Here is a 139,331-nt window from a genome sequence, read left to right on the forward strand (position 1 = left end):
TTTCCATCCTGCTGTGTATTTTGTCTGCTGGGACAAGAGGAAGCTAATGAATCATGGTGGTTGGCGCTGGAATCTGCTGGAATCAGGGCAGGTGCAGCCTGTGTGTGGCCCGTGGACGGTGGTGCCCGATGGCAACCTGGCCCTGGTGCAGAGGCCTGGCTGGCCCAGGATGGAGGGAGCCAGGCCGGGCCCCTCGAAGGTGGAGTCGGAGGAAAGAACTAGGTGGCAGCCAGAGGTGGAGGCTGGAGGCACAGGCCTTGGTGGAGTCCCTGTCCCAACTGCAAGGGTCCCCCGGCTACCACTGAGGAGGGGTTTGGGGCAAGGTCTACGAGGGCAGAGGAGCCGCCCTCTGCCAGGAATCTTCGAGAACAGAATCCTTCCAGGCTCCCTCTCTGGGGCCCTCTGCAGCCTGAAGATGGAGCCGTGGGCTCTGGGGCCAGGCCGGCCTGAGCGCAAGCCCCGCTTCTGGCACTTGCTAGCCGTGTGACTTTTGGTGGATCTCTTCACCTCCCTGAACTTTCTTCATCTGAAAAACGGAGACACCTTAGTGGCTGCGCAACCTTTAACGACCTGTTCAGTAGCGGAGTTTCCCCTCCCCGTCCATCAGCTAATTGTCTCCTTAGCTACGGTGAGCCGCAGACTCCTCACCTATAAAAGGAGGATGGCAGGCTAAGAAGGGAATGGCAACCCACTCCAGTCTTCTTGCTTGGAGAATCCCATGGACAGAGAAGCCTGAAGGTCTACAGTTTGTGGGGTCGCCGAGTCGGAATCCACCGAGCGGCTAACATGCACGCGCAAGCTGCGTGCACTAGTGCACCCAGAGCGCCGCCTAGGGGTGGACGCGAGGGGTCAGCGGTGGGTGGTGGTTTTCGTTTCTCTTTCTGCCCCGCGCAACCCCCACTGCCGCCCCTGCTCCTCCTGCTCCAAGAGCCTGGCCTTGGGGGGCCTTCCTCTCTGCGCCCCAAGCCAACCCTGGACGAGGGCTGAGGGCTGGCTGAGGTGCTGGGGACACTCCTGGGAGTGGCTACGTTTACAAAGAGGGTGTAGAACAACAGCAGTGCCAGGCCGAGAGGGAGCTGCTGGGCTTGGTTCTGCCAGGCCCAGCCCTTTGTCTGCTGGGGGTCAGGGGCTGGGCGGGAGCCAGGTGCCTGGTGACCAGCCTTCTCAGCCCCTCAGGGGGCTCTCACTCTCCCGCCCTGTGCAGGGCCCTGCACGCAGCATGGATTTCATCAGTGTTTGTCGGGTCCCGGACTCAACCCTCCTCACCGGAAAGCTGCTCCGAAGGCCCGAGGCTGGGTTTATTCACTGCCAACCAGGAGACTGGCTGCCATCGCAGGAGACGCAGGTTTGATCCCTGGGTCAGGGAGATTCCCTGGAGGAGGGCATTTCAACCCCCTCCAGTATTCTTGCCTGGAGAATCCCATGCACAGAGGAGCCTGGGGGGCTACAGTCCGTGGGGTCGAAAGGAGTCGGACACAACTGAGTGTGCCTGGGCACAGACCAGGAGAGCCTCTCCAGGGAGAAGCCTGCCCAGCGTCAATGGCCCAAACGCGGGGGGTTTCTGCAGCGTTGAGTCCTCAGCCCCAGGACTGCCTTTGGAGGTCCTGTATCTGGGTGGGAGTGGGGGCTGCCTTTCCTTGGGTCTCGGGCAGGCCTGGGAGCTGGGTGGGGGCTGGGAGGAAGAGGCTGATGGCTGGGCCTGGAATCCCTCCTCTCCCCCGCTCCAGCCCCCGGCCGCTCTCCATCTGGCCAGCAGCTCCCCCGCTGCCCCAGGACAAGGGCCCCAGTGTCTGTTGCCTTCCTGGGCAAACAGCAAGCCTTTCTCTCCCTCTCCCCCTAGAGCGGAGTGCCTCGACCATGACCTCTCCCCGCCCCCTCCAGAGGGCATGGCACCCCCCCTCACTGCGCGACCTCTTCTGAATGCTCCAGAGACAAAGGGTGGCAAGCCCGGTGCAGGAGGGGGTCCTGTCTGCCAGGTTCAGCCCTCGGCCGTTTGGCCATTTGGAGCCGTGGATCCCCGGCCCCCAGGCCTCCGTCCTGTAGAGGTGGGTGTGGGGCGCAGCTGGAGGCAGGGCCCAGCCCAGGTAGACTTGACATCACCCCGCTGTCACCCTCCTGTCTGGGGCTGGTCCCGGGAGGGTTTTAAGCTCCTTTCTCAACAGGCTCACAGTGTTGACGTGAGCTCACCTCTCCAGACCTGCTTCCCTTGCTGGCAGGTGGAGCGGAGGGGCTTGGACAGTTCCCCCTCACAGGGCAGGGCCCCCCTTCCCCGAGCCTGGAAAGATGCAGAACGGCCAGAGGCCTCCCTCTTCTCCGGGGCTCCTGCCAAGGTCCTGACCCGGGCACCAAGATAGGGTAACCTCAGAGGGTAGTGGGGAGCTGTAATCAGCCTCCCCTGGTGCCTCCACCACCCCCCAGTTCTGACTCAGAATGGGTAGGGGGCGAGTGCAGCCGAGCCCTGCACCCATTACTTCCTCCTTCTGGCCAGTGGCTACTCAACAGCTGATTATTCTACTGCGGAGGGGACACGGATGTCTGCTTTGTGGATAAAATCTTCTGTCTCATAAACGTCTCCCCTAAAAATTCATGTCGATATGGCGTGTGTGCGTGCTCAGTCGCTTCAGACGTGTCTGACTGTGCGACCCATGGACTGTGGCCCACCAGACCCCTCTGTCTGTGGGATTCTCCACGCAAGAATACTGGACTGGGTTGCCATGCCCTCCTCCAGGGGATCTTCCTGACCCAGGGATCAAACCCGTATCTATTACATCTCCTGCGTTGGCAGGCGTGTTCTTCACCACTAGTGCCTGCTGGGAAGCCCTGATGTATGGCAGAAACCACCGATTAAAAATAAATACATTTTTTAAGAAAAAGTCCCTTCTTTGGTCATCCTATTAAACGAAATTCCACTATTAGGTTGTCATTTCTTTAGATTTATTGGTATTTCTCTTTATTGAGAACCCTGAGGACTATGCCAACAAGGGAAATTATAGAGATATTTGCTGCTTGAGCTAAATGTTTCACAAAGTAGTTACTTATGTTGTCAACAGATACTCTCCATTCATCGCCCCGCTCTGGATCCACTGTCCACTGTTCCATGCTTGCTCCGTGTACTGAGTGGCTGGCCTCTGTGGCTTGAGTTACCCAGGCTCCCTTGTCCTCGGAGCCAGCGGGAGGCACTGGAAAGAGACCAGAGCACTGGAAGGGGGAGAGGGTCAATGATTGATCCACTGGCTGCTTTCCAGGCCTGGACTCTCCCCGGTCACTAGCTCCCGGGAGCTGCACCACCTCTGGCTGGGCCCTGAACCCTGTCCACATCGCTCTCTGCAAGTCTGTCCACTCACTAACCTCTCTTTAATCACCCACTGGGGACGTGGGGCCAGTTTCCTGCCAGGATCTCACGAACACAGCTCTCTATTCTTACTCCACACACAGAGACACTGAAGTCCAGAGAGGCGGGCCAGCGTCTCTGCAGAGCACTGCCTGGGGCCAGGACTTTGCTTCAGGACTTCTGCTTTTCACAGTCTGTCCAGGGAGGGGTCGCCTTATCTGCTCGTGACCCCTCAGGGCAGAGGAGGAGGAAAGATCAGGCCCTGGGATTCAGGACTTCAGAACCAGGGGCTTGGCTCTCAAGAGGCAGTTGAGCGGAAGGAGGGGATGACTCTCTCTCGTGGGACCGGGGGACGGGCAGCCACAGGCTCTTTGATCTCCTTCTTCCCCAGGCGGGGACCGCGCGTTCGCGTTAGCTGGCTGCATTCCTCTGTCCGTTTCCTCTCCTTGCCTGTGGTCAGTGGTCAGCGAATGTCTGAAATGAATAGATATAATACTGAAGGCTGGGAGGTGGGGGTGGAGGATGACCAACAGAACAAGTTCTGTCTCCTTCCAGGCGCCCTGGGAGGTTGAGTGTGTGAGTGTGTGTGTGTGTGCGCGCGAAGTCTGGCCGGGCGGGCAGCCCTGGCTGTGGCTGAGTGGTTGCTGAGGGCTGGGGTGCCCGCCCAGGGCAGCTTATGGCATGGGGAAGGAATTCTCTGGGAACCCCGGCAGGCGGTGGGTGGGGTGCCCGGCTGACCCGGCAGGGTGGCTGCTGCACTGAGTCAGCCCTTCTGGCCCAACTCTGCCTCCCCTCCCGGCCCGGCTGCTACGTCAGGGGCGAGGGCCGAGGAAGCCCTGCAGACGGCCTCTTATCAGCCCCAAACCCTGAGATGGCACTGCCAGCATGGGGGTGGCCGTCCTGCACCTCGCAGGCCCCGTCAGGGAGGACCAGTGAAAGCTGCAAGAACAGTCAACACCAGGGGTGAAGTCTGGGAAGGTGGTGTGAACTCTGGCTACAAGAAGGAACCCGAGACTCACAGAGGTCTGGACTCTCTGCAGAGTCACATGGCAGAGCTGGGGAGAAGCCTAGAAAGGCAGGTGTGGTGGCAGGGAGGCGGGGAGCACGCAGGTGACAGGGCCTAGGAGTCGGACCTAGTGGCCCCTTCCCTCAGCACATGCCCGGAGTTCCTTCTGAGTCCGGGGGAGGGTCTGAGCACCACCCCCTGGACTCCTCAGGTCTGGATTGGATGGAGGATGGAGGTGGGTTCCTGGAGGTCTTTCTGAGGGGACTTGGAGCTTGCAACTAAAGGGGTAAGAATTTGAGCATCTTTAGTTTTGGTTATAGGTTAAACATCCACATGGTCCAAAATTCAAAAGGTAAAAACGATATGCTAACAAGGAATTCCCCACCTCCCTCAATCTAGGCTCAGTGCCTCAGTTTCCCCTCCAGCAGGCGCCTACAGTCACTGGCTTCCTGCGAATCCTGAGTTTGGGCTTTCTGACCCGAGTGTCCCGTCCTCTCTGTTTTTCTTCTAGAAGAGGATCCCTTGCGAGGTGGTGCTGCAGGAACCCAGCCATGGAGGTTAGGGCCTGAACCAGGCAAACCAGTTGCCCAGAGGATGGAGGCAGCCTCCTTCCTGGGCTTGATCTTTGTCCCAGCTTCAGGTCATCCCACTGAAGCCTCTCAGGAGGGGTCAGGCCCATCAGTTCTCCTTTCCAACCACTTACAGCATCCCTGGAAGCTCCCACCTCCTGCCTGGGGACCCGGGGGTTTGATACCTGGAGCCAGGGCTCCCACAGTCTCCTGTTATTTCTCAGGATTATTTATTTATTTATTTATATATGTAAAAGTTTTTATTTATTCTGGCTGCCCTGGGTCTTCCTTGCTGTGAGCAGGCTTTCTCTGGCTGTGGAGAGCAGGGGCTTCTCTTCCTTGCGGTGCTTGGGCTTCTCACTGCGGTGGCAGCTGTTGCACAGCTTCTAGGGTGTGCGGGCTTTAATCGCTGCGATGCATGGGCTCAGGAGTTGCAGTTCCCGGGCTCTAGAGCACAGGCTCAATAATTGTGGCACATAGGCTTCGTTGCTCCATGACACGTAGGGTCTTCCTGGACCAGGGATCAAATCCGTGTCTCCTGCAGTGGCAGGCAGATTCTTTACCACTGAGCCACCGGAGAAGCCCGCCTGCAATAATTTTTATACTCTCCCCATCCTCCTAGTCTTTGAGAGTTCAAATCTGAGTAGATTTTGTGAACACTTGCTACATGCCAGGCCTGGAGGGGACACAAATTAACTCAGACACAGCCTCGTCTATCTAGGAACTCATGGTCTAAGGGGAAAGGCCAAAAAGGAGAGAGAGGATTACAATTCAAGATGGCCCCAATCTGGTCTCCGAGAGTGGGGAAACAAAGAAATTTCAGGCTAAGAAGCCTGACAACAGCAAGTGTTGTTGGGGCCATGGCTCAGCAGACATACTTCTAGTGACCCATGAGAAGGTGACTTAGAAAGGACACTTTGGAGTGTAATTCATCAACTCCTAGGAGGTCGAACTGCACCTTCCCTGAGATCCAGAAAGTTCATCTTCTGCGTTCTCACTCCAGAGTACAGTTTTTAGGTCACTTTTGAACAGGTATCCTCAGGAGACCCACGCTGAGATCCAGAATCTGCATGCCACTCACGACACAGGACTGTTACTGTAATGGTGACTCTGAAGACATGTGATGCCGGTTATTTCCTAATCAATTCTGAGTTCTAGAAAGTGCTGATCTTTACCCTTTCAGCTGATTTCAGGACTCACGAGTATGTCTGAGCCCATAGTGTGACCCACACTGCCCTAGAGACACTCAAGCATTTGCACAAGGAGACAGAAATGTCCACTGCAACACGGCTGTAGCAGCCCAGACGGAGACATGGCTCTCGTGGCCACCGACCAACAGACAAACAAATCGCGATGTGGGCAGGAAGTGGGCTGTCACTCTGCTCCATGTGCCAGAGGATACACGCGGGGTGACACTATTTATTCAAAGTGTAAAGCCCTGTGGAGAGAGAGCGTACACTGTTTATGGATGCATCTGTACCTTTTCAAGTGTGAAAACTGCAGGAAACAACATTCCCAAATCAGGGTTCTCTCTGGAGGGGGAAGGGAGACCTGGGGCACGGCCTGGCCCGGGGTAGAGGGGGGAGGTGTACGTAGGGACAGAGGAGCCTGACTACAGTCCACAGGGTTGCGAAGAGCCGGACAGAACTGAAGCAACTCAGCACGCACACATCCGTGTAAGGAACCTCAACTGAATTTTTTTTTTTTAATTTTTAAGCTGAATTGTTTAGTTTAAAAAAATATATGTTGGAACTAAATTTTGCAAAATATGAAGATTTGACAAAGTTGGAAGACAGGTATAGATAGGGCACTAACTCTCTTTTCGATCTATTATTTTAAATGTAATCTTATTTCTGAAAATATTTCATAATAAGACTTAAAAGATTGCTGCTCTGCGCATCAAGGAAGGAGAGTTCCTTCTGACCATGGGAATAGCAAGCGGGAAGTGGTGGAGTGGGAGTGGATGTGGTCCTGGGGAAACGAGGTTGAACTCACTCAGTCCTTCTTAACTGGGGGTTGGGGGGGGTGGCAGGGTGTGGGGTGCGGGGTGGTGCCGTACTGATGGCTTTATCCCACTGCCCCCACGTGTTGCAAGGTATCCTCCCCCTTTAACGTAGGGAAATGGAGGCTGGGAGACCGGCCTCTGGTAAAGTGGCAGAACTGGGCCTCGATCCCAGGCCCATGAGAGGCAGTCTGCGCAGTTCACAGCACCGTTCTGGAGCAGCAGTCTTTGTGCCTGCCAAGGGCTGGATGGGGAGCCAGAGTCTGATGTGCTGAGCTGAGTCCTGTAGATTTGATCATGTGGGTGATGAGGAAACACAAGGGGGGCGTGAGCTCACTGCAGCTGTATCATCAGTTTCTTACATTTTATTGTTTTTTAACCAACTGAACCTTTCTTCAAACAAACTCTACTTTAGAACCCAGATGCATTAAAGCGCTTCCAGTGGAGATGATTTCTAAGAGGCAGGTGACAGGGGGTCTGGAGCCCAGGGGTGTCTCCTCTGGGAACACGGGATGGGTGCCGTGGTCCGGAGGAGCACCCAGAGGCAGTGTGTGTGTGGCAGGAGGCTCCCGGGGCATCGCTCCCAGGGCTTCTCAGCCAGATGGTGGTTGCTCTCCCCACCTCTGAGTGCTCCTGATTGGTGGAGGGACAGAGGCTCAGAGCACTCCTGACCTGGGGGTGAAGGGGGAACCAGTGGCAGGTGCTTTGGGCAAGATAGGCCTGACCTCCACTTCCGGGCTGTCAGACCTTGGCCATTCTGGAACCCTCCGTGTGAATCTTAGGAGAGGAAGGACATGGACCCTTGGATGTGGCTGGGGCAAGGAAGGCACACGTCCAGAGTGAAGCCGCTGGAGGAAGTGTTCCCAGCGCACTCCTTTTCATCATCACTGTCTGGTGCAGGGGACCTAGGCAACTGGCCCGGCACATAGTGGGCCCTTGATAAATGCTTGTGGAACAAATGCATATGTTTCCTCTCTGTCTGCAGGAAATGCAGTGGAGTCCTGACTTCTGGGAGCAAGTGAAGCTGTTTCAGGGGCTGGCCCTTCCCAGCTGGGCTCCGGGGACAGACAGCTGAGGCTCCAGTGTAGCGCGAGGCCCTGGAGAGTACTGAGCGGGCTGTCAGGAGCTGGGGGTCAAGGGCTGGGCTGCTGGTTCCAGTTGCCATGTACTGGGCTGTGTGACCTAGAGATTTGTTTCTGCTTCTCCAGGATTTGCTCATCTCTTTTTGGCAGAGTGGCCAGGGTGAGGTCTTTCCAACTGCAATTTGCAACTCATTTGGTACATTTAACAGAGCAATTTAGTGGTTCACAATCAGTATTAAAAAACAAAATGAAACAAAACAAATAGAACAGAAAACATCAGAGTGCAATCACAGGTCATAAGGGTAAGCATTGTTTAGTGAAACTATTGTTTCACTTATATACAGATGAAGGTGCCGACAGGTCTGAGGTAAAATTGATATGCTATTGTGGGGTCTTGGTGAAAAGATTGGGAAACACTGAACTCAGCAATCCTGGAGGCGTCCTCCTCTCCCACATTCTAGGGGTCTCTGTGAAAAAGCCACAGGCCCAGGGGCTCCTCACTCTCTCCCCCTGGGTTAGCAGCTGTCTCTGGGCTCGACGTAGTTCATCCCTCCGGCGTCTTTCTCTCCACCCCCCAACCCCAGCTGCAATCCTCAGCCCCCTCCTCTCTATCTCCCAGGGATAAGCCTCCGCCTTCCCAGGAAGTCAGGGTGGGGGTGTCGGAAGGGAGTAAACGTGATCGAATGGGTGGCACTGGGCACTCTATCCCAGACGCTAAAATAAAAGGGACTAGGAAGCAAACACCGCAGCGCCCGGGACAGAACAGAAAGCAGGCGAGCTGGGGACGGGCGTTTGAGGGGAGGGCTTCATGAACAAAATTTTGCACAGCGGCTACACCGTAGCGGGTCACTCCCAGGGGGTGCTGGCCCTGGTCTGGTCCTCGTTGGCGCTTGGGTGCGCAATTAACCAGCGAAGGTAGTTTTCACTCCTGCCCCCCTCCTTTCCCCCTTAAAAGAAAAGAAAGAAGCAGCCAGGAGTTTCGGAGCCAACTCCTGGAGAGGGAGCGGCTGAACTGATTCGGAAGTTGGATCTCTTTGTACACAGGAATGCGGCGAGAAAAAAACAAAACCCACCCCATTGCTTCATTTCCCCTCCAAGCCCTAGCACTTTCTTTTGTGCAATGAAAAGGCTTTTTACGTTAAGAAAAATGAATCCCGATGTGCTCTGCGAAGGAATGAGCGCGCCTCTCCGCGCAAGACGGCTCTCAGCTGGGAGCGGAGACGGCGCGGTGGTCGCAGGGCGGCCGCAGCCAGGGCGCTCCCGGGCACGTCCTCCGGGGCGCGGTTCAAGGGAGCGCCCGCTGGGGCGCCCGGGCTCCCCTTTCCGCGGCCGCCCGCCCAGCCCTCAGCGACTCGAGGGCCGAGTAGACGTTTCGGCGAACCTCGAGGGCGGAGAGCTCCCGCTGGGCCTCCCAGGGATGGCGGCTCCGCGAGGCTGGCCGGGGAGTCTCCGGAGCTGGAGGCCTGTCCCGGGAGCCGTCGGGATCGCGCGGGGCCGGCGGCCGCCTCGGCGTCCGGGAGGCTGGGCCCGGACGCGCGAGGGGCGCGGGAGGCGGGCCGCCGCACGTGGGTGCCGGCGGGCGGGCCTGGGGGGCGGGGTGTGGCTTCCCCGCCTCCCGGGCGCGATTTGCATGTGTGTGCGGCTGCCCCAGACTTCCTGCTCCTCTGCGCCGCAGGTAGGCGCGGGCCGGGCCGGGCGGGCGGGTGGCGGGTGCGCCGAGACGCGGGCACCTCCTCACCCGGACGCCACCTCCGGCTCCGCGGCCGCGCCGCGCCGCCTTCCGCTCCGGGGGCCGCCAGCCCGCCCCGGCCGCGCCGAGCGCCCGGCTCCGAGGTGGGGGCGCGCCCCGCTCGGCCTCGCGGGTCGTCTCCGCTTTCCGCACCGCGCCTGGCCGCTCGCCCCTAGGCGCCTCCACCGCCCCGGCTCCCCCGAGGGCCGCAGCCATGAGCGAGATGTCCAGCTTCCTCCACATCGGGGACATCGTCTCCCTGTACGCCGAGGGCTCCGTCAATGGCTTCATCAGTACTTTGGGGTGAGCGAGCCGAGTTCGAGGGGGGCGCGGGCGGGGAGGGGGCGCGGTGGGCCCCGGTGCCGTTTGTGTGCGTTCTGCTGCCTCCTGCCGTCAGGGGACCTGGTCGTCCCCCAGCTTCAAGGAACCGGGGAGCGGCTCGCCGCCTCCTTTTAGAGAAAGGAAGTGAAATATTTGCCTAGGTAGGAGTCGGGCGCCCCGCCTGTGTTGGCAGGAGGCGCCCCCTTCGCGAAGCCTCCACCCTCGCAGGCTTGCTTTCTTCCCCGGGGCGGGGGGGGGGGGCTGGGACTTCCTCTGCAGGTGGTCCCTGTGCCGGGGGGGCAGGTGGGTGGCCGTGGCGTTAGTCGGGGACAGGCATCCGGGCCTGGACGTGGACGACTCTGGAGCGAGGCGGAATCGTGGTGGTGGTGATGGTGAACGAGAGGGCCAGGAGCCCGGGGCCGTCTAGTTACAGACCTGCCGCACCTTTGGAGGGTCGCACCTTTTCTTCCGAGCTCTCTCTTGCCCTGTTCCCTGTCTCTAGGAGTTTCTTCCCCAGCCTCTCCTTCCAGGCGTCCCAGGTTCCGCCAGGCGGCCCCTTCTCCCCGCCTCTCCGTGGCAATTTCCTGCGCAGCTCATCTGGCGCCCCTGGGTCCCTGGTCCCAGGATCTCTGGAGCACTTTGCAAACATTAATTAATTCTGGCCGCCACCCCACAGGGTCTGGAAGAGCAAGGAATCCGTTCACGTCCCAGGAGAGGGCCAGGCCCGGAGCTGGCATAGGGCAGGGAAAGAATGAGAGGAAATGGGTTTATCTTCCGAAGGGCAGTTGATTGAGTCGCTGGGGTGGAGGAGAGAGTGGCTTCTGCACCTCTCCAGCCCCAGGGTGGGGCCTGTTACCTGTGTCACGTTTTACAGTCTGCGGACTTGTGTTAAATGGTCTCATCTGCCACACCCAGCGGTTCTTTAGGATGAACCCACCCTCTTCTGCTGACCCAACACATCTTGACGCCAACTGGCTACAAGGTGCCTTCTCCCTGGGGGTTTTGGAGGACAGCCTTGGCACCCTCAGCCCAGGGCGAGCTGACCCTGAGCTCAGGAGGTGGGAGTCACCTGGCTCCCTTGGTGTCTTGTTGGGAGTTTAGCTTTAGTCGTGTGGGAAAGATCTCGAGGGCGGGAGGGCTGAGTCAGCCAAAGGGGGACAAGGATTGGGAATTCCAGCATACCTCACACCTTATCTCACACCTCCAGGCCTTCCCAGCCCCCTCCCCGTTCAGATGCAGACTCCCCAGCCCTTCAACCTCTCCCCGCTAGTCTGTCTTCTCTTGTTCGGTTTCCCAGAGGATGTGAGTGGGTGAGGGCATGGTGAGCTGACCTCCCCCAGAGAGCGACGACTCTCGGACTGCCCCTCTGGCCAGACTGCCCGGCTGGCACGGAGTCAACACCTCTGATAACACCAAGGGAAGGAGCAGAGGGTGTGGCGGGCACACAGGGGCAGATCTGCTGTCTGGACAGGCCCAGGGCTTTGGGGAAATGACCATCTTCTCTGTTGCCCAGTGTTAGGGCTAAGCACCCAAGAGGGCTTTTTCAGCACCTGTGACGTCTAACAGAATCAAGGGAAATTTTTGGCGGGGCCGCACTGTCTGGCAGGTGGGATCTTAGTTTCCTGACCAGGGACCCATCCCACGCCCCCTGCAGTGGAAGTGGGGAGTCCCAGGCACTGGACTACCAGGGAAGTCCAAGGGAAACGTCTCTTGCCATTCACACAGGCCTCATCCCCTTGCCAGGGATTCCCTCTATTGCTTCCTAACACAGCTCCCTCCCGCCCCAGCCCTTCCTGCCCCAGGAAGCGGCCTCCTGCTCGCCAATCTGATTCTGAGGCTGGGCCTATGGCTGCCAGAGCCCTTCTGCTCCAGGAGCCGGTTCCCAGAGCACCCAACTTGCCGTGACGCCTGCACGCCCGCCCTCCCAGACGGCATTCTAGCACCGGCATGTGCTGGCCCCAAATTCATTGTCTTTTTTTTTTTCTAACCTCCTCTTCACACCCCCGATGCACCACCTGGATTGAGATTCCTGGAACCTTGTCCTGTCTCTTTACCTTTGTTCCTGTGTTGCCCCCGCCCTTGAGCCAGTCTCCACCTGGGTAAATCTGACCCACCCTCTCAGACCTGGAGCAAAGCACCTCCTTTGTGAGATCCAGCCCCCGACCCCACCCCCCCCACCTCCCCACCCCCCACCCCCCCAACCAGGGCAGAATTAACCCCTTTTCCCTTGTGCTTCAAACTACTTTGTACAAGTTCTTCTCCGATGTTAATTGTATTGTTTGACACTTTATGATTAGTTGGAGGTTTCTCTGTAGGGCCTTCTAATGCTGGGCACTCTGCCAGGACTGACTGACTAAGTACCCCATTCATCCACTCTGGCACTGTGGTGGGCACATGCTCAGAGCCAAACTCAAGGGAAGAATGATTTCTGAACACCACAAAGCATGGCCACTCGAAGTGTGGTCCTTGGCCCAGCAGCATCAGCATCACGGAGAAGTTTGTTAGAAAATACTTAATCTCACACCCGAGCCTGTCCTACTGAATCAGAATCTGCATTTTGAGCCTAAAATTTAGACATTTGGTGTCTAAAAGAGAAGCATTGCTCTCTGTGAGTCCTCCTCTGCTCCATCCTCACTGGAATCTTTCTGCCTCCATCCTCAGCTCTGGTCCCCTTTGCCTTCACCCTGGCTGAACCTGACCTTCACCCACATCTGCGAACCCTGGAGGGTGATTTGATTGAGCTCCCAGGCGATCCCAATGCTTGGTGCCCAAGAGGTGCCCAGTGAGGGCTGGAGGAAATGAATTTGGTGAGGACAAGGGCAGCGGTGAGGCTGCTCAGCTGGGAGGTGGGACGTGCAGGCACTGGTGGAGGAGGGAGTCTGGGGCAGCCTTCAGATTCCAGCCGGGCTCTGTGAGCCAAGTGGAGGAGGCCAATTAGAGCCGCCTGGGTAATTAGAGCTCCTGGTGACGATTGTACATTAACTCTGGGTTGGAAGGGTGGGAGGGGTCTGGGGAGTGGATCCCGGAGCAGGCTGAGACCTCGGGCGGGAAGGAAGAGCAGGCCCATGCATGTTTTTGGCAGGAGTGCATGGCCTCGTGCCCCCCGCCCCCGCCCCCGGGTGGGAGGCAGCAGAGGTGGAGGGAGGCCACTGCAGGTGAAGGATTTACTGCGGCTTCTGGCAGTGGCTGTGGGGAACTGGCCCCGAGTGCGGGATGGGCCCCTTTGGTCTCACGTGCAGTTCCCTGAAGGTCTACTTTGAGTGCCCAGAGGAGGGGCCCCCAGACCCTTTCGGTGAGCTGGGAAGTGTGGGTGGACTAGGTCGTGCAGTTGAGCGCCCAGGATGGGTCAGATTGCCTCTGACTGCCTATGGCTGGGCCTTGGAGCACCACTTGGAGTCAGGGCCTCTGGACGTGTGTCACTCAGGGCTCAGTGATCACAGGGGGTGTGATCGGCTTTTCCAGGAGGGTGGGCCTTGGAAGTCCCAGGGAAGGCGGAGGTCAATGTGGAGGAAACCCCAGGTCTCAGGGTTAGGACCTACTTTGTCTCTAACTGGACGGGTGATTTTGGCAAGGCCCTGCCTCTCAGGTGTTTCTATCACCTTTGTCCTCTGTGGTGCTCTGTTGCATCTGAGAATCCCTGTGTGTCTTTAAAAAAAAATCCAGTTCCAGCATCCCATGTCAGACCAACTGTATTAACACTTGTAGGGGTGGGGTCTGAGGCCTGCTCCTTGGTCCAGAAAGCCCATCTCTTAGTTTTCATCAGACCTCACTAAGTCATTCAGCAAACATTGAATGGCCACCTACTATGTGCCAGACACTGTTCTAGTCATTGGGGAGTCAGTGGTAACGAAGACAGAGTCCAGCCTATTCTGGTCTGTACAGTGGAGAGCTGGGAGAAATGGTCCCTAAGAGCCCGTTGAGTCTTAAGTCTCAGACACGGGTAATTCCAGGAGGGGGTGCTGGCCTTCCTGTGCAGACTGAATTCCATGGGCAGGTGTCCGAACTGCCCTTGGCTTTCCTTTAATTGTGATTTCACTGAAATGAGACGTTGGACTTACCCCTGTCCTGTGCGCTAAGGTAGGGTCTCAGCCTTCTCTAGATCAATCCATACAACTCATTGTTCTTTGGAAAATACATATATATTTTTTCCTTTCTTAATTAAAACTTTTTTGTTTTTGCTGTGCTCCATGGCTTTCAGGATCTTGTTTCCCCCACCAGGGATAGAACCCCAGGCCCCCGCAGTGAAAGCGCCAAGTCCTAACCACTGGACCACCAGGGGATTCCCATACTGTTTTTTTCCTGATTAAAAAATGCTCCATGGAGAAAACTTGAAAAACTAAAATAAAAAGTTATCTGTAATACCACTGTGATTATCTTGACAGCCTCTATATGGACTTTCTAGTCTTTTATGCACCCACAAATAAACATGTACAAAATGGTCAAACTGCACATCTGGCTTTGTATGCTGGCTTTTTGGGGAGAATACATTAAGCTCTGTTTTTCCCATGCATGCCGGCCTATGAGTGTTGTGGTCACAGAGGGCCCCGCGGTATGATGTACCTCACTTATTTAAGCAACTCTAGTCTTGGGCATTTGGCTTGTCTGTACATTTCTTGCTGTTCTACACAATCTGCACTGAACATCCTAGTCCGTACATGCCAGAACACCAACTTGTCCAGTTATCCTCTTGGGACAGGTTCCCCGAAGTGGAAGTCCAGGATCAAAGGGAAGACACACCTTTTTTTTTTTTTTTCTGTTCTGAGTGGCTTGTGGGATCTTCGTTCCCTGACCAGGGATTGAACCTCAGGCCCTCAGCAGGGAGAGTGTGGAGTCCTTTCCTCTGGACCACCAGGGAATGCCCAGGCACATCTTTTCCCTTGCTGGCTCTCTCTAACTCTGGCGGTGGAGGTGGTGATGGAGGAGGAGGAGGAGGAAGCTGGGACCCAGTGCCCCAGGGATGCTCACTTCACGTCACGAGTCTGAGAGGATTGCACTAGGGGTGTGGGGAGTAGGACCAGTCTCTGCCCTCCAGGCTGGGCCAGGTTGGGCGTGGTGGCCGTGATGGGGAGGGCTGCAGCGGAGACAAGTCAGTGTGGCGGTGGCCCAAGGACAGAATCAGCTCCAAGTTCCCGCCGTGGGGCTCCAGGGACCCAGCTGCCTGCTCCTCCTGGGCCCTAAAAGAATCCTGCTGTAGCCAGCTGCTCCTGCTCTGCCCTGCCCTACATTCCTGACCCACGTCCCCTCCCCTCCCCCTCTTGGCCCCGTGAGGCTGTGGGTGGGTGGGGCAGAGGCTTGGGCTGGGGGTGGGGTGATATGCTAGATTTCAGGGTGGGGTCACGGCAGCTTTCTGCCCTTTCTTTGAGGGGAGGCGTCTGTGTTTCGATTACTCCTGAGCAGATATCTCCTGCAGTCCACCCCCAGGCGTGCTCACCACACTTCACCCCGTGTGGAGCTGGGGGGCTCCACCCTGCAAGTGGGGGCTGTGAGAGAGGAGGGAGGGAGGCCTGTCGGGGGAGGGGAGGAGAGCAGGGCCCAGATCTCCAGTAAGTTCATCACGGGCCTCAGCTCCAAGCCCCAGCATTTGTACCTGCAGCCTTCTGCATGGTGGACCCCTGGGGAGGTGGGGGGTGACCCAGCAGGAGTCTGCCACGGCTACTGGAGAAGAGGCTGCAAGATTTTTCACACCAGGGCAGAAATGAGGCTGGGTATTGACAACACAGTGGACCTGGGGTGTGGTGGGACGGGGGCTTGGAGAGGGGGACACATTGCCCTTGGGGAGATAAGGCTGTGGGGACTCCTGGCTGGGGACTGAGTGGGGGAGTGAAATGATCACAGTGCGTGTAAAGGTTCATATTTGTTTGGCTGGCAGGTGGGCAGAGCCAGAAGAGACGGTGAACATAAATCTTAGCCCAGGGGCAGCTGCAGGTGTTTGAGGCAGACACCTGTACATATTTGGTTCACAAATCCCTCTCCCATCACTCAGCCAGCCAGCCAGCCATCACCGCCTTCCTCCAGCCTGCAGGAGAACCAGCTTTCCAGGATCTGAGTCTAGAAATAGGGTGACAGGGGTGACAGGTCGTGAGAGGGAGAATTCGGTCTGTGTTTCAGAGATGTTGCTGCTGCTGGCAATGGGTGGACTTTCCCAAGTATTTACAGCTCTGGTCTGTGTTGTCCCTTTGACCCCTTACCACCAACTGGAGGCATATATAAAATTTATAAAAGCAGGGAAAGGGACTTCCCTAGTGGTCCAGTGATTAAGACGCCACATTCCAGTGTAGGGGGCACAGGTTCGATGCCTGGTTGGGGAACTAAGGTCCCGCATGTCTCACAATGCTGCAAAAAAAAAAAAAAAAAAAAAGGAGAGAATTATTTAGAACACATATATCCACCACTAGACCTAGTCATTGTTTACATTTTGCCATATTTACTGTGCTTAGTTTTTTGTTGAAGTATTTCATGGTAAATTACATGCAAGCATGTTTTCGCCTCTACATCCTTCATTTTACATTCCTAAGAAATAGGCTGTGTTCCTGTGTAACCGCAGTCCTGTCATCACACCAGTTAGTAATTTCCGAATAACATCCAATGCCGGATCCATAGTCCAATACACTCCATTGTTCTCAGTCTGGCCTCGACCACTGGTGTCTTCAAATTAGGATCTGATCAAGGTCCATGTGTTAATTTGATTCACAATGCTTCCTGAGTCTCCTTTAATCTGAAGCAGCGCCTGCCCCCATTTCTTTGTTCCTCACCCTGATGGGGAGGCTGTAGACAGTCTCTCCCTTTGTGGAGTCATCAGGGTTGCCCCGCAGGGTCTGAAGCTGGGTGGCCTAGGCCTCGGGGCTGCCCTGCGGAGGCCCCTCCAGCCTCAGTTATTAGGCAGGTTGGACAGGCCCAGAGCCCACGCCCTGGATGGAGCGCAGGAGAGAAGCCTGGGGGTGGGCTGGGTGGCCCAGGGTTGCCTGTCTTCTGTGCCTTTTCTCAGCTCTCTTGTCTCTCCTGCTCCCCGTCCCTCTTCTCCTTGGCCTAATAGAGACCCCAGGACTTGCCAGAGCCCACCCAGCCCTGAGAGCCAGAAACCCAGGCCTGTGGGCAGAGGCAGCGCTCTGAAAGCTTGTGCCCTGGCCAAGGGTCTTTATTTCGGTCTGGTCAGGTTTAATCACATTTGCTGCCTCTGTTCCTTGCTGGGGAGACTCTTGGGATTCCCCAAGAGCCTGAGTATGTGGCTTGCTGTCCTTTCTAGACATAAGCTCTCTGAAAGGATGAGCCATGCTTATTTTAAAGTCAATATACTCTGGTCCCTTTGGTGGCTCAGGGTGGATCCTTGGTAAAGAAAGACGTGTAGAGGTCAGGTTTATGGGTGTTTTTCTGCAAGGATGCAGAACTGGACTGCTTTTCTCTGATGAGCCAGGGATCCCAGCCAGTGAACCTGGGTTACTTGCCCAGCATTCCTCCCCACCCGCACCAGTATTTGGGGAGGGGGAATCCAAGGCCTCCATCCACCACCAGTCGATCCCAGTGTTCTGACAGTGCCTGCTTTGGGAGTGGCCTTCCGTGGGTCTGGCCTAGATCTGTGGGGTGGTGGCCAGCCCTGGCTGGGAGTCAGCAGATCTGGGGTCTGGAACTGGCTGTTCCCTTAACCGTGCGGCCTGAGCTCCTTGGTCTCCCCCTGCACCTCTCTTTCCCAGGCTAGATCAGGGAGGGGCTGTCTAGGGACCCTTGGGGGTCTCTCCGGTCCGCAGGCCTCTTTCCTCAGCTGCTCCTCTGATAGTCACTTGCACCACTTCTAGCTCCCTTCTTCCTCCTGCTTATCTAATCTTTCCTGGCAGCACTGACCCGGCCCACTACCTTTTCCATGCCTTCCACTGGATCTCAAAGTCCACCCCAGGCAGAATGGGGCCAGCTAGGCCCCTGGATGCATCTGCCTTTCTCTCGTCCTTCCCAAGGTCTTGGGGTGCAGGCCCTGGAGCATTTTCAGGGCAGTGCCCTTCACATCCTTCTAGAGCAGAGCTGTCCACTAATTCCTGTTCAGAGGGTCCAGGGCAGGCCTACCCACCGGCTTGCTGCCGGACCCTCCCTCTCCTCTCACCTCCTCCCCTTTCCCACCCCGCTGATCCCTCCTGGGCCCTGCACGGTGCAGGCTTAGACCCATCTTATGTCTCCCACTGTCCTCAGTTGGTGATAGTGTAGGACGCAGCTCCTGTACTCACAGGACTCAGCATGGTGGACAGGAGCTTCCAGAGGTTGGGGACCGCACCCAGCACATCATCCCTTCGCAGTAAAGTTTTGTGGGACCTATGGAGCCCTAGATGGTACAAGTGCCATCAGCTACCAGCTGCGTGGACGAGGTGGTTCCTTTAACTCTGTGACCCTCACTGGACTGGTAAGAATGGGATGAGGTACTGGGTGTAAAAACGATTTATAAAGTAAACGTGTTCTGCACAGTGGAGCGTCGGTTCTTCTAAGGTGATCTTGGCTGAGGCACCCTCCTACCTTTAGTTGGTGGGGACAGACAGGGAACTTGGAGGAGCGGAGTTTGCGGCCGGCCTTGAATGTGGCAGGACGCAGCGGGGGACAGAGATAACAAGGCTGGCTGAGCGCGGGCGGCAGTAGGCCATTCCCCAGCCCTTGGACGGGGATGGAGGCGCTCAGGCGGGGTGGGGACGGGGAAGCTAGGGGCAGCTTCTCCCAGGAGAGCCCGGCTCTGGTTACGGCGCCAGGTGCTCACCGGAAGCCCTAGTACAATCCACACAGATGCCCCCACCTTGAGGGAGAATGAGGCGGGTACGGCCGGGATGTGGGTGCCACCAGTGGGAAGGGTTCCCCCGGGGCCGTCCCGGGCAGGGGAGGAAAGCGCGGGAGCTGGCGGCTCGTCCCCACCTCTTCGCGCCCGCCTCCTGCCGCCCCCGGGCAAGCCTGGCCCGGGCCCAGCGTCCTGGCGGCGGCTTGCAGTGGGAGGCAGGCCGGGGCGAGGCCACGCTCGCATTCCCTCCGCGACGCGGCTGGGGCGACGGCCGCACGCGGGGAGGCGAGTTTCGTTCCGCGGCGGGGGCGGGGGCGGGGGCGGGGCCGGGGCTAGCCCGGAGCGCTCTGCGGCCTCCGCGAGCAGGCGGGGCCTCGCGGGCCGGGGCGGGGCCTCGCGGGCCCTCGATGGACCGGGGTGGGGCTTCAGGGGTTCTCGGCGGATCGGGGCGGGGCTTTAGGGGGGCCTCGGCGAACCGGGGCGGGGCCTCGGCGAACCGGGGCGGGGCCTCGGCGAACCGGGGCGGGGCCTCGGCGAACCGGGGCGGGGCCTCGGCGAACCGGGGCGGGGCCTCGGCGAACCGGGGCGGGGCCTCGGCGAACCGGGGCGGGGCCTCGGCGAACCGGGGCGGGGCCTCGGCGAACCGGGGCGGGGCCTCGGCGAACCGGGGCGGGGCCTCGGCGAACCGGGGGCGGGGATTCAGGGGTCCTCGGCGCGGGGCTCGGCGACCACCTCTCCGCCTCTCGCTCTACCCAGAGGCTCGAAGTCCCGGCCGCGCCCTCTGAGGCTCCCACTCCGTCGAAACTTAGCCGTCGGAGTCCCGGCCCTCGTGCCTCCCTCTGGCCTCGGGTCTCCCTCTCCGCAGCCCGTCCGATGAAGGCTTTCCCGCTTACCTGTAAATGGCTTCACGGGACGCCCCTCCCTTCCCCGCCCGCCCGATAGCACCTTCTTGGGATGCCTCAGTCCTGAGGGGGAGCTTCTGAGGGACGGAGGGGAGACTTCCGCGGGCGCGCTGCGGGGGCAGTTTGGGACCTCCTAAACACCTTGCCGCTGGCTGCCCTCTTTGCCTACGGGCTTGGTGGAGGGCTGCCCTCCAGATGGGAAATGAAATGATGGGGAGGGCGGGCTGCCATCCCTCAGAGGCTGCAGGGGAAGGGTGTGGAATGTTCCCAGGCCGTGCTGATTTTGCTTATCCAGGACCCGCACTTGGAGGAGGGAAGGAGTGGGATGTTGGATCCCGGAGGAAGTCCTGAAAGTCCCATCTTCCTGAGTCGGTGTTCCTGATGCTTTCCAGGAGCCCCCTGCCTTTTTTATTTCATGGTCCACATGGCTTGCTTCTCTGTTCTGGTCGCCCATACAGACCGTTCCTGTCCCCTCTTGGCTGCCGATCTGGGATGTTTTCCTTTCTGACCTTGCTTGCAATTCTGCTGGAGGCCAAGCTCCGCTCCTGACCAACCCCTCCCCTTCTCTAGGAGGCTTCAGCTTGCACTCCCCAAATGTGCTTTGCTCTGTAAACCACTGGGCCCTGGGGAGGGGCTCAATGGGAGACCGCAGGGCTTCAGAAGCTACGGCAGAGTGGGCGGGGACAGAAGGACATCCAGATGATGGCCAGGCACACTTGCGCCAGGGGGATTAGGAAAAGCACGCCAGGCATCCACACTTGCATGTCCTTTTTTCTGTACATGTGACCCAGACAAAGAGTTCCCAGGGGAGGGATGGAGGGTTTGTGAGGTGAGGATGGATTTCCCTCAGACTGTGAGTCTGGGGAGATGGTCTCTACAGGGCCTTATGCACTGGTCAAGATGGAGGCCATGGGGGTGCCCAAGCCTCTCTCCGTTGCCCTGAGTTCCATAATGCCCTCTGGCTGTCCAGTACCCCCAGCAGTGCAGGTCCCAGCCCTGCCCCGACTTCCTCCCCTCCCCTACCCAAACTTACCCATCCTGCAACCCCTCCTCTCAGTGCTTTGCCAAGAGACAGCCAGCTAATCTGATTCACTAGTGTCTTACAGGAAATTCTATGAATTATTCAAGGTTCTGCACAGTTCTTGCTTCTTCTCTCATACCTTCTCTGATTGGCCAAGCTCTGACCTCTCCCTTTCTTGGACAAAATCCACAGCTGGTACCATCAGTTGGCACCTATGCGTATTCCTTAGATCATGAACTCTTCTGAGTCTGGGACTTGTCTTCCCAGTGAGGTTTTGAACTCCCTGAGGCGGAGACCTTATCTTTTGCTTCTTGTGTGCTTCCCTCAGTAGCTAGTAAAATGATTAATTCACTCAGTGTGTATTTCAAGTGTGCCACTCCGCGCCAGACAGGTGGTCCAGGTACTGGGGATACAGGAGGAAGCAATACAGACATCCCTGTCCTCGTGAACCTTCCATTTCAGGTCAGGGAGGAATAGGACCCCAGATAGACTCTGTAGCAGGCCGAGTGGTGATATGGAGAACAGTGAGGCGGGCAGGGGGTTGAGAAGTGTGAGAGAGAGCAGTCCACAGTTTTTAAAAGGGTAGGGAGGGGGCCTGGCCACAGGAATGGGTCATTTGAGCCGAGATCTGAAGGAGATGAGGGAGGGGTGGAGCTAGGAAGGTGTCTAGGGTAGAGAGTGCCAGGCAGAGGGAAGAGCCGGGGTCAAGTCTCCTGGAAGGTTTGAGGAGCCTGGAGGAAGACGGTGGGCTGAAGCAGAGTGGGCCAGGGGCGGGCGTCAGGGGGTGGGGAGGAGATGAGGTGTGAGAGGTGAAGGGGTCTTGTGAGTTCTTGTCTTACCCTCTGAGATGGGTGGTTTTGGAGTTTCCCAGCAGAGCACTGCCCTGATTTGACTGACCTTTTCAAGGAATCCCTTTGCTGTTATGTGGAGGACAGGCTGTAGAGGTGAGAGGGGTGTTAGGAGACCAATGGGGAGACAGTGATATCCAGGTGAGAGCCGCTGGGAGCCTGGACCAAGTGGTGTTGGCGTGATGAAAAGTCAGATTCTGTACATATTTTAAAAAATTTTTATTAGAGTTGATTTACAATGTTGTTGACTTCTGCTGTACAGCAAAGTGACTCATTTATACATATATATTATTTTCCACTATGATTTCATCACATGATATTGAATGTCGTTCCCTGTGCTCTACAGTAGGACCTTGTCATTTGTCCCTTCCTGAATATAATAGTTTGTACCTGCTCCTCCCAAACTCCAGTCTCCCCATCCCTCCCTGACGCCCCTCCCCCGCCCCGCCCCTGCAGCAACCGCAAGTCTCATGTCTGTGTCTGTTCTCTATGTCTGTGAGTCTGTTTCTGTTGCATAGATAGGTTCATTTTTGTCATAGTTTAGATTCAGATTCCATGCATATTTTAATGATAAAGCCCACAGCGTTTCCTCACAGGTTAGCTGTGAGAGGTGAGCGAGAGGACCAGGCAATTGCACGGAGGGATTAGCTGGATGGAGAGAGGGCTTTAAGAAGAGCAGGAGCTCCGCGTTGGGAACGTGCTGAGTTTGTGATTCCTGTGGACATCCAAGTGGAGACGTGGAGTGGGTGGTTAGATTACGAACCTGGAGTTTGGGGGAAGAGGGACAGAGGAGGTGGAGGCAGAAGTTATCAGTGAACTTACAAGCGGTTCTTTGAACCCGTGCATGTGGCCAAGATGACCAAGGGCCTGAGTGCCGGTGGAGGAGAGAGGATGGCGCTGGAGGCTGGGGATGGGGAGCCGTCTGAGTGGGTCCTCACAGCAGGCCCTTCTCTCCCCTTTCTGAGGCTGCACCATTGCCTTCAAAGCCCAGCTCTGCTGCTTGCAGGCTATGTGTCCTCGGCCGGATCCCTCTCCATACCTCCTGCAAAATGGAATAACTCCTGCAAACACAGGGGAGACTTAGAAAATTAAATAATACATGAAAGCATTGGAAGCAAAATCCTGCTCGCTGTCATTATTGTGGACTGGTGATTCCAAAGGGGAAACCCCAGGTTCCTGTCCTCAGGGAACTCATGGTCTAGACGCTGCAAGGAGCCCCAGAGGAGACATGGCCGCGGGAGAGGCCAGGACCAGGTGCTGTGGGAACACAGGGCTGGGTGGGTAGGGGGACCCGGAGGGTGGGAGGGCACTGGCCAAGGAAGGCTTCACCGGGTAGGAGGGACTGAGGATAAAAGAATGAAAGAATGGAGGGGCTTGGAGGGGAGCAGTGGGGCGGCTTCTGGGACCACTCTGTGGAGATGAGAGTTCCAGGGACCTTGAGACCTCCCAACAGCTGGGGCAGGGAGGTTGTGAGGCTAGCTAAGGAGTGGGTGGAGGTCAGATCACAAAAGGCCTTGTTGGCCAATCCAAGGAGGGGAGGAGCAGAAGGAGGCTTTGGAATTAGCTCTGTGCCTTGAGACAAATTAATGTTCAAACCCAGTTTCCTCCTCTATAAAATAGTGCTCATGACTAGCCCCCTGCGGGGAGTTGGTGAGAATTAAGAGGCAGAGGTTGTGAAGTGCTGAGACAGAGCTGGCCTCTGAGATGGTGGGTCATCATCGTCACCATCATTGTGTTAGAGGCTTGTGTGGCGTTGAAGAATGTTAAATGTGGGAATGGATGGATGGGTGGCTGGGTGTCCTCCAGAGACTCAGGATTAACCCCAGCCAGAATGGAGGGGAGGAATTTCAGGCCCAGGGACCACAGCGGAGGGTGTGGAATGGGCCTGACGAGGCTGGGGAGGTGCAAGGTTCCTTGTCTTGTCTTCAAGACCCAGAGGCTGCCCCCTAGTCTCATCAGCGTTTCTCGAAGGTTGCTTCTAGTCTCTCGGCCTCTGCTTCTTCCCCTGTCTTTCTGACTGTCTTTTCTGTCTCTCTGTGTCTCTCCGAGTCTCTGTCTCTCGGTGCCCTTCTCTCTCGCTCCTCCATCAGGTCTGGGTGGGGTCTCAGGGCCGTGTGTGGTTGCCTAGACTGGCCGTAGACCCCCAGGCCGCAGCTGCAGCTCCAGCGGGGGGAGGGCGGTGGCGGACTGCGTGTGCCTCTGTGCTTTTTGTGGGGCTCCCCCACCCCTACCCGGGGGACCTCGCCTTGTGACAGTGGCGCCCGGAAAGGGGCTGGCTTGCTGGCATGGGATTGTCGGTGATGGGGAGAGGTTTCTTGCTTTTGCTTAAGTGTAGTTGAGTCCGCGTTGTGTTAGTTGCTGCTGTACAGCAAGGCGATTCAGTTTTACAGGCCTGCATTCTGTTTCACAGTCTTTTCCATTCCAGAATGTAGTTCTCTGTGCTGCTCAGTAAGACCCTGTTGCTTACCCATTCCATGTATAAAAGTTTACATCTGCTAACCCAGCCTTCCATTCCGTCCCTCGCGCAGTCTCTTTGGAGGCCTTGCTGGTGCCCTGGGCCGCATGGGCAGGCGGGCGTCTTCTTTGTGCTGACTCGTTGCCTCGGCCCGCAGGTTGGTGGATGACCGCTGTGTGGTGGAGCCCGCGGCCGGCGACTTGGACAACCCCCCTAAGAAGTTCCGAGGTGAGTCCTCGCGCCCCCCGCCGAGTCCTGGGTGCAGACACAGCCCGGGCCCAGTGGGTGGGCCAGGCCGGGCGCCCGCAGCCCTCGTGTGGTCTGTGGAACCCCCGTCGGCCAGAGGACGCCTTCTTGTCAGGGTGCCTCTGTCTTCACTTCTGTGGGGGCACACGCTACTTCTCAGGGGTGCACCCACTTCTGGCCGGGGGGGCCTGTCCTCCCTTGACCTCCCTGCCACCTCCCCGCAAGGCTCTCTGCATGACTGGGTGTTTCCTGAGGACCTGCTCGCCCTGCTCTATGCCGCCTGGTGCAGGGACTGGAGCCCTTGCTGCCTGAGTCCCTCCTCCCAGCCCCGGTTGTGACTGTGTCCTTGGCCCCAGGCGGCGTGGGTGACTCCTGCCCGAGGGGGCTTGTGGTGCGGGCTCTGGCTCTGCCGTGTGACTCTGGGCATCCGTCTCCCCGCTCTGTGTGCCCAGCCGTCCGTGGGCTCCTCTGCCTGCCCCGCAGGCCTGGGGCTGAAACTCTGCCGCTCCTGCGCCCAGCAGGGGAAGCTGTCATCGTGGTGACTCCCTGTGAGGCTGAGGCAGGCAGACGGATCCTGGGTGTGGTGGCCAGGGTGGGAGCGGGCTGGGACACGCCCGGCGGTGCCGCCTGTCTGCCCATGTGGCTGCTCCTTGGGGAGAGGTCAGCTGGGATTGTCCCAAGAGGGATGCGGTTGACGGAGGGAGCAGGATTCAAGAGGGCTCTGCGGCCTCCTGGGCTGTCTGCCGGGGGGCCTTGCCCATCCATCGGAGTACGGAGACAGAGGGCGTTCCCCCAGGCCACAGGGGACCCACATCTGCTGTTCTGCTTCCATCGCATGCCTGAGTGGGCTCTTAGGTCGGGCCACGTGTCCCCTTTGTCCAGCCCCGTCTGGCCACATTCCCTCACATTTTCCCTGATCCTGGTCGCCTCCCTGGTTCCCACCAGCACCGCCAGTGTTCCTCATCTTTATCAGCCATGCTGTTGATAAAGGTGGAGGTCTCAGGGTGCTCGTGCAGGCCAGCTGCTTGGAGACGCAGCTCAGACTGCCCTGGTCCTGAAGTGGGGTGGGGGGCAGTTAGGGCGAGGGCGGGGGCACACCTGGCACTTTCCTGGAGCCAGAAAGAGGAGAGCTTGCACTTTTCTGCTCTGGCTGAGGGCTTCGCGTGAGTTCTTAGGAGGAACTTAGGACTGGGGGGCGTGGTGAGGGTCCCGAGGCTGGGCTGTGTGGGGTGGGGGGTGACTGGGGCCGACAGGAAAAGAGAAGGTGGCGGGTGGCCGTGTGTGGAGTCAGCTGTGCGGCGAGGTGGGAGCTGGTGACGGACAGTGGGGGGTGGTGGACCAAGGCTTGCCCTGGAGTCCCCAGAGACAGAGTTTGGGGCCAGTTTTTGACAACAAAACCTCTACTTAGCAGAACAAGTGCTCCTTTGACTTCTTGCCCTCCTCCCGCCCCCTCCTTTCTCTTCCTCCTTATTGTCCCAAAGCCCGTGAGCAGGGCCCCCCACCAGCCTCGGGGGCTGCCGCGTGATCCCCGGAGACGCCCGGGGGCTCAGCTTCCAGCCTCCTTCCTGCCCCTGCTGCCCTTGGCCTGGGGGTCGGGGTGAGGTGGGCCGAGGCCCCTCTGGACCCCGTGGGGCCCTGTGTGGACCTGAGAAGAAGCCCACCCTCTGGGACAAGAGTCCGTGCAACCCCCTGGCTGGTGGGTGTTCGCTGGAGTGTGAGAACCTGGGGTGAGAGACGTGGCTGCAGATCTTTCCAGCTTCAAGACCAGGGTCCCCCCAACCCTGGAGCCTGGTCTCTCACTGTTTGGTGTTTCTTCTGCAAACAGCCCTGGAGGGAGACCCCCCCCACCCCAGGGTGTGGGGGCCACGGCAGGCATCTAGAACTTGCCCAGAGCTCTCAGGGAGGCTGGCTGTGTCCTGAGGCCGCCTGGGGGGCCTCGCCCTATCTGGGAGCTGCGTCTCGCCCTCTCTCCCCACGAGGCGGGTTCCCCCCTTCCTCTGCCGACCCTGGAGGTCCCCAGGAGGGGTGGCCAAGCCTGTGAAGCCCCCACCCAGCCTCCATCGGCCTCTGGTTAGCTCCCTGCTTGTGGTCTCAGCTCCGGTACCTCCCAGGGCCGTCCCAAGCCCCGACATGCTCAGGGAATTCTTTCCGGAGCTGTCAGGGCCCTGGGAGGCCCAGGCTGTGGGCGCCCCAGTGTATTGGGCACCATGCGCCAGGCCGGCCTCCCTGGCCTCCTGTTCGCTGCGGGGGCCTCGGGTTAGAGCCTCGGGTTATGGCTCCCGCGAGGAGGGATGGAGGATCCATCCCGCAGGGTCCGTCCCACAGCCCTCTCCTCCACGCTAGCGCTGGAGGCCCGGTGCAGGGGGACCCACCTCCCGTCTCCCTGGGAAGCTCCGGGCTCACATCCCTGCTAGGCAACCCCATGAAGAGGGTAGGGGTCACCTACCTCATCCAGGAGGGGCAGGTGCTGGGGCGGGGCTAGATGAGGGGACTTCCCTGTGCTTCTTGCTGGGTGCCCTCCACCCCCAGCCTCAGGCCTCTGCTCTCCCTGCCCATCTTCCAAGCCCGGTTCATTGTTAACTTGTATTGTTATAAAGATCCATTTCAACTACTAAAAAGAGCCTGCAAAGAGAAAAATAACACACAGCCATGTACCCAAGACTGAGCTCTCTCAAATCCTTCTGCCCTGGTTATTTCAGATCCTCTTCATTCTTAGAGACAGCATCTTATGCCGAAGCCCCCTGTGTCTTCCCTGATTTCTCTGCCTTCCCCCTCCCCAGAGGCAGACACTCTCAGAAAATGGGGTACCTCATCCAGGGGCCTGCTTCTATGCTTTTGCTACTAATATATAGAGACATTTGTATGAGTTATATAGGGCATTCTTTTCCATTTTTCCGACCGCATACAGTAAAGGTAGCCTGTACAGACCTCTCTGCAGTTTTCTCCTGCTGCACTGTTTTTGGGGAATTATCTGTATCGATCCCTGTGGCTCTAGTCCATCTGTTTAATTGCTGCGTAATACTCCGCTGGGTGAGCCAACGGCAGTCCTCTATTCGGTTCTGCTGTGATGAACCTTCACTTCGTTCGCAGTTTTTGACAGTTGCCAGCAATGCTGCAGTGGGCAGCTGGTGCACACGTGTCTCCCTGAGCTCGCGTGCAAGGGTTTCTCGGGTGTGTTCCGAGGGCGGCTGACCCCGGTGGGTGGAAGCTCTTCTGTCTCTCTAGGAACGGCCCCTGCTGCCTTCCTTGGGGGCTGTGTGGGCTCACCCCCACTCACCCCTGACACATTGTGGGTGCCCTTGCTGCAGCCCCCTCCTGGTTTTGTCCCGCTTAAATGTCTTCCAGCCCGCTGGGTGTGAGATGGCATCTCACTGTGGTTTTAATTTGCATTCCTCTGACTGCTAGTGAGACAGAACATCTTTTCATATGTTTCTGGGGGTACTTACCGTTTTATTCTTCGTCTTTTCTTTTTTTCCTTTCTATGAAAGGGAAACCAATTCAGACTCCAGGATCCAGATGAGGGCACGGGCACCCCCACCCCACCCTCTCCTGTCCCCATTTCCAGGGACTGCCCTGCTGGAGAGTCCAACTAGGTAATTTACTCATCCAGGTACACGTCAGAACACTGCAGCATCCATCAGGAACTGGCTCTCACGCCCTCTCCCATCTCCACTGTTCCTCTAGGTAGCCACTGTCTTCAGCTTATGCATCCTCCCTGGCTCTTCTTGCAAATGCAAACGTGTATTTAGACTCCTCTCCTTTTTTCACACCGAGGAAGCACTGGCTTCTGGGGCCGCACCCACAGGGCAGTTGTATCCTAGTTCCTCAGCCAGGGATCAGGGGTCAAAGCCGTGTCCCTTGCAGTCAGACACTGGACCACCCAAGTCCCTGGGGTGGTGTTCTATAGACTCTGTTCTGTATCTTTGCTCTTTTTACTCTGTGGGTCTTGCTGTGGATAGATCCTACTGGAGACCTTTCTATATTAGTACATAGAGATCTTGAACTCTCTTTCCCTCCTTTTTTTTTCTTTTAAAAACTCATTTGTATCCGTATTCCTGGACAACTGTGAAAACTGTTCCTACAGATGATCTACTTTTAAGCATTGCAGAAATGTTTATTTTTTAATCGTGGTGAATGGCTACACAGACTTTACCATCTTATTCATTTCTAAGTGTATTGTGTATTGTACCGTTCAGTCACTAAAGTTGTGTCTGATTCTGTGACCCCATGGACTGCAGCACACCAGACTTCCCTGTCGTTGACTATCTCCCGGAGTTTGCTCAGTCTCATGTCCATTTAGTTGGTGATGCCATCAAACCATCTCAACCTCTGTCGTCCCCTTCTCCTCCTGCCTTCAGTCTTTCCCAGCATCAGGGTCTTTTCCAGTGAGTCGGTTCTTCACATCAGGTGGCCAAATCATTGGAGCGTTAGCTTCAGCATCAGTCCTCCCAATGAATATTCAGGGTTGATTTCCTTTAGGATTGACTGGTTTGATCTCCTAGCAGTCCAAGAGACTTTTACAAGTCTTCTGCAGCACCACAGTTCAAAAGCATCAGTTCTTTGGCACTCAGCCTTCTTTATGGTCCAACTCACATTTGTACGTGACTATTGAAAAGAGCATAGCTTTGACTATATGGACCTTTGTTGACAAAGTGTACAGGTCGTGGGAATTCTGTGGTAGTTCAGGGGTTAGGACTCTGTGCTTTTATTGCTGAGGGCCCCTGTTCGATATCTGGTCAGGAAACTAAGATCCTGCAAGCTGCACTGCCTGGCCAAAAAAAAAAAAAAGTGTATCGGTGTACAGGTTAGTGGCGTTAAGCACTCTCTCATCAGCCGTCACCACCGTCCATCCACAGAACTGCTTTTCCTTTGGCAAAATGAAGCTCTATATCCATTAAATAATAACTCCCCATTCACACCCCATTCCCCCCACCCCACCATCTGACTTCCTGTCTCTATGAATCTGATTAGTCTAAGTACTTCACATGAGCAGAATCATGCAGTATTTGTTCTTTGGGGACTGGCATGTCTCACTTAGCCTGATTGCTCCAAGGTTTACCCAGGTTCTGACCCTCCCCTGCCACAGCTCCACAGCTGTCCCTCATGCGGCTCCATTGTAATTGATTTAACCAGCCCGCTTCGATGGGCACATGCCTGTTTCCAGTCTTTATCATTCTCAACAGTGTTGCTGCAAGACCCTTGTCTCTCATCACGTTTTTAAAAACTGAGGTTTGTTTATTTATTCATTTTTGGCTGCGCTGGATCTTGTTGCTGCGCATGGACTTTTCTCCAGTGGCGACACGGGGACTCTCGTCCTGGTGGCTTCTCTTGCTGGGGAACAGAGGCTCTGGGGAGCCCAGGCTTCGGTGGTTGTGGCACACAGGCTCTGTTGCCCCACAGCATGTGGAATCTTCCCAGACCAGGGGTCAAACCCATGTCCCCTGCGTTGGCAGGCGGATTCCTAACCTCTGGACCACCAGGGAAGTCCTCTCGTCGCTTTGTACAAATGTGACTGTGCTGTAGGAATGAAGGTGGTGGTGGTGGTGATTTAATGAAGGACCAGTGGCGAAATTGCTGAGTCCGAGGGAAGGGACGTCTGTGGGTTCTGATCCAGAGTGCACATTTGCTCCCTGCTGGGGTGGTCCCGTTCGGTGCCTCCCCCAGCAGTGGAACCAGAGAAGGCAAACCCATTCACCCTTTGCATCATTTCTCTGGTTGCTCCCCCAGGTCACCAGATGTTGAGCTTATTCAGGAGAGTTCACCCCTCCACTTTTTCCCCTCCCCCACCCCAGCAGCATCCTGTGGCTGGTGTAGGTTCTCCACTGTCGCCTTTATAAACCCGAGTATCGCGGTCACACCTTTGTTTCTCATCCCATCAGCTCCTACAGTGCTCCGCCTGTACCAGCCACGCACCCTTTATGTTTCACATCGTTAAGGCTGAATAAACTTTGCATTTTCTTCTGTAACCACAGTGGAGCCTTCAGTGTTCTGTAAGATGAGTCTAAGTGGTAAAGATTAGAAACAGGTGTTTACACGATTTATACAGAGCTTATGCACAACTGTGGCTGCGTCACTTTATGCCCTGTGCTCTGTTCTCGCCTCGAGTCCCCTGCTAGTGCTTTTCAACCTTGGTTGAGCAGAAGAACCACTTGGGATTGGGGGTGCGGGTGGGGTGTGGCTTTAAAAATGCATTTCTCTAGGCTTCACCCACTGCCCAGGTCTATGGGGGACCTGAGAGTTTGTGTTTTTTTAAAATCTCCCAACTCCCCTGGATGATTCTACGCAGTGGTTTTTGGAGTATTTCATGCCATAGTCAGGAGACGGGGACGACAGCATGGTTGGATGGCATCACCGACTCAATGGACATGAGTTTGAGCCAGCTCTGGGGGACAGAGGACAGTGAAGTCCGGTGTGCTGCAGCTCATGGGGTTGCAACAAGTCGGACACGACCGAGTGACTAAACAACAGCGGTCAGTTTCTGGGAATGTCAGTTGATTTTATTCGATGAATGAATATCCTCATGTCTGCGGCCTCGCCAGCCCTGTGCCTGGCACCCCTGGCCCATGCCCAAGCACACAGTCCTTGCTGTAGGGAAGCCCCCTGCAGCCCGACTTCTCTCTGGCCTTTGATGCTGCTGCTCCTGTGTGGGTCCCGTGCTGTCCTCTCCTCCCTCTGCCCCGCAGTCCGGTGAAAAGGAAGGGTCTGGCCCCTCCTGGGTTTGGGCAGGGCCACCTCTGGGCAAAGAGCGAAGCAGAGTGACAGCAGGGAGATGTGTGCAGGGGTGAACCTCAAGCACTAATTTATTGATTCATTTGCCTTTTGCTGTGCAGGGTCTTCGTGGCTGTGCGCGGGCTTTCTCCAGTTGTGGTCACTGGGGGCCACTCTCTAGTTGCAGACCACAGGCTCTTGGGCACGTGGCTTTATTACCTGCAGCTCGAGGGCTCAGTAGGTGTGGTGCACGGGCTTCGTTGCCCTGTGGCATGGAATCTTCCCGGACCAGGAATCGAACCCGTGTCCCCTGAGTTGGCAGTCAGATTCTTAACCACTGGACCACCAGGGAAGTCTCCCACAGACGTTTTCCTGGGCTCAAATCATGTATTCATTCAATAAGCATTTTTTTTTTTTACTTGCTTTTCTCCTGTCTTTTAAACCATTTAAAAAACTGATGTATAATTAGTTTACAATGTTGTGACAGTTTCAGATGTATAGCAAAGTGATTCAGTTATATATACATATACATATATCTGTATGTGTATGTATGGGTTTCCCTGGTGGCTCAGACTGCAAAGAATCTGCCTGCAATGCGGAAGACCTGGGTTTGACCCTGTGTGGGGAAGATCCCCTGGAGAAGGGCAAGGCAACCCACTCGTTTTCTTGCCTGGAGAATTCCATGGACAGAGGAGCTTGATGGGCTAAAGTCCATGGGGTCGCAGAGTCGGACACGACTGAGCGACTAACGCTATACGCTATGCTATGTGTATGTATATATATTCTTTTTCAGATTCTTTTCCAAGCTATTGAATATAGGTCCCTGTGCTTTTACAGTAGAGCCTTGTTATCTGCCTGTTTTTGTGTATAGTAGTGTGTGTATGTTAATCTCAGTCTCCTAGCTTGTCTCTCCTCCCACCCCAGCCCTCACTATCTTCACTAACCCCTTTTGGTACCTGTACGTTTGTTTTCTGTATCTGTGGATCTCTTCCTGTTTTATAAATAAGTTCATTTATATCGCTTTTTTGGATTCAGAATGTGTGATATCATATGGTATTTGTATTTCTCTTTCTAACTTAATATGATAATCTCTAAGTCATCCATGTGGCTGTAAACGGCATTCTTTTACATTGCTGACTAATATTCCATTGTGGCTATATACCACACCTTCTTTAGCCATTCACGTGTAGGTGGACTTTAGGCTGATTTTCTGTGTCTTGGCTGTTGTCAGTAATGCTGCTGTGAACGTTGGGGTGCATATATCTTTTTGAATTAAAGTTTTCTCCTAAATATGCTCAGGAGTGGGGATCAACAAGCATTGTATGGTGTGTATTGTGGGCAAGGCTCTAGGGGAGGATCTGTGTAAGAGCAAAAGACAAATTTGACAAGTTCTAGTAGCAAGTTTCCAAGAAAGGTAAAGAGGAATAGGGAGCAGCGAGGGGTCACTTCGGGAGTCAGGTCTCTGCTGGGATGCTCCAGGGTAGCGTGTGTTCTTCAGATCCAGGTTCTGACCCCTTGTGGGCTGTTAAGTCCCTGTCATGGGGTCAACCATCCTTCAAAGAATGGGATAGAATAGCGTTAGGATGCATCTCTTGCTACATCCAGTGAGTTTTAAATGTGAAGCTTTTTTATTTCTAGAAATTCTATTTGGTTCTTTTTCTGCCGTGTTACATTTTATCAGTTCGGTTCAGTTCAGTCACTCAGTCGTGTCCGACTCAGTCGTGTCCGACTCTTTGCGACCCCATGAACCGCAGCACGCCAGGCCTCCCTGTCTATCACCAACTCCCGGAGGCCACCCAAACCCGTGCCTATTGAGTTGGTGATGCCATCCAACCATCTTATCCTTTGTTGTCCCCTTCTCCTCCTGCCCTCAAGCTTTGCCAGCATCAGGGTCTTTTCCAATGAGTCAGCTCTTTGCATCAGGTGGCCAAAGTATTGAAGTTTCAGCTTTACCATCAGTCCTTCCAATGAACACCTAGGACTGATCTCCTTTAGGATGGATTGGTTGGATCTCCTTGCAGTCCAAGGGATTCTCAAGAATCTTCTCCAACACCACAGTTCAAAAGCATTAATTCTTCGGCACTCAGCCTTCTTTATAGTCCAACTCTCACATCCAAACATGACCACTGGAAAAACCATAGCCTTGACTAGATGGACTTTTGTTGACAAAGTAACGTCTCTGCTTTTTAATATGCTGCCTAGGTTGGTCACGTTTTATAGTTTCCTGTGTCTCTACAGAGACCCTCAAGCTTTCCTTTACTGATTTAAGCAGAGCTTTACAGATGGTGGCTCTGTCTGCAGTCTCTTCATGTCTGTTTCTAGTGTCTTGCTTTGTGGGTTTGTTTTCTCTTGTGGCGTCTGGCTCCCAGGAATTCCTGGGGATCTTTGACTGTATATGGGTCATTGCATTTGAACATCTGGTCTGAGGGGTTGTGGACTAGAATGATGGTATCTTCCTCCAGAGAGGGCATGGCTGTCCTGTCCCCAGATGCCTGGGGACATTGCCTGTCCAAGACATGAGCCTGAAGCCGGGCTTGAGTTTGGGGTTCCTGGAACCATCCAAGGGACTCCGTGGGGCCCTAGTTCTGGGAAGGAGCTGTTCTCTGGGGTCAAGCCATGCTGGGGGTGTAGCCCTTTGAAGTTCCGGCTTTTAAAGGGAGGGTCTCCTGTTATGCTTCCCTCCTTCCCTGGGCCTGGGCTTGAATATCTGCCTTGTCACCTGGCAAAGCCATCCAGATAAGAGTTCATGTTCTCTGGACTCAACAAATGCCCAGTAAAGTTGCTCGGGTGTTTACATACCTCCTTGGTTCCCCTTTCGATCTTCTGTTCTGGCTGGATGACCCCTCACTCAGTTCTTGGTGTGTGCTAAGCTGCTTCGGTCATGTCCGACTTTTTGTGACCCTGCAGACTGTAGCCTGCCAGGCTGCTCTGTCCATGGGGTTCTCCGGGCAAGACTACTGGAGTGGGTTGCCACGCCCTCCTCCAGGGATCATTCCACCCAGGGATCGAACGTGCGTCTCTTATGTCTCCTGCGTTGGCAGGCAGCTTCTTTACCACTGAGCCACCAGGGAAGCCTTTCTCAGTTCTTTAAGAAGTCTTAAAATAATACGCGTTTGAGAAATCTGGTTGCTTTCGTTGTTTTCTGGTGAGGTGGGTCCAGAATGGACTATAACCAGGGTTCTCTGCCCTGTCAGGCCTAGAGCCTGCTCATCACCACCAGGGACAGGAAGTCCTCATTTGTTTCATGAAACGGTGACCCCGCAATCTCTCTCCTCGGTGAGTCAGGTCAGAAGAGTGAGAACTCTGCTTGCGGGCACCCGGGGCAGCGTCCATCTCCCCTCCTTTTCTCCTCTCTGCTTTGGGTGTGGCGGGCATCAGCTGGGTGGGGAGGGGTGGGTTGCACCCCATCACCAGGGTCGTGGGCTTGCTGCCCTCCCCAGCTCCAGGCTCACTCAGGGCCTGGACTGCCCCCTCCTGTCTAAGCTGACCAGCCAGCCAGACTCAGAGCCTCCGTTTAATATTATAAAGTGGAATTAAAAAACAATACAGCCGATTCATATGCATATTTATGTAATATAAAATGGGGGGTCTAGGGCCAGGATCTGAGTGAGCCTGGAGCCTGGGGGGGTGGCGTTGTGGGTGGAGGGTTTGCGGGTAGGGAACAGGGACAGTGTAATGCCCCAAGCATGACAAGAGAAAAAGAAGGACAACAGTGATAAGCAAGTAACACACGGATTTTAGAAGGAATTCTTGGGCACAACTAGAAGATTCGAGGCGGCAGTCAGAGCTGGCCTCTGAATCACGAGTACTGCTGCCACAAATGTAGCTGGTGGGTGCAGCCATGTGATACCTTCTCTGAAACAGCACAAACCTCCCTGTGAGGTTTGAACAACACAAAGGACAATGCAGATCCCTGTTTGTATCGCAGTTGCACTCCTGGGAAGTCAGAGTTTGCTAAAAGAATGCAGAAACGACTGTTTCTGCGCACCACGCTGGGCCCAGAGTGCGCCTGCAGTGCCCCCCTGTGAGCAGGTGGGACCCCTTTGTGTTAGGGCACCGGTGCCTAGCGTCCCTGTCCTGCCCACTACAGGCTAGCTGTGACCTCACTGGTTGGGACAACAAAGATCACCCCCTCCCATTTCTAAAACACCGCGGTCCCCCAACTTCTACTGGGAACTATAATGTGGTGACCGGGGGACCAGGAGCCCTGAAAACTCTCATTTAGCCTGGAGAAGCAGGAGGACTTCGTGGAGGGGGTGACCCCCCAGCATCTTGAAGGTTGGGCAGAACCCTGTGAAGACGTACTCTGGGCAAAGAACTGAGTGTTTCCGAAGTGACGCCCTCTCGTGCTGGTGGTGCCAGGGTGGGCGAGCTGGGGCAGCTCTCGGTGGTTCCGTCTGCTTATGCAGCTGTCTCTCCCCGCTGCGTTCAAGGAAGTTCTGTGTTCTCGGAACTTTGCCTCACTTGGTTCCCCTTCCTGATGACCAGGGGCCTCTGCCTGCTTGTGGGCTAGGCAGAAACCCCAGTTTTGTTTTTAGTTTCCAGGGGCTGTAGGACTAGCTTTGACCAGAGTGGGGACATAGCCTTCCCTTAGAGGCTAGAGGGAGGGGCCTGGCGGTGGGCGGGGGGGGGCGCCCCATCTCTGAGATCTGCCTCCCCGGAGGCCCTGTCTGGGTTCCCAGCGCAGCCGTCTTCCTCCCGTATTGCTGCCGATCAGGGAGGCATAGCACCGCAGCCTGAGAGGGGTCTTAGGGGCCATGAGCTCAGTCCTGTGCTTTCCTGGGCTTCCCTCCTGTGACGGAGAGCTCACTGCCTCCAAGCACGGCCTGTGGGATTGTCAGACACTCCCTGTCCCCATGCCAGGGTTTCACCGCACCCCAAATCCTTCTGTCTCTTCCCACCACACTTCAGGGTTTTCCAACTCACACCTCCTTTCCATAGTAGAAAAATCTGAACATTCTTTCTGGAGTTTGGGCTTATGAAAATCGTTGACGTTGTATCTATTTCCAAAATAAAAACCAGCTAATAAAGAACCTATTTCTGGAATTTTAATTGGCTCTTAGGTTGAATTTGCTAGAATCAGAGCCTAAAAGGGAGAATTATGAAGAAGGGGTCCCAGGCGGGAGTCTTGCTCCTACAGGGCAGGGACGAGCCAAGCAAGGAGGTGGTTTCAGGGGAAGAGAGGCCTCAGGTTGATCCCATAGGGACCAACAGACAGTCTCCTCCTCCTGCTGTGGGATGGAGGCCACCTCTCTGGGGTGGGGGATGTATTGATAACTTCCCAGGGAACTGGGGGCAAGATAGTGGTGGGCCAGAGAGGGCTGCTGCTGTGAACTGTCGGCCACCAGAGTACAAAACCTGGACCCAGACCGGGTACAGGAGGGGTCCTAAGGGCTTCTGATAAACTTCCCGTGGGGAAGAGGGCACGCCTCCACCCCCAGGTGAGGGCCTGTTCTCAGACCTGCTTCTCGGCCCCTCCATCCTACTCAGCACAATCCAGGATGCTTCAGTTTCTCTGGGGGTCTTCCGACACTGCCTCTTCACCCTGGTGGGGCCAGGGGCAGTGGTGAGGGGCAGAGCAGAGGCGGAGTTTGCGGGCAGGGCTGCGGGCTGGGGTCTTCCCGGAGCCCCATGTGAACCCATCTCCCTCCTTCTGCTCCCCTACTCCCAGACTGCCTCTTCAAGGTGTGTCCCATGAACCGCTACTCGGCCCAGAAGCAGTACTGGAAGGCCAAGCAGACCAAGCAGGACAAGGAGAAGATCGCTGACGTAGTGCTGCTGCAGAAGTTACAGGTCTGGGCATGCGGGTGCCCACTTGCCCGTGTGTGTCTCGAACCCGGGCACACGCACAGGGCTGCTGCTCATCAGAGCCGACAGGGCCCAGTGGCCGAGTCCCGAGGTTTGACCCATTCGGCCAGAGACTGGTGTGTGTCGCTGTGAAGGAGGTGGGGGGTCTGAGCCCGGCCAGAGGCCCACTCATCCGCCGCTCTGTGCCATTAGAGGCAGGTGTCTCCTCCTCCAGGCCGGTGCAGCCCTGTCCCAGGACCCATGGTGCAGTGAGCTGTGGACTGCCTTCAGCGGGTTTTAGCTAGGCCTTCAGCAGCACATCGTAGTGCAGTGAGAAACCCGGGCAACTGTACCTGGAGTTACAGGGGTTTCTAGAGAAGTGGTTTCAGTGAACCTGATTTGAGAACTAGTCTTAGCCTCTCCTCTCATTCTGTAGAGTTGGAGCCTGGGGCCCTTCGTGGGGACTAGGCCGTTGGGGCCATCCTACGAGTTGGCATGGGGCTTATCCCTGGTTCTCTGGCAGACGTTGTTGCATGGTGTGAGGGCCCGGTGGTGGCCCTCAGGCCTCTCGGTTCACATCCTGGGTAGTTCTCTCCCGACCGAGCTCAGGGCCCCCAGTCCAGTGGAAGCGAGTGGGAGGCTTAACTGGGGTCAGCAAGGTTGTAGCATGCTGCTGGGGCCTGGGGCCCCACCCACTCCCACCACCAGGCCGGCCTTGCCTCCAGTATCCCCTTCCCCAGGAGGTGGGTGTGAAATGGGGAAAGAGAGGGCCCGGTGGGGCCGTGCTGGAAAGAGGGGGCTGGGTGTGGGCTGCTGAGCTCTGTTTTACCGGAGACCATCTTCACCCCCGCTGGGGGCTGTCGTGAGCTTCTTCCCTGCTGCCGCTGCAGGCCCAGGCTGGGCTGTGGGTCTGGCAGGGGGTGGGCCATTCACACGTGCTCACACAGCCAGGCGCTGAGGTTTGTGCAAAGTCAGTTTGTGGTGCCTGGCACAGCGCCCCCTCAGCCACCCTCCCAGCAGCTCCAGGCCTGAGGCCCGGATAACGGGACTGAGGAGATGGAGGGGCAGAGGGACTGCTGCTTTAAGGACAGCTGGTCTGATGGAGGAGAGAGCGCCCCCCAACACCAGCAGGACCCCCCAGCCCCCGGCCCCCCAATCTGATGGAGGAGGCACAGCGTATCCTCAGGCAGCTTCCAGGCTAATGGGACAGAAGAGCCTACAAAGGCGTCCTTAATGGGAGGCAAACCAAATCCTGGAGGACCGGAGCTGGATCCTTCCCCGCCAGGGAAGGCTCCCTGCAGGCAGTGGGCTGGGAGCACACGCGGTGCTGGGGAGGGAGAGTCGCAGAGGAGTGAGGAGGAGGACGTGGTGCCCAGCACACCCGCGGGGCTGGGCCAGGGGCTCTGAGTCGGGGCCCCAGGACTCTGGTGTGACGGGGAAGGAGGCCCAGCCTTAGGTTATCTGCTGGGGGTGTTGGGGCTGTGGGGGGCTCAGGGGTCTGTTGGCTGGCCCCCACCAGAGTGAGGTGGTGGGAAGGGGGCAGAGAGGAGGGACCCCGGGCTGCCTGCTGAGTTCCCAGGCGGCCCCTCTGCACTCTGAGCCTCATTCTCCCATAGCAGTGGGAGGAATAGGGCAGATGGCCCGGGGCGGGCGGGCGGGGGTTCACTCCGAGTGCAGTGGCAGGGCCTGTGGGTGAGGGGGGGTCGTGGCCCTCCAGGTCCTGGGCCCGCCCTCCACCGCGGTGTGTGTCTGTGCAGCACGCGGCCCAGATGGAGCAGAAGCAGAACGACACGGAGAACAAGAAGGTGCACGGGGATGTCGTGAAGTACGGCAGCGTCATCCAGGTGCGGGGCGGGCGGGTGTGGGCTGAGGGGCACCACCTGGCCGGCCCGTGGGACGACTGCCCGCCCGCCTCTGCGTGTGCACGGTGCTTGTGAGCCGTGTCCACGGGTGTGTGTGTGTTCAGCACGGGGGTCACAGCGCAGGGCCTGGAGCCCTGGGGGCCAGGCTCACGTCGTGCTTCTGTGGCCTGGGCGAGTTGCTTCCCTTCCCTGGACCTCTCTTTTCCCCATCTGACGATCAGGCCAGCGATAGTAAATACTTTTCTCCAGCTGTTACAGGGTTACGGGAGCTAATATGAGTACGCTGTCTAGAGCCGCGCTTTTTTGTGTGATCACCTGGGTGCCAGACTGGGTGTGGTGTGTGTGTGTGGTCGTGGTTGTGTCTTGTGTGTCCAAGGGTCCTGTGCACCCCCTGCTCTGATGGGCTGGCCTCCTGGGGTGACCTCACTCCCGCCCTGCCCCCCAGCTCCTGCACATGAAGAGTAACAAGTACCTGACCGTCAACAAGCGGCTGCCGGCCCTGCTGGAGAAGAATGCCATGAGGGTGACGCTGGACGCCACGGGCAACGAGGGCTCCTGGCTCTTCATCCAGCCCTTCTGGAAGCTGCGGAGCAACGGGGACAACGTGAGGATGGCCTAGGGGGAGGGACCTGCTGGAGGGCACAGGCCGCAGCTCTGGGGGGCATTCTGCAGGGTCCTTGGCGGGGGCGCTGCACGAGCCTAGGCCCGTTTCTCAGGGGGCAGAGTAACCAGAGAGAAGCCTGGGGGCCCCGCCCTCCGCACCCTCACCCTGCTCCGTTGGTCCCTGAAGGTGGTTGTGGGGGACAAGGTGATCCTGAATCCTGTCAACGCCGGGCAGCCTCTGCACGCCAGCAATTACGAGCTCAGCGACAACGCCGGCTGCAAGGAGGTGAGCGGGGAGGGGGAGAGAGAGGTGGGCTGAGGTAGGTGCAGGAGGGCCTGCACCTGGCCAAACGTCTCTTGAGCAACAAAATCCAAAGAAACTATGAGATTAAGCGTAACAGCATGCATTCACAGTGTGGGCAGTTAGGAACAGCAGGATGCAAAAAGGCCAAAAACCAACTGCTATTTCTGAGATACTGGGAGCGAAAGCCAGGTACTGGGCGTGATTGCTGCACAGGGCACCAGTGAGGAGCGGCAGGCCGCCTAAGCCACGCCTCTGGCCCAGCCCATGGATCCACCCCCACTCTCACCCTTTATAAGATGAGCTAGCAGGGCACCTGGGACTTGTTTTTGCTCCCTAGGGCTGCAGCATGAATCCTGCTAAAGCCTTGTCTGAACTGGTTGTCTGGCCTCTTATTAATTTCTGTAGATTAAAGAGTCCGGGGACCCTAGTTGGTAGTCTCGTTGGGCTGACCCTGCAGTGGAGGAGTGTCTACACATTCCCTCCCCACAGGGTTGCTCCCTCTGGTCCTGTCTACCGCTGGAGGGCCTGGGTGGGCCTCCTCAACCCCCTTCCTGTCTCCCAGCGTCTGCCCACATTCTCCAGCCCACAGGGTGGCCGCCCCAGGGCAGCTGGGCTGGGGCCTGGGGGCCCTGGTTGGGGGCAGACACCCCCTCCCTATGCTCATTAGTGGGCGCTGGGCTGGTCTCCTCCCACCCGCTCTGGGCCTTAAGCCCCGCCTACTCCGGGGGGCTGGGGGCCTGCCCAGCCTCATGGGTCTCTGCGTGCTTCCCCAGGTCAATTCTGTGAACTGCAACACCAGCTGGAAGATCAACCTGTTCATGCAGTTCCGAGACCACCTGGAGGAGGTGCTGAAAGGGGTAAGAGCTGGGAACACCCCTTCCCCTGCCGCCCCGCCCACTCCCAGCCCCCCTGCCCCGCTGTGTCCACCTGCCAGGCACCCGGCTCTGCTCCCTGTCCGGCCCCTGTCCCATGCACCCTCTTCTCTGGCTCCACACCCCTCCCAGCCCCCCCACCCCGCAGGGCCGTCCCCAGCCGCCCCGGCTGGCCTCTTCTCCGTCCCTGGGCTTGAAACCCCTGCTCCATCCGCTCCCAGTCTTGGCTGAGCTCACTTTGTTTTCTGGGAAGGGGCCGTGGGCGCAGATCCTCTGAGCGCTCTCTCCCCTCACCCACGCCTCTCCACAGTTCAAGCCAGGCCCCCTACCCTCTGCCCCATGCCCTCTCCGGCAAGGATGCCAGGCTGCCCGGTCAGGGCCTGTGCCTGCCATGGCGGGCGCTCGAACACACCGGGTTTCCCCTGCCCGTGGCCGCCCTCTGCGGGGGTGGGCGGGGGCTCCATGTGCCTGCTGGCTCTGGAAGGCGTCTGAGACGGGGGGCTCGTCTGCCGGGAGGGTCCTCGGCCACCCTGAGCCCACGGCCCGCCTGCAGGGAGACGTGGTGCGGCTGTTCCACGCGGAGCAGGAGAAGTTCCTGACGTGCGACGAGTACAGGGGCAAGCTGCAGGTGTTCCTTCGCACCACACTGCGCCAGTCCGCCACGTCGGCCACCAGCTCCAACGCCCTCTGGGAGGTGGAGGTCAGAGCCCCGCTTCCGGCCCTGGGCTCCCCACCCCTGCCGGGTAGGAGGTCACCCCCCCACCACACGCAAACACAGCATCTGTCTCCTCTGAGCCTCTCCGCAGCCAATGGGCCAGAGAGGATCGCAGAGCCACCCTCCCAGAGCCCTCCGGGCCTGCAGTGTTCCTCCCACGTGTTTCTTCCTGCCCCACCCAGGTGGTCCACCACGACCCGTGCCGTGGAGGAGCTGGCCACTGGAACGGCCTCTACCGCTTCAAGCACCTGGCCACCGGCAACTACCTGGCTGCTGAGGTGGGTGGGGAGGCAGAGGGCATCCTGGGAGCCCCAGCCTGGCAAGCACGAGCATGTGTGCCTGGCACACGCCTGCACACAGACTCACATGTCTGTGGACCCTGGTTTATTTGTGCTTATTTATCTATTTAACCGGTATTTGTAGTCATGCTCGGGCGATGATAAGTCTCACGGGTATGATGATGTTTTGCTCTGTGCTAGCAGCTGTTCTAGGCCCTGGGGCTACAGCAGTGAGCTCGACTCCCAGCCCTCGTGGAGCTTAACATTCCACATCTGTCTTTGTCCATGACGCACAGGCTTGTGTGTATCGGGATGTGTATGTGTGTGTGTGTGTGTCCGTCCGTCCAACTGTGGGTCTGGGGAGGGCAGTGATCTTGTGGGTGTGTCCTCCAGGGCTGGCATGAGTCCTGGGGCCGGGTTGGGCACCCCTGGGAGGGTAGGGGCTGCCTGCCCCAACCCAGGGTCGTTTTGGAGCGGGAATCATGTGGATAGCTCCCCATCTTGAATCTCTGAGCAGGAGAACCCCAGTTACAAGGGTGACGCCTCTGATCCCAAGGCAGCAGGCACGGTGAGGACTGGGGAGGGTTTGGGGGCCTGGGAAGGGTGACTGTGCGCAGCTCCGGGGTAGGGGAGGCCATGAGACCCTGGGAAGCGGGCTGGAGGGAGAGGGCCTCTCGGGTGGGATCCTGAGTGGTTTTGGGGGGCCTGAGAGGAGGGAAGAGCTCCTGCCTGAGTCAGGGTGCCCACCCCCAGGGCGTACAGGGCCGCTCAGGTCGCCGGAATGTTGGGGAGAAGATCAAGTACCGCCTGGTGGCTGTGCCCCACGGCAACGACATTGCTTCCCTCTTCGAGCTGGACCCCACCACGCTGCAGAAGACCGACTCCTTCGTGCCCCGGTGGGTGGGCGCTGTGGGCCTGGGGTTGAGGGGGTTGCCTGGGCAGGTATCCGGACCCCCAGTACCCCCTGCTCCTCTGTCCTTCCTTCCATGACCCACCCCTCTGGAGATCCAGATCCGAGGCACCACCAAACTTGGCATGTGCTGGGCCGTGGGCCCTGCACCCTGGGTGCCGCCTTCTCTCCAGTGTTCTTTACAGCCAGTTGGCCTGGGGCTCAGGACACACTGGGTGCAGGGGATGGACTCCCTAACCTTTAAGGTCTTCCAACCTGGAGATTTTAGGATGGAACATCAGGAAGCTTCCTGGGTGCCAGTCAGGCTTTAACATTGATCTCAGGCAGCTGACTCGGTCACTTGGCCCCGACATCCTCACCTGTGTAGTGGGATTATCGAGTTACCCGTCAAAGGGCTCATGGGAGGGTTACCTAATCCCTTATCTGCATCTTGAGGCCAGATGTACTTGGAGGTTCAGATTGTTTTTCATTTCTGAAAGGTAGTTGTGTTTCACAATGAAAGACATGACTATTTCTGATGTGAGACGCAGGCATGTTGACACTGAACGGGATAAATAGTGTAAATAACCTCATTTGTCCAAATGAATTTGGGTCCCGAGCTTGCATGCACGCCTGGGCTCTCGGAGCACGTGGGTCTGGGGAGAGTGGGCGAGGTGTGAGGGTGTGGGAACTCACAGCAGTTAGCGCAGGGCCTGGGGTTTCTCTCTGGCTCCTCACCTGGGGGGGGGGACAGGCGCCCCTGGCCCACGGCCGCTGGCTGTGGAGGCAGGAGGAAGATGCAGGGCCGCGGGGGTTAGAGCCGGCAGATGGCCGGGAGGTGCTGCGACGCGCTCTCTGTGCTCGGCCCTGACCTCCTGCAGGAACTCTTACGTCCGGCTGCGGCACCTCTGCACCAACACGTGGATCCAGAGTACCAACGTGCCCATCGATGTCGAGGAGGAGCGGCCCATCCGACTCATGGTGTGGGCCCTGAGGACTGGGGGCCGGGCTGGGGCCCAGGTTGGTCCCTGGAGGCCCTGCTGACCTGTGTCCCTGCAGCTGGGCACCTGCCCCACCAAGGAGGACAAGGAGGCCTTCGCCATCGTGTCGGTTCCCGTGTCCGAGATCCGAGACCTGGACTTCGCCAACGACGCCAGCTCCATGCTGGCCAGCGCCGTGGAGAAGCTGCACGAGGGCTTCATCAGCCAGAATGACCGCAGGTGGGCCGCAGGGGCAGGGTTCCAGGGGCTCCCCGAGAGCCTTTGTCCTCCTGGGGTCGGCGTCTCGTGGACGAAGGCGTCAAAGCGGAAGCCGGACAGGCTGACGGGGTGACAGGCGGGGACTAGTCCCTGCCGGGCCCTGGCTGACTTTGGGCCCCAGGCTCACTGCTCACATACTCCAAGAACCGGCTCTGTGATGGAGTCATCATTACCCCTGTTTCACTCATGATGGGATTGAGGCGCAGAGAGGTTCGGAGACTTGTCCGTGGTCACACAGCTAGTAAGTGGCAGGCAGGATGGAAATGCAGAGAGAGCCCTTCACACCAGACACCCCACGTGTGCCCTACTGGTTTTTGTCCAGGTCGGAGTATCCTGGGATTCTCTGTCTAGAGGGCACTTTGGAATCCAGGGTGGATGGGGGCAGGGGTGTACGTGGAGAGCAGCTCAGGGTGAGGCTGGGAGAGAAGTGGAAGGCAGGTGTCAGGCTGTGTGCTATGACGGCAGGACTGGCTGTGGCGAAGGGCTGGTTGCCCCTGGGGGCACGTGAGGGGGTCCTCGGGGTGCCCAGGGTCAGCCCTTCACACTCCTCTCACCTGGCGTCCCTTTGTGAAGGTTTGTTATCCAGCTGCTGGAGGACCTGGTGTTTTTCGTCAGTGACGTCCCCAACAATGGGCAGAACGTGCTGGACATCATGGTCACCAAGCCCAACCGCGAGCGGCAGAAGCTGATGCGAGAGCAGAACATCCTCAAACAGGTGCTGCGCACACCGGGGGCAGGGCGGGCCTCGGGGCGGGCCCGTGGCCAGCGAGCAGGACGTCTTCTATTTTTTTTTTTTACTATATATATGTGTTCTCTTTATTTTTGGCTGTGCTGGGTCTTTGTTGCTGCGCCTGGGCTGTCTCTGGCTTCTCCTTGGGGTGGCTCCCCTTGGTGCGGAGCACGGGCTCCAGGGCGTACGAGCTGCCGCCGACGTGGCTCCCGGCGTCTAGAGCACAGGCTCAGTAGCTGTGGCTCACGGGCTTAGATGCTCCGTGGCAAATCAGGATCGAACCCATGTCTCCTCCATTGGCAGACGGATTTTTTATCGCCAAGCCATGAGGGAAAGCTCACCTTTTTGACATGAGCTTGCCTTTTCACCTCTCCAGCTGAGCTGTGATCTCCCTGCTGTTTTCTTTAAACATTAAAAAAAAATTATTATTTTTTAAAAAATCTGAGATGCGGTTGGTCTCATCACCTCTTAAGATAAGTACTTCCTGCGCTGTTACCGTGTGCCAGGCTCTGTCCTTAGTGCCCATCACCTCATTTAATCCTCCCGACCCAGGGGAAGTCTCATTAATTATTATCCTCATTTCACCCTCGAGGGTGCAGAGGTTGGAGTCACTTGACCGAGTCCACAGCTTGGAAGCGTAGGGCTAGGATTTTCATGCAGATGTCAGAGTGAGAACTTGTGCTTTAAACAATTTTTTTTCCCCAAATTTTTATTATGAAAAATTTCAAATGTTGAGCAAGTATTGAAAGAAGAGTGCAGTGAACACGCACTCGTTACCACTTTGCCAGTCTGGCTTTCTATAACTCTCCATCTCCACATCGCCCCTGTGTCCACGCATCTCAAAGGAGGGTGCACCTCACCTCTATAAACGCTTCAGTGTGCATCTCCTAAGGGAAAAAGCATCGTTCTCTGTAAGCAGTCTCCTGACCACACCTAAGGAAACTAGCAACAACACTCCATCCAGACCAGCGTTCTGGGCCTTTCCCCAAATGCCTGCTTAAAGCTCGTTTTTTTGGGAGGAATCAGGATCCAACTAAGGATTTCTCATCCCGTGTGATTCCGGCTCTTTGCTTGCTGTCCTATAACAGTTCTTCACCCACACCCAGTCCCCGAGTTAAACTTGGGTTTGGATAGGGCAGGCCTGCATCTGACCCTTTAAGCTCTGGCCACTCTGCTTTGGCCTGCCTTTTCTCTTAGCCTCAGACCCCTGAGCTGCAGCCACCCTCACCTCTCCCTGCAGAGGCTGAGCCAGGCCTGGGACCTGAGTTGAGACTAGGATTCACGGTGGGGAGGGGCCAGCCGAGGCCAGTGTCCTGAGGACTCCAGCCAGGAGAGGGGAGCGGGTGAGGGGTGGGCTGGGGCCATGTGCAGCTGAGAACCAGCTGGGGGTTAATGTCAGGGTGGCCTCCGGGCAGGGTCAGCGTGAGGCTGAGGGTAATGAGGGTTGCGGGCAGATGTGGGGCATCTTCCTGACTCTCCGTGCTCTCCAGATCTTCGGCATTCTGAAGGCCCCCTTCCGCGATAAGGGGGGCGAGGGCCCCCTGGTGCGGCTGGAGGAGCTGTCGGACCAGAAGAACGCGCCCTACCAGCACATGTTCCGCCTGTGCTACCGCGTGCTGCGCCATTCGCAGGAGGACTACCGCAAGAACCAGGTGGGCGCCGCCCGGCCTGCTGCCCCTGCCCGCTGGCCGGCTCCCGCTCTCCTTCACCCTGCACGTGCTCCCCAAGGCATACCCGCTGTGCTCCCCAAGGCGCACCCCGCACGAGCTCCCCAAGGCGCACCCCGCACGTGCTCCCGCTCTCCTTCATCCCGTACGTGCTCCCCAAGGCGCACCCCGCCGTGCTCCCCAAGGCACACCCCGCACGTGCTCCCCAAGGCGCACCCCGCTGTGCCAGGCGCTGTCTCAAGGGGATCGGACTGTGGGCCGGTCCTCACGGCACACAGCCTGGCTCTGTCCTTTGAGGGACCTCACACTGGGTTTAATGTTCCACGATGACTGTCTTGAAATTCTTAATGTTTGAATAAGAATCCTGCTATTTCTTTTCTTAAAAAAAAAACAAAAAACCTCTAGTTGAATTCATTGAAGTATAGTTGATTTATAATGGTTTTAATTACTGTCATACATCTGTGTTTCAGTTATAGCTATGTTCCTTTTTAAACTATTCTTTTCCACTATGCTTTGTCATAGGATATTGAACAGAGTTTTCTGTGCTGTCCATTAGGATCTTACTGTTAATGCATTCTATGTATGCAAGCTCACATCCGCTAACCCCAGCCTCCCCCCCTCCATCCCCCAGCCCCTCCCCTCCCCTGGCACCCACCAGCCTGTTCTCTGTGAGCCTGTTTGTTTCATGGATGAGTTCATTTGTGTCATAGTTTAGATTCCACATATAAGTAACATCATATGGTGTTTGTCTTTCTCCTCTTAATTTCCCTTAGTATGATAATTTCTAGTTGCATTTGTGTTGCTGTAAATGGTGGTGTTATTTTTTTTTTTCTTTTAGTGGCTGAGTAGTATTCCACGATGGGGTTTCCCTGGTGGCTCAGTGGTAAAGAATCTGCCTGCCAATGCAGGAGACATGGGTCTGATCCCTGGGTTTGGAGAAGATGGCAACCCACTCCAGTGTTCCTGCCTGGAGAATCCCAGGGACGGGGGAGCCTGGTGGGCTGCTGTCTATGGGGTCGCACAGAGTCAGACACGACTGAAGCGACTTGGCGGCGGTGGCGGCAGCATGTCTTGGCTGTTGTAAATAGTGCTGCTGTGAACACAGGGGTGAATGTATCTTTTTTAGTTATAGTTTTGTCCGAATATGTGCCCAGGAGTAGGATTCTTGGATCATATGGTAATTCTATTTTAGTTTTTCGAAGAACTTCTGCGCTATTTTCCATAGTGGCTGCACCAACTACATTCCCACTTACAGTGTGGCAGAGTCCCCTTTCTCCCATACCCTCTCCAGCATCTGTTGTTTGTAGACTTTTTAACGATGGCCATTCTGACTGGTGTGAGGAGGTACCTCATTGTATTAATAGTTTTGATTTGCATTTCTCTAACGATTAGTGATATTGGGCACCTTTTCATGTGTCTATTGGTCATTTGTATTTCTTTAGAGAGTTGTCTGTTTAGGTAGGTCTGTCCATTGTTTGATCGGGGGGGGGGGTTCGTTTTTTGTTGTTGAGTTGTGTAAGCTCTTTGTACATTTTGGAAGTTAAGCCCTTGTCAGGCACATCGTTTACAAATATTTTCTCCCATTCTGTAGGTTGTCTTTTCATTTTGCTTATGATTTCCTTTGCTGTGCAAAAGTTTGTAAGTTTGATTAGGTCCCATTTGTTTATTTTTGTTTTTATTTTTATTGCCTTTGGAGACTGACTTAAGAAAACACTGGTACAGTTTGTCAGAGAATGTTTTGCCTGTGATCTCTTCTAGGAATTTTATGGTGTTGTATCTTAAAGTTTTTAAGCCATTTTAAGCTTATTTTTGGTGAGATGGTGTGTTCTAAGGTCATTGATTTACACATGGCTGTCCAGCTTTCCCAATGACACTTGCTGAAGAGACTTTCTGTTGTATATTCTGCCTCCTTTGTTGAATATTAATTGACCATAGGTGTGTGGGTTTATTTCTGGGAAGAGTCTACTATCTCACTTTCACCGGGCCCCACCAATCATGTAGCTGGTCTGCTAACAAACAGGGTCCCTCCGTCGTGGGGGTTTCACTCTGGCACGGAGCTGTATGGGAGCTAAATATCTGTGGTACATGAACCCACCCTCGGCCTGGGGCTGGTGTCCTCTCCTGGACCCCTTAGCTTCCTAGGGTCTGGGCCGGGAGGCAGCGTCCTGGAGCGGAGCGGGCTCCCTGTGACCCTTATCCTGGCTGTCCCTAGGAGCACATCGCCAAGCAGTTCGGGATGATGCAGTCCCAGATTGGCTATGACATCCTGGCTGAAGACACCATCACCGCCCTGCTGCACAACAACCGCAAGCTCCTGGAGAAGCACATCACCAAAACAGAGGTGGAGACCTTTGTCAGCCTGGTGCGGAAGAACCGGGAGCCCAGGTGGGCCCCCTCGCCGTCCCAGCCCACCACCCCTCCCTGCTCCCAGCACTGCCTGGGGAAGAGAGCCGCTGACGCTGGCTGTTAAATCTTGAAATAAATCCTGTTGCACTTGTTGGTAAACTGCCCCCTCTCTGAGGCCCTGGTCCCCCCAGCCCCTCACTGAGTCCCCTCCCAAATTTGGCCCGGTTTAACAGTAAGAATGTTGACTCCGGTATAGCAGGAGGCCCCCAGAACCTTTTCCAGCAGGCAAGTCAGTGCCCACAGTGAAGCAGTTAAATATTTTGAATATCGCTCCTCCCCTGGGCGTCCTTTTCTCTGCCCCTCGGCAGTTAGCCCCAGGGTGATGCCCGTGGGCTGTCCCTCTCCCGGGGGAGTCCACAGCCCCAGCTCGGAGCTCTGGGAAGGGAGGAGGAGCAGTAAACGGCAGGCCCCGGGGAGCTGGTGCTGCCAGCTGGGGAGGCGGAGGGGGCGGGGCTTTGCCCCCTCCAGGAGCCCGCCTCTGAGCCCCTCCCTGCTGTCACCCCAGGTTCCTGGACTACCTGTCTGACCTGTGTGTGTCCAATCACATCGCCATCCCCGTCACCCAGGAGCTCATCTGCAAGTGTGTGCTGGACCCCAAGAACAGCGACATTCTCATCCAGACCGAGTGAGCTGGCTGCACCGTCTCCTGCCCGCGATTCAGTCTTCCCAGGGCTCCCCCTGCCCGGCTCCCCGGCCGCCTTAGAGCTGGGGCGCTGGTCGGCTTCAGGCTGGAACAGGCGTCCTGCTCTCTGCAGACAACCCAGAGCCTGCTGTGTGCCCAGCTCAGTGCCTGGCACGGTGTGGGGGAGGGCGGGGCCACAGAGGAGAGGGAGCCAAGGCCCCGGCCTTCCCGAAGCTCGTGGTCTGTCTGGGGTCCTGAGCTGGAGGTCGTTCCCGGAGGGGAGGCTGCCTGGGAGCTGGCCGGCCCGCAGCCCAGCTCCGGGAGGGGAGGCCGGTGTGGCTGCGGTGCTTGAGGGGGAGGGCTCCGGGCCCCGGGCCCCGCCCCGATCGATGGTGCTGCGCGCCCACAGGCTTCGGCCGGTGAAGGAGATGGCGCAGTCCCACGAGTACCTGAGCATCGAGTACTCAGAAGAGGAAGTGTGGCTCACGTGGACCGACAAGAACAATGAGCACCATGAGAAGAGCGTCCGGCAGCTGGCTCAGGAGGCGCGGGCTGGCAACGCCCACGACGAGAACGTGCTCAGCTATTACAGGTGACCGGGGTCCCCCCAGCCGGCTCGGTCGGGCCCTGCCCTGGACGAGCCCCAGCAGCTTCTGCGGGTGCTCCTCCTCCTCCACCCTCGAGGCCAAATCAGCGTGACTGGGCGGCCCGAGGGGCACTTGCTGGCCTGAGGACAGGCTCGGCACAGTGGCCTGAAAGAGACCCACACCCCTTTCCCAACATCCATATTTAAAAAATAAGAACACTAGGTAACACTCATCAGATGCTCACTGTGTCCCCAGCAATGGTCAAAACACTTCACCCGATCACTCAGTTCAGCCTCACAACAACCCTGAGAGGCAGGGCCTGTCATTACCCACATTGTAAAGTTAGGGGGACAGGTGTGCATGCGTGCTAAGTCACTTTCAGACGTGTCTGACTCTGTGACCCTATAGCCCACGAGGCCCCTCTGTCCATGGGATTCTCCAGGCAAGAGTACTGGAGTGGGTTGCCATGTCCTTCTCCAGGGGGTCTTCCCGACCCAGGGATTGAACCCTCGTCCCTTTATAACTCTTGCATTGGCAAATGGGTTCTTTACCATTAGTGCCACCTGGGTAGCACACATGCAGCACGCACTGGTCTTCAGCAGGCCCAGGCGTGTGCTAGAAGCCCTTGAGAGCCCACTTGCCATGTCCTCACCGTCCTCCTTGCCCTGCAGGTACCAGCTGAAGCTCTTCGCCCGCATGTGCCTGGACCGGCAGTACCTGGCCATTGACGAGATCTCCCAGCAGCTGGGCGTCGACCTCATCTTCTTGTGCATGGCAGACGAGATGCTGCCCTTTGACCTGCGCGCCTCCTTCTGCCACCTGATGCTCCACGTGCATGTGGACCGTGACCCCCAGGAGCTGGTGACGCCCGTCAAGTTTGCCCGCCTCTGGACTGAGATCCCCACGGCCATCACCATCAAGGAGTGAGCTGGGTGGAGGAGGGCGGACAGGGCCCGGCTGGAGTGGGCGGACCCCAGGGACCCTCATGCCTGGCCACCTCCACCTCCTCCAGCTACGATTCCAACCTCAACGCCTCCCGAGACGACAAGAAGAACAAGTTTGCCAGCACCATGGAGTTCGTGGAGGACTACCTCAACAATGTGGTCAGTGAGGCCGTGCCCTTCGCCAACGAGGAGAAGAACAAGCTCACCTTTGAGGTGGGCTGGGGCTCGGCGGGATGCTGGCGTGGTCCCCCCTGGGGTGGGCGGTGCGATCCTTAACATAACTTCCCTCAGCGTCCCTGTCAGGGCGGGGAGACCGTGTAGACCGCTGGGACTCCCCAGGAGGGAGGCTTCTGTCCTGACTCCCTGGAGAGGGCTGCCTCCTCCTGGTCCATGCACCCCATCAGCGCAGGGCTGGGTCGCAGGCAGGAGCCCCTAGCCCCTGCTTCCTGCGTTTCTGCCCTGTCCTCCCCACAGTAACCTCCTCTGCAGGCAGGTCTTCCTTGGTAACTCTCTGGGGTCAGGCGGCGCTGATCTGGAACCCTTGGGTCCGTGTCATCCTAGCCCTGAGGGACCCTCGATTATACCGGCTGAGCCCTGCTTGCACGAGCAGGCCCCGCCCCCAGGAGGCCACGCCCCTTGCGAGGTCCCACCCATCACTGCTTTGGGCTCATGCTGGCCTCGGTCCCGCCCCCTCTCCGCAGGTGGTCAGCCTGGCGCACAACCTCATCTACTTTGGCTTCTACAGCTTCAGCGAGCTGCTGCGGCTCACGCGCACTCTGCTGGGCATCATCGACTGCGTGCAGGCCTACGAAGACCCAGGCGGTGAGACCTCGCTCCCTTGCGCTCAGCGGCCTCCCCTTAGCAACGGAAGCCCTCTCCCATTCACCTTCCTGGGCATCCTGCCTCTTGGCTCTGCTGGCAGGGGGCGTCTTGGGTCTCTGTCTCCTCCAGCCTTGGCTGGACCAGAGAGACCCCTCCTCTGAGCAAGTGCTGTGGGGTCTGGGCGAGTTGCCTTCCAACATCCTGGTCTTGAGGGAGATAATGAGGCCCTGCCTGGGGAGCTCTGGGTAAGATGGGGAGATGCACCCTGTTATCCAGGAACAGCCATCTGAGAGGAGACACAGCCTTGCTGTCAGGGGGGCATAAACTCATCTAAACAAAAAGTGCATGGAGACTGAGCCCAGGCTTTAGTGCTGTCCACACATTGTCCCTTGATCTCTTGTGCTCTGTAAGAGCTCTTGTGATTTTCCACCGGAGGAGTCTCACTGATCTCCCCTCACGATTCACCTTTGCTCAGCCCTCCCTCCTTTTCGCAGATTTGGGATAGCTCACCTCCTCCAGAAAGTCTTCCTAGGTTACCCCTGCCCCTGCCTTAGGGTGGCTTTGCCCTGCAGATGATGGAGACAGAGGTAGACCAGGTGCCCCTGTCATGCACCCTCCGTGACCCCGTTCCTGCTCCCCGCCCCACAGGCAAGAATGTGCGGCGGTCCATCCAGGGCGTGGGGCACATGATGTCCACCATGGTGCTGAACCGCAAGCAGTCTGTCTTTGGTGGCCCCAGCTTGCCTGCTGGCGCCGGGGCCCCTGAGCCGCTGGACAGGAGCAAGTTTGAGGAGAATGAGGACATTGTGGTGATGGAGACCAAGCTGAAGATCCTGGAAATACTGCAGGTGGTGGGGCCAGGAGTGTGGTGGGGTGTGTTGGGAAGAGGCCGGGGGGCGGGGAGCAGGTCCGGGTGGGTTGGTGAGGTGAGCCCCTCAGAGCACAGCATCTCGTGCTGGGAGGCTCCACACGGAGCCGTTTAGCCCAGTGATTCTCAAAGTGTGGTCTGCTGGCTGGCAGCATCAGCCTCACCTGGGGACTTAGAAATGCAGGTTCTTGGGCCCTGCCCGAGATTTATGGATGAGAGATGCCGGAGGCTGGGCCCGCAGTCTGTGTGGTGAGAGGCCCTCCCGGTGGTCCTGGTATGCACTGAGGTTGGGCTGTGTCCCCTCGTCATACAGACGAGGAAAGGGAAGTGGGGAAAGAACTTTCCTGCAGTCACACAGACTTGGAGGCAGAGCTAGAGGTTTGAGAGCCCATTTCCTGGTCAGCCTTCTTCTTGGTCTGAGGCCCCCAGCAGCACTTGGGGAAGGGGCTGACGGGTCCTGAGGAGGGAGAAGGACCCTTTGCTTTTGCTGTGCTGCCACCAGGGGGTGGGAAGGGGGATGTGCCCTTCCTGGGAACCCCGTCTGGGCAGGGTCTGCTTAGGAGAGTCAGAAAAGGGGGCTTCTGACTCATTTCGGGGGCTGGGGCTATCAGATCTGAGTCCTGGCTGTGGCCTGAGGCTCTGTGCCCCTTGACACGGAGGACAGAGGCAGCAGAGGAGCCTGAAACTTGTGTCGTCAGCCCACCCTGCAGTGGCCTCCCCTGCTCCCCTGCGTTCCTTGGCTCCTGGGAAGCCCAGGGTCTGTCTGACACAGTGGGGTGGGAGGACCGCAGTCCTCTGGATCTGCGGAGCTTCCTTCCTATCCCTGTCCACGTCCAGCCTGGGAAGCAGTGCCTGAGTGGGCCGGGATGGGGGGTGTCTGCCTTGTTCTGAGAGGAGGTAGCACCCCCACCAGTGGGGCAGGAGCCGGGGACAGGCGCCCTGGACCTCCCTGGGAGGAGGAGTCTTTATATGTTTTAGTGAAGTATAGTTGATTTATAATGTCATTAGTTTCTGCTGTGCAGCAAAATGATTCCGTTATATGTACATATATACATTCTTTTTATATATTTTCCTACTATGGCTTATCACAAGATAGTAGATGTAGTTCCCTATGCAATACGGTAGGCCCTTGTTGTTCGTCCGCTCTACACATCATAGTTTGCCGTATATTATATACATATATAATATATTATCTGCATCTATTACGTCTCATCATATGTTATGTTACATGTAATTATATTACATATAATGGAATGTATAATATACGTGTAATATGTATTATATAACACAATATTATATTACATATAATATAATGTGCAACCCCAAACTGCCACTCCCTCCCTCCCCCACTTCCCCTCCCCCTGGCAACCACAAGTCTGTTCTGTCTGTGAGACTGTTTCTGTCTCATAGGTAGGTTCCTTTGTGTTTTTTAGTTTCCACAGTTAAGTGGTATTATATGGTATTTGTCTGCTTGAGTTTCTTCATTTATTATGATGATCTCTATCTCCATCCATCCATGTTGCTGCAAACGGCATCGTTTCATTCTTTTTTATGGCTGAGTCGGTCCCCTGGTGGCTCAGATGGTAAAGCGTCTGTCTATCAATGTGGGAGACCTGGGTTCGATCCCTGGGTCAGGAAGATTCTCTGGAGAAGGAAATGGGAACCCACTCCAGTACTCTTGCCTAGAAAATCCCATGGACGGAGGAGCCTGGTGCAGGCTACTGTCCATGGGGTCGCAAAGAGTCGGACACGACTGAGCGATTTCACTTCAGTACTCCATCACACACACACACACACACACACCCACACCCACATCTTCTTTATCCATCCCTCTGTTGATTGGCCTTCAGGTTGCCTCCTTGTCTTGGCTGCTGTGAATAGTGCCGCTGTGAACACAGAGGCGCCTGCATCTTTCTGAATTGCAGTTGTGTCCGGGTGCATCCCCAGGAGTGCGATTGCTGTACTGTATGGCAGTTCTGTTTGTAGCTTTCTGAGGACCCTCCAGACAGTCCTCCATGCGCCTGCGCCGGCTTGCATTCCCAGGGGAGAGGGGTCTCGCTGCCCTGGTTGTGATGGCCCACGGAGTCCCATGCTTCCGTGCGGGGCCTCCCCAGCGCCAGGGGTCGTCTGGGGTGACCCCTCACTCCTGCCACAAGCTTGGTCTCAGACCTGTCCTCACCCCATCCTCCCCCCTTCTCCAGTTCATCCTCAACGTCCGCCTGGATTACCGCATCTCCTACCTGCTGTCCGTCTTCAAGAAGGAGTTCGTGGAGGTGTTTCCAATGCAGGACAGTGGGGCCGATGGCACGGCCCCTGCCTTCGACTCCACCAGTGAGCCCCCGCCCCTCCCTTCACCCCAACTTCAGGCCGAGGCTGCGTGACTTGATGCACCACAAGGGGCTGCGGTCTGGGGCCACCTCTGGCCAGCGCCCCTACCCTGCCCTCGTTTCCCGGGCTGCAAGGGTCTTTCCTCCCCGTTGTCCCACTTACCCATCCCAGAGAGGGAGCAGGGCAGGGGTCATCCCCTCCAGTTCCTAAATGGGGAAACTGAGGCCCACGGGAGGCAGGGGCTGCTGAGCCAGGCCTGCTCCCCCAGCCAGGATCCCGCTCGCGCCTGCAGGTCTGTGGGCTGCCCCACGGGTCCCTGCCCTGGGTGGTTCCGCCTCCACCCCCAGGAGAGGCAGGCAGAGCGGCGGGCGGCCGCCCAGCCAGTGTGGAGGCACGGGAGGTCTTGGCGTCACCCTGCTCCCTCTCCTCGTGCTCCCCGTTGTCCTGCATGCAGACAGCCTCCAGCCTCCAGCCTCCATCTGCCCCCTCTTACTCCCTGCAGCCGCCAACATGAACCTGGACCGCATTGGGGAGCAGGCGGAGGCCATGTTTGGAGTGGGGTGAGGCTGGGGGTGAGGCGGGCGGTGTGGGTGGGGTTGGGTGGGTGATGATACAGGCTGGAGACCCTTCACTCCTTGGTTAATCTTCCTGCAGACCCTTGCCAGGCCTTGGGGTAGAGGTCCCCCGGCTTTGTGCTCTGACTTTCCCTTGCTTGCCTAAACCCAGTGATACCGGGGCTCCTTGGGTCCCAGTGTCATTCTGGCCATCCCCTGCCTGCACTCAGGGCAGTTGTGCCTGTTTATTTGTCAGGAGCTGGGCCAGGTAGCCGGAGGTGCCTCCCTGTGTCCACAGCAGGGAGGCCAGGCTGCTCTTCAAGGGGGTGGGCGTCACTCCAGGAGCTGGGGGCTCTTAACTATTTCTGTGCCATACCCTTGGTGTCTGGTGAAGCCTTTGGCTCCCTTCCCAGGGAGTTTTTATTTTTTTAAATTTCTGGCATGCTGCACAGCTTACAAGATCTTAGTTCTGTCACCAGTGATTGAACTCAGGCCCTCGGCAATGAAAGCACGGAGTCCTAACCACTGGGCTGCCAGGGAGTTCCTGGAGTAGCATTTTAAAATTCAGAATGCAACGCACATAGGATTATTATTACAAAGGAAATCAGTGGCATTGGGATGCAGTTATCAAAATATTGGAGAAAACAAATTTGAAGTGACAGTTATATTTGTGCTTCTTTATTAACACGTGAAATAACAGTCCGCACCGGAGGTGTAATTAGTACCATTCCTTTGAAGTCGTGATGAATGTAAATATTTTGCAATTTCTGTAACAACTCTGAAGTGATAGGAAAGCATCTGTGATTTTTTTATTGGTGACAGAGTCACAGGTACTGCTCATTTTTCTCACCAAAGGAAACACTACATTTTGGTGAGAGGTTGGTGAAAAGAAAGATCAGCTTTCCCCTCACCTCTGTTTGTGGCCTGAGCCTCTTTCCGTGAATCCCTTTGAGGGGGTCTGTGGGTCTCCTGTGAGAGTCCTGGGCTTAGCTGCATCCCCGCAGGGCATCGTGTGGCTCTCAGGGGACACGGCGATCCCGGAGGTGCTCATGGTGGTGGCTGTTTGCAAAGTCAGCAGGGGGACACGGTGCTCTGGCTGTCTGGCAGGTGGCGGGGAGCCTGCATATCCCCTGACCATCACACCCTCCCCTCCCCGCAGGAAGACCAGCAGCATGCTGGAGGTGGACGACGAGGGCGGGCGCATGCTGCTGCGTGTGCTCATCCACCTCACAATGCACGACTACGCCCCACTGGTCTCAGGGGCCCTGCAGCTGCTCTTCAAGCACTTCAGCCAGCGCCAGGAGGTCATGCACACCTTCAAGCAGGTGTGCCCCCCTCCCCCCGATGGAGCACCCAGCCCTCGGGGAGGTGCTCCCCCCTCCCCCGATGGAGCACCCACCCCTCGGGGAGGTGCTCCCCCCTCCCCCGATGGAGCACCCAGCCCTTGGGGAGGAAGGCCTGAGAAGTCTTCCTGGGGGCCAGAGGGTCACCCGGCCCTGGCCACACACTGAGCGCTGGGTGGGGGAAACGAGGATGGGGCAGCTTGAGATACATCCCTGGGGTCTGACCTTGCTGAGCTCCTTGCAGGTAACACCGCCTTGAGTCTTGACAACTTTGATTTCCTCTCAGCCTGACTCCAGGCCTGATGTCATGTCTTATGAGGCAAACAGCACATTCTAGTTTGCGAACTCTACCATGGGCACCTTTGCTATTTCACATCATGCCTGGCACAAAGTCACCTCTTACCAAGGGGATTGGCTTTGTCTCTGTGATGTCACGCAGTCTTGACAGCTCCCAGTGAGAGGGCACTGGTGTTTAACAGGTGTGCTAGGCCCCAGGCGCTGAGCACTGGGTCTGCATTCGTGGAATTCTCCAAGCAGCCTGACAGCGGGATCTTGGCTCTCATTCCCACTTTACAGATGGGGGAAATTGAGGCCCGGGGGAGCTTTCCTCCCTTACCCATGGACCCAGAGCAAGTGAGGTGGTGACGGAGTCAGGGTTCAGGTCCCAGCACTCGGTGATGTCAGTATGCTTTGCTCTGCCCTGTTCTGTTCTGTGTGAACAGGTGACAGGCATGTGACATGAGCCACTGAGTAACTGAAGCCAGGTGATGAGATAGCTCATGACCAGGGATGCAGGGAAGTCTGCGGCCAATCAGGGAAAGCTTCCTGGAGGCGGTGGACTTAGAGCAGAGCCATAAACACCAAGTCGGATCTGGCTCGGTGGAGAGGAGCAGGGGTGGAGAGGAGAGGCCTGGACAGGGCAGGTGCTGGGCGTCTCTACGAGGCCGTGGACTTGGGGGTGCCCATCTCACCAGGCACGCTTGCGGTTGACCTTCAGGTGCAGCTGCTGATCTCGGCCCAGGACGTGGAGAACTACAAGGTGATCAAGTCTGAGCTGGACCGACTGCGGACCATGGTGGAGAAGTCAGAGCTGTGGGTGGACAAGAAGGGCGCCAGCAAGGGCGAGGAGGGGGAGGCCGGCCCCGCTAAAGACAAGAAGCAGGTGCGTGGGGGGTGGGGCCCAGGGCGGGGCCCTGGGAGGCCGGGCCTGGCTGACCCTGCTCCCCCGCTCCCCCAGCGGCCCACAGACGAGGAGGCCTTTCTGCACCCGCCTGGGGAGAAGAGCAGCGAGAACTACCAGGCCGTCAAGGGCGTGAGTGGCTGTGTTCTGGGGGTGGGTCTGCGGGCCCTCTGCCCTGGAGGCCCCATGCCGCCTCTCCTGCCTCAACTCCAGCTGGCTTGCAGGAAATCCTCCAGCATTCCCCGAGTGTTAAACACAGCCCTGCCAAGGTCCAGATGGAATTACTTTAAAGCTGAAGGAGTTCAGTGAAATTCCACTACACAGTCAAGTTGTTCTGTTGACTTGTGCGAGTGGAATCGGCTTTTCCGTGCTCGCGGCCTTGTGTCGATCGGGTTCAGTGGCTGCGGCCCCCTTCCCTCTTCCTGGCCCCATGGGAGCTGCGGCTCCGCTGTGGTTGGCCCTGGGGAAGCCTGAGGAAGTGGGCAGGGGCTCCGGGTTCACCCTCCCCCCACCCCGCAGATCCTGGAGCGGCTGAACAAGATGTGTGGCGTGGGGGAGCAGATGAGGAAGAAACAGCAGCGGCTGCTCAAGAACATGGACGCCCACAAGGTCATGCTGGACCTGCTGCAGATCCCCTACGACAAGGTGAGCCCGACCTCTGACCTCTGACTCCCCAGGGCAGCTGCACCCTGAACCCACACCCAGCCCAAACCACACACTGACCCCTGATGCCGACCTGACCTGCCTCACCCTGACCTTTTACTTTGGCCTGCCCCACATACTGAGACCCTTGAATCCAATCTTAGTATTCTTGACCTTTGACCTTCCACCCTTCATCTTGATCCACTTGGACCTTGAATTGACTCCCGCCTCACCCCGGTTCATGACCTTGACCCTAGCTTCTATTTCGCTCTCTGCGCTAATCCTCATACTCCAGCTTCATTAAAAAATTTTTTTTTAAAAATTTGGCTGTGCTGGGTCTTCACTGCTACGTGGCTTTTCTCTGGTTGCCGTGAGTGGGGGCTGCCCTCTGGTAGTGCTGCTCGGTCTTCTCGTTGCGGCGGCTTCTCTAGTTGAGGAGCGCGGGCTGCAGGGCGCTCTGACTTCAGGAGCTGCAGCGCTGGATGTCAGTGTTTGTGGCTCCCGGGCGGCAGGTACAGGCTCAGCAGCTGGGGAGCACGGGCTGGGTTGCTCCTTGGCAGGTGGTTATCTTCCTGATCAGGGATCCAGCCCGTGTCTCCTACATGGGCAGGTGGATTCCTTACCACTGAGTCTCCAGGGAAGCCCACCCTCAGCTTCATTACCCTGACCAACGTTGACCCCAGCCTTTGCTTGACCCCCGACTTTGAGTTTTCACCCTAGCCTTACCCTGGTTGTCCCCAAGCCCACCCTGGCCCCTGACTCCAAACATAGCTTCATCTCAACCATAGACCCCTTCCTATGACTCACGGTGATCTTGATCCGCCCCCAGGTTTAAGGCTCTGACACCCCCTCAGTGTTCACCTGACCTGACCCCTTAGCCTTGCTCCCCGACTCCATCCTCATCTCAGGCTCTGACCCTCAGTTCCTCCCACATCTCCGTCTCCTGACCCACCTTGAACCTGGCCACTTTGGGGTCCCAGTGCTGAGCCCTGACCCACCCCCACACCGGGCCTGGCCTGGGCACCCTCTCCCCTGCTCTCCACATCCAGGGCGACGCCAAGATGATGGAGATCCTGCGCTACACACACCAGTTCCTGCAGAAGTTCTGCGCGGGCAACCCCGGCAACCAGGCCCTGCTGCACAAGCACCTGCACCTCTTCCTCACGCCGGGGGTGAGGGCACGGGGTCAGGCGGCGGGCGGGGGGCAAGCGCCAGACGCCCCTCTCTGACGCCCGCCCCGCCCGCCCGCCCGCAGCTGCTGGAGGCGGAGACTCTGCAGCACATCTTCCTGAACAACTACCAGCTCTGCTCCGAGGTCGGGGAGCCCGTGCTGCAGCACTTCGTGCACCTGCTGGCCACGCACGGGCGCCACGTGCAGTACCTGGACTTCCTGCACACCGTCATCAAGGCCGAGGGCAAGTACGTCAAGAAGTGCCAGGACATGGTCATGACCGAGGTGAGGGCGCGTGGCGGTGCTCCGGCAGCGGGCGGGTCGCAGGGGGCTGCCGGGGGCACACGGGGACAGGACTGAGACGCTGAGGCTGGGGGAGCAGAACTCGGGCTGCGGCCTAACAGAGCTGGGCCTGCGGGAGCTCAGGTGCCTGGTGGAATTCAGGTCAGAGGCCTGAGAGAGCTCAGGCGCCCATTCCTTCGTTTGTCATTCCTCGTTGTTGATTTACAAGTCACGGAGCACCTGCTGCGTGCCAGGCGCCGTGTACCCCTGGGCGAAACCACTCCAGTATGAGCTCTGCGGGCAGGAGCCGCAGCGGGGCCGGGTCACAGCCTTTGCCAGGGCGTTGTAGAACACGACCACGTGCATGTTGCCAGGGACCCGGTGTCTGGCGCATAGTAGGTGCTCAGTAAAGAAATGAAGAATGAGGGGCTGAGCCTAAATCTGGAACAGACATGCTGTCTGCCCCGGAGCATCTCGCAGCCTGGGGAGGGGCAGGGAGAGAAAGGAGCAAACGCCAGAGGGAGAATGAGGAACTTAATTGGTGAGCTGGGAGTGCCGTGCTGGGTTCGTTCCTGACTGCTCTTGTTATATTAACTGTGAGGAACAGAATTGCTGACACGACAGGGACGCAGCTCCTGGAGGGTTTAAATTACAGCGGTGGAAGCACAGGGGAGGACAGCACGAGTCGGGCTTACAGCAGGCTTCCTGGCGGAGGCGCCTCTGAGACAAGCCCAAGTGGGATTTCTTTCCTTAGAGGAAGGAGGTCCTTCCTGGGTCTGGAGTTCGATGTCCCAGCTGATAGCAGAGGGTCTGAGATACCAGCCTAGGGCCCCGAGGGCCAGGAAACCCCAGACACTCAGGCAAGGGAGAGTTTTCCTGCGTGTTGGGTGCAGGCCAGGCTCAGAGCCCCAGTCTTTCCCTGGGGACGGCAGGTGAGGGCTGGGGCCCCGGGCCTGCTGTACCGAGGGGCCCGACATGCCTTCTTCTTGCCCACAGCTGACCAACGCAGGTGACGATGTGGTCGTGTTCTACAACGACAAGGCCTCGCTGGCCCACCTGCTGGACATGATGAAGGCTGCCCGCGATGGCGTGGAGGACCACAGCCCCCTCATGTACCACATCTCCCTGGTGGACCTGCTGGCCGCCTGCGCCGAGGGCAAGAACGTCTACACCGAGATCAAGTGCACGTCCCTGCTGCCCCTGGAGGATGTGGTGTCTGTGGTGACACACGAGGACTGCATCACTGAGGTGGGGATGCAAGCGTCGGGGGGCTGGGCTGGGCCAGCACCTCGGTCCCGCTCGGGGAGGGGAGGGATGAGGCTGGGAGGCAGGGAGGCGGAGGGGAGGCTGGCAGAGGAGTCGGGGGAGGTCGGGCAGAAGCACGAAAGGGAGAGCCTGGCTGGGGCTGGGGCTGGCGCTGGGGCTGGCAGCCGCTGGCGCCCTGACCTCCCAGCCCTGCCTGCGCAGGTGAAAATGGCCTACGTGAATTTCGTGAACCACTGCTACGTGGACACGGAGGTGGAGATGAAGGAGATCTACACCAGCAACCACATCTGGACCCTCTTTGAGAACTTCACCCTGGACATGGCTCGGGTGTGTGCCTGTGGGAGCGTGGACCCGAGCTGGCCCCTGGAGGGGGACCCGGCTGCCTCCGTCCTGGGGCGTGAGTGGAGAGGTCCCCAGGCATTGGTCTCTTCTACTCCAGGTTTGCAGCAAGCGTGAGAGGCGCCTGGCTGACCCCGCCCTGGAGAAGTACGTGCTGACCGTCGTGCTGGACACCATCAGCGCTTTCTTCAGCTCCCCGTTCTCTGAGAACAGCACCTCCCTGCAGGTGGGCGCCTGCTGCGGGCCGCTTCGGGGCGGGGAGAGCCAGAGTGTGCATATTCACCTTTCCTTGCCGTGCATTAGTTGTCAATGCTGTGTAACAAATTGCCCCCAATCCACAAACATGCATTACCTCACAGTTTCTGTGGGTCGGGAATTACAGTGGGAACTGCCACAGATCAGGAATTCCTAGATTCGCCTGGGTCTCGGGGTGGCCAGGGACACCAAAGGGGGTGGCCGTTACCCACCAAAGACAAGGCGTGATGCTTACCACAGTGGCTGGCGGAGCTGAGGCAGGGGAGTCGGACGCGAAGAGTCTTCCAAGTCCGCCTTGCTCCTCTGCAGAAGAGCTCTAGGCTGCAAACAGGCGTTGGATTGGATGTCTGAGAGTCATAGGCCCCCAGTCAGTCCTCATACTCGAGCCGGGTCACAGCCCCAGAGCCCCTTGAGGAAGGAGCCTGCTACCTAATTCATAAACACCGGAAGGACATGCAGGAAACCAATCAGAGTGCTCCCTGTAGGCAGAGGGGCTGAGGGTGAAGCAGGGATAGTGTGTCTTAGAGTAGCAAGAAAGCACTGGGTCCCACTCTCCCAGCCAGGATGGGCTTGTTTGACACATGGGTTTGGTCCCTCGGACCCCTCTGGGACTTAGTGATATGTATCAATTTTCCCTGTCTCTTATCAGCTACGGGGCAGAGAATGAGAGAGTGGGGTGAGAGGTTCACGGGTGGGGGCAAGACTCCCCGAAGTATTCCTTTTTAATTTTTATTTTACTATTTATTTCGGCTGTGCCATGTGACTTGAGGGATCTTAGTTCCCCAATCAGGGATCAAACCCTGGTCTTGAGCAGTGAAAGCAAGGAGTCCTAACCACTGGATGGCCAGGGAATTCCCGAAGTGTTCCTTTTCATAACGTTTTTGTTTAGAACCATGTAAATATTTCCCCTTTCCACAGCATTTAATTTATTGGAAACTTTTTTAAAGGAAGAAAAGAGTCAGCAATAGTTATAAGCCCCAGGCTTGGACCATGGGGAGTTCTCACAGGGGTGCCATGTACAGTTGGGCAGGTTGTGCACTGCTGAGAGGAAAGGGGGTGCTTTTTTCCTACTGGCACAAAGGCCCATGGTAGCTATTGGTGGTCCTGTCCCTCTCCCTACACCCAGACTCGGTGAGCCTGGGCCCGGGGTGCGGGGCTGCCCAGGGAGGAGGGTGGGCCAGGCTGCAGCAGCAGGCACGTTGCCTCTCGCAGACGCACCAGACGATCGTGGTACAGCTGCTGCAGTCCACCATGCGGCTGCTCGAGTGTCCGTGGCTGCAGCAGCAGCATAAGGGCTCCGTAGAGGCCTGCATCCGGACCCTCGCCATGGTGGGTGAGTGTCCCGGGGCACTGGGCAGCCCCCACCACCCCTCCCCTCCCCTGCCTCCGCCCCGGGGATGCCTGCCCTCCCAGTAAATACCTTATCCCCACGTTCATCCATCAGCTGCTCCTAGGTGGTGCTCAGTAAGTCCTTCCTGGTGTTTAACTGGCATCTGGCAATCCAGAGAAGCTGTTTTCTGCTCTGAGTCAGTTCCCCAGAGGAGAGTGCTGGGGGATATCCTCAAGCACAGTTTTTTGGGCTTACAAATGGTCTGAGGCAGGAAGGAGGCTGTAGGTTGTTAGGGAGGTGGGTAGAGTGGAGGGGAGGGGTCCGCGTGGAGCCAGGGTGGAAACAGAGGCAAGAACTCCCTCTTTTTATCCCCAGAAGGGAAGAGGGCACCTCAGTCCAAGTGGGGACCAGTGTGGGGGCCCCAGGACCCTCAGCCCTGCCCCCCTGAGCCTGGCCCTTCTGGCTGAGCCCCCGCCAGCCCTCCAGCACCCCAACCCCTCTCCCCTCAGCCAAGGGCCGGGCCATCTCGCTGCCCATGGACTTGGATGCCCACATCAGCTCACTGCTCAGCAGTGGCGCCAGCTGTGTGGCTGCCGCCCAGCGGAATGCCTCCAATTACAAGACGGCCACGCGGGCCTTCCCCCGTGTCATGCCCACAGCCAACCAGTGGGACTACAAGAACATCATCGAGAAGCTGCAGGTGGGTGGGGCGCGGTGGCAGGGCTGCTTCTGGACGGGCCTGTGCTCGGGGTGTCCTTTCTGGACTGTCCATTCCCACCCGGAGGGAGCTGGCTAGCTTGTCCCATCCTGGGGGCCGCCAGGGGCAGGGGCTCTGTTCCAGGGCTGGCTCTCACCAAGGGGGCTGGGACGCCTCTTGCTCAAGATAGCACCTTCATGTTTCTTTCTCACCCTTACATTGTCTCACTGGCTTCCAGACGGGGCGTGGTGGGTCACTGTCCTCCTGTGGCAGAAGACTGAGGCCCAGAGAGGGCGAGGGGCTTGCCCAGGTCCGCACGGAGCTAGAGGAGGGGCTGGGGGAAAGGCCAGGGTGTGCTGGGGGCTCCGAGCAGCCAGGTGTCCCACTCTGTGCCTGGCGGCTCTGCGGGCCCAGAGCCCTCAGATGAGGGCGGTCAGTCTGTGGGGCCCTTTGGTGCTGGGGAATGGTGGTCACGGCCTGGTCATCTCTTGGGCCTGGGTGGCCTGCAGCTCGCCCAGCGGTGACCCCATCTTGCCCACCGCAGGACATCATCACTGCCCTGGAGGAGCGGCTGAGGCCCCTGGTGCAGGCCGAGCTGTCTGTGCTGGTGGACGTCCTGCACTGGCCTGAGCTGCTCTTCCTAGAGGGCAGTGAGGCCTACCAGCGCTGTGAGAGCGGGGGCTTCCTGTCCAAGTGAGTGCTGATCCAGGGCCCGGGGGTGCAGGGGCACAACGGCCCAGGGTGGGGAAGGTCTGGGGGGTTGGGGGCGGTGGCCGTGCAGGTGGTAAGGGGCTTCCCCGAGCACGGCCCCCTCCGCTGTGGCCAGGCTGATCCAGCACACCAAGGACCTTATGGAGTCGGAGGAGAAGCTGTGCGTCAAGGTGCTAAGGACGCTGCAGCAGATGCTGCTGAAGAAGACCAAGTACGGGGACCGGGTGAGTGCCTGGAGGGCTGGGTGCCAGGCGGGCCTGGCCACGGGGGGCTCAGGGCCAGGACCGCCTGGCTGGATGGTAAAGGGGGAGACGGGCTGCCATGGGCCTTGCTCCCTTCCCTGCAGGGCAACCAGCTGCGCAAGATGCTGCTGCAAAACTACCTCCAGAACCGGAAGTCCAGCTCGAGGGGGGACCTCCCGGACCCCATGGGCACCGGTCAGTCCTGTGTCCCCCCTGCTAGGCCTCTGGGGAGCCAGTTCACCCCAGGCCTTTCCTTCCCCTCCCTCCACGCTCCTCCCTAAGTGACTTTCCTGCCTCCAGGCCTGGACCAAGACTGGTCGGCGATTGCAGCTACCCAGTGCCGGCTGGACAAGGAGGGGGCCACCAAGCTGGTGTGTGACCTCATCACCAGCACCAAGAACGAGAAGATCTTCCAGGAGAGCATCGGCCTGGCCATCCGCCTGCTGGATGGCGGCAACACCGAGATTCAGGTGTGCCAGTCGCTGAGGCCCTGTGGGCGGGCAATCCAGCCCCAGGGGGCAGTGCCAGTCCAACTACTTGGCGGCTCTGCCTCCTGTGTCTGCTCTCTGTCACGTGGCCCTTTTCCATCCTACACCCCTGCGCTGCTCCATCCCGGCCTGGGCCTGTTGCCCACCATCTCTGCCCCAATTATGTCCACCGTTCTTGCCTCGCAGCCTCTGCTCAGGCCTCCTTCCCTGCCCTCCCACATGCTCCTTAGCCTTTGGTATCCAACTAAAAACCTGCTTTCTCCAAAAGCCCTCTCTGATGGTCTTATCTCTGTTCATTTATTTGTTCATTCATTCTGATAAGTTTGTGTTGAGTGAGTGCCTTCTGTGTGCCTGGCAGTGTTCTAGGCTCTAGGACAAAAGAGCCAGAACCTATGTTCCCTTAGTTCTTGTATCCTAGTGGGGACAGCAGTCCCTACCTGCAGTCCCCATGTAATACCGAGAGCATGCGGACGGCGGTAATGCAGGAAGGGGCTTTGGGGGTGCTGGGCCAGGGGAGTCTTAGGAGGAGTCATCGGGAAGGCCCCTGGGAGGGGAACGTTTGAATGAGGACCTGGAAGTGAGTACGTGGAGAAGTGGGGCAGGGGGCAGGGGGCAGAGCAGGCGGAGGAAGCTGTGAAGGGGAAGTGGCTCCTGTGGCCAGAGGGGGTGGGGGAGGGGCGGTAGGCGCTGGGGTCGGGGTGGCAGGTCATCACGTGGCCTCCTGGCCCCCTTGGGCCTGGGCTTGCCTCTGGGGAGATGGGGTGGCTGCAGGGTTTTGAGCAGAGAAGGGATGTGACTTGGACTTCAGAGTGACCCCTCTGGCTGCTGTGTGGGGAACTGATGGGGAGCCAGAGCAGGTGTCAGTGGGCAGGAAGCTCGTGCAGGCCTCCCACATGGCAGTCGCTAGCCCTCCCCCTCGACCTCTGCTGGTCTCAACTGTCCCCACCCTGGCCTCAGGCACAGGGTGCCGGGAAGTCTGTCTCCCCCGCCTTGACCCTGTAGCAGAGGGGGGAGCCTTCTGGGGCCGCACCCAGGCCCATTGCTGAGGCGCCTTGCCCCTCCATCTCCGCGTTCACCCCAGAAATCCTTCTACAACCTGATGACGAGCGACAAGAAGTCAGAGCGCTTCTTCAAGGTGCTGCATGACCGCATGAAGCGGGCCCAGCAGGAGACCAAGTCCACAGTGGCCGTCAACATGAGCGACCTGGGCAGCCAGCCGCGTGAGGACCGTGAGCAGGCAGACCCCACCTCCAAAGGTCAGGCTCAGGGGTGACTGACGGGCCCGGGGATGCGGACTGGGGCGGGAGGCAAGGTGGGTGGGCTGAGTTGTGAGCTTGGGAACGGAGGGTGAGGGCGAAGGTCTGAGCACTCCCAGAAGCCCCAGCCTCACCAGGCCTCACCCCGCAGGCCGCGTGGCCTCCTTCTCGATGCCCAGCTCCTCATCCCGCTATGCGTTGGGCCCCAGCCTGCACCGGGGGCATGAGGTGGGTGAACGCGTACAGAGCAACGAGATGGGCACGTCCGTGCTTATCATGCAGCCCATACTGCGCTTTCTGCAGCTGCTGTGTGAGAACCACAACCGGGACCTGCAGGTGAGGCCCCGCCCCGCTGCCCCGCCCCACTGCCCCGCCCCGCCGCCCCGCTGCCCCGCCCCGCCGCGCCACCCCGCCCGCGTGATTGTGGTCCCCGGGCAGGCCCTCCCTCTGTGCTGCAGCGGCGCCATGCGCATCCCTCCCCATCCTCTGCAGAACTTCCTGCGCTGCCAGAACAATAAGACAAACTACAACCTGGTGTGCGAGACACTGCAGTTCCTGGACATCATGTGCGGCAGCACCACAGGCGGCCTGGGGCTGCTGGGGCTCTACATCAACGAGGACAACGTGGGCCTCGTCATCCAGACCCTGGAGACCCTCACCGAGTACTGTCAGGGGCCCTGCCACGAGAACCAGGTGAGCCGTGGCAGCCGCGTGTGGTTACGCGGACCCGGGGGCGGGCGGAGCAGGCTGAGCAGGGGGCAGGCCCAAGCCCTTGGCGCTCTCACGGGTTCTGAGAGGCCCAGGGCCCCGTGTCATCCCCACCCCTGTCTCCCGCCAGACCTGCATCGTGACGCACGAGTCCAATGGCATAGACATCATCACCGCGCTGATTCTCAATGACATCAGCCCCCTGTGCAAGTACCGTATGGACCTGGTGCTGCAGCTCAAGGTGCGGCCCGGGGCAGCCCCTGTGAGCGTGCGTAGGTGTGCATGCTGGTGTGTGTGATGTTAGCGTGCTGTGTCTATGTGCCTTGTGGGTATCGTGTGTGAGCATGGGTGGCGTGCAGGTGTGTGATGTGTGCATGTTTATTGTGCACACGGGTGCATGTGTGAGCAAGCGTGCTGGGTATACACTTGCTTTAGAAGTGGGCATGCTCTGGGTTTATCCGAGGGCCTCGTGTCCATGCCTGCTGTGTGGGCGTGGGTGTGCTTGCCACAGAGTGGGGGAAGGCGGCCTGGATACACAGCTCCCTTCTCAGCAAGCCCTAGGGTCAGTGGGGAACAAGAAGGCCATGAGACTTGTGGGCAGAGGCTGTTACAGAACAGTCACTGAAGGGGTTGGGGGCCCTCAGACTGTGGCCTGTCTCCCACCCCAGGACAATGCCTCCAAGCTGCTCCTGGCTCTGATGGAGAGCCGGCACGACAGTGAAAACGCCGAGCGCATCCTCATCAGCCTACGGCCCCAGGAGCTGGTGAGGCTGGGCTGGTAGTCAGGTGGGGCGGTGGCCCAGGTGGGTGTGCTGGGCTGGCAGTCAGGGCCCAGTCCTCTCTGCGCCCCAAGAAGAGGGCACTCAGCAGGCTCTGCCCCGCCAGGTTGATGTCATCAAGAAGGCCTACCTGCAGGAAGAGGAGCGTGAGAACTCAGACGTGAGCCCCCGTGAAGTGGGCCACAACATCTACATCCTGGCGCTGCAGGTACCAGCCCCACCCCACAACCCCTGGCAGGTGGACCCCCCTCGACCACTCCCCATGACTCTGCTGCCCTCCCAGCTCTCCAGGCACAACAAGCAGCTGCAGCACCTCCTGAAGCCTGTGAAGCGCATCCAAGAGGAGGAGGCCGAGGGCATCTCTTCCATGGTGGGGGCCCGGAGGACAGGGGTGGGCGGGGGGCGTGGCTAATGCTGAGCTGGGGCGGGACTTATATTTAGGGGCGGGGTTAGGCGGCAGATTGGATGGGATAGTATCTGGGGGTGAGGCTAGGAATTGAGAGCGGGGCTATGACCTAGGGGCAGGGCTGAGGACTGAGCGAGACCTCAGAGCCGGGCTGGAATCTGGGATGGAGGCGGGGGTGGGGTGGGGTGGGGTGGAGATGCTGGCTGAGAACCCGTGGGAGCAGCCTTGGTGATCCCGATGTAACCAGAACAGCGGAGTGGGGACAAGGCTGCGGCCTGGTTCTGGGGCGGGTCTGGAAGCCTGGAGGAGGACCTCAGGATGCACCTAGGCAGGGTTGTGAAGGGCCCTGACTGTCCCGCAGGACTGTCTCCCCTTTGGGGCAGGGTCAGGTCTAGCTGGGGGTCACTCACTGCGGTGTAGCTCAGGGCAGGGCTCAGTCCCGGAGGCGGGGTCTGCCAGGCCTGACCCGGGCACCCCTACCCCAGCTCAGCCTCAACAACAAGCAGCTGTCGCAGATGCTCAAGTCCTCAGCCCCGGTGCAGGAGCAGGAGGAGGACCCGCTGGCCTACTATGAGAACCACACCTCCCAGATAGAGGTGGGGCCCGGGAGCGTGATAGGGCGGGGCCTCAGCGGGGGCGGGGCCTCAGCGGGGCGGGGCCTCAGCGGGGGCGGGGCCGAGGCGCGGGTCTGACCAGGCACCGCGTCTGTCCAGATCGTGCGGCAGGACCGCAGCATGGAGCAGATCGTGTTCCCCGTGCCCGGCATCTGCCAGTTCCTGACGGAGGAGACCAAGCACCGGCTCTTCACCACCACCGAGCAGGATGAGCAGGGCAGCAAAGTGAGCGACTTCTTCGACCAGTCCTCCTTCCTGCACAACGAGATGGAGTGGCAGCGCAAGCTCCGCAGTGAGGACCCGCGGGCGGGGGGGTGGGCGGGCACGATGAACTGGCTGGAGCTGCTCACTGATGCCCCTGACGCCTCCCTCGCGCCCCCCTTGCGCCCCTGACGCCTCCCTTGCGCCCCTGACGCCTCCCTTACCTGCTGGTGAGGGCCCCATCACCACTCCAAGGAGGGACCCAGTCATGTTTTGCTCCTGAATTGTGCCCTGAGGCTGGTGGCCCCCGCATGGGGTGGGCAGATGATATTAACAAAGGACCCCTCTTGCCTGCCCCCGCCTCTCCCAGGCATGCCACTCATCTACTGGTTCTCCCGCCGCATGACTCTCTGGGGCAGCATCTCCTTCAACCTGGCAGTTTTTATCAACATCATCATTGCCTTTTTCTACCCCTATGTGGAGGGCGCGTCCACAGGTGAGGACACCTCAGGGCAGGCGGAGGGCCCTGAGCCTTCCATAGCCCCTCCTCTGATGTGAGCAGGGCCTTGGGCCCGGCCAGGCCCCGAGGGGACTGGGTGCAGCGTGGGGAGCAGTGCCCTCTGCTCTGGGTTCTGCACCTTATCACCAGGGCAGTGCCCTCTGCCCTCTGGGTTCTGCAGCTTATCACCGGGGCAGACAGGGCCCGTGCACTCTGGAGACAGCGTGCACACACACACATGTAAGGCAGAGAGCAGTTTGGTAGCAGCAGCTGGAGGCGGTAGCAACACCTCCTCGAGAGGCAGGGGTGATGGGCGGAGCCCTGCAGCCGGGTGGCCAACTTACAGGGAAGGCTCCCGGGAAGGGGGAGGCTTCCTGGGGTCTGTGGGGTGGTGGGTGTGAGTGAGCCGCCCTGTCTCTGCTCCCGGGCCCCCAGGCGTGCTGGGCTCCCCGCTCATCTCGCTGCTCTTCTGGATGCTCATCTGCTTCTCCATCGCGGCCCTGTTCACCAAGCGCTACAGCATCCGCCCCCTCATCGTGGCGCTCATCTTGCGCTCCATCTACTACCTGGGCATTGGGCCCACGCTCAACATCCTGGGTGCCCTCAACGTGAGTGCCAGAGGACCCCAGCCCCCACCCCTCAGGGTTCATCACGTAGTCGGACCTGAAGCGGGCCTGGTGCCTCCCACTGGCCACCGCTCTGCCCCATCCCTCGGGCCCTGCGCCGGGATCATTGCAGACCCGAGGTTGGGACCACTCTGTCTTCTCCATCCTCCTGGACAACTCAGGGCAGCAGACAGTCAGAGCCAGCCAGCCAGGAGCCACTTTGGGGCACCAGCTTCAGGGCTGCTGGGTACCCGGAGTTGTGCACTGCCTGAAGGCACATTGAGGACATCAAACATTTATGTGTTATGACAGTTTCCTGACAGATAGAAATAAAGTGCCTCAAGCAAGTGGGGGGTACCTTTTTATAACTTAATTATCATAAAGGCCAAGGGTGTTTCTTCTCTGACCTGTTCTTTTCTTGCATCTTTCTTTCTGGTGGCTCAAACGATGAAGAATCTGCAGGAGACTTGGGTTCGATCCCTGGGTCAGGAAACTCCCCTGGAGAAGGGAATGGCAACCCACTCCAGTATTCTTGCCTGGAGAATCCCACGGACAGAGGAGCTGGTGGTGGTCGCAAAGAGTCGGACACGACTGAGTGACTAACACTCACTTTTCACTTCTTCCTGAACCTGGGGTCCCCCAGGGGCCTTCCTCTATTCTAGTTCCAAACGCATTTCAGGGAGCATTTTTATTAATGCCATGTCTCCCATGCTGAGGAAGACCAGCTCAGACCCACTCTCCTGAAGACCTGGCCTCTGCTCTGGGCCTGGCCCCAGGAGTGGGGGGTTCAGGGTGGGAGGTAGGGCACCAACCCCCATGCCCTCCACTTGCCCGCAGCTGACGAACAAGATTGTGTTCGTGGTGAGCTTCGTGGGCAACCGTGGCACCTTCATCCGGGGCTACAAGGCCATGGTCATGGACATGGAGTTCCTGTACCACGTGGGCTACATCCTGACGAGTGTCTTGGGCCTCTTCGCCCACGAGCTCTTCTACAGTATCCTGGTGAGGCCCCGGTGGGGATGGGGCTGGGCAGGGAGGACGGGCGGCTGGGGCTTCCTGCCTGTTGCTGGCAGTTCCCCAGCACCAGGCCTCTTGCTGCTGGGCTGGGAGGAGAGGATTTCCAGTGTCCTCATCTGCTGGACCCAGCCTGGCCTTCAAAACCTGGTGGCTCCTCATGGTCCCATCTCCCCTGTACAGTGGGGACCCTGGAGCCAGACCGTCGGGGTTTGCATCCCACTGTGGCCCCTCCTAGCTGTGTAACCTTGGGCAGGTTTCTTAACTGCCCGTGCCTCAGTTTCCCCTTCTGTGACGTGGATCATTAACAGCAGCTGTCCTCCAGAATAGCTGTGAGGATGAAGTGAGCTGCTGCACGACAGTCCTGTAGCGCGTCCTTGCAGGTAGCGAGCGTGCCGTCAGAGCTGGCCATCTTCCTCCGGCCGCGCTTGGTGCTCATTCAGCCCTCATGCTTTCCCCGGGGCCCCTCCTTCTGGGGCTTTAGGACTTGGGGCTCCTCAGAGATGTCGCCCCCGATGGGCCCGTGGGCCTGGTTCCACCCACCTAAGCGCAGACCTCTTTGGGGGAGACGTGGGACCCAGTGGGAAGCAGGCAGCCTGTGGGTCCAGCCGTGTCTTTTCTGCCGCGCAGCTCTTTGACCTCATCTACCGTGAAGAGACGCTGTTCAACGTCATCAAGAGCGTGACCCGCAACGGCCGCTCCATCCTGCTGACCGCCCTGCTGGCCCTCATCCTGGTCTACCTCTTCTCCATCGTCGGCTTCCTCTTCCTCAAGGACGACTTCATCCTTGAGGTGGACCGGCTGCCCGGCAACCACTCCAGAGGTCTGTGGCGCCTCTTCTGGGCGGGGGGTGGGGATGAGAGGCCTGTGCAAGTGGAGCACTTATCCCGCCAGGCCCCCCTGTTTCTCTTCTTGGGCTCTGGGTGGAGTCTTAACTCACACCAGCCTGCCTGCCTCTTCCCTGGGACAGACTGTGGGGGGTGGGAGAGGCTTGAGTCACTCTGGTTTGCAGACCCTGTGGTTCAGGTTAAACTTGGTACTTGTGGGAGCTGCCCGTGTGCCAGGGCTGGGGGTGCAGAGCCTCTCCCCTGTCCTTGGAGCGCAACCCTGCAGGGGCAGGTACACGTAGACCCTTCACTGTAGCCCGACAGTGGGGAAGCTGGTAGCATCAGGGCAGGCTTCCTGGAGGAGGTGATGCTGGAGTCAGAACTAGGGACATGATGAGGCCAGGTCCTTGGACCTCCTGACCTTGACCCTGTCCCCTCCAGCCAACCCCCTGGGGATGCCACACGGAGCTGCCACGTTTGTGAACACGTGCAGTGGGGACAGCGTGGACTGTGACTCAGGAGTCTCTGTGCCTGAGGTCCTGGCAGGTGAGGGGTGTGTCTCAGGAGTGGGGTGCAGTGGGGGTGGGTGCAGACTCCTGGCCGGGGCTGAGCACGTGCTCCACTTGTAGAGGACGAGGAGCCGGACAGCACGGAGCGGGCCTGTGACACCCTGCTCATGTGCATCGTCACCGTCATGAACCACGGGCTGCGCAACGGCGGTGGCGTGGGGGACATCCTCCGCAAGCCCTCCAAAGACGTGAGTGCCCCGGCCCCGCCCCCAGGTCCCGGCCAGCAGGGCAGCCCAGTCTCCCCCATGTTCAGGGGAGCGAGTTGCCCCCCTTCACGTCCCCACCCTGCCGTGTGCCCCCTGGTCCCGGGCAGTTATGGGGTAGCTGTGCTGCGTCGCGGCCCCACCAGCCCAGACCAGCCCTCTAGCTCGCGGTGGGAGCCCTCAAGCTCGCGGTGGATGCTCTGAGGGAAGGCCTTGGCGCCCGGCTTTCTCAGGCTGGGAAAGCCATGAGTCAGACAGTGGGCGGGCCTGCAGCCGGGGCGACCGGGTGGGGAAGAGGCCTCGGGGTTTGGCGCAGCGTGTGCAGGCAGCCACGTGTTCCCAGGATGAGTCTGTCCCCAGTGGCACGAGGGTGAGAAGCTGCTCCTTGGCCAGGGGTCCCCTAGAATGAATGAGATCACGTGTCCTGAGGGCAGCAGAGGAGTTGAGAGCCACTCGTCCCCTCCCCAGCGGTCAGGGGTGGGCACAGCTGAGGCCTGGCCCCCCACGCCAGACTCCTCCTTGAGGGCCTCTTCGCAGCCGCTGAGTCCCTGTCCCCGCACGTGCTCTGGCGGCGATTCTGACTCTAGTGAGGCGGGTCCTCTCCACCGTCTTCAGGACCTTCAGTCCTTCTGGGAGCTGCTGGGCCCAGCCTCCCTGCCTCCCTCCCACAGGAGTCTCTCTTCCCCGCCCGAGTGGTCTACGACCTCCTGTTCTTCTTCATCGTCATCATCATCGTGCTGAACCTCATCTTTGGGGTGATCATTGACACCTTTGCCGACTTGCGCAGCGAGAAGCAGAAGAAGGAAGAGATTCTCAAGACCACGTGCTTCATCTGCGGTGAGGCTGGGCTCCCGCCGGGAGGCCGTGGCCGTCAGCAGCCTCAGTCCGCCCTTCCTCGGTCCTGTGGCCCCAGGGAGCCCTGCCCCGGGCCGGCAGCTTGGTGACTGTTCGCTTATCCCAGAATTGGGGAGAACAGAGCCCTGCCCAAGTGCGGAGTCGTCGAGGGAGCAGGGAGGGGCCTCGAAACCCTTCCTTTAAATTCTGGGTCTCAGATGAGGAAACCAGCCTGGCCTTCCTACCCCCACCAACCCATCCTCTCCCGGCCTCTGTGGGTGAAGGAACAGGGTCCCCTGTGGGAACTGGCCCCTCGTCAAGCCCTTCCCACGCCCCCGGCCCTGGGCTCCTGGCGTCTGTAGGGTCCCCACGGCACTGTGGCAGGGCAGGGGCTGCTGCTTTAAATGGAAGCGACCTCAGTAGCTCAGAGCAGGCTGTCACCTGCCCTCATCAGTACTTGCAGCCCGAGAACAGTGCCCTCGCGGCGTCAGGAGGCCCTGCCCGCCCACTGGGGCTCTCGGATGGGGTGTCTCTCGGAGGCGGGAAGCCCGCCTTCACTGCCACCCCCTGCTTCGCCAGGTCTGGAGAGGGACAAGTTTGACAACAAGACCGTGTCGTTCGAGGAGCACATCAAGTCCGAGCACAACATGTGGAACTATCTGTACTTCATCGTGCTGGTCCGCGTGAAGAACAGGACGGACTACACGGGGCCGGAGAGCTACGTGGCCCAGATGATCAAGGTGAGGGCCTGGGGGGCGAGGGGCACGGGGGGACGGCTATGGACCCTTGTTCAGAGGCAGCAGGGGGCGGGTAGCAGCTGGAGCTGGATCCTCCGGAGCCCCCCAACCCTGCTGTGCTGCAGCGGGGGGGCCTCTGGAAAAAGCCTCCAGAGGGTGCAGGTGGTGTCTGGGGCCCATGGATGCCCGGTGCCAGGCGACCCTGCTTGTGGCGACTGCTCTGTGGCCCTTTCTGAGGGGCCTTTTCTGTTGGGGGCGAGAGGGAGGGCGGCTTCCTGAAGCCTGGGTGGTCGCAGGCCGAGAGGGCGCCTGGATGAGCTTCATACCGTCAGACTCAGGAGACATCAGCCATCACTGCCATGCAGTGCAGTGGTGAGTGAGTGAAGAAGACGTCTGGAGGGTGAAGGGAGTCCACCTTCAGATTGCTGCACAGCAGTGTGCGTGCTCGTCGCTCAGTCGTGTCCGAGTCTTTGTGACCCCATGGACTGCAGCCCCCCAGGCTCCTCTGTCCATGGGATTCTCCAGGCAAGAATACTGGAGTGGGTTGCTATGCCCTCCTCCAGGGGATCTTCCCAACCCAGGGATCAAACCCACTTCTCTTAATGTCTCCTACGTTGGCAGGTGGGTTCTTTACCACTGGTGCCACCTGGGGTTGCAGCCTCTAAAAGGAAAGAAAACGACTTGGAAGGGGGTTCTGTATGTGTTTTGAGTCTCTATTATTTGGACTGGTCTTGAGTGCAGGTTTGTCTGTTGGTCTGAGAATTCAGCTTGCAACAGGTGCCCCCACCCCGCCACCGCCTCTTAAGTCTTGGGAAGCGTGGTTTCGCCTGAGTGTCAGATGCCACTGCCCCCGGCAGAGCTCGCCCCCTCAACATGCCATCTGCCTGACTCGCGCCTTCCTGGGGTGTGGGGCCCGCTGGCAGGGCGGGGCGGGAGGAAGGAAGGAAGGAGAGACGGGTCTGAGTGCAGAGGCCCGTCCTCCGCCTCGCAGGGTGTGAGGAGTAAACGTGATCCCAGCGCCACAGCAGGAGGAGACATGGGCTGGAGGAAGTCCGCCTGTCTCCGTGCTGTGCTTCCCGCCCGCACAGGGTCACTCAGGCCCCGCGGGCAGGACCCGGGTCAATTCAGATTTTCCCATGACACATCCCTGGGGAGTAATTTGGCCGTGGGTGTGGCAGCAGGCTTCCCCCACATGACTGCTTTTCTAGAGGCCTTCCTGGGCTGGGCTCGAGTGCGTTCACCCCACGGGGGATGTTTTTCAGAACAAGAACCTGGACTGGTTCCCCCGGATGCGGGCCATGTCCCTGGTGAGCAGCGAGGGAGAGGGGGAGCAGAACGAGATCCGCATCCTCCAGGACAAGCTCAGCGCCACCATGAAGCTGGTGTCCCACCTCACCGCCCAGCTCAGCGAGCTCAAGGAGCAGGTGCGCCCCCTACGTCCTGGCCCCCGCTGGCAGCCCTGGCTGTGGCCGAGGCGGGGAGGGTGGTGGGGCCTTTCTGCTTCCTCTGCCCCCTTCCTGCTTGTCTTCCTCTTGGGTCTGGGGTGGAAGACGGGGACCCTTGGAGAGCTGGATGGAGGGGAGACGAGGTGGCCCCTACCCCCATGCCCCTGAAGGGCAGACGGGCAGGGCTGAGCGCGACCTCGTGCAGGTGGGGCCTCCCTCGCATGCCCCCTCACCCCCACCCTGCAGCTGCTAGACTCTGGCCCAGGCGCTGACGGGTTAGGGTGATGGGGAAGTCAGGCCTCCTTCCGCTTCTCAACACCCGCTCTTGCCCAGTGTCCTCTGCACCATCTGGCAGTGACTAAATACGGTCAGGCAGCCCCTCTTTTAGGTGGGGCACTCTCCCAGCTGCACCAAATCAGTGTTTGCGAAACGCTAATTGAGGACCAGGGTTTGGGGCTGACGGCCCTGCTGCACCCTGGGGGTCCTTGGCCAGCTGCCGGGGACAGCGGGGACAGCGGGGACAGCGGGGAGGGTGGGCTCTGGGCGGCCTGACCCGACCGCTGGCGTCTGTTTAAACCCAGATGACGGAGCAGAGGAAACGCAGGCAGCGCCTGGGCTTCGTGGATGTGCAGAACTGCATGAGCCGCTGAGCCGCCGCGGCAGGCCCGCTGGCCGCAGGGACACTGGAGTGCTGAGGCTGGGGAGACTGGCCACCCCTTCAGGCTGGGCGCCCGCCCAACCACCAGAACCCACTCGGCCAGACCCCCCAGGCCAGCCTGGAGGGGAAGCTACAGAGCGGACAGCCCTGCCCAGACCGAGCCCCTGGAAGACTCCGAAACTCGCTGGGACGCGCTCGCCGTAGTGCCTCAGAGGAGTCCGTCCTCGCAGCGCTGCTGCTTGGCCCCTTACAGCAGGAACTGCCATCGCTTCGCGTTCCTCCTGGTGGGTGACCAGAAGTGGGGTCTCCTCTGTACTCCAAGCACTACATTTTGGTCGCTGCCACCTCTGGCGGGATGCAGTGACGCTGTTGCTAGTGATTTTAGGGCTTTATTTAACTTATTCATGGTGCCGGCTCGGCCCTTCCCAGGGCTGCGACCCTCCCCCGGGCCCCAGACGTGCTGTGGACCCTGTAGACTTCAGTGTCCGGGGCCCGGCCACCCTTGCGGGCACAGCCCCGGGAGGACAGGAGACCGCAGCATGGAGCCTTGCTCCTCCTGGGCCTCCTGGGGACGGGCACACGCCCAGGGGACTGGGGTGGGGCGTGTCAGGAGGGGCTGGTTTTCACTGCCTGTTTTCTCCTTTTGGTGTAATGTTTTACAAATCCTTTGGCCCGAGAACTAATATGTTAATTGCCTTAAATAAATGAGTAAATCTAGTCCATTAGAAAAGGATGCTGGCTCCTTGGGGGCTGGAGCTGCTGGCAGAGGGCAGTCTGACCCCACCTGCTGGCCTGGCCTCACCATGCATTCTTGGGAGATGCTGAATGCTGTCCTGTCTCAGCGATTGCAGGACAGAATGCACTGCAGTGTAACTGGTTTCTGTCATCATCCTACGTGTTTTATTTTCTGTAAACACAGTGAGGAGTCCAGGTACAGAGGAGGTTGAGAACCCACTTCCACTTCCCAACAAGGGGTGCTGTCGGCCCTGCCAACCTCTGCTCTCAGCTCTGTTCTTGACAAGAAAGCTCAGGTGGGATCGTGGCGGTCCATGGGTGAGCACTAAGGCTCTGTGGAGTCACGCAGTGACCCTGCGGTGTCCCTGCTGGGACCTGCCGTGTGGCTGCCCCCAGAACCTGCTGCCAGCGTTGGGCCGACTAGAGCCAAGGCCCCAGGCGTCCCGCCGGCCACCGCCCTGCCCCTCGGGCTGACCTGTGACGCGGCTGTTCCATGAGGTTGGGGCAGAGGGCCGAGCAGGCTTTCCGCAGCCCTCTGCCATGCGGCGCTGCCGCTTTCTGTTGGCGGCGGGACAGGATGGCTTCTTCGCTGCTTGCCACTATGTCTGGCTCTCCCCCAGGAGCGCCTACAACAAAAGGGAGCCTGAGACCTTGCCAAGAGCCAGGCAGACCCCTGCTGGCAGGTGGGGGCCTCGTGGCCGCGCAGGAAGCACCTTGCCCAGAGGCCCTGTCCCCTTCCCCTCTCAGGCCCAGACGCAGACCCGTGCTTCCTCTCCCAGGGACGCCGAGCCTGACCAGAGGGTGGGCGGATGCTCAACCTGCATCCCTTCTCAGGCCGCAGCTCTCTAGAGAAACAAAGGCTTCCTTTCTGTGAAGGGCCGACGAGACTCCCGAGCCGTGAGGATGGGGAAATCAGGGCGCTTTATTGACGGTGGCAACATACACGGCCCCACGCTTAGGTGCGCGGGCGCGGCAGGGCCCGCGCCCAGGCTGTGTGCTTCCCCTCGGGGCTCCCGGGGGCGAACTTCTCCTGCAGCTTCTTCCACGTGCCTTTATTCATCTCCTTAAACTCATCCAACGTGTCTGCAAAAGGAGAACACAACAAAAAACAGGTGAAGTGCAAAATCATTACACAGGCCGGCCTCAAGGGCTTTCGCCATACAGGCATGCCTCTTTTCACAGAAAAAAAGGATGTGCACAGCCCCAACTTCTGAGAAGCGAGCCAAGCAGGGTAACAGACAAATATCGCGAGTGTGGATGAGCACTGGTGTGCCGAGACCGCGTCCTGACAGCGGCCTCTGCTCACGTGGTCCTCATGCAGCATCCAAGCAGGGCCCGCTCTGCCCAACCTGAGCCAGGACACGGCGCTGCTGTGTCAGCTTTGCAACCCACGCATCCTGAGGCTCGACACAAAACTCGACCTGAGCCACAGGGGCTGTCTCCGTTGTACAGATGTGGGGACTTGAGGCAGAGTCGGGTAAGGGAACCTGAGCAGGCTCCACGGCAGGAAGCGGCAGAGCTGGGGTCTGAACCCAGGCACTTAACGTCCACCCACACCACGGGGATGAGCAGACACCCTCGACTCCAGCAGGGAGCTGGGCCTGGGCCCCCGTCCCCACCCACCATTTCCACACTGGGTCCCCTCAAGCAATCAGGTTCCTCATCTGTGAGCCTCAGGTTCCTCATCTGTGAAGTGGAGACATAAACACCTTCCTCAGAAGCTGGGAGCTGTATTTTGGAGTAATTTCACTGATTTCTGACTGTGCTGGGTCTTTGCTGCTGTGTGGCCTTTTCTCTAGTTGCAGTGTGCAGGCTTCCCACTGGGGGCACTTCTCTTGTAGCAGAGCACGGGCTCACGGGCTCTGGAGCACAGGCCCAACAGTTGTGGCTCGTGGGCCTACTTGCTCTGAGGCACGGGGGATTTTCCAAGATCAGGGATCGAACCCGTGTCTCCTGCATTGCTTCTGCATTGACAGGAGGATTCTTTACCATTGAGCTTCCAGTGAAAAGTGAAAAGTTGCTCAGTCGGGTCTGACTCTTTGTGACCCCATATACAGTCCCTGGAATTCTCCAGGCCAGAATGCTGGAGTGGGTAGCTGTTCCCTTCTGCAGGGGATCCTCTCAACCCAGGGATCGAGCCCAGGACACCAGCATTGCAGGCGGATTCTTTACCAGCTGAGCCACCAGGGAAGCCCCACAGGTTGTGACCTTTAAAGGAAATAATGGAGGTGATGTGCTTGGCACCTGGCCCACATTCAAGAAAAGGTGGCCATCTTCACAGACGTGAAGGCGGCAGGAGGCAGAGGGGCCTTTATTTAGAAACACACATCCACCCCTCCTCCCCACCCCTCAGTGACCAGGGCAGGGCTTCTCAGTCTCAGCACCAGCGAGGTTTAGGGCCAGGGAGCTCTCTGTTGCAGGGCAGACCCGGCACTGTGGCAGCATCTCAGCCTTGACCCACCGGACGGCAGTAGCAAACTGCCCCTTCCTGCCAAGCCTGACAACTAACACGGTCTCCAGGCGCTGCCAGTTTCCCTTCGAGGCAAAATCGCGTCCTAGTTGAGAACCACTGGTCTAAAGTCTCTCCAGGGCTAAAGTTCTATGATACCTAATTTTACTTATATTTTAAATTTAGATTTTCACATTAATATTCATAGCCTGGATTTCCATTTCTTAATGAAACTTATGGAGAAAAAAGAATACCTGTTCTGAACAAAAAGGTAACTTACATTATTACAATTATTGTCAGTGGACTCCCGACTAAATTAGGACCTGCACTGTACCCCAGCCACGAGCCCAGCATCCTACCCCGACTTTTCCAGAAGTCCAGACTGCCTCGTGGGGCACAAAACGGGATGCCGTGGGCTCCCTGTCCTGACAAGCCCTGACGCTCCTTCAGAGACTCCAGGGACCCCACCCCACGGTGGACACACTCGGGACGGACATGCGGTCACATGTCAGCGTTTCCAGGCCCTCAGACCCTCACTACAGACAGCGCAAGGTGCTCTCCGGGCCTGCCAGAGGAGACAGTCGGTAACCTGATTCCAGAGTCACAACAGAAGTATGAGGCTTGCTGTGAAAGCTCATCAGCCAATTTCCCAAGGCTGAGCTCCCCGCCGTCCCAGAACAGGCTGCGGCACAGGCCAGTTGGGGAGGTCTTGCGTCTCCCCTCTTGGCGTCCCTGTTCTCCCCCAACCCAGCGTCCCGAGGGTTAACAAAGGGCAGAGGCTGAGCTTCTAGAATTCCTTTCTATTCTGATTTCAAGTTCAAACTTTGCTTAAACTCTTTGGGGTCCTCACAATAACACTGTGCATTGAAGCTTGTAATTACATGGGCCTGGGGACATGGGGATATATTCACTTGGATATACATAAAATTGCCAATTAAGTAATTCTGCCTGGCCAAAGTATCTTTACCCTAGTTTTTCAGAGAGTACTGTAATAAAAATAGGATCAGGGTCAACACACAATGGCAGATGACAACACTAGGTTTTAATCTGTTCAGAAGGCTAAGAGTTTTCTGGAAGCCTAAATCCTCAAACCTTAGTGGCTGAAGGGTACCAGAGAAATAGGAAACAGAAATTTCTAGAGTACCAGAAGGCAAATGTTTCAGGGCCATGGCCTCCCAGAAAAGGTTAGCCTATTTTTAAATGCAGTGTCCTTGGCAATAAAAATAGTAATTTTCCAGAACCTGCCTGTTTCAACCCAGGCTCCCCCTGCCACCACCCGCCACGTGCCCCTCCAGTGACAATGGAGATGGGGAAGAAGGAGGGGCTGGGCGAGGCAGGGTATTTCCTTTCTTGTTAATCAGGGTCTGTCAAGGACTCCAAAACAAACCTAGTTAAACCCGTATCTAACCCGCAGTCCATGTCCCCATACACGTCCACTGAATGGCTTTTTGTTTTAATTAAAACCCTCATTGTTTATAAAGCCCTCTTAGGACCATAAAAATAAAATTATTTTCCTTCCATCCTGATTTCAACTACTTCCATTTGGCAAATACATATTCCCCTGTTCCCTGCTGCCCAGTCTTGAATTTAAAAGCTCTAAAGATAAATTTGCTTTTTTTAAATAACGCCTTTGACCTTCTCCATATTCTATGACCAAAAAGCATGAGCCCTGTAGCTTCAGAATTTCCTGTGGGCTATTCCACAAGACTTTCCATCAAGCAAAGCTGTCTTATTAGATGATTCCCTGTGGCCACTCAAAAACCCATTTGCAAACCAACCAGAAACAGCAGCAGCTGTGCTTCCCATACCTGTGGACAGGATCAGCTTGTACTCTTCCAGGGACAGGCCGCTGAAGCTTGTGTCTCTGGGGCGAGGGTACTGGTCACAGGGGCAGAGAGGAAGGGGGGAAGAGATTAGTTTCATGGCACACCCAGGGCCCACATCGTGGAGAGAGGCGAGCTCTCAAGGGCAAGGCCCTGGGTGTCCAGAGGCCAGAGGGAGGGGAGCAGCGCCACCTGGAGGCCACACCAGCGCCATCCCGGCTCTGAGGCGAGCACGCGGCTCTGAAGCGAGCTGGCGCCTGAGCCTCTGGAGACCCAGGCTGGGTTGGGAGGGGCCCCCGGGCAGTGCCATGCTGCTGCTCCCAGACCATACTTTGGGTCACGAGGATTTGGGAGAAATCCCCTTTTCATGCAGACTAGGCCTTCGGCCATGTGTATTTGTGGAGTTACTGAGCACATTTTTCAAGACTGGGGAAGAAACACAGTGGAATTTGACAGCAGACACGTCAGGGCTGAGGAGAGGCCCAGCGTTTTCTGACAGGACTTCCTGGTCACCTCAACTTTGTCACCAGTGTGGCAGGAGGGTGGGCAAATCTGTGCGAGACCCAACAGCTGTCAGACACGCCCAGAAGCACCCCCTGGCATACAAAACGTGGCTTTTCTTCAAAATTGCCAACAGCTTTCATTTAGGTGATCTAAAAGCCTCTACCAAGTGCCTTAGTTGGCTTGAAATTACTGGTTACATTTGAAAGTAGCAAACCCACAATTCTACACAAAACATCATATAATCAGATTTCCCTCACTCTTACTGGCTGTCTCCAGTCAGAGGGCTGGGGACAGAAAAGCCTGTGGCCCACTCACCTTGTGTTTGTAGTAGTTTGAATGGAGGCGTGCCAAGCTCTCGTACATCTGATCACAGGCTTCAGGCTCCACAATCTGAAAAACAAAGAACCCTGAGAGAGTGAGCAAACGGGCCCTGCCCGAACCCGGCCTGCGGCGCATACCTTGAGGAAGGGCCCCACCTAAGCCAGGCCTTCCCAGGAAGCAGGCCTGCAGCGCGTACCTTGAGGAAGGACCCCACCTAAGCCAGGCCTTCCCAGGAAGCAGGCCTGCAGCGCGTACCTTGAGGAAGGACCCCACCAAGGACCCCACCTAAGCCAGGCCTTCCCAGGAAGCAGGCCTGCAGCTCTGCGCTGGCTTCTCCGACCACAGGTCCTGCTGTCAGAAATCTCCTTTTTGGAATAATGATTCCACCTCAGCAACCCCCCAACCTGCAGAAAAACTCAACTGGCAAATCAACATTTGTGGGGCACCCGTGATGTGTGAATCAGCCAGCCACCGAGGCGGGAGGCATGCAGTAAAAATCCAACATTGGCAGGAGTGCCGGGGGCAGTGCGGGCCGCGAGAAGGCAGAGCAGGCGCGTTCCCGCGTGCCCCAGTGGTCGGCAGGTGACGGACGTGGGGCTAAGCAGGGCTCTGCAGAAGGCACAGGAGTTGGGGAGGGTGGAGCGGGCCTTCCCGGTGGAGGGGCCGCCTATGCCTCAGAGCGGGCCGCCTGGCTGCGGGCCTGAGCATGCACAGGAACAAAAAAGAGAGCTTTTTGAGTTAAACCTTCACAATACAGATTCTCTTATGAAAGGCCAAAAAAAAAAATCATCTGAACTTTCACCTGTGGTGAGTAGGGAGCTGCTGAATTTGTTTTAGGACGAGACAGGTGAACTGAGGAGAACCGAGAGCGTCAGGCGCTGTGAGGAAGGGCGGGGCAGAAGGACGCCCTGCAGACAGAGGAGGGAGGTGGCCCCCGGGAATTCCAGGGAGGAAGGGCGACACACGGAGGAGACACGGGCTTTCCCCTTTCATGCCTCTTCCTAGTTTTCCCTTCCTTCTGCCTTTGCCAGTATTTAGCTACAGTTCCTTAGGTCATTCTGCCAAGAATTCTGAAAGCTCCCCAGAATGAAACTTTCTCTTCAATATTTTCTCCCAGAATTTCCAACTTAAATCCTCTCTCGAAGAAGAAAGAACATGAATAAGTCAGCAGGTAAGTGTTAAAAAGGGAGCTCTGCTCTGCCTCCACGTGCGCGCCAGATAGCGTCCCCACTTTACAGCGGACAAAGAAGACAACCCGTCACCGAGTCCTCCTCGCTCCACCCCCAGGTCAGGCCACCTGTCAGCAGGACGCCCGGGCAGCCACGTCAGAAGAGAAGAGGTGACGGGCTGAGGAGGCAGCCAGCGTTTGCTGAATAATAACCAAAGGCACTATTTGAATGGATCAGGGTTAAAGGGCTGAAAAGAAAGAACGGATGGAAAAACAGGCCGGTGACTGAGTTCTGATTCCCCAGGGCAGCGCTTTCAGACAAAGTCCAGCTGGAAAAGAACCCGCAGTGCGCACTTTGCGGGAAGAGCATTTTGAACGTTCTGTCTTTGGCAGGGCGTGCAAAACTAGGAGCTAACCAGACGGCGGATGAACAGAAGGCGCAAGGCGCAAAAGGAAAAAGAGTAACACCAGCCAGACTTCTAGCGACGGCTGTGTAGACTGTCACAAGGCAATTGGATGGATGTGTTCACTTCTAAACTGACGAGAACTCCGGTACGCCCCGCCCATGCTGGAGCAGGTGTCCGTGGCTGTGGGCAGCAGCAGGGTCAAGCCACCGTGTCTGGATCCCGTCACTTAGGAGCTCTGGGCTATCGGGCAAATCATCCTCTCTCTCCTGACACTTAATCTCCTGAGAATGACGACATTCTCTCATATAACCACAGAACCATGAGCAAATTCAGGACATTCAACATTGACACAACACTTCTATCTACCCCAGCGTCCATATTCCAACTCTGTCAACTGTCTCAGTAAAAATCCTTGTAGGGAAACAGTACTTTAGGCTCGCCTCCAGCACTACCTGCCACATTTCTTTCTCTTGCAGCCAGGACACCTCAGCCTTTCTTTGTCTTTCCTATATTGACATTTTTGAAGCATACTGGCCAAATTAACCCTTCTTTTAAAAGGAAGATAACGATATTCCCTATTTCTGAGGGTGATGTGAGAGTAAGTGAGGTAACGCCTGAACTGCTCTGAATTCAGGGCCTGGGACGCTAGCGAAGGTGGTTACTATTAGTAGTCAACAGTTACAGTAGACACAGGCCTTCACTGCACTACCAGGTCAAAGAGAAGACTTCAGGATGAGCCCCGCGACAGCGGAGTGAGGGCATGGGGAGGGCACCTCGACGCCACTGGCGGAGCCAGAAAGACCCACCTGGGATCCTGGCGGGGGCGGGTAGTGCCCTCCAGGCACGGGGCCGGCTCGTGCCCACGCGGAGGGGACATCGGTGGATCAGTGCTGCTGGTATGGCTGGAGGCGGAAGTGACTGCCGAAGCTCCGCTCCAGTCCTGACCCTGATGGCTCTCAGTGGGCCCCAAGTGCTCCACGGTCACCCCAGCAGAGATCACACACTGACCCTGTCTCTGCCAGGTGAGTGGCCGCCTGCAGCACCTGTTCCCCGCCTGCAGGCCCCGCGTTCTGATCTTCCCCTCCTGCACCACTGACCACTGTCCCAACCCAGCTCTCACAGTGTGACTCTGGCCAGCACCCCGCCTGGCTCCCCCGGGCACAGACCGCCGGCATGCTGCATCCTCCTCAGGGTCCCTCCAGCAGGAGTCCCCGCCTGCCCCTCCTCTGAGTGCGATGGTGACAGAGGGCTGGAGGCCTGCTCAGCCACCTCCTCTGTACCCTGGGGGGAGGGCAGGAGGTCCCCTTGCTGCCCAGCGCTTCCCACCTCTGGCAGAGCAGGAGAGCAGAGGGGAGGGACAGGGAGGGGAAGGGGTCACCCTGCAGTGCACCGTTCAAACAGCAAGGCGACCCTCTGGGTTCCCTCGACCTTTCAAAAGTCTTTCAGTGTTAAAAAGACAGTCTCCCAGACACTTTCCGTAACGTCTGGAGCTCACTGAATAATCTGACAATCACCTCTAAATGACCAACCACCAAAAAATGAACTTGTCAGAAGGTGTCTATACAAGGCCGTAAAGGTAGCTCAGTGGAGGTGATGGGAGCGGAGGTATGGCAGTTTCTGGCCAGTTATTGCCGCCTTAGCAGAGATGGAGCCACGGCCAATCCTGGGCTTCTAGTCACACCCAACCCAAGCTTGGCAATTACAAAATAGTCTTATTTACTACTTAAAAGTACATCAATAGAAACAATTCTCTAATTCCAGAAGCCTTACCACACGCCCACATCGTACACTTTATTCACAGATTTCAGCACAAACACTGAATTCTGACACACTTTCCCCTGAGGAGGTGTACTGTGCACTTGAGGAAACATTCTCACAGACAGTCTTTAAATTACCTGATTCTGATTCACACCTAATGAGATTACGGACATTTCAGGACTAACAGCAGCACTGGGTTTGAAAAAGGCAGCAAGGGACATTGTGGGAAATCCAGCTCTGCTCCCTAAATGTGAATGAAATAGACGTTCAGCTGACAAAGTGTCCTCGATGGCTCTATTTTCACTGCCTTTGCATTTCCCCTGCTCAGTCGTCAGTAAATTTCTCTTTACCATATTAAACTTTTACACATACGAATCTACACGGCTGCCGCAGGCACTCATTTCGATTTTCAGAATTGAGTTTCGGGTGGTGACAGCAGCTGCCACAGCGGCCCCTGTTCTCGGCACACAAAGGGATGCATGAGCACTTTCGGGAAAGGGCGCTGCCGACTGCTTTGCCAGTTAAGGTAGGGCTGGACTCAGTGCAGTTAAGGTAGGGCTGGACTCAGTGCAGGAGGGTCTATGGAGAAGGTTTCCATGACTTGGTAGTGAACTTCCGAAATGAGTTCATCCCGTTATGGGAGTCTATTCCTTTGAGTTCAACTGAAAATCTTTCTTGAGCACCTACTATGTAGAGTGCTCTGCTAGGCGGCTGCCAGGGGACATAAAGACCCAGCCTCAGCTCCAGAGAAGTTGACGATCAAGCTGAGACAAGATACACACACAATAAAAATAAAAAATGACCAGGACAGACTGTAACTGAGTGCCAGAGTTACAGGAGATCAGAGGCAGAAGCTAGAGAAGAGGCCTGGTTCCCACGGCAGGTGTGGCAGGGAAGGTTTGGGTTTCACTGCAGTGACAGCTCAGAGTGATAGAGTCAGAGGCGCTCACTTTGAGGAGTACAGACTTCAGAGCTGGACTCGGTGGAATGGGGATCAGAGGCACTGGGAAGAAGAGGCATGAAAAACCAGGGGACAAGCACGGTCCAGGGTCGTAAGTGGCTCCAAGGAGTGCTTCAAGGCCTGGGAAGCCACCAGATTCCTGACAAGCCCTGTGTCTGCACCTTCAGCCACAGGGCACGAGGTTCTCAAAGGGTAAGAACCACCGAGGGGCTTCCCTGCTGGCTCCACCTGCTGATGCCAGAGACACGGGTGTGAGCTCTGATCTGGGAGGGTCTCACATGCCGCAGAGCGACTGAGCCTGTGCGCCACACTGTGAGCCTGTGCTCCACAGCCTGAGAGTCGCACCCCCCGAGCCCTCGTGCCACAACCCCCGAGCCCACATGCCAGAACCCCCGAGCCCATGCGCCACAACCCCCAAAGATCGATCACGTGCCAGAACACCCGAGGACCACGCGCCACAACCCCCAAAGATCACGCGCCACAACCCCAGAGCCGACATGCCACAACCCCCGAAGACCACGTGCCACAACCCCCGAGCCCAGGCACCAGAACCCCCGAGCCCAGGCGCCAGAACCCCCGAGCCCAGGCGCCAGAACCCCCGAGCCCACGCGCCACAACCCCCGAAGATCAAGCGCCACAATCCCCGAGCCCACGCGCCACATCCCCTGAGCCCATGCGCCACAACCCCCGAAGACCACGCGCCACAACCCCCGAGCCCACGTGCCACAGCCCCCTGAAGACCACGTGCCACAGCCCCCTGAAGACCACATGCCACAACCCCCGAGCCCACACGCCACAATCCCCGAGCCCACAGGCCACAACCCCCGAAGATCACGCGCCACCACCCCCGAGCCCAGGAGCCACCACCCCCGAGCTCATGCGCCACCACCCCCAATCCCAGGTGCCACCACCTCCGAGCTCACACGCCACCACCCCCGATCCCAGGTGCCACCACCTCCGAGCTCACACGCCACCACCCTCGATCCCAGATGCCACCACCTCCGAGCTCACACGCCATCACCCCCGAGCCCAGGCGCCACCACCCCCGAGCCCAGGCGCCTCCAGCTTGAGCCCACGCGCCAGAACTCCACGTGCCCTAGAGCCCATGCTGGGCACAGAGAGAAGACACTGCAACGAGGAGGCCGTGCGCTGCAACCAGAGACAATCCTGAGTGGCAACAAAGACTCAGCACAGCCAAAAAAAAAACCACTGGGGGCAGAGGTCAAGATGGCGGAATAGGAGGATGTTGAGCTCATCTCCTCCCACAAATACATCAAAATATCTCCATGTGGAACAAGTTCACAGAATACCCACTGAACACTGGCAGAAGATCTCATATAACCAAAGCTGTAAGAACAATCACCATATAACTGAATAGGATGAAAAAATAAAAATAAAAGGAATCAGGACAGGAAGAAGCTTTCATTTCAAATGGAAAAGGTTCCTTTACCCTGGGAAGCCCCTGCACTGACTGGGAGGCCCATTGGAAGACAGGGAGCCTCAGAGGAGAGTGCAGTGCCGGCCTGTGGAAGGCAGGAAGAGGGAGACAAGCAAGACAGCGCGGGCAACCTTGCTGCACTTCCCAGCCACCCAGGACACACGCCTGCTGGCGTGGAGAATGGCTGCGGCAGGCACTGGGCCTTCAGAGGGCTCCCCTGGGCTGTGCAGAGGCAGTCCACAGGGCCTGCAGTGTGGTCTGAGCTGCAATGGCAGGGGGGTGGTGCATGTCAGGATAGAGCCCAGGTCTGCCACAGGAGCCACCCCTTCAACGTGGGGGTGGGAACAGCACAAGCCTGCCACAGCAACCTTGTTCTCAGGGTGTCGCAGTGGGCACAGCTCTGCCCCGAGCTCTGGGAGTGTGCAAGTGCCAGTAGCTTGCCCACAGGTGGGGGCGGGGCTGCAGTCTGAGCTGACTCCTGGCGGGTGAGTGACCAGCAAATTTATGCCGGCAGCAGCATCTAGGGGCCATCTGAGCCGATTAATGGTGCTCCCCCAGCGGAGGCAGGGCTGGAGCAGGCATACAGGGGAGCGGGGCTGACATCTGAGCTGATTTCTGGTACTCCCACAGCAGAGGTGGGGCCAAGGGCAGTGCCAACAACAGTGTGCTCTGAGAGCATGAACAACAGGTGACAGGAAATGCCCCGGCGCACACGTCCCGGGAGACAACTCCTGCGGAGGAACACACAGCAGCTCCTTTTCCAGTGGAGCACGCCAGTCCCACCGACCTCACGGCACAGCCTGCAACTGGATTTGGGGCTTCTACTCCAACAGCTGGGGACTAGACCCTGCCCCTAACAGGGCTGTGATGAGCACAAAGCAAAGAGGAGGCCCTGCCCAGCACCCAGGGCAGGCTGTGGTCGCCACAACAGCAGCCACACTGCCGTCAAGGGGGCACGGGCCAGCACGCGTGAGGAAAGACACGGCAGGCATCCGTGACAAAGCAGCCCTCACACCAAAAATCCTCGACTCACACAGGCCACAGAGGGATGGTCCCATTTAAAACCAGCTGCTCGTGATCACAGTGGATGACCGTTTTCTCTAGATTCAGAGTCACAGTAATCTAAGTAAAATAAAAAAGCAGAGGAACCATTCTCAATGTAAGAACAAGAGAAATCCCCTAAAAGACCAAACAATGAAACACACCTCTCCAGTCTACCAGGTCCTGGGTTCAAAAGAAAGGTAAAGAAATGGTGAAGGAATTAAGAAAGGCGATGGACAGAAATGCAGATAACTGTCACAAGGAGCTAACCTCAGATAAAATGGCAACCCACTCCAGTACTCCTGCCTGGGAACTACTCGGACACAGGAGCCTGGCAGGCTACGGTCCATGGGGTCACAAAGAGTCAGACACGACTGAGCGACTAACACACAGTGTTAGACATGCAGGTGATACCACTCTAATGGCAGAAAGTGAAGAGGAACTAAAAAGCCTCATGATGAGGGGGAAAGAGGAGAGTGAAAAAGCTGGCTTAAAGCTCAACATTCAAAAAACTAAGATTAGGGCATCCAGTCTTCATGGCAAACAGGTGGGGAAAAAGTAGAAATGTTAGGGAAAGCACACTGACTCAAACTGCCCACCCTGGCCAGCCACCACAGTTTTACGACAGGAGGCCCTGGTAAGGAACACGGAACTAATAAGCCACCACCAACAGGGAAAGTTTGGGAAAGGTCAAAAAGGGACACCATGTGCCCAACCACCTTCCAGAATCCTTCTCTCTGGCATCCATCTTGGCTGAACAAGGCGTGCACCACCAGGAAGGACTCTGAGGCAGAACGACTGGCTAAAGACAACCCGGAAGCTAATCCCATCACCATAAAACCGGAGACTGTGAGCCACGTGGCAGAGCTGTTCTCCTGGGTCCCCTCACCCCACTGCTCTCCGCCCGGGCGCCCCTTCCCAATAAAGCCTCTTGCTTTGTCAGCTAGTGTGTCTCCTTGGATAATTCATTTCCGAGTATTAGACAAGAGCCCACTTTGGGCCCTGGAAGGGGTCCCCCTTCCTGCAACAGAGACAGTGGCAGACTTTATTTTGGGGGGGCTCCAAAATCACTGTGGATGGGGACTGCAGCCACAAAATTAAAAGACACTTGCTCCTTGGAAGAAAAGCTATGACAAACCTTGACAGCGTATTAAAAAGCAGAGACATCACTTTGCCAACAAAGGTCCGTCTAATCAAAGCCATGGTTTTTCCAGTAGTCATGTACAGATGTTAGAGTTGGACTATAAAGAAAGTTGAGTGCCGAAGAGTTGATGCTTTTGAACTGTGGTGCTGAAGAAGGCTCTTAAGAGTCCCATGGACAGCAAGGAGATCAAACCAGTCAGTCCTAAAGGAAATCAACCCTGAATATTTATTGGAAGGATTTATGCTGAAGTTGAAGTTTCAATACTCTGGCCACCTGATGAGAAGAGCCGACTCACTGGAAAAGACCCTGATGCTGGGAAAGACTGCAGGCAGGAGGAGAAGGGGCAAACAGAGGATGAGATGGTTGGATGGCATCACTGACTCAATGGACATGAGTCTGAGCAAGCTCTGGGAGATGGTGAAGGACAGGGGAGCCTGGCGTGCTGCAGCCCATGGGCTGACAAAGAGTCGGACACGACTGAGGGACTGAACAACGATGATCATAAAGAAGAGGCAATCAGAATCAGAGAACTCAATTGCCGAGATGGGAACGAAGCTAAAGGCAGTAACAGCAAACTAAGTAATGCAGAAGGATGAATAAGTGATCTGGGAGACTGTCAACTACGAACCGGCATTTGCCAAGAGCATATCAACTGAACACCACCACAGGCCTTTGCCGTCTGCCTCTGTGGAGACGGGACCCCGAGCTGCTGCAGCTGCTGACCTTCCACACGCCCTGAGGGGAGTTCAGGGTGGAGAGGGGGCACTCTATGCTCCAGGGCAGCTGGTGGAGCAGGTCTTTAGACAGTAAGGTGTTTGCAGGAACTGATTTTACAATCCCAACCCTTGCATCTCTTCATATCTAGAAAAGCACTAAGTCCCTTCATGGTGACATCAGCTCCTCTTGACAAGCAGAAATCCTTTGGTAAAGTAAGCACTTAATTGCATTGAACTCCCCCTTCACCAAAATCTTATATATTGATCTAAGCCACTGCCTCTTTGCAGCAGTCTCTCAGAGCTATCTGAGAGAGCTATCTGAGAGATAGCTATCAGAGCTATCTGTCCCAGCAGTCCTCCTTTTGCCCCAAATAGAACACAACTGGCAACTCTCACATTATACATCTTTTTAGTCAACAAGGCAAAATAACAGAAATCAGTTAGAACGGCAGAAAGACAAATGGAAAAAAAAAAATGAAAGCAACACATAAGCCTTATGGGATACAAAGCATGCCAATCTATGCATAAGGATTTGAGAAGAACGTTAAAGAAATTATGGCTGAAAACTTGCCAAACCAGAAGAAGGAAACAGATATCGAAGTACAGGAAGAGCAGAGGGTTCCAAATAAGATGAACCCACCAAGACGTATCATAATTAAAATGGCAAAAGATAAAGAGAGAACTCTTTAAGGCAGCAAGAGAAAAACAAGAGAGTAAGTTACAAGGGAACCCCCATGAGTATCAGCTGATTTCTCTGTAGAAATTCTGCAGGCCAGAGGGAGCAGCAAGATATATTCAAAGTCCTAAAAGGCAGAAACCTGCAACCTAGGGTACTCTACCCAGCAAGATCATTATTTACAATAGAAGGAGAGAGAATGGAACTCTCAGACAAGCACAAACTAAAAGAATACAGCAATACTTAGCCCTATCCTGAAGAGAGTATTGAAAGGTCTTCTCTGAATAGAAGAGAAGCAAGAACCTTTAGGAAAGGGAAAATCACAATAGAAAAAGCAAAATATATGAAAGGATTGTAGATCACTTAAATAAACCAAAACATACATTAAAAAAAAAAACAGAAAAAAATTTGTGAAAGCAATTATAACCACAATGAACAACAAAAGGATGAACATGAAAATGTAAAACAGGACATTAAAATCACAGCATTCTTATTTGGGAAAGCGGAATAAGAAAGTGTGGATTTTTTTGTTTTTGATGCATTTGAGCTTATACGACTACTGGTCTAAAGCAAACAGGTACCATCAAACCATAAAAGGAAAAACAAAAAGAAAGGAACAAAGCAGCAACACAAAGTCAACTGGAAAACCAGGTTTAGAACGGCAATGAATACATACCTATAGACAATTACCTTAAATGTCAATGGACTAAGTGCTCTGATCAAAAGACACAGAATGGCAGACTGGGTAATAAAACAAGAGCCTGCAGCATGCTAAACAGCCACTTTAGGGCGAAGGATAAGCACAGACTGAAAGTGAGAGGATGGAAAAACTATTTCATGCAAACAGAAACGACAAGAGTGGGGGTCACAGCATCGTAAGACAAAAGAGACTTTCAAACAAAGGCCATAAAGAAAGATGCCCAGGGACACCACATAATGATAAAAGGGTCGATACAAGAAGAAGATATACTTAGTAATAGATATGAACCCAATATAGGAGCACCTAAATAAATAAAACAAATTCTAGCAGACATAAAGGGAGAAACTGATGGGAATACAACACTAACAAGAGATTTTAACACCCCTCTGACATCAACCAGTAATGCTGAGGAAGTTGAAGTTAAACACTTCTATAAGACCTACAAGACCTTCTAGAACTAACACCCAAAAACGATGTCCTTTTCATTATAGGGGACTGGAATGCAAAAGTAGGAAGTCAAGAGATACCTGGAGTAACGCAAATTTGGCCTTGGAGTACAAAACAAAGCAGGGCAAAGGCTAACAGAGTTTTGCCAAGAGAACGCATTGGTCATAGCAAACCCTCACAAGAGAAGACTCTACACATGGACATCACCAGATGGTCAATACTGAAGTCAGACTGATTATATTCTTTGCAGCCAAAGATGGAAAAGCTCTATACAGTCAGCAAAAACAAGGCCAGGAGCTGACTGCAGCTCAGACCATGAACTTCTTATTGCCAAATTCAGACTTAAATTGAAGAAAGTAGGGAAAACCAGTAGATCACTCAGGTACGACCTAAATCAGATCCCTCACGATCACACAGAAGTGAGAACTAGATTCAAGGGATCGGATCTGACAGTCAGAGGCCTGGAGAACTAGGGACAGAGGTTTGTGACACTGTACAGGAGGCAGTGATCAAGACCATTCCCAAGAAAAAGAAATGCAGAAAGGCGAACCAGTTGTCTGAGGAGGTCTTACAAACAGCTGAGAAAAGGAGAGAAGTGAAAGGCAAAGGAGAAAAGGAAAGATACACCCATCTGAATGCAGAGTTCCAAAGGACAGCACAGAGAGATAAGAAAGCCTTCCTCAGTGATCAGTGCAAAGAAATAGAGGAAAACAACAGAACAAGAAAGCCTAGAGATCTCTTCAAGAAAATTAGAGATACCAAGGGAACATTTCATGCAAAGATGGGCTCGATAAAGGACAGAAATGGTAGGGACCTAACAGAAGCAGAAAATATTAAGAAGAGGTGGCAAGAATACACAGAAGAACTGCACAAAAAGATCTTCACGACCCAGATAATCGTCATGGTGTGATCACTCATCTAGAACCAGACATCCTGGAATGTGAAGTCAAGTGGGCCTGAGGAAGCATCACTATAAACAAAGCTAGTAGAGGTGATGGAATTCCAGGTGAGCTACTTCAAATCCTAAAAGATGATGCTGTGAAAGTGCTGCACTCAATATGCCAGCAAATTTGGAAAACTGAGCAGTGGCCACAGGACTGGAAAAGGTCAGTTTTCATTCCAATCCCAAAGAAATGCAATGCCAAAGAAGGTTCAAACTACTGCACAATTGCACTCATCTCACACACTAGCAAAGTAATGCTCAAAATTCTCCAAGTCAGGCTTCAACAGTACATGAACTGTGAACTTCCAGATGTTCAAGCTGGATTTAGAAAAGGCAGAGGAACCACAGATCAAATTGCCAACATCTGTTGGATCATCGAAAGAGCAAGAGAGTTCCAGAAAACATCTACTTCTGCCTTATTGGTATGCCACAGCCTTTGACTGTGTGGATCACAACAAACTGTAGAAAATTCTTCAACAGATGGGAATACCAGACTACCTGACCTGCCTCCTGAGAAATCTGTATGCAGGCCAGGAAGCAACAGTTAGAACTGGACATGGAACAATAGACTGGTTCCAAACTGGGAAAGGAGTATATCAAGGGTGATATTGTCACCCTGCTTATTTAATTTATATACAGAGTATATCATTCGATATGCCGGGCTAGATGAAGCACAAGCTGGAATCAAGATTGCTGGGAGAAATATCAATAACCTCAGATATGCAGATGACACCACCCTTGTGCCAGAAAGTGAAGAAGAACTGAAGAGCCCCTCAATGAAAGTGAAACAGGAGAGTGAAAAAGTTGGTTTAAAACTTAACATTCAGAAAATGAAGATCATGGCATCTGTTCCCATCAATTCATGGCAAATAGATGAGGAAATAATGGAAACAGTGAGAGACTTTATGTTTTGGGGCTCCAAAATCACTGCAAATGGTAACTGAAGCCAAAGACGCTTGCTCCTTGGAAGAAAAGCTATGATCAACTGAGACAGCGTATTAAAAAGCAGAGACATTACTCTGCCAACAAAGGTCCATCTAGTCAAAGTATGGTTTTTCCAGTAGTCATGCATGGATGTGAGAGTTGGACTCTAAAGAAAGCTGAGCACCGAAGAACTGATGCTTTTGAACTGCGGTGTTGGAGAAGACTCTTGAAAGTCCCTTGGAGATCCAACCAGTCACTCCTAGAGGAAATCGACTCTGAATACTCACTGGAAGGACTGATGCTGAAGCTGAAGCTCCGATACTTTGGCCACCTGATGCGAAGAACTGACTCATTGGAAAAGACCCTGATGCTGGGAAGGATTGAGGACAGGAGGAGAAGGGGACGACAGAGGAGGAGATGGTTAGATGGCATCACCAACTCGATGGACATGAGTCTGAGCAAGCGCCGTGAGTTGGTGATGGACAGGGAGGCCTGGCGTCCATGGAGTTGCAGAGTCGGACACTACTGAGCAACTGAACTAACTGACATCAACGGACAGATCTCCCAAACGGAAAACCAGTAAGGCAACAGAGATCCTAAATGACGCAAGAGAACAGTCAGACTTAATTGATATTTTCAGGACAGTACATCCGAAAAATTAGAATACAAGTTCAAGTGCACGTGGAACATTTTTAGGATCGATGACTTACTAGGACATGAAACAATCTCCACAAATTTAAGGGGAGAGAAATTATTCCAAGCATCTTTTCTGACAATAACAGCATGAAACAAGAAATCAACCAAAGAAAGAGAAACGGGAGGAAAAAAAAGATTACACTGAGACTAAACAACAGGATACTGAACAACCGGTGGGCCAATGACAAAGTCAAAGCGGAAATTAAAACATACCTTAAGACAAATGACAATGGAGATGCAACCAGACAAAATCTATGGGACACGGCAAAAGCCATTCTTGGTGGAAAGGTCACAGTGATGAAGGTATTCCTCAAAAAGCCAAGAAAAAATATCAAATTATCCAACATACCACTTAAAAGAATTAGAAAAAGAAGAACAAACAAACCTAAAGTCAGAAGAAAAGAGACTGAAAACCTCTGGCTAGGCTCACCAAGAAGGAGAGAGGGGACCCAAACAAAGAAAACAAGAAATGAAAGAGCAGAAACGACAACTGACGTCACAGAGATGTAAGAAGCCGTGAGAGGATACCATGAACAATTATCTGCCAACAAAATGGATAATCTAGAAGAGATGGATGTTTCTAGAAACACACAGCCCACCAAAGCTGCATCAAGAAACAGGTCATTTGTTTTGTTTTTTGGTTGCACTGTGTGGCTTCTGGCATCTTAGTTCCCTGGCCAGGGACTGGACCTGGGTCATGGCAGTGAAAGCTCCGAGTCCTAACCACTGACCACCAGGGGGCTCCCAAGAGGAAATTGGTAATTTGAACAGACTGATCACTAGAAGTGAAACAGAAGCTGTAACATAAAAAAATTCCCTGCAAACAAAAGTCCAGGGCCAGATGGCTTCACTAGGGAATACGACCAAACATACACAGAAGAACTTATACTGGTCCTTCTCAAATTCTTCCAGGAGACTGAAGAGGAGGGAACGCTCCCGAAGCCATTCTATGAGGCGACCATCACCCTGACACTAAAACCAAAGGCACCACCGAAAAAGAAAGCCACAGGCCCACATCTTTGATAAATATAGATGTGAAAATTCTCAACAGAATACCAGCGGCACTTCCCTGGGGGTCTCGTGGTTGAGAATTTGCCTGCCAATGCAGGGGACACAGGTTCGATCCCTGGTCTGGGAAGACTGCACATGCTGTGGGACGGCTAACCTTATGTGCCACACCTACTGAAGCCCGCAGGCTTTAGAGTCCGTGTACCGCAAGTACTGAGCCCGTGTGCCGCAAACACGTAAGCTCATGTGCTCTAGAGCCTGTGCTTCACAAGAAAAGCCACTGCGATGAGAAGCCCGCACACTACACCCAGAGAGCGCTCCCTGCTCACCAAAGCCAGAGAAAGCCCATGCACGGCAACAAAGACCCAGCGCCGCCAGAAATAAATAAATGTTAATTTAAAAAAAATACTAGCAAACCAAATCCAGTAACACATAAAAAGGATCGTACACCATCATCAGGTTGTATTCATCCAAAGTTAATAAGAATGGCTCAACATACGCAAATCAGCGTGCTGCTGCTGCTAAGTCACTTCAGTCGTGTCCGACTCTGTGCAACCCCGTAGACGGAAGCCCACCAGGCTCGCCCGTCCCTGGGATTCTCCAGGCAAGAACACTGGAGTGGGTTGCCATTTCCTTCTCCAGTGCATGAAAGTGAAAAGTGAAAGTGAAGTCGCTCAGTCATGTCTGACTCTTCGAGACCCCGTGGACTGCAGCCCACCAGGCTCCTCTGTCCATGGGATTTTCCAGGCAAGAGTACTGGAGTGGGGTGCCATTGATACACCCCATAAGCAAAAGACAAAAATCACATGATCATCTCAATAGGTGCAGAATAAACATTTGATAAAATTCAATGTCCACTCATGATTAAAAACTCCTATCAAAGCAGGTATGGCGGGAACATATCTCAACATAATCAAAGTTTACTTATGACAAACCCACAACCAATGTAATACTCAACAGTGAAAAGCTGAAAGCATTCCCACTAAAACCTGGAACAAGACAAGGATGTCCACTCTTACCACTTCTATTCAACATAATAGTAAGTCCTAGACACAGCAATCAGACAAGAAAAATAAAAAGTATCCAAATTGGAAGGGAAGAGGTAAACTGTCACTGTATGCAGAAGATATGATCCCCCATACAGAAAACCATAAGATTCAACACAAAAACTTCCAGAGCAGATAAATGAAATTAGCAAGGTAGGGCTTCCCAGGTAGCTCAGTGCTAAAGACCCTGTCTGCCCATGCAGGAGCCGTGGGTTTGATCCTTGGGTTGCGAAGATCCCCTGAAGAAGGAAATGGCAACCCATTCCATTATTTTTGCCTGGGAAATCCCATGGAAGGGTAGCCTGGCAGGCTAGTCCATGGGGTTGTATAAGAGTCAGTCATGACTTCGTGACTAAATGACAAAAACAAAGTAGGATGCACGACTCAATGTACAGAAATCAACTGCGCTTCTCTACACTAACAATGAAACATCAGAAAGTAAAAAAAAAAAAATCCTGTTAAAATCTCATCAAAAAAACAAAACACATCCTAGGAATAAACCTGACCAAGGAAGTGAAAGACGTATACGCTGAGAACTATAAACACTGTGAGAGGAAACTGAAGATGATTCAAAGAAACGGAACTATATCCCATGCTCTTGCACTGGGAGAATTAAAACTGTTAAAATGGCCATGTTATCCAAAGCAATCTACAGATTTAATGTGGTCCCCATCAAATTACTCATGATATTTTTCACAAAACTGAAGGAATCCTAAAATTTATCTTTAACCATAAAAGGCCCAGAGTTTCCAAAGCAATCCTGGGGAAAAAGAACAAAGCTGGAGGCATAACCTTCCCTGCCTTCAGACAATAATACCACAAAGCTACAGTAATCAAAATAGTATGGCATTGGCACAAAATCTGACATGTACATCAGTGGAACAAAGTAGAGAGCCCAGAAATAAACCCATACACAGGTCAATTAATCTTCTACAAAGGAGGCAACAATATACAATGGAGAAAAGACATTCTCTCTTTAGCAAGTGGTGTTGGGAAAGCTGCACACCCTCCTGTAAATCAACGACGTTAGATTACTTCCCCATACCACACACAAGAAGCTCAAGATGGCTTAAAAAGTTAAACCTAAGACAGGATACTATAAAACTCCTAGGAGAGACATAGACAAAAGAAGAAATAAACAAGCAGGACCTAATCAAACTTACAAGCTTTTGCAAAGCAAAGGAAACTATAACAAATTGAAAAGACAACCTATGGACTGGGAGAAAATACGCCCAAATGATGCAACCGACAAGGGCTTAACTTCTAAAATATACAGAACAGCTCATACAACTCAACAATAAAAAACACACAATCCAACTGAAAAATGGGCGAAAGACTAAACAGACATTTCTCCAAAGAATACAGATAGCCAACAGGCACATGAAAAGATGCTCAACATCATTGATTATTAAGAGAAATGCAAATCAAAACTAAAATAACGGATTACCTCACGGGCGTCAGAATGGCAGTCATCAAAAAGCCTACAAACAACAAATGCCGGAGAGGGTGTGGAGAAAAGGGAGCCCTCCTTCGCTGCTGGTGGGATCAGCCCCTATGGAGAACAGTATAGAGTTTCTAAAACACTAAAGAGTTGCCACACGATTCAGCAATCCCACTCCCAGGAATGTATCTGGAAAAGACTAGAACTCTACTTAGAAAAGATGCTCGCACCCCATGTTCCCATCAGCCAAGACGCGGGAGCAGCCTGAGCACCCATCAGCAGAGGAGTGGACAGAGAAGACGCAGTGCACACACGCACTGGGGTGTTACCAAAAAAGAATGAAATAAGGCCACCTGCAGCATCATGGATGGACTTAGAGATTACCACCCTAAGTGAAGTCAGTCACAGAGAGACAAGCATCACTTATCTGTGGAATCTAAAAAATGATGCGAATGAACCTATTTACAAAACAAAAACAGACTTACTGCATAGAAAACAAACTTAAGGTTCCCAAAGGGGAAGCAGAGGAGGGACAAATTAGTTTGGGATGAACAGATATACAGTACTATACCTAAAACAGATAAACAAGGATGACTACACAGCACAGGGAACCATATCCAGTATCTTGAAGTGACTCCTAAGGGAAAGGAATCTGGAAAGAACATACATATGTATGACCGAGTCACTTTGCTATATACCTGAAACAGACTGTAAATCAACTATACTTGACAAAAAGAACTGACTACATCACGGCCAGTTTAGGAGGCAGTGGGGAGAGGCCCTCGCTGGGCCGGAGCAGGTGCTGGGGTCCGGTGCCGGGGGGACACAGGCGATCAGAGAAGAGCGAAGGCCTCACCAAGCTGCACTAGTCCAGGAGGCAACAGGCAGACCCTCAGATCTCTAAGGGGGGACCCACTGACAGCGGTGGGCAGTCTAGCTCTCCAGTGGGCACACCTACATCTCTGAACACGCCTAGAAAACTGCCAAGCCTTGGTCTAAACACTACCTTAACTCCCCCCAGCTCCATCAGAACCAGGGGAGAAAAAGAGACGGAGATACCTGCATTTCCTCTCAGGCCTAATTCCATAATGGCCACTTTGCAGTGGGCTCAATATTACAACTAAAAAATTGCACAATCCGCCCTCAGGTCATGCCTCAATCACCAGAGGAGCCACACGGTGGGCGACGCTGGATGGCGGCCCCTGCCAGCAGACGCCACACTGAGCCACAGACGCAGGCCTTGACTGGATGACAGAGAAAACAGGAGAGAAAACCTTTCAGTTCCCGTCTGAGGAGTTGGATATATCACCTACATTACCGCCACCCCCAAAAAAGTTCAACTGCTTTCAAACGGGGCTGCTATTATTTCAACTTGGGTATTGAACAGAACTCCCTGGTGGGTGAGCCCCTTCCTGGGTGGCTCCTCCGAGCTGAGCCCCATTCTAGTTAAGTGGGCGCTGCCAGGAAGCCGCCTGTGCGCCTAATGAACTCATTAGAAGGGCTGGCGCCTTCCCCTGTACTTAAGTCAACAATTACTCTTGTTTTGCCACCTTCTCCCGTGTTGTGATTCTTTTATTAATCTCTTGGTGCTACAGGGAACATGCACGCTCTTAAGGAAACTGTTGAAAGGAGGCAAAATCCATAAACATTAACTTTAAAAAACTGCACAATAGAACAGAGGATGAAGGAGGTGTTAAGCAGTGTTCTCTCTTCCCACCAACCCCTCCCTCTTGGTGGGCTGAGGGTGGAGCGGACCATGAGATTCCCCAGAGGGCAAGCTGCAGGGGGACAAATGGAGGCGGCTATTTTTGTGCTCTGGCTTCAGGTCTGAAGGATTAATTTGCTTTCTAGGGGTTCTGGCTTTTCTGTGCTCCTATCCCACCTGAGGACAGTCTTTCCCCATGTGCACTGGGGAGGGAGGGGTTGGGCCAAAGAAAAGCAGGTGGGCAAACTGAGAGGTGTTTCATTCTTTGCCCAAACTGTCCATGGGCCAAAGAGGTTCTGAGCAGGAAATGAGGGGAAGGGAGGGCTTCAAGTTCAGGGAACAGGACCCCTTTCTAACAAGAAGAAATAACTTGGGAGGAATGGGAGCTGAGGAAAGATCAGGCACAAAGGAAAGTATGCTCCCTGTCCTGCCGCTTAACTCCCAGGGACTAGTCCAGGAGGCAAATAAGTCACTTTTCTGATTTCATTTGTTTGCAAAGTGACAATAGCAGTGGTGACCTCACCTCAGCCGCACTAAGGATTAGACTAGATGAGCTCACGCACACGAGTGTGCCATGCATGCGTTCAGCGTTACCGTTCAGATGCAGGGAGCCACGAGGCCGAGAGCAGGACTGCCTGTCGCTCCCCTCTACGGGAACAAACACGCTGCAGAGGAGAGCCTCCCACTCTGGTCCTGTCTTTCCGGCAATTGGCAAAACCAAGGGGGAGATCCACACCGATCAGCTGACTGGGTCGAATGTCTGCCCCTGGCTGCCAGTTTAATGAACCACCTTTCTTTCTCAAGGTCTTTATAAATGATTCGGGGGTGTCAGTGGGAGTGACTCAACGCTGTTCTCAATTCCAGCAAGGGACTACTTCTAAAAATTACCGTAAAGATTTACAAAGCCTGGGAGCATTCTCAGGCGACAGAAGGATGAGGGACCACGACAGTGGTCCTGAGTAATGTGCCTGCTGCTATCGTGATGCACTGGTTCACTCTACCAGGGACGCGTTCATCAGCGGCTCGGGAACCATCAACCAAGCCATGAGTCACATCTGCAGCCATGACTCAAATCTGTGGGCCTTCTACTCTTCAGAACCGTCTCCCTAAGTGATGGCAAGGGATGACAACCCCACAAGAGAAAGCTCAGTCCTCTTTTTCTGGCTCCTCTTACTCTAACAGTCAAATGGTGACTGTCAAGACTCTCACCTTCCCAGGGTCTAAACTCTGGCAGCTTCTCTGCTGGCTGGTTTCACCACTTGAATTTTATCAGCGTTAAGTCACGTGCCTGCCCAACCGTAACCTCCCCGGTGATAAGGACCAGGTTCTGTCCCTCTTCTGCCATTCCTGCAGTTCCCCAGAGTGAGCTCTCAAATTAATTCTCACCCTCAGGACACAGAAACATTCCCCTCGCTCTTCGCTACCTCTCTCCACCTACATCTGCTTCATCTGCAGCTGCATTCCAGCGATGTTCCTCTCATGAGCCATAATCGTAATTTATTTACCCATTCATTCATTTACTGAGTGTCTTTTATGTGCCAGGAACTATGCTAGACGCTCTGGGGAGAAAGATAAAAATAGCACCATCTCTATTCTCAGGAAGCTCACACTGAAAACACAGGGGGTGCAGAGCCCTAGAAAGACTATGGGATTTGCAGAGTTGGAATAGTTATGACTCCTGCCTTCAAGATCTTTATACTCTGGGCCAGTGAAGACCACTGGAATAAGCGTGAAGGCCCTCATTGTTGTGAGACCCTCGCCCCATTCCCGAAGCCCTGAACCAGACATCCTGTCCACGCCCACCACCCAGTCAGCACTTGGTTCCTGTGATGCCACTGGGCACGTTGTCCTTGTTCCATCAGGGTGGCTGGCTTGACTCTGGGCTGGACTAAGTTCAAAAAAGGCAATGTTCCTGCTTTGACAGGTTGTGGCCAAATTTCAAAAAAGTCATTTCTTCAGAATGTGTGTGTATGTACATATCACATCTCATGTATCTGACCTCTTGCCTGAGCCCCAGGCTCAAATATCCCACTGTCAACTTGATATTTGCACTTGGAAGTAAATCCACTTCGCATCTCAAGTTAAACACATCTAACACCAAATTCAGGATGCTCTTCCCACACCCCATCTGCTCCTTATCTTGCTTCTTCCTCAGCTCAATAAACAGCACCAACCTGCACCCAGCAGCTCAGGCCCAAACAATCTATCCTTGGTTCCTCTTCCCCTTTACTCTACATCTAACAGATCAAAAAGCCCTGCTAATACAACCTTCACATTGCAGCCCAAGTCTGGCCACTTCCATTTCCTGTGCTGTTATCTTATATCCAGGCCCCCACCATTTCCTGTCTGGGCTACTAGCGGAGCCTCCTCTCCAGCTGTTCCTATTCTTGCCTCCCTATAATCCATCACTGATACAACCAGCGTGATCTTAAAAAAAAAAAAAAAAAGAGTACATTAGGTTACATCAGCCGGCTGACTAAGCCTCCAGAATAGTTTCTCTCTGGTATTTATGATAAAATCCAACTCCTAACCAGAGCCTGCCTAGAAGATCCTATGATGCCTGGCTCTTGTCTTCTTCTGACTCACACCTCTTAGCAAATGCCATTTCACTCACTACCCTTCAGCCACTTGGGCTTTCTTTTTGCTTCCTGCCTCAGGACCTTTGCACCGCCTGAAAGAACACCAGGTGTCTTCACTGTTGGCTCACCGTCTTCCCTTAGGCCTCATCTATGTCTCACCTCCTCAGTAAGGCTTATCTATCATACCTAATATTACCCTTTTACCAGGGTACTCTATCTTATACCCATCACAGTACTCATCTAGACTGTCCTAGGTATGTCTACTTGCTTACTGTGTCCTGAACTAGGACGTAAGCAAATTTCAAGTGGGCGGGACCTCATCTAATTAACTGCTGTCTCCCCAGCACCTGGCACAGTTCCTGGCACATAACGAGTGCTCCATAAGCACGTGCTATGTGAATGAACAAATCCCAGAGCCGCAGCCCTGACCTGGAGTTGAGAGCAAGAACACAGGTCCACTACTCACACACAGGGGCTGAGCGTGAGGACTCAAACCTGCCGCACGGGTTACGGGTGCCCAGGAGACACACCAAGACTTAGCGGGCATCCTGCGGAGGTCCTTGGACAACAGCTCAGTCACTGAACAACACTCCGAGGTACTGGCATCATGTCCAGGGGAGCAACAAGCCTATGACTGCCATCACCTAAGGCCGGTGCCGTGGGGCAATCTGGCTGCGCCCTGAGTCATCGAGGGCGTTTAAAAACAGAAGCCCTAGAGATTTTGATTCAGTAAGGTCGAACGGTCCCAGGCTACAGGATTTTAAAAAGCTTCTTTATGAGCCTGCAAAGTGCAGCCGTGAAAGCGCCCAGCAGCAGCCAGGGTCCCCGCTCTCCGCGGGGCCTCGGGCGTTAGTGGGCTCCCGCGCACGTGCGCCCGGGCAGCAAAGGCGCGCGCATGCGCACGCCCGCCGCCGGCCCGCTCGTGGCCCCGCCCCGCTTCGTCTTCCTCTCCCCTCGCCCCGACCGCCTCCCCGCCGCAGGCGGGCCCCACAGCCTGGTCACCTGGGTGTTCTCTCCCTCCCGAAAGGCCTGCGCTACCCGCTGCCGCAGATAAGCGCCCAAGTCCCGGCCCCGTTTGGTCTCGTCCACTGGCCATTCCTCACACAGCTTAAGAAACCGCCGGTAGCGGCTGGCCGCCATGTTAGGCCCCGCTTGACTCCGCCCCTGAGGGAGGAGTCGGCGCGGACAGACGGCGCTTGCGCACTAGGCGTCGCCAGCTTCCCGAAGAGGCGGGCCGGGAGGGACGAGCGAGCATGCGCCGCCTGGCGGCGCGCTTGCTGCTCTGTGGGAAGGGCCGCCGCTCGCTTGCCTCTGCAAGTTAATTCAGTGTTCCTCCTCCAGGAACTAGCCCAGCTCCCAGGGGCAAATCAGTCGCGTAGTATCCTAGGGACAGCTTTGCTCTTTTGCAATGACTGCACAAGCTCCAGACTAAAATAACCTTCCTCTGAGGCCTCTGATAATTTGCATAACGGATTATTTTTGCATGTAAATACAGGTTCGAAGAAGATGCGTTTGAACTTAACCACGTGGCATGCACAGGTGGCTCGCACATCACTCCCCCTCCCCGCCCTTCTCTCAGCCCTTGTACTTGTCGCTACCACGTGGTTCTCTGCCACGACTCCCTGAGTGCTCCTCAGCCCTCATCCCTTTTCCCCCAGCTCCTATTGGTATCCTTCCGATGGTCCCCTCCCCTAGCCTGCCACTTCTCCCTGCTTGAGCAATATCTGCTGGGTTGATTCAATTCGGAAAACTTGTTTTACCAAGCCGTCTCCTCTACATCTCCAGATGCATGTAATGTCCAGATTTTTTTTTTCCCTAAAGATACCTCCCCTCTTCCAGATATTCCTTAAGGAAAACTGAACCTTCTTTTGCGTTTTTACTGTCCTGCATTTGGGCTTCCCAGGTGGCTCAGTGATAATATATGCCTGCCAATTAAGGAGATGCTGAAGAGGTGAGTTCAATCCCTGGGTGGAGAGGATCCCCAGGAAGAGGAAATGGCCAGCCGCTCCAGTTTTCTTACCTGGAGAATCTCATGGACAGAGGAGCTTGGTGGGCTATAGTCCATGGGGTCGCAGAAGAGTTAGGCACGACTGAGTGACTGAGCATGCACGCATGTGCACACGACACTTGGCTTCCTCTAAATCTCTTCCTCCTCACCTTGCCTAATTTTAGAGGTGAGTTCAGGAGACTCCTGCCCTGAGTCAGGGAGTGAATACATAACCAAGGTGAGGGAAGTCGCTGTGTGTTGGACTCTGCGACTCCATGTACTGTCGCCTACCAGGCCCCTCAGGCGACAGTCCATGGAGCTTTTCAGGCAAGAGTACTGGAGTGGGTTGCCATTTCCTTCTCCAGGGGATCTTCCTGACCCAGAGATTGAACCTGGGTCTCCCGCATTGCAGGCAGACGCTTTACCATCTGAGCCACAGGGAAGCCCAAGTGAAGTCGCTCAGCCATGTCCGACTCTTTGTGACCCCATGGCCTGTCGCCTACCAGGCTCCTCAGTCCATGGAATTTTCCAGGCAAGAGCACTGGAGTGGGTTGCCATTTCTTTCTCCAGAGGATCTTCCCAACCCAGGGATCAAAACTGGGTCTCCCGCACTGCAGGCAGTCGCTTTATCATCTGAGCCACCAGGGAAGCCCCATATAACCAAAACACAAAGTTAAAAATGACAAGGGCTTTAATTGAAATGTTAGAGAATATTAGGAGCATGTAGAAAGAAATGGTATTTCTAGTTCAGGAGATTAATGGGAGAAAGATCAAGCATTGATTCTGAAGGGATATAGTGTTTGGACTGGCCCTTGAGGATGGTTAGGATTTGGATACCTGGGAATGGAGGGACATTCCCTCCATAGCAAGAGCCAGGCCTGGGCAGGGATGAGAGAGAAATGAAGAGGGAGAAGGAAATAGCAGTGGGTGGTTTTAGCCAGGAACATCTCTGAGCTGTCTGAAGTCATTAGGGGTAAAGACCTGTGAATGAGAACCTTTGGGGACCCAGGGTGTATGATGCCTGCTTGAGATGAGTTCAGTGGGAGTGGAAGATGAGGCATCAAAGGCATTCCCAACACATTTCCAGCCCAACATTACCTCCTGGCTCATCCTCACCATCAGCTGTATTTGTAATAGGGAAGAACAAATCTGACTCCATATTGAATCTATTTCTGTTACTTTAACCTTTGTAGCTACAGTAAGTCTCCTACAGATGAATGCATTCCATTTTGAGAGTGCATTCATAAGTCCAACAAAATAGCCCAGGTACCCAACTAACACAGTAAGCTATGTAGCACTGTACTATAATAGGTTTATAATAATTTTCACACAAATAATATTAAAACAAACACAAAGAAAGCATTTTAAATCTTACAGTACAGTACCTTGAAAAGTACAGTAGTACAGTACAACAGCTGGCATACAGGGCCTGGCAGGAAGGGTTACTGAGTCCCCTTCTCCTCCCATCTTCAATCTTGCCCAACATCAGTGTTTTTCCAGTGAGTCAGCTTTTCGCATCAGGTGGCCAAAATATTGGAGCTTCAGCTTCAGCATCAGTCCTTCCAATGAATATTCAGGGTTGATTTCCTTTAGGATTAACTGGTTTGATCTCCTTGCACTCCAAGGGACTCTCAAGAGTCTTTCCACCACTACAGTTTGAAAGCATCAGTTCTTCGGTCCTCAGCCTTCTATATGGTCCAACTCTCACATCCATACGTGACTACTGGACTCTTGTCAGCAGAGTAACGTCTCTGCTTTTTAACCCACTGTCTAGGTTTGTCATAGCTTTTCTTCCAAGGAGCAAGCGTCTTTTAGTTTCATGGAAGGACAAGCTGCAATTTCAGTCACCACATCCTGGCCTTGAAATAAAGATCCTGAACTACTGTAGTCTGTACACTGCTGTACTATAAGGTTCACAAAAACACAACCACTTGTAGAGGGTGCACGCATGTGACAATGTGTGCCAGACAAATGAAATAACTTACGTGATTGGACATGTGAACGGGTATTCACAACTTGAACATTTGTATGTAGGGGACTTACCATATTATTTTTACTACGAGTTGAGTATTGCCTGTAGCCTGAAATATATAGGACAGTCCATTATCAAAGCTATCTTTAAAAGTATAACACTTTTTCATTCATATAGAGATTAAAAAGTTGCAGAACAGAGAATAACATTTGTTTTGTTGGAGGAGGTTTCTAGGAACATTGTGACAAGACCTGTGTGGACAGCTGCAAGAACAAAGGATTCTGGCACCAAGAAGTTTGCAGCAACCAACCACATCCCATCCCATTGTGGCATAAAGAAGCCTGGACTCTAACTCGGGCAAGATGATTTCTTTGGGACACTAGTTCACCATCTTCTTGGTCTGCTGGTTTTCCAAATAAAGTCACCGTTCCTTCCCCCAACAACTCGTCTCTCGATTTGTTGGCTCGTTGTGCAGTGAGCTTGGACAAATGTAACATAACCGCACAGTTTTGATAGCTGCCCCGAGGTTCAAAGAGTGGGGTTATATCTATTTACTAACAATATCAAGCTCCAGGTACCTAGGGCTGTGTTGGGTGCCCTGAGACCTTATCATTCTGCCTGAGGCCCTACACAGCTGTGGCTTTTGAAGAACGCTTGGCCAGCCAACAGCTGTCCTGGGAGGCAGGGACTGAATTCCCTCTGAAAGAGTAACAAGGTTTTCACCCAACTTGAGGCACTAAGATCATGGCATCCGGTCCCATCACTTCATGGCATATAGATGGGAAAACAGTGGAAAAGTGAGAGTTTAAATTTTGGGGTGCCAAAATCAGTGCAGATGGTGACTGCAGCCATGAAATTAAAAGACGCTTGCTCCTTGGAAGAAAAGCTATGACCAACCTAGACAGCATATTAAAAAGCAGAGACATTACTCTGCCAATGAATGTCCGTTGAGTCAAAGCTATGGTTTTTCCAGTAGTCATGTATGGGTGTGAGAGTTGGACTATAGAGAAAGCTGAGTGCCAAAGAGTTGATGCTTTTGAACTGTGGTGTTGGAGAAGACTCTTGAGAGTCCCTTGAACTGCAAAGAGATCCAACCAGTCCATCCTAAAGGAGATCAGTCCTGAATATTCATTGGAAGGACTGATGGTGAAGCTGAAACTCCAATACTTTGGCCACCTGATGTGAAGAACTGACTCACTGGAAAAGACTCTGATGCTGGGAAAGATTGAAGGCAGGAGGAGAAGGGGATGACAGAGGATAAGATGGTTGGATGGCATCACTGACTCAATGGACATGAGTTTGAGCAACAACTCCGGGGGTTGGTGATGGACAGGGAGGCCTGGTGTGCTGCAGTCCATGGGGTTGCAGAGAGTCAGACACGACTGAGCGACTGAACTGAACTCAACTGACAATGAGAGGTTGAGAAGGACAAGTAGAGCAGGAGAAACCTGAATCAGTGCCTCCTTCTAAGGATCTCCCTTCGCCAGCATAGCATCTTCTGGATCAGCCTGTGGTTGTCCTGGGTCAGTACCCACCTCTCTTCCCCAAACCCCTGCAGGCTTGTGTGTCTTGTGGTTCAGTAGTGAGGCTGTGGAGGCTGACAGACATGGGTTGGAATGTGGACTCTCTCATTCATTCATTTGTTCATCTAGGACTATGAGTACAATTTTCGGGGGGTCCAATGAAAATGAAAATGTTATTAAAAAATTATGATGAATTTCAAGACAGTAACAGCAGAGCATTAACCCAAGTATGGGGCATGTCAGATCACACAAAACCAGCCCTGAGCACCTCTCCTGTGGTGGACAAAGACAGATGAGGGCCCAGATCCTGGAACAGAGCAGGACCCTACGGTCCATGACCCCCCATGTCCTCTGCTTGCATTTTGTCTGTGGAAAAGCTTTAGCCAAAGAAAAAGTTTAATCAGAGAAGCGAGAAAAGGCAGAAACAAAGGAGACCAAATGACGATAATGTGTGTGCTTCATTATCAGTCGTGTCTGACTCTTTGTGACCCCATGGACTGCAGCCAGCCAGGCTCCCCTGTCCATAGGATTCTCCAGGCCAACAGTTCTGGAGTGGGGTGCCATGCCCTCCTCCAGGGGATCTCGCTGATCCAGGGATCTCGCTGATCCAGGGATCACATCTGCATCTCCTGTGTCTCCTGCATTGGCAGGCGGGTTCTTTACCACTAGCGCCGCCTGAGAAGCCAGCAATAATGCAGTCATTAAGCAAAGTCAAGGACATTTAGCTCCTCTTCACGAGCGACAGATCGTATTTTGAGCTGTATCCTATGAGCTGCCTTAGAGACACTGAAGCCCCTGCCAGGTGGAGGAAGTTAACTACACGATGACAGACTGTAGCCACGACTTCAGTGGCCACAGTTCTGAGAACTGGCCTCAAGGAGCTGGGAACAAGCCAACCGTGGAACTGAGGATTCGTTGCACTCAATCAGGATGACGCAGATCAGACCACTGGTGACCGGTTTCCAGATGACTGTCAGGGCTGACTGTATGTTTCTGCACATAGTCCCCTCCCTCGGCCTATCAACGCTCTTGCCCACTGGCTGTCGGTTGGGGATGGGGTGGAGTTGGTCTTCCGACAGGCATCTGCCCTCACCCTCCTCGACCCCTGATGCTGGCATCCAAAATAGAGCAAACTTTCCACCAACCTGGCCTCTTTAATGGCTATTGAGTGCTGAGCAGCTGGACCCCACTTTCAGTCACAGTCCCATGGGTTTTACAGTTAAGTGGAGGAAACAGATGACAACCAAGCAGACATACAGTAACGACAATAATAAAATGAAGAGTGTTTCTTCTGTACTCAGTCCTTTCGTAAATGAACAAGATAATTTCAGATGTGATAGATGCTAGGGAAGAGAAGGGTCAAGTCAGGGTGCTGGGTCCGCAGTGACTGGGGCAGAGGTGGGGTCTGGGTGGCCTGGAGGGGCTTGTGTTTGAGAGATTGAGTCACACAAGGGGCAAAACGACTTCCAGGTAGAGGGGCAGCAAAGGCAAAGGCCTTCCTTCAGAGCAGCCAACCTTGGGTGGCTATTTCATCACTCTGAGCTTCAGCTCTTCATCTTAAAACGGGAATTAGCATGATATATTGACACAAACTGAGTATTTTCTGTGTGCTTGGCACTGTTCTAAAGGCCTTGCTATTTACTCATTTAGTCTTCACGGTGGGGTCCACTTTTATGCCCATTTTACAGAACTGGAAACCGAGGCACAGAAAGGATAGGACTTGCCAAGGTCACCAGGTGGGGGAGTGGCAGAGCCTGGGCTTGAGCCCCAGCTGGCTGGCCCTGGAGTCCGTGCCCTTGCTCGTCCACCAGCTGCCTCTTCAGGCCTCCGTGCGGAGTCACTGCCGCGAACTGTGCGCAGGGTGTATCTCTGTACGTTCTGTGGTTTCCCAGAGGATCTGGGGGCCTCTCTGTCCTTGTTTTACCTCATCACCCCCACTCCCATGCCTATGGGTGTTTGGAACCAGAGTCCGGGCTCACTGCCCTGTCAGTCAGCGGGCACCATTCTGGGCACATTAATAGGTACTGCCTGGAATGTGGCTTGGCAGTGCCAGCCCCTCGGGGAGTTGATGACCATTTCAACACCCACCTGCTGGTTGTCAGTCATTCCACACTGAATGCAGCCTCCCCTGGTTCCTTGAAAACCCCCAGCAGGGCTGCACCACCCGATCCATTTAGAATGAGTATCTGGGCCTCGTGGAGCCCTGCCAGCTCTTTATAGAAACGAGGCACGATCAGGGGGAGGAGAGAGGCGGGAGGGAGCTCTGTGTCAGGTTTTCAAGTCATAATGATCCCAGTCATTGAGACATCGAATCTCACATTGAAATCGGTTGAAAGTAAAAATACAGTTTTGTAATGCTGCTGTTAATAATGTAAACATTAAAAGCACATTAAATACTTAGCTGTATTGTGGGGCACAATTGCCTGATTTTTCTGCTTTCAGCTTCTTCAACTGGAGGAAATGACTGGCTGCAATACCCAGATACGTTAGTATAAAGAGTTGATCTGGGCTTGCACTGGGGGACCTCGTCATTTGATGCCCCTAGAAGTTATGCTGGCAGCAGATAGCTGCCTTTTTCTGGAGATGAGCTTTTTTTTTTTTTCAAGCTGTGTAGGTACTGGAGGTGTGCTGGGAGGGGCGAGAGTCTTAAGTTGCAGCCGAATACCCAGACCCCTTGGCTCTGTTGAGGTCCCCGGCCATCTGCCCCAGGGAACTGCCTCCTTGCTTCACTCTTCTCTCTAGTCAATGTCACCTCAGAGAGGCCCTCCTTGGTCTCCAGCCAAGGCAGCAGCACCCTCACTTTTGCTCCCCTTTGGTCTCCAAGGGGCAAAGCTCACTACTGGACAACAGGCCCTGGTGAGCAGTCATCTCTTACCAAAGGAATCTGAGGAAAAAGGACATTAGAAGAGACCCAGGTCTCCCAGCCCACCAGTCCCGCCCCGCCCCCCCCCCCCCCCCTTTTAGAGGTTTTAAGGAAACAGGTGAGGGGTGAATCAGACCAGGGAGACGCCTGACTTTTGTTCCTGAATGGGCTCTCAAGCCTCCTGCCCCATCTTGGGGCAGCTTGGTGACAGAAGGGACGATTCTGAGTGAGGTCTGGTGGGAAGGACCCAGCTCCGGTGCAAGTCAGCCTGCCTGGCCAGCTCTTGACGGGGTAGCTCCCAAGAGCTGCTTGTCTTCCTCCCTTCCTCTCGAATTCTTGGCACCCACGCTTTCATTTTTGTTCTTTCCCTCATTTTCTGTTTTATGTTTTTGGCCACAGAGGATGCAGATTTAAATCAAAAGTCCGAAGTTCAGATCATTCTGAAGAGCTGCTGATGAGTGGTCTCTGCTTGCCGTGTGTTTTATTAGAGTGCCTCCTGCCCTCTCCAGCATCGTCTGAAAGGCACTGAGCAGCTGGGAAGAGTAATGGGGCTGCCAGGGCGCTGCCCAGAGGCCCGGGCCTTCCTGATGACATTGCATTATGGAAAAGCTGTAATAACACTCTGCTTGTGAGCTTCCTCTTCCATCACTCAGGGGACATCGGCGGGATGGAGGTGGGGCTGGCTGAGTGTGGCCCGGGCTGCCCTTGTGCCCGCCACCCCGGCTGGCTGGGGCAGGGCAGTCAGGAGCAGGTGCTTTTCCACATCATCTGTCTTGAGGACCAAGTCAGAGGCCCCGTGGGGCAGATGAGGAAACTGAGGTCGCAGAGACACTACACCCATCTGCCAGCGCTCTGGCAGACTCGCTATGTGAGGCCCCGGCTGAGGGAAGGAGCTGGATCGGAATCCGCAGTCCTGACGCTGCCTGTCCCCACATGCCCCCCACTTGCTGTTTATGTCTCTCGTTTCTCCCTCCATAAGTCAGGTGTCAATTTGATGGGAAGATCACAGAGAAAGGTTACAGTAGAGACTGGCTAGGGTCTCATCAAATCCGCTTGCTCATCCTACGCATACAATTAAATGACTCTCTGCTCACCCCCTGCCTCCCCGCACCCTGGGCACCTGGGGAGGGCCACAGGACAGGGTCTTGCCCCCGGGAGGTGGGTGTGCCTTCTCTATGCTGTCCGTCTGGCTTTAAGGCCTGTGGTTGAAGTGGGGTCACAGAATGGAAGCAGCCTGGGTCCTGCAATGACTGTGTGGAGCAGAGGCTGCTGACTCGAGTCTATTGGAGCATGAAGCACTGATATTTGAGCATTGTTTGTAAACAGCCTCCCTTGACTAATACCTCTGTGTTTCTCAGTTCCAAAAGCAGAGCATGGGACTTCCCTGGTGGTCCAGGGGCTATGACTCCCAGCTTCCAATGCAGGAGCCCCAGGTTCGTTTCCTGGTCAGGGAACTAGATGCCACATGTCACGACTAAGAGTTCACATGCTGCAACTAGAGAACCCGCATCCTGAAACTAAGACCCAAGACCCAGCACAAATAAATAATAAATATTAAAAAGAAGAAGAGAATGCGGCTAGTGGTAAAGAACCTGCCTTGCGATGCAAGAGACATGCTTTTGATCCCTGGTAGGGGTACTAAGCAATGGCATCCCACTCCAGTACTCTTGCCTGGAAAATCCCATGGATGAAGGAGCCTGGTAGTCTGCAGTCCATGGGGTCGCGAAGAGTCGGACACGACTGAGCAACTTCACTTTCGCTTTTCACTTTTATGCATTGGAGAAGGAAATGGCAACACACTCCAGTGTTCTTGCCTGGAGAATCCCAGGGACAGTGGACTCCTGTCTATGGGGTCGCACAGAGTCGGACAAGACTGAAGTGACTTAGCAGCAGCAGCAGGGGTACTAAGACCCCATGTGCCGTGGAGCAACTAAACCCTCGAGGGGCAACCACTGAGCCCATGCCTGGCAATGAAAAATCCTGTATGATGCAACAAAGATCCTGCGAGCCGTAACTAAGACCCAACACAACCAAGAAAGTAAATAAATTTTTTTTTAATAATAGGAGAGCTCCTCAGTCTGTGTAAGAGAGGCTCTTATGGTGACCGAGGCGAGATCCAGCAGAAAGGCGGAAGGTTCAAAGGCCCTTTCTAGCACTCACATTCTGGGGTTTCTTCATTTCCCTCTTAATCTCCCCTGGTGCCCCATCTTAATCTCCTGTGGCTGGCACAGGGCTGTGCCCTGAGCAGAACGTTCGATTCCCTGTTCCTGTGGTTATCGCTCTTTTTCCTGGAACACTTGCCCTTCTTTCTCATCTTTCAGTCCTGCCTCCCTTCCAAGGCACAGCTCCAACGCCACCTCCGTGGCCACCCCACGTGGCAGGGAGTCCTCACTGCCTCTCCTCTCCTGTGTAACCTTCTGTGCAGCTGAGCAGAGGGCCCCCACTCCCCAGTGGAGCACCACTGATATTTTCACATGAGGATCTTCAGTCTCTCATTAAATCAAAAGGTTCTTATGAATGGCATCACCATCCCCATACTTCCTGGCTTCCCATAAGGCCCTAGCACCATGTGGCTTGTACCAGGCACTTGGAAAATATCTGTTGGATGAATGAATGGAAGGAGTGAAGGACAGATGAATGACCTCATAAACAAATGAATGAGCTACTCAGCCAGATCTCCAAGGGTCTCCACCCTCTGGGCTCACTCCATCTCTCTACTTCATCTCTTCTCCCAGCCACAAACCAACCCCGCTCAGAATGGGCTGGTCTGTCCACAGACTCACCAGCCCACTCGACCTTCCCCTCCCTCAACTCCACACCCCCACCAATGCCCCAGCCTCTTCCCACTCCCTGTCTCCCTTCAGGGCCCAGAGGAAGTCCCACCTCCTCCAAAGGTTTCCGTGACAACTCAGCTCTCCGCAAATGGTTCAACTTTATTAGAGGATTGATCATCTGTACCACGCGGGTTAATCCGCTGCATCATTGGGTATGTCCTACGTGGTTTGCGGTCAGTTCGTTTGTGTTTTCCTTGCCTCCTCAACTAGAATCTAGCTCCCAAGAGCTGAATCGTCCACAGCACTTAGCAAAGAGATCAGCAGGGCACAGCCGAGCAGGACAGGCATGCACTTGCAGATTGCTGGATACCTGGGGCTCCCTCGCCCTTTTGCCCTTTTTCAGTAAATGCAGATTGGAGAGCTAATACACGCGTGCACTCCTCCTTCTCCTCTCCATATCCTTCGGTTCTTTCTCTTCCCAGATTTGCAATACTTGGGTGGACTCATCCACTTGAGTTGCTGAATCTGCAAAGCCTGGCACAAGTTTCAGACCACAGTTGCCCCTCTGAGTCCAGGAGTCTAGGAAGAACAGTCTAGAATGGTAGCCAACTTAGCCCCTTGCAGCAAACTGCACTTTTGTTGGTGACATGTTCAGGAGGAGGAGGGAATCGTTTGGGCTGGGCCTCGGATGAGTTGCGAAGGAGGAAGAAGGCCACTGTGAAGGGGACCGTGGGATAAAGAGGCAGCAGGACATCACACTGGCAGGAAGACAGAGCCACCATGGAGACCAGCTGCAGCGTAGGTGGCCACGTGGGTGGCCAGCCCTAAAAGACTTAGATTCCAGGGACTTTCCTGGTGGTCCAGTGGTTAAGAATCCATCTTGCAATGCAGGGGGCACGGGTTGCATCCCTGGTCAGGGAACTAAGATCTCACATGCCGAGGAGCAATTAAGCCCACGTGCCACAACTAGAGAGCCCACATGATGCAAAAAAAATCCTGGGTGCTGCGACTAAGACCTGACACAGCAAATAAATAAATACTGAAAAGAAAAAAAAGACTCAGATTCCAGCTGACATTCCCACCTCACCCTCAGGCAGCTTCTACAGCACCCAAGGCTGAGAATGGGGACAGGAATCAGAAGCTCAGCCAGGGAGTTTCGGACTTGGCTGATGCAGTACTAGGTTCTCAAGCAAGGAAGTGCCCCAGAAAAAGCGGTAGTTTGGGCTCCCTTTCACCATTAGGAAATAACTTCGTTTTCAGCTGACTTCTTTTTGCCACTCAGTATTTGTTGTTCAGTCGTGTCCGACTCTTTGCGACCCCATGGACTGCAGCACGCCAGGCCTCCCTGCCCATCACCAACTCCCAGAGTTTACTCAAACTCATGTCCATTGAGTTGGTGATGCCATCCAACCATCTCATCCTCTGTCGCTCCCTTCTCCTCTTGCCCTCAATCTTTCCCAGCATCAGGATGAATCAGCTCTTCGCATCAGGTGGCCAAAGTATTGGAGCTTCAGCTTCAGCATCAGTCCTTCCAATGAATATTCAGGGTTGATTTCCTTTAGGATTGACTGGTTTGATCTTACTGTCCAAGGGACTCTCAAGAGTCTTCTCCAACACCACAGTTTGAAAGCATCAGTTCTTTGGTGCTCAGCCTTCTTGATGGTCCAACTCTCACATTCATAATGTCTACTGGAAAAGCCATAACTTTGACTATATGGACCTTTGCAGGCAAAGTAATCTCTCTGCTTTTTTATATGCTGTCTAGGTTTGTCATAGCTTTTCTTCCAAGGAGCAAGCATCTTTTAATTTCATGGTTGCAGTCCCCATCCACAGTGATTTTGGAGCCCAAGAAAACCAAATCTATCACTGTGGTTTGACTCAATTTTCTCACCAAGGATGCAGGGCATGAACCTCAGTCACAACTGTACGGAGGCCAAAGATAATCAGGCAAGTTACCTTGCTTGAAAATCCATACAATGTAAGATAAAATGTAAAGAAGTTTTTATTATCCAGGCATTCTTTCTTTCTGCTGGTGTGGATTTTTTTTGTTTTTTCTTTGCGAGAGGGGCAGAGAGGCTGTGTGGATTTTTGAAAGTTGATTGGCTATGAGAATACAAAAATTGTTTCCTTTCACATTGTGTAAGGTTCACATGAAGAGGCCACTTACTTCTCAGGCCTGGTGCCTGCCTTGTGGCACACGCACACTGTTTTATTCACCGCCATTTCTCACCCAGGTTCCCTGAAGGACTGCAGGAACTCGCTGAACTGCTCTTGCGGTGGTATACTCTAGTCACCCATAAATTGGAAATACCATACAGTGTGATGATCAGAAGCAACCAACAGAAAGGGTAATGGAAGTGAAAAGTGAAAGTCACTCAGTCGTGTCCGATTCTTTGCGACTCCATGTCTGTGGAATTCTCCAGGCCAGAACACTGGAGTGGGAAGCTGTTCCCTTCTCCAGGGGACCTTCTCAATGCAGGGATTGAACCCAGGTCTCCCGCATTGCAGGAGGAAATCCGTGAACTGTTCTTGTGGCAGTATACTCTAGTCACTCATAAATTGAAAATATCATACAGTATGATGATCAGAATCAACAAACAGCAGGGGTAATAAGGCACACCAAATTATCACTCGTGACCTCAGCAATTTCATTAACAAATTTATTTCCCTAATTGGGTACCATATCTCAGTGCTTGGCTTGAGTGCATTGTAATAGGTTTCTATACTTCAGGAGAAGGAATTAATTAGAACCGTTTGCTCTCGGTTCTGTATTTACACTGTCCACCCATCTTGTAAACATTGAACCTGGTTTCCTAGGTCCTCCAGGGGCTCTTTTCTAACTGCCTCCCCCAGCCCCGTAAATAAATAGAAAGCGAAGAGTGTAAGTTCACATCTTCCTTCTGCGCGGGCCACCCCCATCGGAAGCTGCATATCATGGTCAGAATCTGGCAGAATCACCACTTCCCACAGAACCTGCCCTTCCTGGGCAAAAATGGGGAAGCTGGAGTCTCGGTTTGCCACTGCTGTGTCTGGGATTGTCCTTGTCCATCTGGAACCTGGGGTCAGAGCTGGTGAGACGGAAGCTCTGTCTCACGTCTCCCTGCCCCACCTACCGCTTTGAGGAAGGTAAGAGACATTGCTAGCCTCTGTCTGCCCCAGGAGCCAGCAGCCCATGTGAGCAGAAAAACCATAAACTCGGGAACACAGTCTTCTAGGCTTCTTCAAGTTAGGTATTTTTTTTCCCCTCTCACAACTTGTGAGAGTGCAGCATGACAACAAGAAAGCGTCCTTCAGTGCAAGCGCTGCAGAATCTCGCTGTGACGCTGGCCCCTAACTCCTCTGCAGCTTTCCTTCCTCCAGAAAAGCACCATTTCATACTCACGTGCAGCCTGTAAGGACCAGCAGGAGCGCAAGATGCCAGGGTACGCGCATTACCTCGAGTTGGTGTCCTTAGCAGCTGTTAGCATAGCCTGTCACGTGGAGAGATGGCTTTTGAACATAGATATAATTATTACAGACACATCTCAGGGGGGTCTAGACTACCAATAGGCCCCCTTGGAGAGCTCTTCTCCGGAAAAGTCCGGATGGGCCCAACAAGTCTCATTGTCCCTTATGAATACCTTGCAGGATCTGGATGAGGTTTTCCAGGCCAAAGATATAGCCTGGATCTGGTCCATCATAGGTGGTGTGTTCATTCCAGGAGCCTTTGTATGTTGTGTGAGCAAAGTCGATCATCCGGACGTCGACTTTGATGACATTGGTGCCGTGGGGCGTCTGTGGAGTCTCCTGCCCATCATAGATGATGAGAAGAGAGCTAGAGTAGAACCGGTATGAACTCTGGCTCCTAATGACCGAGAGGAGGGCCTGGAGCTGGTGCCGGATGGGCTCCAGCAGCTCCATCCGGAAGCGGGTCCCATCATGCAGAAACTGGTAAAGCGCTTGCCTGAAGCCCTCCACTGAGAGCTTTCTTCCATAGTACTTGTCTTTGCAGAGAAAGTGCTTCTTATCGGTTTGATAAACCTTACATTAAAAAGAAGATAGAAAACGTTAAGAATTGCAAACTTAAAAAAAAAATCACATCTGCTACAGAGACAGCATCTCAAGCAAACTTAATACAGAAACACATTTCTAGAGATGCTGAGCAGGAATGGCTACAGTGACTGGCAAGACAATCTTTCACCAAGCACCAGTGTAAATTTCACACTTAATGTTTTCTGTGCAAGCCGTTAATAGAAGAAATCCAAGGTCCAAAGATCTTTCATCCTACAGAGGTGACCCTCTGCCCACGAGGAAAAGGTTTGGATCTCCTTTCTTGTGAATTTCCAATGTCAACCGCCAAATCATGATTTAAATCCTGGCTTCTGGCCCTCTTCAAACATTAGCAAACCCAAGCCAGAAAGCTTTAGTGGGAATCTGAAATCACAGCCAATGGCCTTGGGAAGCCAAGTAAATTAAAATTTCCCCCAACAAAGTTTGTGAAGTCCTTTCTCTGCAGATTCTGAGGAACCTGTAGTGGCTCCAGGGGTGGGGTGGGGTGAATTGTTTGAAGATGGAAAGACGGGCTAGATCAGGTGTGCCTGGAATTTTCAGGTGGCGGGTGATGTTGAGGGGAGCCTGGATAGAGCAGGCTCTGTGGGCTGGTGGTGCCTCTCCTTGGCACCAGCTCCTCCCCAGTCCCGTCACGTCTTGGCCACCAGAATGAAGCAGATGGAGGAGAGATGCTGATGGGGGGAATGGTGGCAGCCGCTCCCATTTCATTCAGATAGCAGAGGCAGGCAGAGGCTGAACGGAGGCCAGTGGCTGGCATGGCCAGAGGGTGGACTTGGCACCCCTCCGCCTGGCACACCTGGGAAGGGCTGCCTGAACCTGGCCATGACAGTCTCTCAGGTCTTCCCTGCCTTCAGATTACATGGTATCTTTACAGAACACACGAGTGTAAAAAAAAAATCAGAAAGATACGATAGGCTTGGTGTTGCCTTTGGAGGGCTGAAGATCAGCTGCTAAATGGGCCCGTCCTAAACACAGGATAGGCCTCACTTTCCAAATAAATCAGATCAATTTCAGAAGGTTTGAGGTCCAGAGAGAAATTCCATTTACACCACAACGCATCACACTCCATCCTCTCGAGAACTACATTCCAAGCTTTCCTAGGGACATCTGTGCCTCAAATTTATAGACTTGACTTCCAGTTTCAAGGGGTGGCAGTTTCAATTAAGGAAAGCGATAGTGTTTACCATCAAATCCGTGTCTGGTTTTGCTTTGAGTAGATAGATTCTAAGGGGGAACGAGTAGAGAAAGTTCATTTCGTCCTGCTCTCCTGCAGCCCCAGCCATAAGCCACGTGAGAGCAGCAAAAATGAAGCGTGGACTCTGGGCAATAAGAAGTTAGCCATTCCTTTGCTGGGCTTTGCCGCTTACGGTTTCACCGTTGTTAACCAGGATAGGTAGTGAGAAAGAGCAGAAAAGGCAGAGTAAGGAGAATGGCTAATATGGATTTGAAAAGCTGACTGCCTCCCAGCATCTGAGAAGGAGAGGGTTCAGCTTCATCATGCAAGAGAATGAGGACCCCACAGAGCACACAGGGAAGCTTTCCCTCAGTTCTCTCCCAGCCCAGCTCACACACTGTCATCAAAGCTCTGCTCTCAACATGAGCAGGACTCACGCGGCCAGGGCAGAAAGTTCCAGCAACCAGAGACCCTGAGATGAGTTTAAAACTGGTGGGTTTTAATTTTTTTAAAAAAATTAAATATTTAAAAATTAAAAAAAAATTTATTTAAAAATGTATTGATCTACAATGTTCCTGTTGATTTCTTCTGTCTAGCAAAGTGATTCAGTTATATATATAGATTCTTTTTCCTATTCTTTTCCATTACGGCTTATCACAGGATGTTGAATATAGCTCCCTGTGCTCTACGGTAGGGCCTTGTTGCTCATCACTCCCAGTCCTCTCTTTTCCCACCCCTACCCACCTCGGGAATCACAAGTCTGTTCTCTGTGCGAGTCCATTTCTGTTTCATAAACGTTCATTTGTGTCCTATTTCAGATTCCACATGTAAATGATATCACGGGATGCTTGTCTTTCTCTTTCCGACTTCCTTTGCCTATATGAGAATCTCTAGGTCCCCAGACCTCTGCAGGTGGCATTATTTCGCGCTTTTCTGTGGCAGAGTAGTACTGCACTGATGCATGATCTACTCCTTCTGCATCCGTTGATCTGTCGTTGGACACTCAGGTTGCTCTCATATCTTGGCTGTTGAAAATAGTGCTGCTATGGACATAGCGATGCATGCCTCTTGTCGAATTACAGCTTTGTCTGGGTGCATCCCCAGGAATGGGATTGCTGGATCATATGGCAGCTCTGTTTTTAGTTTTTGAGGCACCTCTGTTACCATTTTCCATCATGCTTACTCCAATTTACATTCCTCCCCAAATGGTGGGATTTTGACACCACTGTCCTGAAAGGTGCTCTTTAAAAAAACCCCAGCATGTCCTGGATCAGGATATGTGTTTCCTTGGGGAAAGGGGTGCCTGACCACCGCCTCTGTTGCTCCCGCGAAGTGAAGGCAACGGTGTCTGGATGCGGGACCTCCCGGGATGCCCAGTCCCGCGGTCGCCCGCCCCCACCTACCTGCATGCCACAGATGCGCATGCCCAGATGGGCCGAGGTGCTCTGCGCACACTTCCTCATGTGGCGGGCCTTCTTCTCCTCCGAGGCATCGTCCCCGTGCTGCCGGGTCCCCATCTTCAGGTCTAAGATGCAGGGATGCTTGTACTGTGACACGACGTTTTCCAGCAACAGGAACCCTGGTCGCACAGCATTAAGGAAGGCTTCCTGGGACACAAAGGCCACTTCCCCACAGGAGGTGGTCAACGGGCCTCTGAAGCCGGCTGGAGACTCCCCACGCTGAACCCCAGCCCCTCACCCCCATTTCTTTCACTACAGACCAGCCTGTTGTCGCTATGAAGAATTCAAGGCACTGACCCTGCAGCCTGCTCTCATAAGTCCATTTTTTAGGGAGAGTTTATTAGGATGTGAGCTTCTTTTCCTCTCCCTTTTTGCTCTGAGGTTGAAATTTAAATGCAGGCGTGAAATCCCTGGCAGGCCATGCCCAATTTACATTTTATGGCAGAAAATATGAAGGCTAAAACCTCGAGTCACTGAATTGGCCAGTACCTTTTGGGAGAAGTGCCTTGATGTTAGCTTCAGAGATGAGTTGCAGAAATATTAATTTCAGCCGAATAATTATTCTGCAAAAAGCTTCTTAGGGATGCAGATTGCAGATGTCTTAGTAAGTACCGCAAAACCAGTCACCAGTTTGTGGGAAGGAGCCCAATGGTGACAAAGGGGGCCTTCCAAGCCTGAATATGCTCCCTGAGTTTGTGGCAAGCTGAGGGGGAAAGGGGAGTACCTCTCTCAAGAGTCCACCCTGCAGGTCCCTCCCTAAGAGAGGGGCCATGCTACATTCTCACCCATCAGCTCCGTGATGGCTGTGGGGAGGATTGGGAGCATAAAAAGGAGGTTGAGGTATGGAGACCCACCCACTCATTGAGGGGCCCTGGCCCTGCCTCAGTGCGGCAATCGTGTTTCCTAACTGACCACAGAAACCTCAGCCCTGCCCATCCTCACTGCCCAGGTGGCAGAGACATGACTAGTGACCCAACAGAGGCACCCCCCCCCACCCCCACCATCTGGCTTCCCCAGCCTCTGACTTCTCTTTGCTTTCCTGGTGGCTCAGCAGGTCAAGAATCTGCCTGCAATGCAGGAGACACAAGAGATGCAGGTTTGATCCCTGGGTCAGGAAGATACCCTGGAGGAGGATATATTCATGCCTGAAAAATCCCCTGGACCGAGGAGCCTGGTGGGCTTAGGACCCAAAGGGTCATGAAGAGCAGTCGCGAGTGAGCAACCGAGCACAGCACAGCTCTCCTCCAGGGCCCAGCTTGGAGGGCCGTGTGTTCCACTCTCCCTGACATCCCTGTCTCTCCCCGGCCCCGCTTCAACACGGCTGTCTCAGTCACCCCTCCTTCCCCTACCTCCCCCACAGCAGCGTGCATGGTGGGCGGGTGGGCGGGCAGCGGGCAGGGATACGGTGCCGCTTGTTCTCCGGGTACTCGGCACACAGGCGAGTCAGGTGGGCGCGGTGGCAGTGGAGGCCCCACGGGTTAAAGCTTCCCTTCTCTGTCGGGTTCCCATTCGCGTCTTCCACTAGCGAGGGGACTTGGGCCTTGAGGCGGAGCTCGGACCTCAGGAGCGCCGTGGCCGGGCTGTGGGCGAGAGCAGCACACAGCAGTCAGGACCCTGGTGGCTGGCAGGGCTGTCTTGGATGGACCAGGCCGTGGACTGCCCCTGACTACCCTCCAGGATGCCCTCTAGGACCTCTGTGCCCCCCTGCCCCGCTCAGGCCCCAGGCCCCAGGCCAGGCCAGACTGCTGGCCTCGCGGGGTCTCTCTAAAGTCCAGAATAACTCACACAGCGTAGAGGGGGCAACCCCGCCTGGGATCAGAAGGCTGGGGGTTAGGCTGTTCCTGTGGCCTCATCGGGGGTGAGAACCACAGATCCACGGTCCACCGTCTCTCCTGCCCTCTACATTTCAGCTCCTTGGGTCTGTAGCAGGGAGATAATACACACTGCTTCCTGACACCAAGCCAGGAGGCTTAATTAGATCCGCTGTGCTCCTTGAGGAAGGGAGGTACTTTCGTTGTATTAGCTCCCTTTTGTTTCCCATAAATGTTTAAAATTCCCCAGGGATGCCTTTCTTCTGAGAAAGGTCAGCTAATACCATCAGAGGTTTCAGAGACCTCTCCAAGGACCTCAGGTGTCCTGAGCCGCCTGCGTCTCCAGGGCCCCACCGGCCCCTCTCTCCTCACCCCAACTCGACCGCTAAGGAAGAGGATTTTCGAGAGGCATTAGCCACACTTTTTCCTTTATGTCCACTATTCTGGGGCTTCTGCTCTGCACATCTCCCCCCCTCCAGATACACTCCATGGTCTCAGTGAAATAGATATTTAATTAAACAAATACATACTGAATGCCTTCTCTGTACAGGACTTAGCACGCTCACCCACTTTCGAGAAGAAATGCATTGAAATCCTCCCTCTGAAAGTGGCACCAAAGAAAATGCATTCCTTTCTTTGGTCACAGGGGTTCTGCTAGACAGAGCCCTCTTCTGAATTTCTCATTTTCTCGGCTCTGGCCCCAAAGGGGAGCCGTCGGCCTTGGCACGGGCGTGAGCAGTGCTGGTCCCGGCTAGGGATGCGCAGCCTGGCTCCTGGCATCCTGCCACGTGGCCTCACCTCTCCTTGAGCGAGTGGGCCCGCTGGGGATGCTGCCACTGGGCGAGGGGGAGGGCGCCACCGCCAGTGGTCTGCTGGAGGGTCTGCCATATGGCCACCGCTGCCGACTCCGTGGAGACCGTGAAGGGCCCTCGGTTCTCAGTCAGGGGGTTGGCAACCAGGCTGAGACGGCCGCGGCTGTCCTTCCGGAGGTGCACGGTGATGGTGCCTGCAGAGGGGGAGGGGTGGACACGGTGCGATGTCCTTTCGAACCACAGCTTAATGGCAGTGGTCAACCTGCCCCCTTCCCCAGCTCCTCTCTCTAGAAAGCGCTCTGGGGACTGGCCGGACACAGATACTGCTCTGGAACGAGCCAGAGCCCGGGGAGCCTGCCGGAAATGGCCTTGGGCTGATGCTGGCACAGCCCCTGCTTCGTGGCCTCTCCCTGCCCCTTCACGCTTGAAACAGGGCAGCTGCGTGCATTCACTTCATCCTCGCATTCCTGCTCCTTTGGGCACAGCCCACATCACCCACGCACCCCGTGGCCCCCGATTCGGGTCCAGCCTTGGGGCATCTAAGCTGGTCCTCTGCAGAGAAGAGCCCCATCTGTGAGGGGCAGGGTGCATCTCTTTCTGTCTCCTTCATCACCCTTGCCTCCTCCTCCGAGTAGTCATTATCTGAGCAGCTTCTTCCAGGAAGCCTTCCTCTAACAGCCTCCTGCCGCCCGGGCTGCCCCTTCACCATCCTTCCCGCATCCCTGGCTTTCACACTGAGGCAGGTGATGCACCCCTATGAGGATTATGGACAGAACGTGGTTCTTTGGTAGAAAATAGAAGGCAAGTGAGATTTTCCCAACGGTGCCTCCTAACCACCGGTGTTTATTTGTGTGTGTTTGTTTTGCCCATCTCACAAGGCTTGTGGGACCTCCTCCCCCTAACCAAGGACTGAACCTGGACCGCCACGGAACTCCCTAACCCTGCTGTTTATACTCCAAGTGTGACCTCCCCGTCAGGACGCTGGCTGTGCGGATGCCCCAGGCACCTGTGCACTAGCCGGGCTCCTCCTCTGGGACATTGGCCAGGCCAGGTCCTAGGCTCTGGCCCCACATTCACGGCTCTGTAGTCATCCCCCGTGGACTTCTTGCTCTGATGGCAGGGTCCACGCCTCCCTCCGTGGGGCCTGGCATCCCGTGGGTGCCCAGCCTTGCCAGAGTCCCAGTGAATACGGAAGGTACACATGGTCATGGCCCAGGAGACTGCCACACGAGTGGTTTTATGAAAACTGGCTCTCTGTAAAGTCCTTGCTTCCCCCTCTCCCTGCAGCTGGTGCAGTGAGGACCCCTCTTGGCTCTCTCACCTACCAACCTGCTCTCCGTCTCTCTCCACCCTGCTTTGTGCCCGAGGGGCTGACTCTGGCGTGTACCCGTGGCTTCCTCGCCTGCCAGTTGGGCCAGTGAGGGTTGCCGGTGATAGATGGGGGGAGAGGAGGAGAAAGGTTGGGACCTGCATCCCCCGGGTTCCCTCCCTGCTGCCCCATGGCTCTGCGCTGTTTCGCTGTGGCCTCCTTCTCGCCAGGTCAGCTCCACCATGCCCTCACTTGGCCTTTCCGGCCCAGGGGTGGTTGTAGCTTTCCCATCCCGCTGGTCCCCAGCTGCCTCACCATCCCTAGCTGTTCCCCTCACCTTTTTTTGTAGGCCACGTGACATGCGGGGTCTTATTTCCCCAACCAGGAGCTGAACCTGCACCCCTTGCAGTGGAAACACAGTCTTAACAATTGGGCCGTCAGGAAAGGCCCCCCCCCCAAGTCGCTCCCTTCATCCTGTGTGCAGTTCTGCCAATAGACCCTTAAAGAATACTCTATTTAACCCCCTGGCACATACCACTCATTTTCTGCTGGGACCCTGACAGGTGGGAGGGTTGCCTGCGATCGCATCCTCCCAGGTGTTTATTACCTCCCCCAGGCACTGGGTCACCTTCCCGGCCTCTAAGCGGTCATTTCTTCTGAGCCAGCCGCTGAGGGGGTGCTGCTTTCCCCACGCTCGGTGCTGCCGGTCCCTCCTGGGCTGCTCAGCACAGACACTCGTTTTCAGGGCTGCCCTGTCATTCTGCAAGTCGCTCTCCAGGCCCATCTGCCCAGGCCAGGCCTGTCATCTTGGGTTCCCAGAGCCCTGATTCTGTGACCTGACGGTGACCTTCGTTTCCCTCCAGTTCTTTAAAAATTCTGCTCTTCCTTAGCTCATCCCAGGCCCTAGGATCCTGTGGAGCAATCGTGATGCTAACGGTTACAGCGCCCCTGAGCGCGGCATTCTGTCCTTCACCTGGATGGCAGCCTGCCTCCCTCGATGGAGCCCACCCGTGCTGTTACTGCTGGCGAGAGCAGGGCGCTGGTGGCGGCTGGGGACACGCATAGGAGTAATAACCGCTGCCTGCTCTTTTACACCTACCACGTGCCAGGCCAGTGTTGTGTGCGTTTTGTTGACTGCTAAGTTAGTGTCTATCGCTAAGACTGCAAGGCGTTGACTGTGGTCCCTGAGGCTCAGAGAGATTGAATAACTTGCCCCAGGTCACATGGTCGGTAGGGACTGACGGCTGTGCCAGCCGTGACTGTGGGAGAAGGAACAGGCTGCCACACGAAGCCCAGATCTCTCAGGAGGGTCGGGGTTGTCACGCTGTGTTTCCCCGAGCGTGGTTGATGAGGACACTTCTGCTGTGTCCCCAGGCACATGTGGCTGGTCATTCTGTTCCGCGGGAGCAAACAGAGAGGCCACGGAGCCACCACCTCATGAGAGGCGATCAGTGTCAAGAAGCCCAGGACGTGGTGCTTCGTTTCCAGCCTTGACCTTGTGGTGCTCGTCCCAGGAAGGAGACCCCCCAGCCCAGGCCCCAGAGCCCACCCTCCAGGTGCCAGGAGAGGGGGCGCCCCACGGCCTCTGTGCTGGTTCCTGGGGAGCTTAGAGCCTCCTCTCGCTTGGAGAGGCAGGAGGGTGTGCCGGCCAAGGGCAAGGCCCTTTAGGATCTCACAAAGTTCAAGTTACCGTCTGGTGGCCCCCTGGCCTTTCCCTTGTGAGGCTAAGGTGACGGGCCTGCCAGAAACCAAGTTCCTGGGGAGCCCTGGGCCCAGGGGGCCTCCCTGCAGGGACAAGAAATGTGACCTTCACCTGCTTCTCTAGGCTCCAGCTCTGGTCTGATCTCATCTGTTCTGAGTGTCAAAATAGATGGAAGTGAGCAGAGGTACGAATACTGCCAGACCAGCAAAGCTCAAAAGTCATCTCTATTTGCCGTGTTGTCGGTGCGACCCAGCCAGACTCCTGTCGCTGACTCCTCGCTCCATCTCCCTGCGCGCCTCTGCCTGGCTCCGTGTCCCTCTCTTCCTTCTCACTCAGCTCAGTCCAGCCCTTCCCTCTGAAACCTGGGACCATTGCACAGTGTTGTACTAGTCTCTCAGTCATGTCCAACTCTGTGCGACCCCATGGGCTATAGCCCGCCAGGCTCCTCTGTTCATGGGATTTCCCAGGCCAGAATACTGGAGTGGGTTGCCATGCCCTTCTCCAGGGATCGAACCCAGGTCCGCTGCACTGCAGGCGGGTTCTTTACCATTTGAGCCACCAGGGGAGACCCATAGCTCACAGGGACCTTGCTTGCAGTCTCGAGTTGCCTGTCCTTGACAAGAGCAGCCTCTCAGTGGGATTCAGACTCCCTGAGGTTTGGATCGTTCCTTTGTCAAGAGCCTTGTTGGCCCCAACCTGGCCTCCAGCTCGCCTTGGCTATCTCAGACGCCCACGGGCTCCCAATACACTGCTGCCCCTGCCCAGCCAGGGAGCAGGTGGGAGACCCCAGCCCCATCTGCTTACTCACCAGCCCCCCAAGAACCTCGACTGTGACCGCGTCATTTGGGTGGATGGGAACGCTCCCTGACACACCCAGCGCATCTCAGCAATTCCGATTTGGCTGAGCAGCTTCCGTGAATATTCTGTCATGTATTTATTTTTAAGCTCATGAGGACATTAATTCGCCAACGTCTGTAATATGAATCTGGCTCATCCATTAACCAGCTGGACCTAGGAGCGTGTCCTCGCTCGCCTGAAGCCGAGGGGAGGAGGGACACAGTTTCAAGATGCTCTCATGCCCAAGGAGTCCAGGCGCACTTTGGGCCCGGGGAGGCTGCCCTGGGAGGCTGCCCTGGGAAACGCAGTGCCTGCCTAGCACCCCAAAGCCATCAGCGTGCAGGCATGAGACAGGAGAGGGTAGGCTCTGGGGCGTGTGGCGGCCACGTCAGCAACGGCCCCTCTTTCCGGGCTGGTCCCATCAGGATGGAAAGGGAGACCCCAGCAGCGGCCTTGTGGGCACTTGACTCACTAGCTAAGTGACCCTGGGCAAGTCACTTCCCCTCCCTTGTGCTGGACGGCTCCAAGCACTGGCGTCTGGGGAGTCGTCTCTGCAGGGATGGTCGTTGGAGGAGTGGGGCTGGGGGCTGAGAGGCCACACTTGGGAGCCAGACTTGAATGCTGGCTCTGTTCTACTGGCTGTGTGGCCTGAGGCAAGTTGGGTGACATTTCTGGGCCTGTTTCTTCCTCCATGAAGTGGGGACAACGGGAGTGTCTTTCTTAGAGTGTTGTCAGGGTTAAACAAGTCAATTACAGAAACAACTTCTAGGGTGTTCTGCACTGAGAAAACGCTAAAGGTTGACCGATAGTACTTTTCTTGTTTTTTTTTTTTTGGTGGGGGGGCTGCATTGAGCCATATTTGGGATCTTAGTCCCCAACTAGGGATTGAATCCATGCCCCCTTGCAGTGGAAGTGTGGCGTCTTAACCACCGGACTGCCAGGGAAGTCTTGGCATTACTTTTCTTATTGGGGGAAGGAAGAAGCCTGCACAGCCCGAGGCCCGTCAAGGGACCCTTTCCCACCCCAGACCCGACCTTCTTCCCTCCTGCCCCAGGGGTCTGAGGGCACGCAGGCCTCACTTCCGGGCCTTTTTCTAGTGTTTCCTCACATGTGTGTTTCCTCGGGTGGCGCCTGCACCCTGGCACCGGGCGCATGGTATGGCTGATAAGAGGATCAGCATTCCTCATCGTCCAAGCCTCGCGTTTGGGTGTCAGGCCAGCCCGTGGGCTCCATCTCACCCTCACCCACAGCCGGGCTGCATGGTCTCCCCTGATGGACGTCCTGGACCTCCCTGACCTGGCCCCTCCTGACTTGTTTGCAACCATCGTCTCCAAGTGAGGACTCAAATTAATCCACAGAGTTAGTGTAGCTCCGAGGCACGGCGGGGGGTGGGTACCAGGATGGGCCCAAGCTGAGAGGGACGCAAGGCAGAGGAGTGGTCTGGACAGCTGACCATTGCTCGAGGCTCCCCAGAGCAGGGGAGACAGCGCGGGCAGACGGGGAGCAGGGACGGCCCTGGGGTGTGGTTCTGAGACCTTCAGCTTGTCCACTTCCACGCTCTGCCTGGGGTGGCCCTGGGAGCTGGTCTCAGCTCCAGTGCTGCATGGGACCAGCGGGGAATGCTGCAGACAGGGGGACCCCCTCCTAAGATCCAGCCACCCCTTTGCTGGCTTGAGTTCACTTGTGAAGGGACAGATGTTAACTCCAGTGGGTGCTCTGACAAGGTGGGTGGTGACCCACAGCTGATGGAGAGAACCGGTCAGCGGCCCCGGAGGGCCCCCAGGGAGGCTGTGCACCAGCCGTCACCCCGTCTCTTGTGTGTCTTGTCTCAGCCTCTCTGGAGGTCCTAGCTGCCCACGACTGAAGCAGTGCCCAGGGCTCAAGGCCTTGGGCCCTCTCAGTGGGTCTGAATCTGGATGGAGACTTCTGGGCTCTGACCCAGGGATTCCGATTCACGGGTCAGGAATGGGGCCTGGGAGCCTGCATTTACACATGTGCACACACACATACATCAGTGATTCTGGTAAACTTGTTTGACCCCAGATCATAGTTATGAGAAGCACCAATATTGCCCAAAATATTCATTTGGGTTCTTCCGTAAGATGATATGGAAAAACCAGAATGACTTTTTTGGCAAACCAATAGACGGATCCCGTCCTTCCCAGTTTTCTCCATCTTTGAAATGCAGGTAAGTTTTTCAGTGACTTGTCTGAATGTTATCATCGCTTTCACTATAGATATTTGCACAACAAGGGCAGAAGCTTAAGGTCACAGGTCTAAAATCCTTTAAAGGAGGTCTCTTCTCTGAGCATTCCTTACTTTGTGGGGCTGGCGACTGGCAGAGTCATGTCCTGAGCTCTGCAAGCCACTTTTACCAAAGGCTGGGGGTGGACACAACAGCTTGTCCCATGGATGCCAGCGGCCACCCAGAGTGTACCCTCCCCTGGAGGCCGGCAAACAGCAGCCCTCCCCACGCAGCCTTCTCTCCCCAGGCCTTGTGCTCAGATCTGGAACACATGCTGGGGGAGCAGCCTGCACCCCGGCTTTGCCCCCGGATGACAGTGGGAATTCTGGCTTCCCAAACACACTGTGAACCGGCTCCTCCATAACCTGTCCCAGACCCAAGGCTCCTGCCATCCGCCTGAGTCACGCAAGGGAGGTCTCCACCCATCCTGTGTCTACCAACCACGGTCACAGGACCCGGGCACGGCGCACCTAAGGCACAGAGCAGAATGCCCCAAGGTGGGGTGGGGCTGGGGCCACCTTATCCCGTTCTCAGTCCCTCGAAGACTGGTGGCTTGAGCTAATTTACAGGAGATGCCAAATGGCATTACACTCCAGGCCTGGGGGCTGGAAGAGTTCAGAGAACCTGGGGCGGTGAAGGCCAGCGGCTGTGCAGAGGGGCAGGTCTCCATGACAACCCTTCAACACACTACGGTACTTGAGGAGGTGGAGGGGGAATGCGGAGAGGCTGGGCCCCTTGGGGGCCGCCTGGACACTCACCTTTGTACTGCGGGGTGAAGCGCTTCATGGCCAGTGGCAGGGACTCGTAGAACCTCTGTTCCTGGGAGATGAGGGGCTTGCACACCGTGTGCTCATCATACTTCATCACGCTCAGGTGCCCCCCGACCTGGTGCAGGAAGGGCTCCAGCGGCACGCCAGGGGCGTCCACGCTGTCCTGCACCACCATGCTCCAGCGTGGGAGGGCGGGGTGGCTCCCTGCCGTCCACAAGAGGCAGCGGGGTCTGGGGCTGAGGTCGCAGCTTCCAGACAGGTGGGCTGTTAGTAGTCCTCAACTTTCCTTTCTCAGCCTTTCCTGTGGCTAGAACACAAGAGTCTTCCTGGCTGAGGGCTCTCAGCAGTGGGGATCCCTGGAAAACAGAGGAGAAAGGGAAGGGATGTGAGGAAGACCATGTAGGGGGACAAGGGCATCTGAAGTCCCCAGCCACCCCCCCCCAGGTGTTAGATAAGACCATAAATAGGCATTGAATTCTTCTGGAATCGTCTGTTACAGGCAACTAATAAGTTTCCGCCTCAGGGGAGCAGGGCTGAGAGGGAGACTTTTCTCTAAATATTATTTACAAGCGCCTTTTGAATTTAAATATTAAAACATTCAAAAAACAAACAAAAAATCCAAAAGACAGTCCCTAAGATTACAAGTTTGCAGAGCGTAGTGAGCATGTCTGAACTGCTCACGTCCCATGGCTGGCCTTCCCCTTTGGAAACTTTGGTCCCAGCCCCAATGAGAAGAGAGTCCTTGCTGGTGGGGATTCACCATCCTGTAGGGGCTGGAGGGGTGCAGGAATGCTTCATTTTGATATAGCATATACAATACATAAGCTGGGCACCATCTGGGCCACACAACATCATTGCTGTGTGACCTGGGGGAGTTACTAAACCTCTCTGGGCCTCAGTTTCCCCATCTATAGAGTAAGATAACAGTGATACCCACTTCACTGAGTTAGGGGCAGAATTGAGATATAAAGGCTATAAAAATGTTAGCCCAGTGCCTGAAGCTAAGTGTTTGATAAATGTGATCAATCATGATTATTTCTAGCATTATTGCCCTGGGGATCAGATTTTCTTACCAGCCCTGGGAGGGGCAGCTTTATCACCGATGCTTGCAAATGAGGAAAGCGAAGCCTGCAACGGCTTGCTGGGGCCCACCTCAGGCCAGGAACAGAGGCAGAAGCTAGGCAGGGGCTCCTGATTGGGTCCCCCACTGTCTGCTTGCCCTTCACCCTCTACGAGGTCTGGCTTGCCAGACCTTAGGCAAATGCTGGACACTCTGGCTGGAAACTTGGCCCCTAAAGACATCCTGACTTTGGGACTTTGCTGGTGGTCCAGCGATTAGGACTCTGAGCTCACAGTGCAGGGGGCCCCGGGTTTGACACCTGGTCAGGGAACTAGATCCCACATGCCGCAACAGAATTCACATGCTGCAACTGAAGACCCATGTGCTGCAACTAAGAGACCCGGAACAGCCAAATAAATATATTTTAAAATATAAAGATATCCTGACTTTGTCTCAGGAGAGAGCCAAGGAGACACTGCCAGGGGAGGCTCTTGCGGCCGCATCCGTCATGTTCGGGAGGACAGTCCCGCCGTGGTGCCGTCACTATGGAGTTATTAATACTCTCCTCTGCTGGACTCCCAGCTGAGGATGCAACCAGGCCGGGCAGCGCTGGGCATGATCAACTCTCTAACTGACCTTCAGTCCAGACCATGGGCATGGCTGGCTGCCTCCACACGCAGCAGTACCTGTCACTTTGTTCAGGCCCCCAGCTCAGGGAAGTCCCACCATCCACTCCGACCTCTAGCGCCAGGAGGCGTTGAAAGCCTGAGCCTGGCCTGTTCACGCCCCTCCACCATGATGTGCCTGAATTGGTTACTGCTCTGCAGGCCACAGAGTTCCCCTTGGAAGGGAAACGGGGTGTCTTCTGCCTGATCTGTGCAATTTCTATGGCGGATGCATGACTAAAGCATGACTAGGGAGTCTGGCAGTGCTGAGGCAAGGCCTTGGGGTGGGAAGGACTGGGGCCTGTTGGTGAGCGCTTTCCCCAGCCCTGCTCTGAGACGGGCCCCTGCCCACCACCACTCGAGGTGAGTCCTCCTTGGGATGTGCCCCAGGAGCTGAGAGAAGAAGTTGGGAGGCATGCAAATGTGAGGAGAATCAGGGATAGGTTGATACTTTCAGTCTGGTTATCAGATAAGACATCAAAGTTGCTTGGCAAACCTAATCCTCCCTGCAAACTCCGCCGAGATAGGAAGGAGGAAGGAAGAGAAAAACCAAGGCGGCCAGACGCCTCTTCTCTCACTGGGCTCACTTGGGTGCCAGCCTTTGCCAGCTGACCTGTGCCCAGGTCAGGGAGGCAGAGGCGCTGCTGGGAGGCAGAGGGACAGCCCACTCGTGAAGTTCATTTATAGCCACTCCTGGAAGGAGCCAAGGCCCTGGCCCGCACAGTCTCCCGGGGGGTCAGCGCTGGCCAGGCCCGCACTCACCTCTGCTAGCCCAGCTCTGCCCGGGAACCCAGGTGGAGTCCCCAGTAGACCCTTGTGCAGCCACCCAGGGCAGCCCCTCACCCTTCTCTCCCCTCACCCTCTGTCTCCCCAAGGAGCCCTAAGGACATAGATGTTACCTTGCAGTGTGGTGTGGGAGGAGATGGTAACAATAATGGGAACAGTAAATGGTAACAAACACAACACAGGCAATGTTCCAGGTGTTTTAGGTACATTCACCCATGTGAGCCTCACAGCTGCCTGATGAGGGAATTAGTGTCATCAGCCTTTTATAGGTTAGGAAAATGAGGCACAGAGAGGTTCGGTAACTTGCCGGTGTGCACCCAGCTTCTCGGGGGAGACCAGGGATTTGAACCCAGGCACACTAGCCCAGAGCACGCTCACCCACTGTCCTGCGGAGATGCCGAGATGAGATGCCGGGGGCCGATGTTTCTCTCCTTCAAGAGTCAGGAAATTGAGCCCCAAGGAGGCTGGGACTTGGCCAAAGTCACTCACCAGTCACTGGCTGTGATGACACAGGCACGTGGGTATTCTTGTCCCCAGGCCTGGTTTCTCCTACCCTGATACCCTTTGGCCGGCCCTCCCCCCAGCTGCTACAGTGAGTGAGTGTCCCAGTGGTGGCTGGGGTCCACGGGTCTGCAGAAACCAGCAGGAGGGGTCAGGTGAGGCCCCTGGAGCTGGGCCTTGGTACTGGCCTGCATGGGGCTTTCCCGCTGAGGGGGCATCAGCTGGATCTGAGAGGCACTGTCATTCCCAGAGCTTCCCCATCACTGCCACCCACACGTTCTCAGGGGCCCTGGCCGAACCTCCTCAGGGAGCCCGGATCAGCCAGAAGTCCCTCCAAGATGGCCCCCACACAGCAACGCAAACCCTCCTGTCCCCAGGCTTGGTGGCAGCTTTTTAAAAATGCTGGACTTGAAGCTGGGGGAAACTGAGGCCCTTCCGCTTAAGGGTCACCTTAGGGTGTGGCTTGGGGGAAGTCTGAGGGTCCTCGGGCTCCTGACAGGCTCCTGACGCAGACTGTGGGAAAGGGGCGCAGGAAGCTCGGAGGGGAGCAAGGAGGACTGACGGGCATGGGGAGGACTGAAGGGCGCGGGGACGGGGGCACGGGCCGGCGCGGGGAGGACAGACGGAGCGGAGAGGGGCGGGGGAGGGAGGGAGGACGGACGGGAGCGGGACGGGAGGGAGGGAGGGGGAGGATGGACGGGAGCGGTGGGGGGGTGGGGGGCACGAAGGGGCGCCGGGGGGAGGGGACACGGAGGGGCGCCGTGGGGGACGGAGGGGCGCCGGAGGGGACACGGAGGGGCGCGGTGCGGCACGGAGGAGTGCGGGGCGGGGACGGAGGGGCGCCGGTGGCGGGGGACGGGCGAGCGCCTGGCGGGGGTGCACGGAGGGGCAGTGGCTTAGTCCCCTGGCCTCCTGCCTGAGCCGGGCAAGTGGGTTTGCTGCCGCTCAGGGAGCCGCTCTGTGGCTTCCCCCGGGCGCTGACGCTGACCTTGGATTCCCAAGGAGGCTGAGGTTTCCATCCGTTGCTGTGGGACGGAGCTAGAGAAGGCCTCCGTTTCCCCTATCCCTCCTGCGGAATCCTGAATGAATAATTCAGGCTGACAGAGCTTTCTCAGCCGACCTGCCTTTCGCCACCGGCAGGCACTTCAGTCAGTGGCCAGAGCCTCCGCCCTGAGCAGTGCCTCTGGGTCCAGGAGCGCTGGGCAGGAGTCCAGTGCCTGGCTCTGCTCCAAGCCCCCCACCAGCTAGCTGAGACCCCTCCGGTGAACCGAGCCTTGGTTTACCGCCCACTGCCACGGCCTTCGCAGGAGCGCACAGTCCCCTCTGGAGAGCCCGTTTCCGGGCGTTCTCAGCCTCAGCGCTGGGGCTTTGTCACCGCATGGGCAGTGCCCAGGACCCACTCCTGTGAATCCGCCCGGGTGCTGGCGAGGCGCTCGCCGAGGCAGGACCTCACGGCCCCTCTCACACGCCGAGGGGCTCCCTTTAGTGCTTTGTGGGGAGACACAGGGCCCTCTCCCCGGCCCAGGCCTCCTCTCCTGGACCACAGCCCAGACCTCCGGCCCAGAGTCCGCCCTGAGTGCTCCCTGGGGAGGGCGAGGCTGAGGGAAGATGGAGGGGCGGGGGAGGGCGAGGCACCCCAGCCTGCGGAGTTAGAGCCCCCGCTCCCGCAAGAGTGGACAAGGCCTCAGATCCCTGTGTCCTCCTGCCCCGTCGCTGGGTCATGTCCTGAATGAAATGACTCCAGGAGAACTCAAGGGGTGAATTTCTCTAGTGGGGCCCAGCCATGGAGCTGGGTGTCAAAGGAGGCCCTGGACCAGCTGGTTCCCTGCAGGGGTCTGAGTGAGGCCAGCAGGGCCTGCCATTGTATTTGGCTCCCAGGGTGGGGCCAGATGACAGCAACACTGAAGCCAGGCGCAGGGACAGAGGCCACCCCTTGAGCTGAGGTGCAAGAGGGCGTCGTGGCTCAGGGTTCATCACCGCAGGCCAGCACGTGTTCCTCTTCCCGGGAGACTTCGTTGTGTATCTGAATTTCCCTACAGGCTTCCCAGGGGGCGCCAGTGATAAAGAACCCGCCTGCCAAGGCAGGAGACGTAAGAGGCACGAGATTGATCCCTGGGTTGGGAAGATCCCCTGGAGGAGGGCATGGCAACCCACTCCAGGATTCTCGCCTGGAGAATCTCATGGATAGAGGAGCCTGGCGCGCTACAGTCCACGGGGTGGCAAAGAGTCAGACACGACTGAAGCGGCTGAGCACGCACGCACGCACGCACACACGCACGCACGCAGCACGCACGCACCCTGACCACAGGCTAAACTGGAGTCCATTAAAAATTACAGGAGGAACACCTCGTTTAGAACTTGTCTCTCCCTTTTTAGGGAAGATGGCAGGTGAAACCACAAACTAAACTTGTAAGGGTTCAACTTGGACTAAGTGAGTCACGAACTCTGTCTTACCAGAGGCTGTCAGCTCCTTGTATCTGGAAACTAGTTGGTTGACTGTGGTTATTGTCAAGACTGTTCACAAATATTCTGTGTGTTGGTTTTTTTTTTTTTTCTTTCCCTGCAGGAACGTGGTATGACTGCGCTTCCCTTGTCCTCTGAAGGTACGTCGGCCAAAGCATGATGTGCTTTGGCTAACGTCACGTGGAAGGGAGTGACAGACGCCACTTCCGGGAGGAGCATTTAGAGCAAGCAGTGCCTCGCGTACCCTTTGCCTGGCCAGGGTGATTTGGGAAGCACAGTCACTTCCCGAGTGACTGTCATGACAGAGAAAGCAATCCAGGTTATATTAGGCACTGAGGTTTGGGGGTGTTTTTGTCACACAGCACAACGTAGTCCGTCCTGAGTAATTAGCCAGTTGACAGCCTGATACCCAGTATGGAGCAACCTCAGGCTTGAATACATCCTCTGTGTTGTAGCTACTCCTGTGAAGCATCCATGGCGGACCACTGGTCTTACAACGTCCCCCTGTGTTTCTCGAAATAATTTTCAGATGGAGACAAGTGGAAGAGCTTCCCCAGGGTCCAGAGGGTGAGCACCGGTGCTGGAATTCAGCCACAGTGAATCTGTCTCCTTCCAAAGCTGATGCTGCTCTGCCCTACCATGTGGTCCCCCCCACTGTGGGTCCCTCTGAGAGTCCTGAGACCTGAGTGGAGCCCAGGTTCCTATCCGAGATCCTCTCTGTGCTGTGAGCCTCAGCTGCCCAAATCAGCAGCGGGAGCCTGCTGGGAGCTCACACTTGGCAGGGCGGTGGGGGTGCCATCCCTGGGGGCAGGGTTCCACGAGGAGCCGGGCAGTGTGGATTCACGGTGCCACGAATGGAAGACTCCCATCCGTGGGCCACTCAAGCCCTGACCCAAAGCTGCACCAGCAGCACCAGCGGCATTATCTGCAGGCTAGAAAAGCAATATCCACAGCTTGCGATCATTTCTCAAATGTATCTAAATGCTTCAGTGTTTACCAAAATACAAATTCATTTAAAGGCCTTATTAAGTTCCTAGTAGTTTTTATCATCATCTATTTTCTCAATCAACAGATACTAAAAGTCTAATGAATATCACAGAGGGACTCCTAGGGAACAAATTAGGTTGAAAAATGAGTCCTAGTTAGAAAGGTTAGAAGAGATATTGCTGAGGGACCTGGGCAGGGGTATGAGACCGGGGAGATGGAGGCTTGGCCTGGAGGAGCTTGAGGAAGGCCTGTTTCAGGGTGCATGTGTGCAGGGAGCAATGAGGAAGGGAAGGACAGGCAGGGAGATGGGACCAGAGGGAAGGCTGTGTGGGGAGGCAGAGGTGGGTGCTGCTGGGGTCTGGGCAGAGGAGGTCTGACTCCCCATCAGTCTAGGCTGGAGGGGGTTTCCTGAGATCACCAAGGTATGAACGCCTTCTGGACTGCGTCTCAGCAGATCCAAAGGGGAGAGGTGCACTCTGGGGAGGAGATACTTAAGAAACAGCTTGCAGCAAAAGACTGCAAAATAAAACGTGTCGGGCAGCACACTCAGAAGCAGCATGGTTTATCGCCTGCCCTCTCGCCTCTGAAGCTCTAAGGTACATTTTGCAGGCCGCTCAGAGCCAGAGGTTTGGTACAAGTACCACTCAATGTCTCTGTGATGCCTAAGGGAGCATTTTTTAATCTATTAGAGATGAGAGGACCCAAAAACCATTTAAAACCACTTAGGTTGGAATGGGCAGGAGCGTTTTGGGTTGCTCACACAGCAGAGGGCTGTGTATCATCTGAGACCATCTAGGCTTGGAAGGCACAAGATTATTTTCTGGGGAGAAAAAAAAAATCAAGTTTTTAAATCCATCCTAGAAATGACTCAAGGGATGTGGGACAGCGAGCCCCGTGGTCCGCATGGTCCCAGTCTGGTGGGATCAATACTGAATGCTGGGGACGTCACACATCACCTTCTCAGTTGTGGCTGAAAGATGTGGCTTTGGAGAGCATCTATTTCCCTGGGAAGGCTTGATTTCCAGAGTCACAGAGCAGTACTTCATTTTCCTGACTTATTTTCTGAGCCGATGTTATCCTTTGAGGGAAGATATTCTTCCTCATCTCCTTTTCTCTTAACATTTAAAATCTCCCAACGTTCCTCCAGCTTGAGGACCTAATGCGATTTTAATACAGCTATTATTAGTTTAGAAGCCCTTCAGCCCCTGACAAATGTCCGTAGCAGCAGCGACGATGTTCTGATCTTGCTGTCAGGGCAGGAGACGCATGGGGCAAAGATGACTCAAGCTCGGCGCTCCTGGAAGGGCTGCTGGGGCCAGCGAGGGTGGGGTGGGGTGGGTGGGGTGGGGTAGGGCGGGGAGGGCTTCTGTCTTCCCAACCTCAATGGAGCCGGACCTCATGATAGCACCTTAGGACCTCGGCCCCGCCATCCCCGGGGCACGCTGGGCACCTCGCCTACAGCCCCTCCCAGGCAGGCTTGTCTCCTGGGGACTGCTGCCCCTGGAAGCTTGGATACTGGAGAAGCTTGGCGGGACCTTGGACCCTCCTCCCAGGGTCTGGATATTGCCAGACGTCCAGACCACATTTTCCAGCCTCTGACACCCTTCCCCACACCTTTCTCTAAGTCACATGACCAGCCACCCGCCGAGCCAGAGATAGACAGTCTTGTCCACGGTTACTATGGAATCTTTAGGACTCTAACAAGAAATACGTTTTTTAAGGTCAAAACACAACAGTGGGGCTGGAACAAGCCTACGTGTGCGTGTGCGGTCACCGTCCTTCAGGCCCTGGAGCTGAGCTGGGCAAGTGTGAAGCGTGAGGCTTTGCCCAGCAGAGGGCAGCAGCAGACGGGCCAGAACCACCCAGAAAAGAGGCACTTGGACCGGCCCCACCTTGGCCCAGCGACTAGGGGCCCTTCTCCAACGGCCCTGAGTTTGCTCGGCCTGTCCTCAGAGAGCTGGGACAGCGGCTGAAGGGCCGGGGAGGCGCACTGCTGAGGATCGGGGTGCCTGGCTCAACTCACAGGGGAAGGACATCAAAACCAGAGACGGAGTGGGGGTGGGGTAGCCGGCCGAGGAGGTGGGGCGGGGGCGCTGGAGGGTCTAGCTGAGCAGAGCGCAAGTGTCTTCAGCATCTACACCCCACTAGTTCCTTCCCCCGGGATGGGTGGACCCCACGCCCTCTTCGTCTGCCAGCCGGGCCAGCCTCCCCCACCTGCTCCCTGAACAAGCTGGTGCTTGATTCTCATAAAGTTGACAAGACAGCAACCATGTGGGAAGGACATCTTAGGCGCTGTGCTTGGAGCTGGAGGACGCAGGAGTAGGCTGTCCACCACAGGGGCGTGGGGGGCCTCCGCCTGGCCTGCTGCCCCCAGGGTGTCCTGGGGCAGAGCACTGGGAGGACCCCCAGGGGCCGCAGCCCCGTTGCAGAAGAGGGGTTTCTCAGATTGCCGATAAGAAGCTACTTGGTAGGGGCACGAAGGGGCGAGGGTGCCTGGACACAGCGCAGTGGGGCCCGGAGCCCTGGGTCTGCCTAGACTCCCCACCCCTTCCCCTTCAGGCCTCAGTCTCCCTCTCTGGACTGAGCTGC

The 139,331-nt window shown here is 55.6% G+C and overlaps 3 protein-coding genes across 3 annotated transcripts; 1 reads left to right on the plus strand and 2 right to left on the minus strand.

The window, feature by feature from the left end:
* The first annotated feature begins 9,933 nt into the window (after positions 1 to 9,933).
* On the plus strand, positions 9,934 to 76,800 carry ITPR3 (inositol 1,4,5-trisphosphate receptor type 3). Its single transcript, XM_068960696.1, has 58 exons — positions 9,934 to 10,022; positions 24,167 to 24,237; positions 36,635 to 36,756; positions 38,508 to 38,594; positions 39,058 to 39,216; positions 39,403 to 39,501; positions 40,293 to 40,376; positions 40,945 to 41,091; positions 41,289 to 41,384; positions 41,902 to 41,952; positions 42,138 to 42,280; positions 43,155 to 43,254; positions 43,333 to 43,493; positions 44,106 to 44,247; positions 45,753 to 45,914; positions 48,142 to 48,314; positions 48,841 to 48,960; positions 49,367 to 49,549; positions 50,216 to 50,467; positions 50,557 to 50,701; positions 51,190 to 51,310; positions 51,959 to 52,158; positions 54,380 to 54,509; positions 55,009 to 55,066; positions 56,220 to 56,385; positions 57,401 to 57,565; positions 57,641 to 57,715; positions 58,103 to 58,228; positions 59,275 to 59,397; positions 59,481 to 59,681; positions 60,675 to 60,926; positions 61,146 to 61,271; positions 61,384 to 61,509; positions 62,751 to 62,871; positions 63,378 to 63,568; positions 64,110 to 64,258; positions 64,392 to 64,500; positions 64,623 to 64,713; positions 64,819 to 64,988; positions 66,088 to 66,262; positions 66,414 to 66,598; positions 66,755 to 66,955; positions 67,101 to 67,211; positions 67,639 to 67,734; positions 67,856 to 67,957; positions 68,033 to 68,119; positions 68,641 to 68,751; positions 68,869 to 69,061; positions 69,341 to 69,466; positions 69,905 to 70,077; positions 70,912 to 71,076; positions 71,719 to 71,911; positions 72,357 to 72,461; positions 72,545 to 72,672; positions 73,359 to 73,524; positions 74,101 to 74,261; positions 75,521 to 75,682; positions 76,285 to 76,800. Exons 1-58 carry the CDS (start codon positions 9,934 to 9,936, stop codon positions 76,351 to 76,353), a joined length of 7,995 nt encoding a protein of 2,664 aa, XP_068816797.1. The 3' UTR covers positions 76,354 to 76,800.
* Positions 76,801 to 77,985: 1,185 nt separating this feature from the next.
* On the minus strand, positions 77,986 to 104,135 carry UQCC2 (ubiquinol-cytochrome c reductase complex assembly factor 2). Its single transcript, XM_068960819.1, has 4 exons — positions 103,994 to 104,135; positions 82,188 to 82,262; positions 81,354 to 81,423; positions 77,986 to 78,179 (listed from the first exon to the last, which is right to left on the minus strand). Exons 1-4 carry the CDS (start codon positions 104,129 to 104,131, stop codon positions 78,052 to 78,054), a joined length of 411 nt encoding a protein of 136 aa, XP_068816920.1. The 5' UTR covers positions 104,132 to 104,135; the 3' UTR covers positions 77,986 to 78,051.
* A 13,575-nt stretch (positions 104,136 to 117,710) lies between these two features.
* On the minus strand, positions 117,711 to 130,455 carry IP6K3 (inositol hexakisphosphate kinase 3). The gene is made up of 5 exons (XM_068960818.1): positions 130,269 to 130,455; positions 123,404 to 123,611; positions 122,199 to 122,374; positions 120,738 to 120,913; positions 117,711 to 118,130 (listed from the first exon to the last, which is right to left on the minus strand). Exons 1-5 carry the CDS (start codon positions 130,453 to 130,455, stop codon positions 117,711 to 117,713), a joined length of 1,167 nt encoding a protein of 388 aa, XP_068816919.1.
* Between the last annotated feature and the right edge of the window lie 8,876 nt (positions 130,456 to 139,331).

Source organism: Capricornis sumatraensis, chromosome 22, assembly GCF_032405125.1.
Source record: "Capricornis sumatraensis isolate serow.1 chromosome 22, serow.2, whole genome shotgun sequence".
In the NCBI taxonomy this organism is placed as follows: Eukaryota; Metazoa; Chordata; class Mammalia; order Artiodactyla; family Bovidae; genus Capricornis; species Capricornis sumatraensis.

Excerpts from the sequence above, each read along its gene's own strand:
- ITPR3 (XM_068960696.1), top strand. The coding sequence starts at position 9,934 with ATGAGCGAGATGTCCAGCTTCCTCCACATCGGGGACATCGTCTCCCTG. Across the intron at positions 41,385-41,901 it reads GCAACTACCTGGCTGCTGAG|GAGAACCCCAGTTACAAGGG; the intron begins GTGGGTGGGGAG and ends ATCTCTGAGCAG. Across the intron at positions 61,272-61,383 it reads TCACCCTGGACATGGCTCGG|GTTTGCAGCAAGCGTGAGAG; the intron begins GTGTGTGCCTGT and ends CTTCTACTCCAG.
- UQCC2 (XM_068960819.1), bottom strand. The coding sequence starts at position 104,131 with ATGGCGGCCAGCCGCTACCGGCGGTTTCTTAAGCTGTGTGAGGAATGG. Across the intron at positions 82,263-103,993 it reads GGGAGGGAGAGAACACCCAG|ATTGTGGAGCCTGAAGCCTG; the intron begins GTGACCAGGCTG and ends TTTGTTTTTCAG. Across the intron at positions 81,424-82,187 it reads CAAACTACTACAAACACAAG|TACCCTCGCCCCAGAGACAC; the intron begins GTGAGTGGGCCA and ends CCCTGTGACCAG.
- IP6K3 (XM_068960818.1), bottom strand. The coding sequence starts at position 130,455 with ATGGTGGTGCAGGACAGCGTGGACGCCCCTGGCGTGCCGCTGGAGCCC. Across the intron at positions 122,375-123,403 it reads GCCCACTCGCTCAAGGAGAG|CCCGGCCACGGCGCTCCTGA; the intron begins GTGAGGCCACGT and ends TCTCGCCCACAG. Across the intron at positions 120,914-122,198 it reads CCCGGAGAACAAGCGGCACC|GGTTCCTGTTGCTGGAAAAC; the intron begins GTATCCCTGCCC and ends CTGTGCGACCAG.